Below are 128,175 nucleotides of genomic sequence, written 5' to 3' on the forward strand. Positions count from 1 at the left end.
TATATGCCACATTGAAACATGATCTACACAAAGGAGCCTTGGTAGTACAGTGCTTTAATGCACCCTGTTATTAACCCAGCTGCCTGCAATTTCTGCAGGTTCGAATCTTACCAGGCTCAAGGTTGACTCAGCCTTCCATCCTTTCTAAGGTAGGTAAATTGAGGACCCAGTTTGTGGGGGCAATAAGCTGACTTTGTATAAATATACAAAAGTATGAAGGCTATTGCTTAACGCATTGTAAGCCGCCCTGAGTCTCCGGAGAAGGGCGGCATATAAATCAAATTAAAAAAAAAAAAAAAGGCCTAATGTTAGGTATGCCTCCTTTCACAACTCAAGAAAGAAAAACCTTGACTCCATTTTCATAGAGAAAGGTACTTTTACTGAGTATAAACTGAATGCAGCCAAAGAAAAGCAAGGTCTGAGGCAATAGGCGCGAAAATCACATATAGAAAGCATCCCCAAAACCCTCCCCCCAAGGGTCCAGTCAGGATTATCCAATCCATATTCCCCACAAGGTGTCGTGGGATACAGCTTCCGATGGCTCCATCTTTCTGGTATGCCAGGACGGTTGACCTTGACTTGTTATCAGCACGCCTTCCAGCCGCAGAGAAAGCGCTGAGGAAAACTCTCTCCAATTCACTCCCTGTTACGAGACATCTCCACCAGCTCGCTTCCCCCCTCCCAAATACCCAGACAGTTCCCCTCTCCCCCCGTTACAATGGCAGCCGAAGCAAGCAAGCAATATAGAGGCGGAGGCTGACATTCAGATGCTGACATTCAGATGCTGTAATCAATGAAGCAAGGACAAGCCTCCTTAAATAATAAATAATATTATGAACATGTTCATATTTTAATCCAAAATGGCTGGGAAACTTTAGAAGTTGAAATCCACGCATCTTATAGTTCAGTGATGGTGAACCTTTTCGGCATGGAGTGTCAAAAAAGGAGCACTTCACCCTGTGCACTCTCATCAGGGCCACGAACAGGAAGAGGAGCTGCCCAGGGAACATGTGCACAACGGATAAGGTATTTCCAGTTTCTGGTGCACACATGCAAGCAAGTCTTCCGGTTACTGCCATGCATGGGCACACACCGATCAGCTGGTTGGTGCACATGCTCTTGCCGGAAAACAGAAGACCAGCTGATGGTCGCTTGCGCATACGTGCCAGAAACCCGGAAGAGGAATGGGTGATGCCATGCATGCCAGGCGACATGGCTCCACATGCCACTTTGGGCACCCGTGTCACAGGTTCACCATCACGGTTATAGTTGCTGCGTTGTTGAGAAACCCTGGTCTATGTTAATTGTATGGCATGTACAAAATTTTCTTGCAAGATGAACCTACGTGTATTTACTGAGAAGTGAATCCAGCTGTGTTCAATGCATTTGGAAGTTGAAAACTCTTGTCACTGAAGAGTAATTATCTTTACTTAAATGACTTTGACAACAGCTGTAATTGGGGATCTGTGAACCGTGTTTTGCTTTTCTGGTGCTCTGTCTTAATGAAATTCTTCGTGCCTAAGATTTTACCCAAACGTTAGGCAAAAGCTGTTGTAGATTTCTGGACCAGTTGAGATATATGTGCATGTGATTTTTACATCATCCAAAGCAGGGGTGCTATTCAGCAGGTTCTGACAGGTTCTGGAGAACCGGTAGCGGAAATTCATTCTTGTGTTGCTTCATAATGGCATACAGGTAGTCCTAAACATACGGCCACAACTGAGCCCAAAATTTATGTGGCTAATTGGGCCCCATTTTACGACTTTCCTTGCCACTTTTGTTAAGGGAATCATCACGGTTATCAAATTAGTAACATGCTTGTTAAGTGAATCTAGTTTCCCCATTGACTTTGCTTGTCAGAAGGTCACAAAAAGGTGATTGCATGATCCCGGGACATGGCAACCATCATAAATATGAGTCAGTTCTCCATAGTGGAAAATATAAAATTGAAAATGGAACAGCAACAGAAAGGGATGAAGGAAAGAGAAGAGAGAGGGAAGAGAGAGGGAAGGAAGAGAAGGGAGGAAGAGAAGGGAGGAAGGAAGGGAAGGGAAATTAGAGTAGGGGTGAGGGTAAGAGAGGGAGGAAGAGAGGAGGAGAAGGAGAAAGGAAGGGGAAATAGGGAGGAGAAGAAGCGGGGGGGGAAGTAAGAAGGAAAGAAAAGAGAGAGGTGGTAGGTTTGAGGAGAAAGATTGCTGTACAATAAAAAAAGATGAAATGGAAGAAAGGCAATCCTGAACAAATATAAATATATTAAGCTAAAGAATAAATTGTTTAAAGAATAAAAGAGAACAAATATGAATAAATAGCAATAATTAGAATTTAAGGGCAAATGAAGATGTTATTTATGTAAGCAAGCATAGAAATATTGAGACATGATAAAAAAGGGGGGGGGGAGATTTTGGCAAAAACTGTAATTGAGTAAAATGTATTTGAATTTGATTAATTGTATAAGATAAGATATGGCCAATGCTCTGTTCAAGAAAGATGACGGGAAACGGACCAATAAAACTTGTTTTTTTAAAAAAGAATAAATATGAGTCAGTTGTTGAGCATCTGAATATAAATCACGTGGCCCTGGGGATGCTGCAATAGTCATAAGTATGAAAAACGGTCATACGTCACTTTTTTTCAGTACTGTTGTAATTTCAAACGGTCACTAAGCAAACTGTCGTAAGTCAAGGACTATCTGAATCATGTCAAACAACACAACGGGACTGTTTTGAAGGATCGTCATCCCTCCAGACTTTTAAACTTCTAAATCAAAATCATCTCTCTTTCATCTAGCAATATCACTATTGCTACCACGCGGGTAGTGATGGGAGTGTCCCGGTGCTCCCATGTCACACCGCTCCTGCGTGACCTGCATTGGCTACCGGTTGCCCTCTGGGTGGGGTTCAAGGTGTTGGTGATTATCTATAAAGCCCTACATGGCTTAGGCCTGGGGTATTTGGCAAATCACCTGTGGCCAGCAACAGCTCCCCATTGCCCGGTGCGCTCACACAGAGAGGGCCTACTTGGGGTCCTGTCGGCCAAGCAATGCTGGCTGACGGCCCCTAGAGAGCAAGCCTTCTCTGTAGGCGCACCTACCCTCTGGAATCAGCTCCCCTTGGAGCTCCGGGTGGCCCCCGACCTTCGCTCTTTCCGCCGTGACCTTAAAACATGGTTGTTTCACCAGGCTGGCCTGGATTGAATGGGGTTTTAATGGGAATTTTAGTTTCTTTTATTGTTTGAATTTTAATCTGGACGGCATATAAATCCGATTAAATAAATAAATAAATAAATAAATAAACAAACAAACAAACAAACAAACAAATAAATAAATAATAGATAGATGATAGATAGATAGATAGATAGATAGATAGATAGATAGATAGATAGATAGATAGATGATAGATAGATAAATATTCCCCTGATTGCAAACTGCAGTTATAAAACTGCTAGGATAGTGTTCTCCACTTCAGGCTCACTTGAATCTACTCATCCTTATGACATCAGACATCCAAACCTTTTCAATCTGATCAAATTGCCCAAATTTTCATGTCTACAAGTAGTTCATTTCCCACTACAATACAGTTGGTTTTCTTTTGTCTTATTTAAAAAAAAAAAAACTCCCAGTTTTTTTGTTAAAAAAAAAAACCAGTCAGCCTCTAGAGATTCGGTGTTTTTCAAGTGTGTGCTGATATTTCTAAAATAGCTTTGTGTTAGATTATGTTCCGATAGTGCAGGGGGAAAAAAAAAAAAGCCGTGGTTGATAATTAAAGAATAACACACCACATGCACAAATTTCATACGGAGAACTTTTTTGTGCAAAGGCTAAAACGGACAACTCTTTTCCTTCGTTTAAAAATAAAATACTGATGTGAGATTTGAAATATCAAAGGAGAGTGAAAGAAGCCATCAAGCAAAAGAATTATGAAAAGAAAAAATCGCAAAAGAATAAAGGGCACAATACTTGTTAAGTGTATGAGCTGACTGGAACGATCTTCAACTTCACTTTTTAAAACATTTTTGTGGATTCACAGCAGCCCTCCCCAACTCAATCCCTCCAAGCTGTGTCCGTTTAAACTCCCAGAATTCTCAGCAGTGGCCACGTGAGGTAGGGATTTCTGGGAGTTGAAGTCCATATCTCTCACTGTCCAGGATAGGCAAGACTAACTCTGAAGTTTCGTTTTCTCCACCGTCCCCTATTACAAGTCTATTTGGGATTGAACACATCCTGTTCTTTTCTTGGCAGCATTAGAGAGCAGTTTACCACTGCCTTCTAGCATGTTGTTTTGACTTACCATGATGGGATTTCCTAGTGGTCTCCCTTCCATGTTTTGGCCAGGCCTGACCTTGCTAGATTTCCAAGTCCAGTCAAGGTTATGTCTACTTGCTAATGCCATCCTTTGGATGCTCTTTCCTGAACCAAATAATTCACAACAAAATAATAATAATAATAATCTTCTGTCATTTTAATTAATTTGTAAGAACTGTTTGTTCATAGCTGTCTATAGATGAAAAAGAGATAATTATCCTCCTGAAGGGATTCCTAGCCGAAAGATTCTTAGGACTAGAAATGGTAGATAAATATTGTAAATTGTCTGAAGCTTATGATTAATAGATGGTAAGATTTACCAGTATTTATTTTGCTCTGGTCAGATAATCTAAAAATGGAATTCAGTCTAGCTTGCAAAACCAGTAGCATTTATTTCAGCAAACTGACCAAATTACAGGAATAAATCATTGTGAGAGCAAGTAATGAGGCATGTGAATAAGTAACTTGTGTGGTTTTAATGGTTTGTGGATAGTTTTGCTTCCATTTAGGAAATGGATTTATGGACTCCCTATTCTTAGTGTAAAGATAAAGGTGCCCCTCACACATATGTGCTAGTCGTTCCTGACTCTAGGGGGTGTTGCTCATCTCTGTTTCAAAGCCGAAGAGACAGCGCTGTCCGAAAATGTCTCCATCGTCATATGGCCGGCAAGACTAAATGCCAAAGGCGCACGGAATGCTGTTACCTTCCCCCCAAAGGTGGTCCCTATTTTTCTACTTTCATTTTTTACGTGCTTTCGAACTGCTAGGTTCGGAGAAGCTGGGACAAGTAACGGGAGCTCACCCCGTTACACGGCACTAGGGATTCAAACCGCTGAACTGCCGACCTTTCGACCCCGCGTAACGAGGTGAGCTCCCGTTACTTGTCCAGAAGTTGTGAATTCTCCAACACTGAAATTTTTTAAGAAGAGATTGGACAACCATTTGTCTGAAATGGTATAAGGTTTCCTGCCTGAGCAGGGGGTTGGACTAGAAGACCTCCAAGGTCCCTTCCAATTCTGTAATTCTGTAATTACAGCATCAAAGACATAGTGATGATTGTGGAACAGATCAAGAACTGCTCACATCCAAGTTCCAAATTAAGCAAAAGAAGAAGAAAGCCAGACAGCTATGATCTGGAACACATACTCACCTGTTTTAAGGAGAGCATCAAGAATTGCTTCAAACCCTATTGATGGGGAACCAGAGAAATTGTGGAGTGGGGTCATTAAGGATAAATATGGAAAGGAACTGCCAAAAATGAAGAAAGAGAAGAAAACAAAGTGCACTTCACTGGACATCGCCAAGAACTTAAAAGAAGCCAATTGCACTAAAGACAAAAATCTCAGAAAAGAACTTAACAAAGAGTTTCAGAGAGCTGTTAGAAGAGACAGGAAGCAGTACTACAATTTCTGTAAAGACATCGAGGATGGGAAATAGACATGAAAAAAACAAGGGAAGTCTTTCAGAAGATCTCTCAACTCAAAATGAGGTTCCAATCTTGAATTGTTATGTTAAGGGACATCAACGGGCAGATTATAAACAATTCAAAAGAGATCTAAGGAAGATGGAAGGAGTATATTGAAATACTATACAGTAGAGATGTCAACATCCAAGATACCTTGAGAAGATTTTTTTTTTTTACTTATGAAAGTCTCTAGGACTAGAAGATGAGGTTTCATCAGCATTCTGGTCATCATCAAGCTGGAAGGCTACAGGGACTGATGAAACGCCCACAGAAGTATAGCAAGCAACAAAATAAAAATCAACCAAGCTATGCCAGTGAATCTGGAAAATGACATACAATTACAGTGGCCAATGGATTCTGTTTCTTTTCATATTTATCTTTATTGACCCCTTTAAGGTCATTCCATAATTTATCTGGTTCTCTATTAATACCATCTACATTCCAGTACCAAAAAAAAAAAAAAGATTTTTAACACAGTGTGCAGTATGATCTATGGCAAATAAATCTTTTTTTTTATTTTTTTATTGATTTTACAACATCAACACAACACAACATATAAAACACAAATACATGATATGTGTTTGTTTTCACATATCAGTTTCGTTCCTCTTACTTTCTACTATATACATTCCCCATTTTCCCCATCCTTTATTATCATTATCTTTATCATCCCTTTAGCTCTAATTTTCTTCATTTACAATATTTTACAGATTTGTCACATTCTTCTCTCCATCACTTATTCACATTTACTTTCCCTAATCTCAAACCAGTCATATCACTTAGTCCATACTTGATAATATTCTGTATCTTCCTTTTCTTTTATTTCTTTCGTTAATTTATCCATCTCCACACAGTCCAGGATTTTCTTAATTAATTCTTCCTCTGTTGGGATCTTTTCACTTTTCCAGGACTGCGCGTAGACTATCCTTGCCATTGTAATTATATGCAAAATCAAATATCTAATTTCTTTACTGTAGGTTCTGTTCAATATCCCAAGTAAAAACGTCTCTGGTTTCAAATCCACATTATAGCCAATTATCTCTATCCAACTTTTAATTTTAATCCAATATTTTTTTTGCCTTGGGACATGTTCACCAGAGATGATAATATGTTCCGGGGACTTTTTTTTACATTTCCAACAATTTGGAGAGTTGTTAGGAGACATTTTAGCAAGTCGTACTGGTGTGAAGTGCCATCTGTAGAACATTTTTAACTGGTTTTCCTTGAATGCCGTTGATTCAATGTCAATTTAATGTTTATTTCCCATAATTTTTCCCATTTCTCCAATTCTATATTGTAGCCAAAATTTTTGGACCATCTAATCATGGTATCTTTAACTACTTCTTCTTCCATTTTATACCTCAGTAGATATTGGTATATATTACTAATTAATTTTATTTCTCTTCCATGAATAATTTTATCCAATTCTTGTGGTTCCTTTCGTATCTCATATATCTTTTTATCTCTTAAAAATTCAAATTGAATTTGTGCAAATGTCCACCAATCCATCACCCTACCAATATCCTGTTCCAATTGTTTCATTTTCAAGTCTCCCTGATCATTTACCAATTCCTTATATCTAATTATCTTATTTTTCTCCAATAAATGTGGATATATCAATGCTTCTGTTGGTGATAACCACATTGGAATCCTAGTATAGTGTTTTTGTTTTGTTTTTTTCCAAATCTGTAGCAATGCATTCCTGATCAAATGTGTTTGAAAATATTTATGCGATTTATATTATATTTCTCATCCCACAGCACAGGAAGGCAAATAAATCTTGTTCCCAGATTGGAGAAGTATTTGGTAGCCATGCTGGCCACTCTGCTTATATGCGCACATGGGTGCATAGGCTCTATTTCAATCAGTAAAGATTGTCCTCAATTTATAACTATAATTGAACCTGAAATTACAGTTGTAAGTTTTATTTATTTTATTCAGCATATGGCATTTACAGAGGTTATGCAATCACTGATGTACCGTCTATCTATCTATCTATCTATCTATCTATCTATCTATCTATCTATCTATCTATCTATCTATCTATCTATTAATATTATAGGTGAAACCATAATAAAATCACGATAATATCGAGCCATAGAACTGCAATGGGATGGATGTTATAATTCAATATCTAAAGAAGCTAACTATCTAACTGCATCTGGTTAGACTGCAATTAGAAAATCCCAGGTGCCTTGACATTTCTTGAGACATTTTTGAATTATATATGTTATGGTTTGTTCCGGAATACCAGTGTCGCATTGTGGATTCTCGGCCATTCCCTACTTAAAGAGCTTTGCCTTAGTTCTGGCATGCCTTGTCCTGATTTTATTCAGGTGGCTTCATATTTTTCAGGGCAACTGCATTCCTGAAAGTGGTTTTGTTGGATCTACCTATTCGGTTTGGTTGCGGTTATTAAAAGTCGCCCATTTTATTTGCCATTCTTCATCTAGATCATAAGACTGGTAGTGGGTTAGAATGCTGTATTGCAGGCTAATTCTGCCAACTGTCAGCAGTTTGATCGTGACCGGCTCAAGGTTGACTCAGTCTTCCATCCTTCTGAGGTTGGTAAAATGAGGACCCAGATTGTTGGGGGCAGTACACTGACTCTGTAAAGCACTTAGAGAGGTCTGTAAAATACTATGAAGCGGTATATAAGTCTACATGTTAGTGCTATTTTATTCCAAATTGGTTTTTTAGACTTAAACCGGGTGAGAGGAAGGGAGTCTAATAATTTATGTATTGAAAGATCTCTAGAAGTCGATGGCATGTTTCTGACTGTCTGTTGTTGTTGCCTGAGATCAGGAAGGGCAATGTTAGAAAGAACATGAAATTGAGAGCAGTGCGCATTTAAGGGTTTCAAATACTATTCTCATTGTGTCATTAAGGTGAACATCAATCTTGCTGGTATGACGACTTCTTCCCCATACAGGTGTGAAGTATTCGGCAACAGAGTATACTAATGATTGTACCACTATACACAATGTTTTCACTTGTGCTCCCCAGCCTGTTCCTGCCCATTTTCCTAATCAGGTTGTTCTTAGTTTTCAGTTTTTGTCCGATTACTTCAAGGCAGGAATGAAATCCAGCAGGTTCTGGAGAACCGGTAGCGGAAATTTTGAGTAGTTCGGAGAACCGGCAAATACCACCTCTGGCTAGTCCCAGAGTGGGGTGGGAATGGGGATTTTGCAATATCCTTCCACCAAGTTTACGCCCACAAAACCGGTAGTAAAATAATTTGAATTTCACCACTGCTTCAAGGTGTTAAAAGTTGTGAGTCCTGCTGATTATTAAGCAGGTCACGCAACTGACCTAATTGTATGACTTTTCTTTTGCAGCGGTTGTTAAATAAATCACCATGGTCATTAAGTGGATGCTGTACTTGTTAAGCGAACCCATTGTCTATAACAGGATTTTTTTCCCTAGAAACCGGAAGTAAACACCAGTTTCCGGCAAAAAAATATCATAATTCGCAGTCACATGACTATGGGATGCTGAAATGACTGTAAACATGGATGAATTACCAACTGGGGTGGAGGTGGGGCAATGGTGGGTTCTTCCCGGTTCGGCCGAGCCGGTAGCGGTGACGATATGATGTCACCAAACCAGTTCTCTTTGTTCGGGAGCTGCGCCCCCCGCCCCCCACCCCCCCTGCGTTATTCTTACCTTTTATTTGGCTCCACCCCCAATCTATTGCTGCCTCCCGAGTCCCAGCTGATTGGCTAGAAGGAAAAAAACTGTTTAAACTCTTGCCGTGGGGCTTCAAAGGGCTGCCCTACAGCTTATCAGTGTTAACAGGCAGCGTGGTGGTAGACCGGTGCCTCCAAAAATGAATGAGTAGACCGGTGCCTCCGAAAACGAATGAGTAGACCGGGGCTCCAAAAACGAATGAGTAGACCGATGCCTCCAAAAACAAATGAGTAGACCGGTGCCTCCAAAAACAAATGAGTAGACCGGTACAGCTCTGCAAGCAGTTAAAATCCTGGTAGACCAGTACCTCTGCTAAATCCTAAAGAATTGTCACATGACCATCAAGCCACACCCACAAAATAAGCCACGTCAACAGAACCGGTAGTAAAAAAATTTAGAACCCACCCCTGAGGTGGGGGCTATTTGTCGGAACTTCAAATCCAAGTTTAAGTATCTTTCTGGGAGGTCAGTTGGAAGTTGGGATGGTCTCTAAGCAACCAATCACAAATCAAGGATTACCTATATTTCAGTCTTAAAATACAGGTAGTTTCTTGGAAAAGACAGGCAGTAACTCATCAGTTGCATTTAATGAACCATAAACAGGCTACGAGACCATGTTTTGCTTAGAGTTTCTTTTGTAAGAGAAAATGGAAGAGATGGAGATTTCATAATTTGCTCTGTTTGTGTTCATAATAGACTATTTTTGTGGAGTCCAGCAGAGATAATGGCATGCAAACTATTGCTTCTTTTTTCAGACTCCTTATTAATCCAAATTTTGTGGTGGAAAAGTCTCCAACTTTGCATGTGTTTTCATGTCTTTATTTGCAATGTTATGGATAGTGATATGAAGTGTTTCTGTGGTTGTTTAGCATAAATTCCGTAAGAAACAGTGTGTTGTGTCTAATTCCATTATATGTCTTGGCTATTGCAAAAGAACACTATTTAATGGGAGTTGTTTATTTCCTAAAAGTTTTTTTAGAAGAATGGTTTGCAATTCTGTCTCGATAATTTTGATATCTTAAATCTTAACTAAATACTTTTAATTGCAAGCATGGATTTCTAATAACATGATGTTCTACATTGGTTTCAGCTCCGGATTAGCTTTCCTTGTTTCTGTTAGAGAGCCATTTTATAAGGCAAGCCTTTTTCCTACAAAGCTAGAAAATTCTGTTTACCACAAAAGGAAGATTTATTTGGTCAGATGCATTTGTCTTGCAGAATCTTGCCAATAAGAAACTAACATTTAAAAAAGGTCAGGGAAACACAGCTGAGCCCAAGAGCTGTCAAATATGTGCTTCAAGCTACTGGCAATTTCCTTCGTATGTTTTTGTCAGTTAAAATGTACTTTATTTTAAAATGTACCTGAGTTCAAAACTGTATTCAACCTTTATTTAAAATTGTAGCTTGTTGAATGCTCAAACAGATCATACGGCTTGGAATCTTTTTGGTATAAATCCTTAGTGCATTCCTCAAATAATAATAAGATATGAAAGCCATCTTTTCACACGGGAAATGCATTGGTAAAATCCTGCAGAGGATGTTGGGAAGTAAAAGGTATAGAAGTAGATTGCTGCTGAATTTTCCTAGGATTTTTTTACTTCTCAGTCTGAGCTGTCAGATTTCTTGATGGTCTCCCATCCACGTATCGATTAGGCCAAGGGTGGGTTCCACTTACCTTTACTACCGGTTTGCAGTGGGATCACGCGCACGTGTGCTCTTCTGCGCATGCGCAGATCACCCATGACGTCATGGCGGGTGGGCGGACCCTCCACCGGTTTTACTACCGGTTCTATAGAACCGGACCGAACCGGGAGCAACCCACCACTGAACTAGGTCCAACCCCGCTTTAGTTTTTTGAGATCAACAAAGGCACTGTGACTTCGCTCTTGTCTTCCTCTGGGATTTTAGGTTTGTTACAATGCCCAGTCTAGCCAATGACTGTGGTATTTCCTGGTGGTCTTCGTAACCACCCTTCAGTCAGTAGGCCAGTATATAGGTCCTCAATGGAAAGCAGGTTGGTAGCAATTGTTTTTTCTGCAGTTCTAATTATCCTCTGAAGCAGGGATGGGTTCTAAAAATTTTTACTACTGGTTCTTTGGGCGTGGCTTATTTTGTGGGTGTGGCTTGGTGGGGGGTAATGTGACTCGGTAGGCGTGACCAACTTTTTTTTTTTTACTTTTAAAAACATTTTTTCTACAACCTTAAGAGGTTGCAAAAAAAAATGCTTTTAGAAGTCTCTGACGATCAAGCAACTCAGCTGGGATCGCCAGAGGCTTTTAAAGACATTTTTTTTCCTACAACCTCTTCAGCTGAAGAGGTTGCAGAAAAAAATGCTTTTAGAAGCCTCTGACGATCCCAGCTGAGCCACACAATCATCAGAGGCTTTTTTTTTTACTTTTAAAAGCATTTTTTCGGCTGAAGAGGTTGTAGAAAAAATGCTTTTAAAAGTAAAAAAAAAGTCTCTGATGTGGTGGGTGGGGTAAGCGAGCAGCGATCGGGCCGGGGACCGGTTCGGGGGCGTGGCCAGCCAATGTTATTACCGGTTCTCCGAACTACTACAAATTTTTACTACCGGTTCTTGCGAACCGGGAGCAACCCACCACCGATCCAAATGTAAATCATGTGACCAACGGTCATAAGTATGAAAAATGGTCCTAAGTCACTTTTTTCAGTGCCGTTGTAAGTTTGAACAGTCACTAAATGAACTGTTGTAAGTCGAGGACTACCTGTATATTCTCTTCAGACTGCTCTGAAGTCTGTGTCTGTCTTGTTGGGTTGCAGAACCATAGATCTGCACCATATGACAGACTCAATACTTCCTCTGTAGAACTGTATCAGCAGCTCCTTGGGCAGTTTTGAGCTTCCTGAGTTGGCGTAGAAAGAACATTCTTTGTTGTGCTTTTTTGATGACATTTTTGATATTAGGTGTCCATTTTAGGTCTTGAGATATGATAGAACCTAGAAATTTGAAGGTCTCTACCGTTGATACAGTAGAGTATCAACTAGTATTGTCTAGTATTGTAAGAGATGGTAGTATCTAGTATTGTATTATCTAGTATTGTAAGAGATGGTAGTATGGGAGGGCTTCTCCTAAAGCCCACCACCATTTCTATGGTTTTGAGTGTGTTCAGTTCCAGATTGTTCCGGTCGCACCACGAGGCTAGTTGTTCAACCTCAACCTTATTGCAATGTCATCCCCTGAGTGTACCGGATTTTCCATTCAACTAACAATATGAGAAGTTGAAACCTTGCAGAAGATCCTCAGAGGGAGGGGGGAAAAAACCCCACAGGAATTTTATTTGTCTGTCCAATGGCGCGTCACAGGAAGTGTTTAAAAGTCGCTGCTTCGATGTCTTGCGCGTTTTATCCTCCTATAGATGTCTATTGCCTCTGAGCCTATTGCAGCTGTGGGATCTGTTTGTTTTCATCAGCAACAGACGATACACCCTCCTCTGCCGTCTCTGCATTGCACATCAAATTGATCTCTGAAAGTTTCCAGTTTGGTTTTCGGGGCACTGTGGAATGAGAATCATGTGCTACAAATCGTCCAGGGAATATGACTAGAAAGGTACAAATGGGAGATGTTTCCTTCCTAAAGACAGTTGAACCTCAGAAATCATCCAGGCTTATCTGTCTGTCAGAACACAACTCGGTACTTGTTTTCATTTGAAGGGCTCCCTCTGATAATATTTTACAACTGAATCATCGTTGGAGACATGCCAATCCTTTTCGCAAAGGCAAGAACAACAACAATAATCATATCACTGGCAAAGGGTAGCAACTTACTTGTGGCTCCCTTGACGGCTTTAGGGCTAGGCTCTCCCCTCATAGTGCCAAAACATGTGACAGGCTTCTTCAACTGGCTGCCTTTCAAGTTTGGAAGTTGAATGGTTTGCAAAAAAAAAAAAAAGCATAGTTTTTTTTTTACTTCTTGCAAACCAGCGAATGATTTTCTGGTGGCTGCGCATGTGTGCGGGAGAAATAGGGTATCCAGAGCCATTAGCAAATCACATATTTCTTTAATCTAGTTTTACAACAAATACAGTTCATTTTCGCCATGTTAATATATACAATCTATCACAATTCAAACACATAGATTCTTTCGTCTGTGAAAATTACAAACAATACTGATACCATTCCTATTTGTCACAGAATACTAACATGGAAATTTTTAAACTTTCGACTTATCAATAATCCTTTGTCCCGACATTCCTTCTCCTCTCCAACCAATAATACATTTTATTCCAGATTTCATAATATTCCGTTATCACATTTATTTTTGAGTTCTAGAGTCAACCTGTCCATTTCAGCACAAGTCAGTATCTTGTTCAATACCTCTTCTTCTGAGGGGATCTCTTTATTTTTCCAGTTTTGTCATGCTGGCTGGGGAATTCTGGGACTGTGGAAGTCCACATGTCTTAAAAGTTGATGAGGTTGGGAAGCACTGGTTTTTTTGCTTTGGATTGTGGCATGAGAGTTTACAATGCTGTCCCTACTATTTTGCACAGTTTGAGACAGGTCCTCATGAAGGATCATTCTATTTTCTGTATATCCCTTGCCAGTCCTTTGTGATGCTACATTACTTCTGTTCAGGGGTGAAATCCAGCAGGTTCTGACAGGTTCTGGAGAACCTGTAGCGGAAATTTTGAGCAGTTTGGAGAACCGGTAGCGGAAAATTTTGAATAGTTCGGGGAACCCGCAAATACCACCTCTGGCTGGCCCCAGAGTGGGGTGGGAATGGAAATTTTGCAACATCCTTCCCCCCCCAGGAATGGGGAGGGAATGGGGATTTTGCAATATCCTTCCCCCAGGAGTAGAGGGGAATGGGGATTTTGCAGTATCCTTCCCCTGGAGTGGGGTGGGAATGGAGATTTTGCAGTATCCTTTCCCTGCTACGCCCACCAAATCATGTCCACAAAACCAGTAGTAAAAAAAAAATGGATTTCACCACTGCTTCTGTTCTTTCTCTTCAGACATGTCTTCTTGACAGCATGTTTTTTTTTTCTTTCTTTCCTATGATTTTCCCCCTTTATAGTTTTAGGTTCATTTACAAACTTCTCATCTGTCATTACACAGAAGTTCTGGTTTGTCTTGTTTGACAGAGAAACACAAGTTTCAATTCATGGTATCTGCTTTTCCAATGGCATGCAGTAATTAGGGTTTTTCTTCTTTTTCTTTTTTTCGGTTCTGAAGTCAGAAAGGGAAAAAAATAAAATAAGCCAGATTGGAAACTGCATGTTTAACTCAAGGCATAACTTTTCCTCTTGGTGTAGCTTTTCAAAGGCCTTCCCTCCTCATTTTGTTTCTTCCTTAGTGATGCTTTGGGGATTTTTACCATGCTCCATGCCATGTCCACACCAGATGATTTAATTTATTTTTTTTAAAAAAAAAAAAAAATTGAGGCAAAGAAATGCAAATCACCAGATTTAAAGTCTGTGTATCCCAGAGATAAATTTCTTTTCATGGCATTTACTTCTGGTTTTTGGCAGAAAGAATCCATAAGGAACAATGGGTTTGCTTAACAACCGAAGTGTTCACTTAACAACGTCTCCAAAAAAAATCTGGTCAGCCACATGGGTGACCCACTTTAAGATCATCACAGCTTACAGCTATAATGGACAGCCTCCATTACAGTCATAATAGCAATAGCACTTATATACCACTTCACAATGCTTTACAGCCCTCTCTAAGCAGTTTACAGAGTCAGTATATTGCCCCCAACAATCTGGGTCCTCATTTTACCTCAGAAAGATGGAAGGCTGAGTCAACCTTGAACCGGTCAGAATCAGGATTTCCTGCTTTCTAGTGAATATAAATTGCGTGGCACAGCTGATCATCAGAAATATAGGTTCGCCCGAACCGGTATCATTTTTTTTACTACTGGTTGGGGCATACTGGTCCGAACCGGTAGCATTTCACCCCTGGTTTGTGGTATAAATAAATCACACTATAGATGTAAATAGGCTAGAAGATGATTCTCTAATCCTCCCCTAAAATGCCCCAGCCTTTTATAATTATATTTATTCATTTGTGCTTGAAGTTAGAAGCTTAATGAGATGGGGGCTTTTTTTCTCATCAAGGCTATTTCTTAAAATGTATTTTACCAAAATGATATTTTGTTGTATTCTGAGAAAAAAGACATCACATAGGAGTGCCTCTACCCACAACAATCCTGCAAGGCAGGGGTGGGTTCCTCCTGGTTCGGCCCGGTTCCACCAAGCCGGTAGCGGTGATGATATGATGTCACCAAACCGGTTCTGCCCCCCTGCCCCCGCCCCCCTCCCGCGTTATTCTTACCATTTATTTGCCCCCCCCAAACTATTGCTGCCTCCTGAGTCCCAGCTGATCGGCTAGAAAGGAAAAAACTGTTTAAACTCTTGCCATGGGGCTTCAAAGGGCCACCCTACAGCTGATCAGTGTTAAAAGGCAATGTGATGGTAGACTGGTGCCTCCAAAAATAAATGAGTAGACCGGTGCCTGCAAAAATTAATGGGTAAACCAGTGCCTCCAAAAACAAATGAGTAGACCGGTGCCTCCAAAAACAAATGAGTAGACCGGTGCCTCCAAAAACAAATGGGTAGACCGGTACAGCTCTGCAAGCAGTTAAAAGCCTGGTAGACCAGTACCTCTGCTAAATCCTAAAGAATTGTCACATGACCATCAAGCCATGCCCACAAAATAAGCCACGCCCACAGAACCGGTAGTAAAAAATTTTAGAATTTATATGCTCTACTTTGCACCCCTGCTGCAAAGTAGAGCATATAACCCACCTAAAGTTCTGGGAGTTAAATAGGGAACTCTGGAAGTCAAATGGGTACTTGTCCAGCACTTTAACCATTACGCTATGTTTGCTTTTTCAACATTTCTGGCAAGGTAGACGAAAAGAGGGGCCCTTATAGGGGCCCTTGGTGGTCTCTTCTTACATTTCTGAAAATTTGAAAGCCGTTGCACAATGTCCTTTGTTTTATTACCATTTCACTCAAAAGCTAGTTTGGTGTAGTGCAGGGCCGATTTCATTGAGGGCCGCAACAGGGTTGTGTTTGACCTCGGTGGCCGGGGTGCGTGTGGCCATGTGGGCATGGCCAGCTTGAAGTCACTCGTGTTGGAGGCACCTGTGGTAGCCTGAATGCTCTGCCAGCAAAAATGGGCTCCTGAGCTCTGTTTTCGGCTGCGACAGCCTCCTGCAGCCCTCTACCAACGAAAATGAAGCTCAGGGACCGCGCACAATCTTCCCGAGCTCCGTTTTCGCTGGCAGAGGCACCGTAGCCATTCCTTCGCTGTTTCCAGGGTGGCCCCGCAGGCCAGATCTAAGCACTCTGCAGGCCACATCCGGCCCGCATGCCTTGAGTTTGACACCCCTGATGTAGTGGTATCAGGCTAGAAACTGGGAGACAGTGAATTCTAGTCTCACATGAAGCCAGTTGGATGACCTTGGGCCAGTCACTTTCTCTTAGCCCTGAAAGGAGGCAGTGGCAGACCATTTCTAAAAAAAATCTTGCCAATATTTTTATTAGGAATACTTCCAGGGATCTATGAAAAAAAATGCAATATTTAATTATACATATTACAACAGCGGCAAGAATAATATACGCACAAAATTGGAAAAATAATAATATACCAACGGAAGAAAATTTGATTAGAAAAGTTTTGGAGTGTGCAGAGATAGACAAACTTACAAAAGAAATACAAGAAAAGGAAGAAACAGAATACTATATGGTATGGGAGAAATGGTATAAATGGTTAGAGGAGAGGGATAAAAGGCAAGGAAAGAGTAAATGAGGAAGATATAGGAGTTGAAATGCAGTAACATACGAGTGGAAATGGAATGGACACAGAATGTATGATCGCTATTGAGTACATTAGTATCTTTGTATATAAATCAATATATGAACTATATATATAAATGGCAAATTGAAATAAGGGAGAAAAATGGATATGTAAGAAATGTTTACTGATGCGAAATTGTTGAAGAAAATTGTAAAAATTTCTTTTTTGTTTTTTTTTTAAAAACTGTTTAATAAAAATTATTTTTTTAAAAAAAAAATTTGCCAAGAAAACTGCAACCCAAGACTTTCGGTTGCTATGAGTCAACACCAACTCAGAAGCACCCCAAAAATAAAATAAGATATACCCATTGGTAGGCTTTCTTTCTCTTTGAAGCAGCAATTCAGTGTACAATAATTGAAGAGAATAAAATTCATGCCTGGGTCATATTTACTTTATGAGTGACGGGTGATTCATCCCATGCTCCCATTTGCAAGTCCTAAGATGCTTACTGTCAGTCGAGATGAATATAGGGAAATGTAATAGGATTCAGGATATAAGGAGGAAAAAAAGGTCTTTATGCCTAAAGAATGTTTTTCTTTTTGCAACATAAACTGCTGTTGTCAGTTCAAGGGTGATTTTCACCACGACATTTGCAATTCATTAGTTTGTTGTTCCATTTCAATTCCTCTCAGCTTCTCTTTATCTGGGCTTTATGAGGCACATTTTACGATGGGAAGTTCAGTATTTTAACATGAAACGCTCCCATTCAAATGTTCAGATCAGGATTACACAGTTTTCAAAATTAAAATGTCCGGGTCTTCTCTTGGCTGTAACTTAATAATAGCTTCTGCCACAATGGACAGCCTGCAGCCATCCAGGCAAAAAAGCTTCAGCCAAAAGGGAAGCTCAGGTATTTCTCTACCCCCCCCACCCCGATTTATTTTCTGTCAAAAACTATTACGATAGCAGTTTAAGCCTAAGGACATCAAGGCCACGTTATTTGCAAGATAGGTTTAATTTAAATCGAGTTGCAGGGGTGGATATCAACTGAAATACAACTGCCTGAAGGTTAAATCCAAATTAGGTTTAGTTTTTGGATGCATTTCTCATGGTGGTTATTGTCCCCAAGGATAAACCATACGGGTTGGGGGTTTTTTTAAGGTTGAATCAACTCAACATCTGGTAATTTCATGGGTTCATCCTTCGAGTTTTATTATTTGTTTATTACATTTATATCCTGCTGTAATTCAATTAAGGACGCTCAGCGGTTACATGGCAATGTAAACGTCCACGGATTTTTTTAAAAAATGGAAAATTTAAGAATAGAATTATAAAATAAGAATAAACAGTACCAAATCTCAAACAGTTTTAAGCTGTTTGTGGAAGACAGGGAGAAAGGAAGCCAACCGAATTACAGAAGTTCCAAAAAAAAAAAAAAACCAGCCCTTGTCACAAACTGTATCCCCGGGAAAGGTCATGTAACTTGAGCTGATTCCAGTTCTGAATCTGACCTACTGCTTGGGACCATTGTAAGGTCCCAAAATGTACTTGAGTCACCAGAATGCCAAAGAGAGAGACCCAAGAAGAGGCTTGGAAAAAAATATCAGCTTTTATTTGTACAAAAAAGAACTGGGTAGACCATACCACAACATACAGACAAAGAGCATGCAGTGAAAGGCCACACCTTGGGAAAGGTATGGCATCCTTTTATACCTTCATCAGCTTAGTACCCAATTCTGCCCCCCTGGCCCATGCCTTCCTTTGGCAGTGCAGCAAGGAACGGGGGGTGGGTGTTTAGCAACAGAGGGGGTGGGTGCTTAGCAACACAGGTATTTGCCTGATGTAACCCTTCCAAACCATGACATATCCCGCACCAGGCACTGAGTTGTACACAAAAACAAGATAACAGGAGTTAGAGCACTAGTAGAAGCAAATTGCAGAGGGAATTCCAATTCTTAGCAAAGCAGTTCTTACAGAGGCAAAACAGGAAGTCAAATCAATTCTACTGACTCTACTATTATGTCCTAATAGTAATTCTACCTATTCTACTATTATTATGTCCCTTCACCATGGAAGGCTTTAAAGCAGTGTTTATTGACTTGCAAGGAAGCAATGGGAAACTAAAGATAATTTCATGAGAAGGGGATCTCATGGCAAAGAGGGTAGAGAATGAATCAGTTCCTGAATTCCTCTCTGGGTGAAGGAGAGGACTTGGGATCATCCACAGGGCTCCATACAGTTGTTCCCCATGACAAGATTGCAAAACAGCCATTTTTGCCAAGTTTCAGAGCTTTGGAAGAAAGGAGAGTTAGCTTTGCCAAAACCATGGGACATTGGGTTGATCCACTTCCTTTCTTAATTACTTTTACTGGAAATGGCTTTGTAAATTGCTTTTTGGATATTAAGAACCTTCAGAAGGACAAGTTTTATTATACTGGATGATTTTCATTCAATCCACAGTGAAGAGGTTTTATATAAGTTTAAGACTTTTTTTAAAAAAATGTTTTATTTCGAAATAAGCAGTAAAATTGTGATTAGAATGTTGGTTTTAGAAAGCCTTTAAATGGGCAAAGCAATCAGACTGACGGGAAATAAGATTTAGAAATTCTTATATGAATACTTCCTGTACTTTAAAAAAAAATCTTATTATAAAGATTTTAAATGTAAAATGTTTTTCCTAGGAAAATATTCTGGATGAGAGAAAATATGATTGAGGGAGACTTTGAAAGCTTGTTTCTAGAGACAATCAAAAAGAAAGATTATAAGCTAGCTGCACTGGCTCCCAGTGGTCTTCCGAGTGCGCTTCAAGGTTCTGGTCATCACCTTTAAAGCGCTCCATGGCTTAGGACCTGGTTATCTACGGGACCGCCTGCTACCACTAATAGCCTCCCACCGGCCAGTACGCTCCCATAGAGAGGGGCTCCTCCGGGTGCCGTCGGCCAAACAATGTCGACTGGCGGTCCCTAGGGGGAGAGTCTTCTCTGTGGGGGCACCTACGATCTGGAACGAGCTCCCCCCGGAGATACAGAGGATCCCGGATCTGCACACCTTCTGTCGCGCGCTTAAGACTTTCCTATTCCATCAAGCTGGCCTGGCCTAAATCTTCTCCCCTTTTTAAATGTAAATTTTTAAACTGTAAATTTTAATTTGTTTTAAATTATGGGGTATTTTAAATTCAGCCAAATTATTTAATTCATATTGCTGAGCACATTGTAAGCCGCCCTGAGTCTTCGGAGAAGGGCGGCATATAAATCAAATTAAAAAAAAATAAAAATTCATTTTTAATTCATTTTAAATTTTTTGTATTTATGTGTTTTATCTTGTGGCTGTTCACCGCCCTGAGTCCTTCGGGAGAAGGGCGGTATAGAAATTTAATAAAATAAATAAAATAAAATAAAATAAAAATAAATAATTAAAGGAAAAGGCCCACTAATATATGGAGAAAAGTATTTTAATTCTAGATTCAAGGATTTTGACTTTCTCTTTAGACTAGGAGTGTCAAATTTGATTTCATTGAGGGCTGCATCAGGGTTGGGTTTGACCTCGGGAGCTGCGGTGGGCGTGGCCAAGGTGGGCGTAGCCAGCTCGATGTCAGACCTGGAAGCCATCTTTTGCATTGGGCCTTCCGGCCTGCCACTTTTACTGCCGTGGGAAATTGGAAGGGGAGATTGTATGGAGCATGGGTGATATATAGTCATAATAACATTCCTTTCTCAGAGAGTCAAGGACATCTTGCCCTGCACTTCGGAGGCTGGACCTGGGAGGCATCTCCAGTTGGGATGGTGCTTCGATTGGACCATGTGATGGACTTGTGGGTGCTGGGACTTTCTGTTGGGTGGGGATAACCTGGAAGAGATGGGTTTTCTCAGATGTGCCAATATGACATCTCTAATAAAATGCAACTTTGAGGAAACTCAAGCCTCAGAGTTTTTTTTCATTGGGGGTGCTACCTGACATTCGACATCACTCATATTGGGGGTGCCTGTGGTGGCCTGAGTTCTCTGCCAGTGAAAACTGGCTCCCAAGCTCCGTTTTCGGCTGTGATGGCCTCCTACATCCCTCTGCCAGTGAAAACGGCCCTCCCGAGCTCCGTTTTTGCTGGCAGAGGCACTGCGGGACGGTCCTTGGCTGTTTCCAGGGCAGCCCTGTGGGCCAGATCTTAGCACCCCATGGGTCGGGTCTGGCCCCCCTGGGCCTTGAGTTTGACACCCCTGCTTTAGATTATATGTTATTATAAAAATGCGCTTAAAAGAAGAAATAGAAGATGATATGATTGAAAATCAGGCTTTTAAATACGGATTTGTCAGGCTTTTTCTAACATAGATTTAAAATTGACAGAAAACAAGAACGATACTGACAAAGATGTTATACAGTCACTACTACAAATCAACAAACTGAAATTTAAATGACTAAAAGGGACATGCAAATACCAATAAACCTGAAGAGAGATATGTGGGTTTTAACCCAGGAAAGTGACTTGGACATTTTTCTTTAGGTTTCTCTTAAGAGATGTTTTATACATATGAAGGAATTCCTGGGAAATGATGAAGACAGAAAGAAACCTGCCCCCAATCATCCATGTTGCCATTCTCTGAAGGTCTTCTGGACCCTTTGATGCAGTGGTGAAATGTAAAATTTGTTACTACCGGTTCTGTGGGCATGGCTTGGTGGGGGGATAATGTGACTGGGTGGGTGTGGCCAACTTTTTTTTTTTAACTTTTAAAACTTTCTACAACCTCTTCAGCCAAACTCCCAGCTGAGTTGCCTGATCGTCAGAGGCTTTTTTTTTTCTTTTAAAAGCCTCTGACGATCCCAGCTGAACCGCGCGATCATCAGAGGCTTTTTTTTAACTTTTAAAAGCATCTTTTCGGCCAAAGAGGTTGTAGAAAAAATGCTTTTAAAATGCTTTTAAAATGCTCAGCTGGGCATGGGGGCGCAGGGATTTTTGCTACCGGTTCTCCGAACCACCCGCCGCCATCGCTACCGGATCAGGCGATCCGGTCCGAACCGGGAGCATTTCACCCCTGCTTTGAGGATGGTACTTGAGAATTAAGCCAAGTACATTATGCAGTCAGGGTTGACCACAGCAGAACCGAGTGGAACAGGGATGGGTTCCACTTACCTTTACTACTGGTTTGCAGTGGGAGCTTAGCGAGCACCTAGAAGCCAAGAGGATCATACGTGCCAAATTTCAAGTTTGTAGGCTTTACTGTTCTGGAGATTTCATGATGAGCGAGTGGATTTTGCTTTTATATATATAGATTCAGAAATCACCCCCATGAGTATTGAGAAAGAGATTGACTGTAGAACTTGCAGGTGAAAACACATCCTTACTCCAATTCCAGATGGTCAACTAATCAAAAATGTGAGTACAGATTATTTGGAGCACTGTTTCTCAGTCTTAGCAACTTTAAGAAGTGTGGACTTCAACACCCAGAATTCCAGGAGTTGAAATCCGCACATCTTAAAGTTGCTGAAGCTGAGAGAAACATTAGTTTAGAGCAGTGGTGGGTTGCTACCGGTTCTCCCCGGTTCTTGCGAACCGGTAGTGGAAATTTTGAGTAGTTCTGAGAACTGGTAAATGCCACCTCTGCCTGGCCCCGCCCCCAATCTATTCACTGCCTCCCGAGTCCCAGCTGATCGTCTAGAAGGAAAAAATCAGGGCTCACTTGACAAAGAAGAGGAAAAAAAAAACAAGACACCTTAGCTTTAAATTGCGAAGCCAAGAAGCCTCCCAACTGATCGGCTAGAACTGATCCGCTCCTTGTAAACCGCTCGGTGGTGGTAGATTGGCAATTGAGGCAGTTGGAAAAGCAGTTTCCAATGCTCTCGGTGGTGGCAGAGTGGCAAAAAACTGTTTAAACTCTTGCCGTGGGGCTTCAAAGGGCCGTCCTACAGCTGATCAGCGGTAAAAGGCAGTATGGTGGTAGACCAGTGCGCTCCAAAAACAAATGGGTAGACCGGTACGGCTCTGCAAGCAGTTAAAAGCCTGGTAGACCAGTACCTCTGCTAAATCCTAAAGAATTGTTTCTCACATGACCATCAAACCACACCCACAAAATAAGCCACACCCACAGAACCAGTATTAAAAAAATTTAAAACCCACCCCTGGTTTAGATCCCTATTAAGTGTAATGAGAGAGGAAAATAAAAGCAGGCATAACCTCACACTTTTTTTTTCTTGCCGTCGCATAGATGAGTGACATTCTGCTTGTCTCTCTCAAAAGTAGATTGATCGTTTTTCCTTCTGCTAATTTGGTTCTCTGTTTCTTAATCACAGCCTTTGGCCCCTGAATGTAGCTAGAAAGGGGATCACATTGGCTAATTCATGGGAACTGTTACTGTGAATATCTGTCATTTGGTAATAGCACCGCTCCAGTGGTGAAATCCTCCGCGGTTTGCCACCGGTTCGCTGCCCACGCATGTGCGGAGCGTGCCAATAGCATGCTGCACGCGGAAAAAGGAGGCTTAAGAAGATAAGTAAAACAGCAAGGGGGGAGACAGCTGTGCCGCGCAATTTGCTAGAAAGCAGGATTTCCTGCTTTTTAGTGAGTATAAATCGCGCGGCACAGCTGATCGTAGGAAATACCAGTTCTGATGAACCGGTAGCTTTTTTAAACTACCGGTTTGCTTGAACCGGTAGCTTTTTTTAAACTACCAGTTCGCCCAAAGCAGTGCGAACTGGTAGCATTTCACCCAGTGGTGAAATCCTAAATTTTTTACTACTGGTTCTGTGGATGTGGCTTGGTGGGCATGGCAGGGGAAGGATATTACAAAATCTCCATTCCCACCCCACTCCTGGGGGAAGGATATTGCAAAATCTCCATTCCCACCCCACTCTGGGTCCAGCCAGAGCTGGTATTTGCTGGTTCTCCGAACTGCTCAAAATTTCAGCTACCAGTTCTCCAGAACCTGTCAGAACCTGCTGGATTTCACCCCTGATTTCACCCCTGCACTGTTCCCTGAAAAAGTTGATATCAACCAACCAAGATTTGATGAAGAATGAAAATTAGACAACAATCAATTTGAATGTGCAATTGAAAGCAAGCGGGTTCTGAGTTTAAAAGTGGCGATTCAAGAGCAACACGATTCAATCCTGGGATCTAATGGGGGAAACATCAAAAACATCTGCAGTTACTTCATTGTTGTGCACAGAATGGGATGCAGTTAGGAGAAAAAGGCTGCAAATTTTCAGCTCAAACGCCAAAGGATTCACTGCAAGGATTTTTTGAAAAATCCCATTGGACTTCTTTTAAGGCAGAAATAGCAGGGATGAGCACAACGTAACTCAGCAGGTTCCCTATTTTACAGTAGAGGAACTTCAGAGAGATTGTGCTGAACCTTTGAAAAAAGTGTCGTCCCACTTAAAAATGAACCCTCTTTAAACAATGGTTAAAAAGTGAGCTCTGTTTTAAAGATCAAAGGGACCATTACTTTCTGAGCCCTTGATTTTCTAGTCTTGTTGACAATCATTTCTCTTTGGGGGGGAAGATTCAGAAGTCTGCCAAGTAACAACTTCTTGCATCTTGTAACTCCCAGGGTTTTCAAAATCAAGATCTTTAAATACAAATGTCTAGTCTTCATCCCTTTGATCCTTTCCTTTCTTGGCAGCCAAGCCTGGCACGATTTCTTTCTTCTTGGCAAGCCAACCTCTTAAGGGAATAACGCAGGACATCCATTTGCAAATCTAGTGTAATATACATTCTCAAGGTCTTGGATCATGATCGAAATCTGTGTACGTAAAAACCAAGCAAAGCTTTGATTGTCCCATTGGGGGCATCTTCGCCATTTTTGACTATATTCTGCAGGTCAAGTCAGAACTGCCGAAAAATTAAAGTCTTGGAGTTGTGGCTTGTGGCTCTGTTAGGAATTGGATAGAATTAAAGAGGGTGAAACCCAAACACAGAACATGTGTCCCTTGCTTCAAAAATTTTAGCAAGGGGCTCTCTGCCTGGCTGCTGGCTGCGTGTGGCCATGGTGGGTGTGGCCTACTTGGCTCCGGTACCATGGCGGGGGAGGGATGTTTTTACCCTTGGGTTCCAGAGGCTTTTCTCAAGCCTCCGGGAGGGCAAAAAATGGCCTCCCCAGGCTCCGGAGGCCCTCTGGAGGCTGGAAACGGGCCCATTTTTGGCTTTTCCGAACTTCCGGTAGGCCCTTTTTCGCCCTCCCTGAACCTCCGTGCATGCCCTGCACTTACCTGCATCCAAAACAAGCCGTGTGGAGACTCCTGGGAGGGGCGGGGTGGGGGAGGGGCAGGGCCAGCCAGGAGTGGGATTTGGGGTTCTCCGAAATGCACAGAATCTTAGCTAGAGGTTCTCCCGAACCTCTGCGAACCCCCAGCAGCTCACCCCTGGTCTCTCCGGAAATCAAGAAGAAGCAGTCTTTACAGGCAGGGTTCTACAGAAGTGATCAAAAGGCAGATTTTTCATTGTGAGATTCCAGCTTTGGAAGGAGAACTTCAGTAGTATTTCACACTTTTTTTTTTTAATTTGATTTATATGCCGCCCTTCTCTGGAGACTCAGGGCGGCTTACAACGCGTTAAGCAATAGCCTTCATACTTTTGTATATTTATACAAAGTCAGCTTATTGCCCCCACAAACTGGGTCCTCAATTTACCTACCTTAGAAAGGATGGAAGGCTGAGTCAACCTTGAAGCTGGTGAGATTCGAACTTACAGTAATTGCAGACAGCTGGTGTTAATCACAATGCTATCAGTCTGCTGAGCCACCAGGCCCACTTAAAAAGCATGGAAGTATCCAGATGTCCACCAAATCCGCAATATGTCCTCAAGTCTCATCTTTGAGATATTGGGCTTAATTCAACACTTTGAATCACCTTGATTTGGAGATTCATTTCAGGGTTGATAAGTTTGGGTCTCTTTCAATTCGATCCCTCCCTTTAAAACTTCAAAGAACCTTAGTTGCTGTAATTGGAAGCTGAATGATCTACAGTTACATTAATTACTGCTGCAGTGAAAGTTGTCCAAGGTTCTCAGTTCATTTCAGAAAGATCCTGCCAACACCGTTTCAGGCTTAAAAGCTTTTATGAAAAGACATATGCTTTCTTGAGCTATGGTTCAATTCATCGGATGCATAAAAGTCAAGTCTCTGCATCTGCCTTTTCATAAAACGTGTTAACTGGAAAAGGTGTAACCAGATCCCTTGTGATCCTTTGGCCACCCTAGAATTAACATGGCTCTCCTCGTGCAATGTCCCCATTCATATCAGTCCAGGGGTGGGCTTCAAACATTTTAGCAAGAGGTTCTCTGCCTGGTTGCTGGATGGGCGTGACCTAGTTGGCCTCCTGCACCATGGTGGGTGGGGCATTTTTGCCCTCCCCGGTCTCTGGAGGCTTTTCTCGAGCCTCCAGGAGGGCGAAAACGACTTCCCCAGGCTTCAGAGGCCTCATTTCCGGCCTTCCCAAACTTCCGCTAGGCCCGTTTTTCGCCCTCCCCAAGCCTCGGCGTGCACCCTGCACTTACCTGCATCCAAAATGGGTCACGTGGGGACTACCGGGAAAGGAGGGGCAGGGTGGGCGAGGCCAGCCAGGAGTGGGATTTGGGGGTTCTCCAAACTGCACAGAATCTTAGCCAGAGGTTCTCCTGACCCCCAGCAGCCCACCGCTGTATCAGTCCCAAAGTAGGAGACAGCTCTCCCCCTTTTTTTTCCCATCAAAAATGCTGCATGTTCTCTCACCATCTCCACAACAAGATTTTCCGATTTTCTGAGGATTTGGAAGCTTGTTCCTAAAACCATAAAATTGGATGTCACCCTTGAAAGTCTGTAGTCCAGCCTCCTGATCAATGCAGGCATCATGATTAAAATATCCCCGACTGGTGGCTATTACTCCTCTGCTTGAATACCTCCAGGGAAAAAGAGCCCACCACTTCTCTGGTTATTGGTAGCTAAAGTATTCCATTGGAATCTTCTTTCCTCTGTCTTTGGTTCATTATTCCATGTCCAGAGCTCTGAAATGATCAAGAAAAGGTCTGGAGTTTTCGCGTTGACCGCCTAAGTCTCTGTATAAGACTTAGCAACCTGATCATCCCAGCTCCTCTTCTCCAAACCTGTTCTGGGTTCTTTGAATCCGTCTTAAAGTGCTATTTCAAGTGTATTCTTTGGGAAACAAAGTGCTATCATGGTCTTCTCCCTATCGCTTTTCCTCAAAATGAACCATATCTAGTCTTTCAGTTTTTTGTAGCTCCTCCTTCATCATCCTTGCTGCTTTCCTCTGGCCCTGATCCAGCTTCACAAAATCTTTAAACCAGGGTTTCTCAACCACGACAACTTTTAAGATGTGTGGACTTCAACTCCAAAGAATTCCCCAGCTGGCACGTATAGAACAAAGGGGAAAGGGGTATTTTCTGTAATATAGACATTGTCCTTTCTACTGTGGTGGTTTATATTAAGCAGCCTATGTTAAGCAGCCTAATAACCATAAGGTGGAACTGGTTATATTTGTATTCTACTCCTTGCTTCTTGTTTTCAAGAGGCTCTGCACAATTATCTCTTTGATAATTTCTTTTATTCTCCTAATCATCCAATGAGGTAGACTCGCAAAGGGGAGGATGGACTGACTGAAAGTTCCCCCATGAATTTTCATGGCCGACTGAGCTGTGAATTTTCCTCAGCCCACGTAGCTCTGCCCACACGGCTCTGCCAAAAAGTAACAGCTTCACCAGTGTGGCACTTGATTATTCGTTGGATAGTATCCTAAAATTGTGAAGGACGCGGTAGCTCAGTGGCTAAGATGCTGAGCTTGTCGATCGAAAGGTCGGCAGTTCAGCGGTTCGAATCCCTAGTGCCGCGTAACGGGGTGAGCTCCCATTACTTGTCCTAGCTTCTGCCAACCTAGCAGTTCGAAAGCATGTAAAAAATGCAAGTAGAAGAATAGGGACCACCTTTGGTGGGAAGGTAACAGTGTTCCGTGCGCCTTTGGCATTGAGTCATGCCGGCCACATGACCACGGAGATGTCTTCGGACAGCGCTGGCTCTTCGGCTTTGAAACAGAGATGAGCACCGCCCCCTAGAGTCGGGAATGACTAGCACATATGTGCAAGGGGAACCTTTACCTTTACCTTATCCTGAAATATCAACAGTTTGAAGATGTAAGCTTGGAGAGGCTTGATTTCCAATTTTGTTGGCACTAGGATGGCAATTGCAGTTGGGGCACCACTGCAAGGGTTATTGAGTTAACAATAGGTGCTTATTTCTATTGTTAGAAATAGATGCTTAGTACTATATTTATTTTCTATTTGTATAAATACATAATTATGAGTGCATTTTTATGGATTATTAGGAAAGCAATTACTCCATAATTTTAAAATTTGAGTGTATAGAAAAGGAGAATCAGCCCTGTTTTCCAGTAAGCTTTTAAGGATAATTTCCCAAGACAGCAGATTTCTTGTCCAATGGTTATAGAAAATGAAGCTACTAGATCAGACTTAGGAGTGACTGAATGAGCGTAGGCCTTGCATTAGGAGCTTTGTGAGATGGCCAAGAGCTCCCTTTGATATTTTCTTACAGGTTTTAAAAGCCTGTTGTGCTTAATAGCAGCCAGAGGCCTTTGAACATGACTGCTTCTGTTTTAATACTTTCTGGTTAAGTCATTTTCATTTCCAAAGCTTTGCTTTACTGTACTCTGTGCCCAGAACCTCATTCACCTTGACTTATTCCTGAAAGCTAAGCAAGAATGACCTTCATTAGTATTTGATTGGGTTGCCCAAATGTTTTGGCCTGAGGTGGTGGCCTGCAGTGTGGTGGCCCTGCAGTGTGGGTCAAAAAATCAACATTGAAACATCTTGGCACATTGCAAGATGTTTCCCAGTAAACTGCTGGAAATGTAACCACCAACAAGGCACCTACTACCATATGTGGTGGACATGTCCGAAAGCCAGGGAATATTGGACAAAAATTAAAAAATGGAGGAAATTAGTGAACAAAAAATTGATATGAAGCCAGAGTTATTCCTTTTGGGTATAATAAAAGATAATATAAGCAAAGAAATTCAATACATCATGCTTCATATAATCACCGCAGCCAGAATCACATTCGCCCAAAACTGGAAGCAAGAAAACACCCTTTCAAACGCAATGATTATAAAAAAGGTGCTAGAATACGCAGAAATGGACAAATTAACGATGGAATTAAGGGACAGAGAAGAAACAGTATATTATGAGACGTGGAACAGGTGGTATAATTGGCTTGAAAAGAAGTCTAAAATTATTGTATAGTGAATGTACAGGAAAGATAATAAATGGAAAAAATGTATATTTTAGAGTGTAGTAGGCATTAAATATTGTATGTATTATAAAAATAAGTAACTATGAAATAAGAATGTATATCTATAAAACAATAGGCCTGTGGATAAGTTGAAATTAAGAAAAAATTCCGATAACGGAAAGCTGTAATAGTGTAATTCTGATTTTAAAGGTTAAAAATGTTGAATAAAAATATTTTTTTAAAAAAAAGTCAACATGGTGGAGATAATTGGTGCAGATGAAGCACCACACCTGTTTACATGTAGCATGTAGTACATGTAAAAAACAGACAAGATACGGATTATTATTTATTATTATTATTATTTATTGGACTTATATGCCTCCCTCTCTCCAAAGGACTCAGGGCGGCTCACATCAGCGAAACAATCCCAATAAATACACATTAAAAACATACTAAAACAGACTAAAATCAATTTAAAACCAATTTAAAATAATAGATCCCATCAGTCCAGGCCTCCCCAAGATGGCTGCTGTGGAGTAAGAGCTCTGCTTTCTCTTACACTCTGCTTTGTTCGTTGCCAGAACTGGTTCTTTGCCAGCTTTGTCCCCTGGATTTGAATGGGGGCACTTAGGAATGACCCGAGACAACTTTTGGACAGATGTGGATCCACCTGGAAGGGGGAATCTTGAATATTGCAGCTTCTTGTGGAAGCAGTCGAAAAGTCAATAGGCCTGAGTAGGTGGCTCAGTGGCTAAGACACTGAGCTTGTCGATCAGAAAGGTCAGCAGTTTGGTGGTTTGAATCCCTAGTACAGGTCTCTTGCGTGAGCAGGGGGTTGGAGTAGATAACCTCTAAGGTCCCTTCCAACTCTTACTGTTACATTTCCATCTTCTGGCAGAACATGGAAGCATGCCTGGGATTTTTAAGTTCGCTTTATGAACTTTTGCTTTTGTTTTTTTATCTTTCAAGGTTAATTGGCTGGCTGAATGCTGACTTATTTCAACCCCTGCTGGATTCTTTCTATTCTCTTTTTTTTTTGCTTTCTTTTTTTATGTTTTATTTGATTGCTCTTATCAATTTCTGCTTTCCGTATGGAAACATGGCACGTGACTCTGGATTTGTATTTTATTGACCTGCAAAAACGTTTTGGATTGAAATGGTCAGAAAATATTTTCTCTGTCTTCTTCGCTTGCTCCCTGCTTTGAGTAACATCATATATGTTATGATATAGAGTCAAAAAGAGGGCTGTGAAAATATCTACAGACCCCTCACATCCTGGACATAAATTGTTTCAACTCCTACCCTCAAAACGAGGGCACTGCACACCAGAACAACTAGACACAAGGACAGTTTTTTCCCAAATGCCATCACTCTGCTAAACAACTAATTCCCACAACACTGTCCAATTAACTACTAAGACTGTATTACTATGATTCTTCTCATCCTTCCTTTTCTTATAAATGGCTTTGACGATCCAAGCTCTGACGATCCCAGCTGAGTTGCCTGATCGGCAGAGAGCTTTTTAAAAACCCTCTGACGATCAGGCAACTCAGCTGGGATCGTCAGAGCCTTTTGAAAGCATTTTTTTACATGGTTTTACATGTAAAAAATGGTTTTAAAAGTAAAAAAAAAAAAAAAATTGGCCATGCCCAGCCAGTCACATTACCCCCACCACCACCACCAAGCCACACCCACAGAACCGGTAATAACAAATTTTAGATTTCACCACTGGTGGAAATGGAGATTTTGCAATATCCTTCCCCCAGGAGTGGGGAGGGAATGGGGATTTTGCAGTATTCTTCCCCTGCCACGCCCACCAACCACACCACGCCCACCAAGCCATGCCCACAGTGCCGGTAGTAAAAAAAAATTTGAATTCCACCACTGTTTGGTGAGATGGTCTTAGAGATCCTTTGGATGGGCTGCCTACTGTTGGCTCTTTGGCAGTTTCTTGATTGGGGTATTATTTACTTCCTTCTTGGTCTGAAGTTAACCTTGGAGTTAATCTATGCTGATCTGAGTGCTGATTGCTGGTGGAGAAGTGCTTGGCTCTTGTTCTGTTTTGGGCTGGGTGATTCTCTCTTTTGCACAGTCTATAGATGTTGTTAATGTCTTTGTGTCTATTGGTGGCTGATTTTTCAGAGTGCCAGGCTTCTAGAAAAATTCCCTGGCGTTTTTGGATTTGCCCTGGCCTAGGATGGTCACAGTTTCCTAATTGAAACTATGGTTAAATCTGTCTGTCTGTCTGTTGTGAAATTAAAGAATTTTCATCATGTCTTCCGACTGCTAGTTGATGTTTGTGGATGTGTTCTGCCAATTTTCTGCCTGTTTGTCCTACATAGTGGTTGTTGCAGTCCTTACATTGTATTTTGTAAATGACTCCTGTTTTTTCTTTTTTTTCTTTTTTTAATTTGATTTATATGCCGCCCTTCTCCGGAGACTCAGGGCGGCTTACAATGCGTTAAGCAATAGCTTTCATACTTTTGTATATTTATACAAAGTCAGCTTATTGCCCCCACAAACTGGGTCCTCATTTCACCTACCTTAGAAAGGATGGAAGGCTGAGTCAACCTTGAGCCTTGGAGAGATTCGAATCAGCAGTAAATTGCAGGCAGCTGTGTTAATAACAGGGTGCGTAGACCACTGTACTATCAAGGCTCTTGATTCTGGGGTTGCTGAGTCTTTTGGTTTACTTAGGATGTTTTGAAGGGCTTTAGTTGATGTGTGTGCTATGCTGATTTCATGTGGTTGCATCAGTGTGTATATACCGTATGTCCCCCTCTTCTAACTTCACTATTTTGTCTGGTTCATTAGGTAATCCTCAAACAGCTCAATGAAAAGAAAACAATGACAAGTTGTGGTCGGCAATCCTTACATACACTGATTATTGTATTCTGTTCGCTCTTGTCAGCAGGTAAGTCTGACGTTTTTTAATTTATCAGTGGCTTTTATTTTGATTCCAAATCCCTGAACTATTTGTTGTGCTTAAGCTCTAGTTGCTAAGCACGACTAAAATAGCATCTATTTCAGTATGAGCTTTTCACGGGTCAGCACAGAGTCAATGAAAGACAATAGAAGAAAGTGGCATTTGATTTTTTTTCTTACAAAAGCTCCTTTCGCCATCTGGTTGTTTGGTTGCTGTTTGTTTTTAATCAACAATAGAGCTTGATATGTCTTGGGAAAGGCAAGTCAACCATCCTAGAAATGGTTTTATTTATTTCATATATGTGCACATTATTTCCTGCTGCTCGTTGGTTGTAATAGAGCAACACCAGTAAAAATAACCTATAGGCAGGTATTTCTGTATACCTTCAATAGGAAGATCTTTAAAAAGCAGAGGGAAACAGGGTGATAAGAGTTTTTATGAAGGGATTGATCTGCAGCTCAGATAAGGTGGCGTAGAAGAAAAATGGCATTTCCAGATTGACATGGATTTTGTGATTATAACTAGGACTTTGGGACAAGTGGTGGGGGTCAGAAAGGTCAAAATGGCGGTAGCAATTGTCTACCACAGGGGTGTCAAACACGGCCCGCACGCTGGATCCTGCCTGCGATAGGCCACAGAATTGGCCCGCAATAGGCCACGGAGTTGGCCCGCGATGGCGAGAGACTGCCCCCTGCCACTCCAGGCCTCGCCATACCCATCCAGTCAACCGCGACAGCCAGGCCACATTCACCCCTGCCCCCCCCCAAGGGCAAACAAAATCCCGACGCGGCCCGCAACGGGATCGAGATTGATACCCCTGGTCTACCACATATTAAAAAATCAGGTGGCATTTTGATTATGTGGCTGTGGCCATGATCTTGATTCTCCTTCTCAAGGACACTACAGCTGGGACAGATAAGGATATAATGACTGATTCTCCCGTTTCTGAAAAGGGCGTAATCTACTCATTGTCTAGCTGTGTCTCCCACCTTAGCTAAAAGAAGCTGCCATTTTTACCTCAACAAAGGTGGATTTGGATTTAATTGTCCCGGATGTGAACCACATCCACTACGACCACAGACTCCTACAGGACTCTCACAAGGCTGTATTGATGGAGGGCAGATTGCAATAGATGTTTAGGTTTTGGTGGTTTTTTTTTTTTTATCTTTTTGTTCTCTTGAATGTCACGGACACCTTTGTATGTATTTGATGCATCATTAGCCACAGACAGCCAGCAGGATGCTTGGTCTCAGACAACTCCTTCGTTGTATTGATTTCAACAGGGAAATTAAAGGGCTTTGTTTACCGGAAAAATCAATGGGACTTAACCATTAGAGCCTAATCAGTCCGTGAAATGGAGAATCTCATTTCACATGTAAGGCTGGAGCTTTGGGGGAAAAAAATGAAACCATGTCTTTGGTTGAAAGAAAAATGTTAAGTCTGCAGACCCATGAAATTAAGATGCTTCCAGCTGATGGGAGATATAGGATTCCACCAGTGTTTTTCAACCTTGGCCACTTTTAAGATGTGTGGATTTTTCAGCCTCCAGAATTCCCTAGCCGGCAAGTTTCAACCAGTGGTATGGAACCCACCTACTGACTGGGAATTCTGGGGACAGAGGTGCACAGATATTAAAGTTGCCAAGGTTGAAAAACACTGGATTGTGCTGTAAATTATTAAAAATGGAATTCAGTCAATGTCAGAAAAAAAACATGGCAACTCTTTGATCGAAACCAGAGGTAGGGATTCACTTACCTTCCCTACCGGTTTGCAAATGTGAGCACACGTGCCACCTCTCCGCATGTGCAAAGCCTTCACTGCATGTGCAGTGCTCATGCATTACATCTGGGCGGGTGGGTGGAGCCTCCCACAGCCGCCACTACCGGTTCACCCGAACCGGCTGAATCCCATCTCTGATCAAAACGAAGCTATAATCCTATTGCAACAGTTTGGGGAAATATTTGTTTGTTTGATTTTGCCCCCGAAATTCACAGCTGTGGCATTAAGAAAACCCAAAATCTACCTGAGATTACAGAGGTGTGTGTGCATATGATGAAGGGAATAGATTTTGGAGATTGAGGGGAACAGATGCTGCCTGGGGAGCCATCAGACAGGAGCAGCAGGACATCCCCACCCCACAATCACTTTTAAGAAAGAAATTTAGGAAGCAGACACCATAATGGATCAAGTAGGCGACGGGAAGTTTATACTTGGCAGATTTTGTCAGATTCAGTTAATGTAATCTTACAATTATTATTATTCTGTTTATTTCCATGTACACTGAGTGCTTCTCTACCGGAGACAGAGTCCTTGTGTGTTGAATCACATTTGGCCAAGTTCAGTTCAATTCAATTCAATTACCGTATTTTTCGGAGTATAAGATGCACCTTTTTCCCCCCTAAAAGGGGGTGAAAATGTAGGTGCATCTTATATGCCAAATATAGCCCCACCCACCCACTGGACCCCACCCTTTGGCCTCTGCCTCCTACCAGTTTACCTCCTTGCAGCAAGCAGCAAGAAGAAACAGCTCGTTTCAGCTTCAGCACAACCTAATTAGCACAAGTTGATTGGATCGGCCTCCCAACTTTCAGCTGTTTTGCTCTCAGCTGTTTTGCGTGGGCCCTGCTACTTGCTACAAGGAGGTAAATTGCTGGGAGCAGATTTTTTTTCCCTTGTGCTAATCAAGCTATGCTGAAAATGAAAATGAAAGTAAAGCAGGCTGTTTGCTGTTTGCTGCAATGAGGCAAAATTGGTCAGAGGCAGAGGCAGATTTCTTTTTTCTTCTTTTCCTCACCAAAAAAGGTAGGTGCGTCTTATAGTCCGGTGGGTCTTATACTCCGAAAAATACGGTAAGTAGAATTAATTCATCTAATTGTGTTTCCTGTCTGATTTATCTGGGAGAGCTGATGTCCATCCCGCAGGTTTCCTAAAGTTTCTTTCTCTGACTGTTAAAGCCACTGGGAACTCCTGCCACTTTGTCTAATACAGGTAGGCTTCAACGTACGGCCAGAACTGAGCCCAAAATTTACGTGGCCAAGGGAGACATTTCTTAAGTGAGTTTTGCCCCGCTTTACGACTTTTCTCGCCACATTCGTTGAGCGAATCATTGCAGTTCTTGAATCGGTAGCACGGTTGTTGAGTGAATCCGATTTCCTCCCCCCCCCATTGATTTTGCTTATCAGCAGGTCACAAAAGGGGGGATCACGTGACTGCAGGACACTGCAACCGTCATAAATGTGAGCCAGTTGTCAATCATCCAAATATAATTTGCATGACCGTGCAGATGCTGCCGTCAGTGTGAAAAATGGTCAGAAATCACTTTTTTCAGTGCCGTTGTAACTTCCAACGGTCACTAAATGAACTGTTGTAAATTGAGGACTACCTGTAGTTTCCTAAGTAGCATGGCTTCCCCTCATCCTCCAAGGTCATAAGATATATATGCCCTTACAGAAGTGGTTGGCGGTACTACATAAAAGCTAATTATTCTCCTTTTCTGTTGCCAATGAGTTACAGAGAGATTTACATCTTCCCTTACAGCTTTCTCTGCACATTTTCGAGTCTGTGAGCCATATACCGATTACAAAGGTCGTTCCCACTTTGGATTCCATTGTCCCCGACTGTCGGACAATAAATCTTACATCTTCTGCTGTCACCACAACAACACCGTCTTTAAATATTGCTGTAATGAAACCGAGTTTCAGACTGTTATGCAGATGAACCTAACGGGCAGTGCAGATGGATACATGCATAAGTAAGTACATATCTTCCACTAAAGCTACCTCTTTTTTTTCTGTATTCAAAATTTGATTTTTTTCCCCCATATTCAAAAGTTTTACTGAGTCATAAAAGCAGGTAGCAGAAATGTGTTTAATTGCGTGTGCAGCTAAGAATAAAAGAAGTAAATAACGCTGGAAAACGAGGAGGAGAGGGAATTGCCATTTTTTTTTTCTGCAGAGCAGAAAAAAGTGTTATACTTGGCTAATTGCTATTTTAAACTTGTGCAGGCTTTGCATATTAATTACTTCTAATCATTTGCGCTTAAATGGTGAGGTGCACTTGATTGTACAATCCCTGGAGCTCTTTGTAAATTTTCTTTTTATATTTTTATTTTAAATCCTGTGGCCTTTTTTTTTTTAATTGCTTCTCTCCTTCCCTTTTATTTTTTGGAAATCCCTTTTAAAAACTCTGATTGAAAGCCAATGAAGAAAGCAATTGAATTTCACAGCAGGTTTGTATACGAAGCAGTTTTTATCACAGCCTAGACTCCAAATTTGCTTCTTAGCGCCTACAGTAGAAACACCAAAGTAGAGTCTAGTTAGAATAGAATAGAATAACAGAGTTGGAAGGGACCTTGGAGGTCTTCTAGTCCAACCCCCTGCTTAGGCAGGAAACCCTACACCACTTCAGACAAATGGTTATCCAATGTCCTCTTAAAAACTTCCAGTGTTGGAGCATTCACAACTTCTGGAGGCAAGTTGATCCACTGATTAATTGTTCCAACTGTCAGGAAATTTCTCCTTAGTTCTAAGTTGCTTCTCTCTTTGATTAGTTTCCACCCATTGCTTCTTGTCCTGCCCTCAGCTGCTTTGGAGAATAGCTTGACTCCCTTTTCTTTGTGGCAGCCCCTGAGATATCGGAACACTGCTATCATGTCTCCCCTAGTCCTTCTTTTCATTAAACTAGACATACCCAGTTCCTGCAACCGTTCTTCATATGTTTTAGCCTCCAGTCCCCTAATCATCTTTGTTCCTCTTCTCTGCACTCTTTCTAGAGTCTCAACATCTTTTTTACATCGTGGCGACCAAAACTGGATGCAGTATTCCAAGTGTGGCCTTACCAAGGCATTATAAAGTGGTATTAACACTTCACATGGTCTTGATTCTATCCCTCTGTTTATGCAGCCTAGAAGTGTGTTGGCTTTTTTGGAAGCTGCAGCACAGGGCTGGCTCATATCTAAATGGTTGTCCACTAGGACTCCAAGATCCCTCTCACAGTTACTACTATTGAGCGAAGTACCACATACAAGTATACTGTACCTGCACATTTTGTTTTTCTTGCCTAAATGTAGAACTTTACTTTTGCATCTTTTTGAACTGGATTGAAGGAGGAGGTAGGAGAAAAATTTTCCATGTCATATAAATTATGTATAGTTTACATTTCTGGTGTCCACTTAAGCATCCATAATAATTGTTATGCACTTAAAAAGGTTTTTCCTTCTTTCAGTACTGGAAGGAAAAACCCCAAAGAAAGATTTTTTTAACCTCCAATCTCTCGGGGCATGTTGGAGCTAGGATAAGTGCATGTAGTCAAGATCTATGCATCTCTTTTTAGGTTTTGGTATAAGTGCATACTTGCTTAAAAAGGCAAGATGTTTTTCTAATAATCAACAGAACATCACAGTGAGAAAGATTAATCAATGGAACAGCTTGCCTCCAGAATTGTGAATGCTCCATCACTAGAGATTTTCAAGAAAAGATTGGACAATTATGTGTCCTGGGCAGTGGTGGGCTTCCAAATTTTTTATTACCGGTTCTCTGGGTGTGGCTTGGTGGGCATGGCATGGCTTGGTGGGCGTGGCGGGGAAGGATACTGTAAAATCTCTATTCCCACCTCACTCCAGGGGAAGGTTACTGCAAAATCCCCATTTCCTCCCGATCAGCTGGGACTTGGGAGGCAGAGAATAGATGGGGGCGGGGCCAGTCAGAATTTTTACTACCGATTCTCTGAACTACTCAAAATTTCCGCTACCGGTTCTCCAGAACTGGTCGGAACCTGTTGAAACCCACCTCTGGTCCTGGGTGATATAAGGTCTCCTGCCTTGGGCAGGGGTTGAACTGAAGACCTCCAAGTGTGTCCCCCCCAGCCCTATGATTCTATGTTGCAAAAAAATAGAATCTGGTGGAACCTTTTCTTTTCTTTTCTTTTTTTAAACTCTCAAACAATTTTATTATATTATTAGAATAAACATAAAAACACACTAACAAGAGAAAAGAATAAAGAATAAAAAGAGAACAGGGATAGAAGTGCAAAAAGAGAGAAAAATATAAACAAAGAATGGGGATGCAGGCACCACATGAAACCGTGCCTCCTCCAATCCATGAAAACATCTTTCTCCATGGAACCGATCCCTGATGCCCAAAAGGTTGGATGCCACTGTTTTAGAAGGTCCAGCTGTCCACATGACCACATAGGGCTCCAACCTGCCTCTTAACTGCAGGAGAAGCTCTTTGAACAGTTCTCCCCTTATGCCAGGGGTGTCATGTCGATTTCATTGAGGGCCACATCAGGGTTGTGTTTGACCTTGTGGGGGGGCGTAGGCGTGGCCAGGGTAGGTGTGGCCAGCTTGACTTCACTCATGTCAGGAGCGCCTGTGGCGGCGCATGTATTCTACCAGCAGAGGCACTTTGGGCCAGTCCGCTGTTTCCAAGGTGGCTCGGTGGGCCAGGTCTAAGTATCCCGTGGGCCAGATCCAGCCTTCAAGCCTCGAGTTTGACACCCCTGCCATACGCCATTGCTGACATGCAAAAGAACTTTACTGAGTCTCACCCCATCTGTGAAGGGGAGAATTGTTTGTTAGCTCCTCCTCACTTCTCTAGTTCCTAGAAAATCAGTTTGGTTTGGCTTTTCACTGAATCTTCCATTTTCGGTTAATCTTGGGATCTGGGTGAAATGCTCCCGGTTCGGACCAGATTGCCTGATCCGGTAGTGATGGAGGCGGGTGGTTCGGAGAACCAGTAGCAAAAATCCCTGTCTCCCCCCCCCCCATGCCCAGCTGAGCCACACGATCATCAGAGGCTTTTTTTCTTTTAAATGCCTCTGACGATCCAAGCTGAGTTGCCTGATCGGCAGAGACTTTTAAAAAAAGCTTCTGCCAATCAGGCAACTCAGCTTGGATCGTCAGAGGCATTTAAAAGAAAAAAAACCTCTGATGATCAGGCAACTCAGCTTGGATCGTCAGAGGCATTTATGCCTCTGATGATCCAAGCTGAGTTCCCTGATTGTCAAGCTGAGTTTGACGATCCAAGATGATGATCCAAGCTGACGCCTGATGATCCAAGCTGAGTTGCCTGATCATCAGAGGCATTTAAAAGAAAAAAAAGCCTCTGACGATCAGGCAACTCAGCTGGGATCGTCAGAGCCTTTTGAAAGCATTTTTTTGCCGAAGAGGTTGTAGAAAAATGGTTTTTAAAGTTAAAAAAAATTGGCCACGTCCACCCAGTCACATTACCACCACCCCCCACCAAGCCATGCCCACAGAACCGGTAGTAACAAATTTTAGATTTCACCACTGAATCTTACCATTTTATTCCTTGGAGATGCCTTCAGTGTTGCTGTTTATCTTTTTACAGATTTTGTGGCAACTTTCCTTAGTAGAAAAAATGGTATAAAACCATGACAGACGCCAATAAATCATGGGTTTTGTTGTCTGGTGGGGGAATTCTGGAGTTGCAGTCCATACCCATCTTAAAGTTGCCCTAGTTGAGAAACCCTGGATTAAACCTTTTCTCCTCTTTAAGGAATCCTTGCTAAATCCTCATCAAACAATAGGAAACTGTTTGAAAATAGTAGGGAAAGAATTGCTTTGAAAGCCTATTTGCAAACCTCTGTAAGAAAATGATTTAAATTGAGATGCAATTCTCAAGGATATAGTTCCTCCTCCTATTATTGTGTGTGCAAATTGGGATTGACTTTGGTGACTTACTTCCATTAGGCACGCTATCTATGGAATGAGCTCAGCTACCTACCTTAAGTGAACAAATAAAAGCAAGTGAAATGATTGCCTTTTGAAATAATGAAAAGTGTCACAGATGTTCTCTTGGTCTGTACATTTCAAGTATTCATGCTACAATAAATCATCATTAAAGACCGATGAGCAAATCACCAAGAGGTGAATTGAAGTCTTTGAGTGAAACTGATCTTTTTTTGCTGCTGAATTGTAGAAGATTTATATGCATTCCCATAATCATTTCTTCTAATATTTGAGTATGTCTATTTTCCAGTGCCCTTTCCTTAACATAATGCATTTTATTGAATTGTATTGCAATGCTCTTTGGGTTTATTTAAAAATAATAGCAATAAGTGTTATGAACAAATAGATCTTATCTTTATTTATTTTGGGGCCCAGTTATTCACATTTTAATCTCTCCTTTTGTACGCTATGTATTAGTGTATAAAATGCACATTTTAGGTTCATTTTCTATCCTCCTACATCTGGGAAGTAGCAAATGAGAAAGTTGCTGTTAAAGCACAAACTGAAGGACCTATGCCCACTTTTTTTCTCATTTTCACAGCACATAAACTCATCCTGTTTTCATTTATCACCTTCCATCTTTTTGTAATACTTGTTTCACTTCATTGGTGCTAATTGATTGGAACAGCAGTGGGGCATCCTCAGAGGATATATATATATATATATATATATAAAAGTCTAGTTATAAGCTATGGCCATAAGATTGAAAACTCTGCCTGTTTTTAGAATATGCTTCAAAGAACATTAAAAGGAGGCAGGATTTCTGTCTCACAGTTGCAGCCACTATCTTGAGTGTTTTAGCCTCCCTCCCACAGATGTTTCTGAAGAGGTGGCATTTTTCAACACATACACGCTCCCCAGGAAAATGGAACAAGGTCACAATTCTGATTGGATCAGTGATGGGTTGCTCCCAGTTTAGTGGCGGTGTTGGGAGGCTCCGCCCACCCGCCCAGATGTCATAAAAAATGCTCTGCGCATACGCAGAAGCGCCACACGATCACGAAGCAAGCAAGCACACCCGCGCGCTACCGATAACGAACTGGTAGCGTCGGGGTTTGAAACCCATTACGGGATTGGATGTTATGAGGTCACTACATGGCGAAATCTCAACCTGGACTGCGTCACCAGGGACAACTTAAGCCTACCAAGCATTTTGATCATTCTGAGGGGAGATGTTTTAAATAGGCCGTGAAAGTTTGTGTAAAGCCCGCACGCCCCAAATAAAAGGAAATATCTCTTTTTTTAAAAAAATATTTTTTTATTTTATTCAGAACAAGATTAAAATACAAAATACAGAACTCCAAAAGAAAAAAAAAGAATCCAAAAGAAAGAGAAAAGGGACCAAACCTCAAAACAATTAAAAAGAAAAAAGTGCGCAAAAAACCCACATATACACATTAATATCCCCTGTAGCTGAATAGTGATTAATAGATTACTACAACATTCGTTCCCACCCCTTACAAAACAGGCCCTCCCCCCAAAAAAATTTAACGTACTAAATCTATTTACAAATTGTCGACCTGTCTTCTGTAAGTTATTTTAGTGATTGGTTAACAGGTGGTTAAGTGGTTAACAGGAAAATAACAACACTAAAACAGAACCAAATTAAAGTTTCAAAACTCTCTGTTAACAAACTGTTATTGTAATCCACTCATAGAAAATATATCACAGGCTCTTATCTATCCCAAGTCATCTCAAAAATTATAAATAATTCATCCTGGATCAAATCAGAGGTGTTATTCAGCCAGTTCGTACCGGTTCACTGGAACCGGTAGCAGCGATCACTCTATGCCATCCTATTTAGGCATGTTTTTTAAGCCGGGCGCATGCACCGAAGGCATGTGTGCAAGCAAAGTGCATGCGTGGAAGGCCAGGCGCATGCGTGGAAGGTGGGCTCGCACGAAATGAGCATGCTTGCATGGGGCGAACCAGTAGGAAACTTCTGAGTGAGTTACCATTCTGAATATGACTTCCAGCAAGAAAGAAGTTAGACTCCTAAATCAGGGGTCAGCAACCTACGGCTCTGGAGCCACATGTGGCTCTTTCACCCCTTTGCTGCGGCTCCCTGTCACTCAAAATATCTCACAACCGCCAATGTGCGACACCCACCGGCATGCGATTCATTGCGTTTTTCAACCCCTGGTAGGCCAACCATGGATAAATCCAAGAAAAGAAGTTTCAGAAGAAAGCAGAATGTTTAATTCAACTACGTATTCTAGTTTTGTGGCCGCTCAAGAAATAGTCAGGCACGGGAAGGGTTTTGTGGCTCCCGGTGTTTTCTTTTCTGTGGGAAACAGGTCCAAATGGGTCTTTGAGTGTTTAAGGTTGCAGACCCCTGTCCTAAATCATACAGACATCCAGAGAATTGCTTTCGTCCAGACTCTGTCTTATTTAAGAATGTGAATAATCTAGTTACTCCTAGCAAAATACTCCCCACCATCGGAAGCTCACTAGGAGGGGCAGAGAAGCAGCAGCGTGCCCACTCGGTAGGTGGGTGATTTAAATGCACCAGAGCAGTTAATTATCAAACGAAGTGCTGTTGTAAATTGCCTCCTACCAATTGCTGAGATCTAAACAGAGACATGTTAGACCCTCGGGTCTTCCCCTCCCTGTCACTGAGATGGGTATGAGTGTGCACGTATGCGTGCACGTCAGACTCTTCAAATGGCATCACTGTGCTTTAAAGCACTTCAAGCTGGGTGTCTGGGTTGGCCATGTGAATCCAAGCAGAGGCCACTATTCTCTGTCTCCATCCCACGTCTCCTTTGCCCTACTTGGTTTAGTAGCCAAAACTTCCTGCTTGGAAATCTGTGCAATTAAAAATAAAGATAATCTGTTATGATGTTGGCCGGAGCATCCACTTACATCCGTCCTGTTTTTTTCTATCTGTGTCTGTGTGTGGAGAGAAAGAGAAATTGTTTTTAAAAATCAGAAGCCGATAAAATTTATTTATTTATTTATTTATTACATGTATTTATATGCCGCCATTCTCCCGAAGGACTCAGGGCGGTGAACACAAGTTAAGAAACAAGTACAATAAAACCATAATTTAATCCAAATAATTAATGAGTAGTAAATAATAAAGCCAGGAATCAGAGTCAGCCTATTTGTTTGAATAGCCAAGTCTTCAAGTCCCGACGGAAGGAACGGAGATCAGGAGCCGTCCGGAGCTCGGTAGGTAATTCATTCCAGAGGGTGGGAGCACCCACAGAGAACGCCCTACCCCTGGGCACAGCAAGGTGACATTGGCTCGCCGTCGGAACTCTGAGGAGAGCGGCCCTATGTGAGCGAACAGGACGGTGAGAGGCAGGCAGGAGAAGGTCAAAATGCGATGTAGCTTCCCCCAGGTTCCCTCATCGGCACCAGGCACAGGTTTTTGTTTTGTTTTGTTTTGTTTTCTTTGGTTACTTGGGGAAGCTTGGTTGAGTGGTGCGGTGGCCTAGAGGTGGAGCTCTCGCCTCACAATCAGGAGGCTGTAGGTTCGGTCCTACTGTAGAGAGGCAGATATTTCTCTCTCTGGGCACGATGAGAATGTATCTGCTGAATATAACTCCACATTGGTGACAGGAAGGGCATCCGGCCAGTAAACACTCAGCTCCATTCAGTTGTCCAGATTCCACCCCACGAGGGTTTATGTGGTCATTAAAAGAAGATGATGACTTGGGGAAGCTTGGAGATCCAAAAAAAAAAAAACCATACAAGAGGAAGCAAAGAAATAGGCTGAAGTTTAACTTTAGGAAAAACTTCCTGATTATGCAAATTGTTGGCCAGTGAAGCAACTGCCAGTTGAAGTGATGACAGGTCTTCCATCAGAGGCTGAATGGCATCTGTAGCGGGTTTTACAGGCAAGTCCTCGACTTATAACAGCTCATTTAGTGACCATTGGAAGTTACAACGGCACTGAAAAAAGTGACTTACGACCATTTTTGACACTATGAAGTGCTGCAGTATCCCCCATGGTCACGTGATTTACGTTCGGATGCTTGACAGCTGGTTCATATTTATGACGGTTGCAGTGTCCCAGGTCATGTGAACAGCTTTTGCGACCTTCTGACGAACAAAGTCAACGGGGAAGCCAGATTCACTTAACAACCATGTTACTAATTTAACAACTGCGGTGATTGAGTTAACAAACCTGTCCAGAAAAGTTGTAAAATGGAGCAAAACGCAAACAAAATTCTCACTTGGCCACACCCACCCAGTCACATGACCTACCGCCACCAAGCCATGTCCACTAAGCCACGCCCACAGAACCGATAGCAACAAATTTTACGTTTCACCATTGAGTTAAGGACTATTTGTATTTGTATATTTGTATATTTATCTATCTATCTATCTATCTATCTATCTATCTATCTATCTATCTATCACCCATCTTGCAGTTCAAGGTAACTGAACAATATAGAGGTAGGAAGCAGAGGGGTGAGACCAGATGACCATTAAGGTGTCTCTTCCAACTCTCACTGTATATGATATGTGATGAATAAAAATAGATTCTGTAATCCCAAAGGTGTTTTTTTACAAGAGGCAACTGGACTGTCTGATTTTTCTTTGAAGACATTTCGCTTCTCATCCAAGAAGCTTCTTCAGCTCTGGCTGGCTGATGAGGAATGGAAGGATTCTTCCATTCAGTCAGAACTGAATAAGCTTCTTGGTTGAGAAGCGAAACGTCTTCAAAGAAAAACCAGAAAGTCCAGTTGCCTCTTGTAAAAAAAAAAACACTTTTGGGACAACCATGACCTGGATGACTGAGAATCTCTACAGACGTTTAGCTATACAATTTGAGATGAACACCCTTTGAATGGTGTTGGGAGTAGGAATGGATTTCCAGAGGAAAAATTGCAGATGAGAGGAACCATTTGCACTACTCAGGTGACCCTGAGGACACAGATAAACCTCCAAGTGCTTCGATGACCCTCAGAAAGGATGCAAATGACCAGCTCTCTGCAAGGAATATAAATCCCTCCATTCCCCACTGTCCAGTCAGAGCTGAAGAAATGTTCTTGGATGAGAACGAAACATCTTCCTCAAGAAAAAAACAAGAAAGTCCAGTTGTCTCCTGAAAAAAGCACCTTTGTGGACAACCGTGACCTTCTAGAAGATGACTGAGAATCAACATAGAAATTCTGTAATGTTCTCTGTTTTCTCAGCTAGGTCTATCTGGATCAAAATTCTTCCAGACAAAGTGTCAAGTTTCGAGGTCGTCTCAAATAAATTGCATTTCAAACAAAGTCTTTGAAGAAAAACCCCTATTTATTAAGCACGGCATTCTAACCCGAATCCATCGAAGCCAACACTGACTTCCAGCCCCAAAACCCTCCCTTTCCATTCCCCACTCCCCTGCACTCATTGGCCACCTTCCAAGTCATTCTACCCCTAATCTACTCCAGCTCAAAGGAATTTCCCCCCTCCCATCCCATCTCCTAGGGGATATTATCTCCAGGGAAAATAAGTAGGTGAAAAGTCAAACGTTCCTTTCCAGACGCCTCTGCTTCTCCTTCTTATATCAGCACTACAGTAACTGCAGCTTGAAGTGCTGACACAAAGCCACCCTGTGTGGAAAATAGGTGATGATTTTTTTTCTATACTGACAGTTGGGTTTCTGCACTATTGCCTTCTTCTCTGCTCTCCACCTCTGTGGGCATCAGCAAAGCCACGAATAGTAATTTCATGGTTGAGCTGAAACCAGAGAGCAGTTTCAGGTTGGTCTTGAAGTTCACCTGGTTGAACGTTGTTTCCAACTCATTGCCCCCCAGCTGTGATTGATTGTGTAGCTTGCTTGCATTAAGCTATTTCTTGATCGTGAAGGAGCTAATGATAGGGTGAGAAGAATTCCTCCCAATTCTTCCTTCATTGTTTTGATACTATAAGTAGAGTTAAATGGTGTGAAAGTATACCAGAGGGAAAAGTGATTTGGACCAGAAGTAAGTTGCTTAATACAACAAACATTTTATATATAAAGCAGGAGCTAGTTAACCTCTAAAGCCCCAAGAAGGTTCATATCTTGGATAACTGAGGGATTCCCTGACTCATGAAGAACTTGCCAAAATTTAAGACATTTCAGCCATTCTCCCAACTTGCAAAATCGATCAAATAGCTGGTGTTACATTTGTTCCCAGGAAGGATGTTAAGAGCTTTCTTTTTATGCAGTTCTTCTTAAATAAGGATTTAATTATATGATATTAAAGGAAATATATTAATATTGAATCATTAGCAATAGCACTTAAACTTATATATGGTGGGAAGGTAACAGCGTTCCATGCGCCTTTGGCATTTAGTCATGCTGGCCACATGACCACGGAGACGTCTTCGGACAGCGCTGGCTCTTCGGCTTTGAAACGAAGATGAGCACCGCCCCCTAGAGTTGGGAACGACTAGCACATATGTGCGAGGGGAACCTTTACCTTTTTATAAACAGGAATTGTGCCTTATCAGTACCCATTTAATACGGATAAGACAAGATATTGACCACACAGGTGCTTAGTTCAAGAGATTAAATTTAAAGGCAGACATTATCAGAATTAACAGCATCTAAAATGCAGACATTTTGTCTTGTGATCAAATCCTCTTTTTTTTTTTAACAAAAATGTGTTATGTTTAAATTCAGATAAAATACATTTTTGTATTTAAACTTACCCAAGCAGATGTTGTTTTTAAGGAACAGATGGAGAGCCCACATAATGGCCTCATTGAACAAATTGCTATTTTAAAATTGAGTGTTCACTTTTCAGTACATAATTTTTAATGAACCAAAGAAAGCACTTTATGGACAAGTGGTATGCAGAGAGACAGTTCAGTTCTGAGAAGAGCTGACTTCCCCACTTGGGATCCTTGTGCGTCTACAAATGACTTCTAACAAGTCAGGAGCGAATACAGCTAGTCCTTACGACGCCAGTTGGGATCAGAAGTTCCATGTCTAAGCAAGTCATTAAGTAAGTTGTGCCTCATTTTTACAACCATTCTGCCATCCTCATCAAGTGAATCTGGCTTCTTCCATTGATTTTGTTTGGCAGAAGCCAACTGAGAAGATTGCAAATGGGACTCAGGACACTGCATCTGTTGTAAATACATGCTACTGCCAGGCACCAAATTTTTTATCGTATGACTGCAGGGACACTGTGATGGTCATAAACCCAAGGACAGACAAATTTGTAGGTCTTTTTTTCCCCTCTGCTAACATAACTTTGCTTGGACTGCAAGACGATCAAACCGGTCAGTCCTAGAGGAGATCAACCCTGACTGCTCTTTAGAAGGCCAGAGCCTGAAGATGAAACTCAAATATTTTGGCCACCTAATGAGAAGGAAGGACTCACTGGAGAAGAGCCTAATGCTGGGAAAGATTGAGGGCAAAAGAAGAAGGGGACGACAGAGAACGAGGTGACTGGATGGAGTCACTGAAGCAGTAGGCATGAGCTTAAATGGACTCCAGAGCAGTAGTGGGATTCAAATCCCATCACTACCGTTTTGCTTGTGGGCGCACTTGTGCGCGCAGAAGCTTCTGCACATGCGCAGAGACGTTCAAGTGGGTGGGCGGAGCCTCCCACCGCTACCAAATCGCCCAATCCAGGGTGAACCGGCAGCAACCCACCACTGCTCCAGAGGATGGTAGAGGACAGGAAGGCCTGGACGAACATTGTCCATGGGGTCACGATGGGTCGGACATGACTTCACAACTAACAACAACAAAGTCTGTGTATTTCAGAGTCATTCAGTAGCTTGTAAACCAAAACAGGTAATTTCATGAACAACCCCCAGCTTTCTTGTGGTTTATTTGCCCTCTTTTCATCACCTGAAATGCTCAAACACAAGCCATGCATTTAATCATTTCCCCCAGTCTTTTTCTGCCCCCAAGTAAAAATCCAAAGAGATTCTTTATGTATATGACCCATTGTCATTATTTTGATTCAAATAACAGCTGTTCTGCAGTATTGGGTTTCCCCCCCCCCCCAAATGTAAAATTGGGATGAGGTGAAGAGCAGGGATTCCATTTCTCTAGGTTGTTCCGCTAAAGATAAAGACTCCAGAGGAACCATCTCCAGCAATTTAATTTTTTGTAAGAAGAGTATATGGACAAGAAAACGAATGTGAAACTGATGGAAAAGTTGCACTGATTCTATAAAATTGGATATTGAGAACAACTCACCAAATAAATCAGATGAAAAAAAATAACCAGATCCAAACTCTGCACCACCACAAGATGTTGGGGATTATGGTTGGGCAGCAGTTGGAAGTCCACCATATTGTACTGTGGAATCTCAGTGACTCAGCTGTGAATTAGCAGGAAGAAAGTAGCATTTTTTATTATCTCATGGAGACATTTTACTTTCTGGGGTTAAAGTAAATAAATACTGGGAAGCCTACAAAATGCAGCTTCCCTTTTCTCTGTTTTCTCTTGGAAAAATCTATTCTGCCTACACCTATCCACATTTTTCTGGTGCATGAATGGTTTTAGAAAGAAACCCAATAGGTATCAGGTATCTTCATAGATTTCACTGTAGCATCTCTGAAACTGTTTGCAAGCCAACATACAGCACATGCAATCCTCCTTGCTCATTTTGGGGGGAAAAAACAGAAGTTACTTTTCTAAGAGAGATGAAATAATAGTTTCATCATTTGCAAGCACTGCTTTTATGACTTTTGTTCTCTTCGTGTTTTTTTTTTTCATGAGAAGCATATTTGTTTCTATTGTTTTGCAAATATTTGTGTCCAGTGCTAAATCTTCAGAGCTGCAAATGTTTACCAGGATTGTGCGACACATGACCTACACTGCTTTGGATTGGACTAAAGTTTGATGCAAAGTATCACATTATGTTGGGGCCCGTCAGCGGCCTGTGCAACTAGTAGCTGATTCCGACAGCGAGGAGGCTGGTATGGTGCTGTGCCAGCAGCCTGTGCAGTCGGACAATGAGGAGGCTGGAGAATATGTGGTGCCAGAGGCGGGGATTCAGCCAGGGCCTTCAGAACCTCCAGAAGCTCCCATAAGTGAAGAGGAAGAAGAGGAGCCTCTTCTCGATGCATGGGCACGCAGAGCTGCCAAAAGGCAGGAGTGGCTCCTCAGGAGGAGGTCTCCTCGAGAGTAAGGGTTGGGGCTAATTGGCCACTCCCTTAGCCTATTTAAGGAAGGATGACAACTGAGGCAATTTGCAGGGAACAACTTAGTTCATTCTCCTTCGCATCTGGATCTTAGTTCTTTTATCAGTGTCCTGCAAATTGCTTCTGGGCTTTCTGCCAATCCTAGTAAGATTACGATTATTTATTCTTTGGATTCTTGTAGGCTGTTAAGAAAGTTTTCAAACAGCCTTTGTTTGAAAAAGACTGATTTAATTTAGTAAACTAAGGTTTGTACAGACTTTGTGTGTGCTGCGTTCTTTGGGTCCGTAACTGGGGAAGAACACATTATTATTACGTGTGGGTAATCTACAGTTGGATTCGCAGTCTAAGACTGGTGAAAACTTAATAATTCATGTCCAGACCAAGGACCTAAGAATTATTAAGGTAGCATTGAAGAATATAGGCAGTTCCAAGCAGAGTGGTATTTTGTAAATTAGCGTGCTGTGGTCTGATAAATTCAATATTTCCAGATATTGAGGAAGTCCTTTATGTGGGTCTAGGACAGGAGTGTCAAACTCGATTTTATTGAGGGCCACATCAGAGTTTTTGACCTTGGGGGTCAGGTGGGCATGGCCAGCTCGATGTCACTCATGTTGGGGGTGCCTGTGGAGGCCATGGATCTCTGCCAGCGAAAACGGACTCCCGAGCTCTGTTGTCAGCTGCGATAGGCTCCTGCAACCCTCTGCCGGTGAAAATGGAGCTCAGGAGGCCCACAGGCAGTCCTTCCAAGTTCTGTTTTCACTGGCAGAGGTACTGTGGGCCCAGAGGTGGGTTTCAGCAGGTTCTGACCAGTTCTGGAGAACCAGTAGTGGAAATTTTGAGTAGTTCGGAGAACCGGTAGTAAAAATTCTGACTGGCCCCACCCCCATCTATTCTCTGCCTCCCAAGTCCTAGCTGATCGGGAGGAAATGGGGATTTTGCAGTATCCTTCCCCTGGATTGGGGAGGGAATGGAGATTTTACAGTATCTTTCCCCTGCCATGCCCAGCAAGCCACGCCACACCCACAGAACCTGTAGTAAAAAATTTTGAAACCCACCACTATGTGGGCCGGTCCTTCGCTGTTTCCAAAGCGGCCCCATAGGCCAGATCTAAGCACCCCACATGCCGGATATGGCCCCTAGACCTTGAATTTGACATCCCTGGTCTAGGACAACTCACCACAGTCAACTTGCTGCGGCCATCTTGCTACGGCCAACTCGCTATGGGACAATTTGCTGCAGGACAGGAGTTACACTAATATCGAAGAAATAGTGGAATAGAATCATTAAAAAAGGATGCAAAAAAAAGGGACAAAATGAAATGCGAATGACAATTTTTTAAAAAAAGAATAATCATTTTAAATAATTAAGTTGAATTGTTTAATTGTCCTGTGGTGAATTATCCTGCAGTGACTTGGCCATGGTGCATTCTCCTGTAGTAAATTGGCTATGGCAAATTGGCCCACCAATTCTCCCATTCCACCTATAAGTATCTCTCCGAGAGCTCCAGTCGTGATCACTTTAACAATGGATTTATTTTTTTGTAAGTGCTCAACTTCAATCTGCAAGTCCCAGTATTTCATAATTTTTCCCAATTGTTTTTCCTCAATCCTAGCGTCTCCTAGGATAGCAAAATCAATGAACCAGATTTTCTTCTTTTCAATAACTGTTATATCTAGTGCTCCAGACATTTTGGGATTGCATCCAAGGCATCCATTGTTATTGCTTTCTTTTGCAAAGATAGTACCAATAATAGATGCAAATCTCAATTATGATGAAGATGATGATTTACAAAAAAATTACAGAAAATAGCTGCCAGTTCTTTAGCTGGTGTTAGTCTTCATGTGAATTGAGTTCTTCCCAGGAACTTACAATGTTGTAATGTGTATGCAGATTCAAGCAGTGCTTTCACACTGCTTCAAACTTCTAGTTGCTTTGGAGAATAGATTGAACCCCCCCACCTTCTTCTTTGTGAGTCAACCTATTCTCCAAAGTATCTGGAAGCAGGATAAGAAGCAATGGATAGAAATTAATTCAAGGAGAGATCCAACCTAGAACTAATGAGAAATGTCCTGACAGCGAGAACAATTAACCAGTGGAATAGTTTGCCTTCAGAAGTCATGATGCTCCATCACTAGAGATTTTTTAAGAAGAGATTGGATAGCCATTTGTCTGAGATAGTGTAGGGTCTCCAGCCTCAGCAGGGGGTTGGACTAGAAGACCTCCAAGGTCCCTTCCAACTCTGTTATTTTTTTTGTTCTGATCTTTTGTAATGGACAGATGGAAATTTTGTCAATGTGCAGATTTTCTAAGTGTCATCCAAGTATTTTGGTATGCGCTGATAATGATTGGGATCATCATGACTGGTTTATGCCATAACCTTTCAATTTCAGTTTTTAGATCTTGATACTTTGTCAACTTCTCTAATGCTTTGTCTTCTATTCTGCTATTTCCTGGTATTATCTAACCTTTTAGTGTCTGTGTGTGTGTGTGTGTGTGTGTGTGTGTGCATGTGCGTGTGCGTGTGTGTATGTGTGTGTAGGGGTGGGCTTCAGATCCTTTAACAACGGGTTTGCTGCCCCGTTGCTGGCTGGGTGTGGCCTAGTCAGCTGCCTGCACAACAGTGTGGGGGCGTTTTCGCCCTCCCCAGGCTCTAGAGGCTTTCCTCGAGCTCCCGGGAGGGCGAAAAGAGCTTCCCCGGGCTCTGGAGGCCCTCCGGAGGCCAAAAACAAGCCCATTTCCAAATTTCTGGAACCTCCAGTAGGGCCATATTTTCCCCTCCCAGACCATCCATGCAGCCCCTGCACTTACCTGGAATGTTGAATGGGCCGCATGGAGACTCCTGGGAGGGGTGGGGTGGGAGAGGCGAGGTGGGTGTGGCCAGCCAAGGGTGCTATTTGGGGGTTCGCCAAACCCCAGCGATCCTTGGCTAGAGGATCGCCCCAACCCTACCGAGCCCCCAGGAGCTTACCCCTGTGTGTGCAGATATGTATGTGTGTGTGTGTCACACACACCTAATTTTACTGTCTCCTATTTTCCCCACAACAACATCCTCAGAATTGGATTGGGCTGAGAGAACTTGATTGACTCAAAGTAACCCAGCCAGCTTTCATGCCTAAAGCAGGACTAGAATTCACCATCTCCGGGTCACTAGGCCAACATCTTAAACATTATACCAAAATGGCATTGAATCAGGGCTCATATTTTGAAGAGGCTGCATGGTCTTCCTTCGGCAGTAGGCAAAGATTCCTATTTCAGTAGATCTAAGTAGCCAGCCAAAAGTCAAGATGAACCAATTGGATCCCAACTGAATGCCAAATTATGTAGTTTATGTCAAGGAAGAATCACTTTTGCAGAATCTAAATTTTTACATTGAGTAGTCGAGCTACATAAAAATGAATTGTGGACTACAAAGTCTATATTATTGTGGTTCTGAATCACTGTTATAGTACTCAGCTCCAGATTTTCCTCTAGGATAGGAATTTAACAATCAATAATAATATATCACAAAGAATTATCACGGTTCTTAAATATTGTACTTTAACAGAATAACAGATTATCAAACTGGGATTTCCTGCTTTTCTGCCTCAGTTAAGGATATGGAGCAGTTGCAGATGGAGAAAAAGCCATAATACTTAATTTTAAATACTGAAATTAAGAGAAGGATATCATAGGCATCTCTTTTTAGCTTGCCATACCCTCCTCCTCTAAGACACTTTCATTCAGCTTTTTAAATATACATTTATTGTATATTTCTTGTACATAGGTAAGTTTAAAGCTAGTAGGACATCACAAAGAAATGAAATTACAGGAACAGTAATAGAAAGACTATCCTAACAAGCTTTAGTTGTCAAGAGATTTACTATTACAGTCATGGCAAGTGGGACAGAGCTAGATATGATATTCACAGTTATCGCCAGTGGTGGGATTCAGCCGGTTCGGAATAGGTAGTTAAATTCAGCCAGGCGAACCGGTAATTAAATTGCTGGTTGGCCATGCCCCTTCCTGCCCCACCCCTTCCAGGAGTCCCCACACGCCCCATTTTGGTTCCCAGGTAAATACAAGGAGGCCTCCTAGGCCCAAAATGGGGCATGGGGGGCAGCGCCCCCCCATGGCCCATTTTTGCTCCCAGGAGGCTTCAGGGAGGCCTCCTAGGCCCATTTTCGCTCCGTGGGAGGCTTCAGGGAGGCCTCCTAGACCCAAAACGGGGCGCAGAGGGGGTGGCGCGGCCTCTCCATGGCCAGTTTTATCTCCCAGGGGGTACAGGGAGGCCTACTAGGCCCAAAACGGGGTATGGAGGGTGGCGCATCTCCCGCCCCCCGTGGCCCATTTTTGCTGCCAGGGGCGTGCAGGAGGCCAAGTGCTCCCTGTCACACCCCCTGGCCATGCTTACCCAGACGGTCATTAGGGCAGAGAACAGGTTCTTAAATTATTTGAATCCCACCACTAGTTATGGCACTTAACAAAAGCCTTGAAGGGTAGAAACAGGAGGGATTTTTAAAAATATAAGCTTGTGGCCAGAGAAAGGCGGCTCTTGGTTGATGCCCAGCTTAAATTCTTAAGAGGAAAGGAAGAGAACCAATAATGCTGAGGATGTAATGAAACAACATTGGAAAAGAGGGGAGGAAAAGATAGAAGAATAAAATTGAAGGACATATAGAAATTAGCTTGTGATTTCTAAAACGTTTTATGGCTATGGGTAAAACAAGAAGAAATGAGCTTCAGTAACATAAAATGTCAGTTAAAAAACATAAAAAGTATCAGTAACTTAAATATACCAGAGAAAGGCTTAGAATAACTTTATTGTCACTTTAAATGTACACTAATCGGCATACATTAAAATGAAATTTTGTTACATACAGCTCTGAAAGGATCACCATCTCCAATATACACTACTTAAACATGACAAATAAACAAAGAAACAAATTAATTAATTAATTAATTTTAAAGATGCATATACCCACATATATTATATGACAAAGAGAAACAACACAGTCTAATTCGGATGTATACATGCGCATGGTGAGAAAAATGAATCTTGCGAGTTTACCAGATGGATAGCCTAGGGAACAAAGCTGCTTCAGAATCTGGTAGTCCTGCTAGAAAATATAGAGGGATAAAATCTCCCCTCCAAATATTAAACTAGATTCCTTAAACTAGATCACTCCAGGTTTCTTCAATGCTGATTATCTGCTAAAGACCCACACTAAGATCCATGGGACTTTTCACTGTATTATTTTTTTAAAAAAGTTTTTTATTAATCATTCAAAATTAAAAACATCGGACATAGATATGACATCACTAGTTCTAAATATCTTCCAACACTTTAAACTAATACAAATTATGTTAAAGTTAATATTATAATATAATTCTTTACCCTTATACGTTAGTTATACATAACATCATACTAACAATGGCTTTACATTGTTTTAGTCTGATTCCAACCAGCAGATATTTCAAATTCGTATGGAAAAATGTCATTCGTTATTCTGAGAATCCTGCATCTTTGTTATACTGATGTTTCTCCTGCTTGACTACAAACTTTGTAGACTTGGAACCAGAGGTTGCATTCACTTACCTTTGCTACCGGTTCTTATATGTGAGTGTGCACGTGCCACCTCCGCGCATGTGCAGAGCGTCAAAAACGGGACATGGTGACATCCGGGCAGGTGGGCGGAGCCTCCAGCCAGCGGTACCGGTTTGGGCGAACCGGCTGAATACCACCACTGCTTGTAACCCTTTGAACTGATTCTGTTCCTCCTTTCTAACTCGGCTTAGTAGAAGAGTTTTTTTTTTTTTAATTTGATTTATATGCCGCCCTTCTCCGGAGACTCAGGGCGGCTTACAATGCGTTAAGCAATAGCCTTCATACTTTTGTATATTTATACAAAGTCAGCTTATTGCCCCCACAAACTGGGTCCTCATTTCACCTACCTTAGAAAGGATGAAGAGTTAACTACAGTTCAACTGGAAAATGTTTTCCTTTGGTTGATTGTATTTGGGCAATATAAAACTTTTATAGAAAGCCCTCCTACGGTGGAAGTGAAAAGATTCCTGTAAATAGAAATGCGTTGGGTTCTTAAAACTGAGTTAGCGGTAAGGCAGCTTCTGAAAAGAAAATCGATCCTAGTTGAAAGAGGAAAACGCTTAAAAAAACCCCGATTTGATCCGAGAGCTTTTCGCTTCTACATTTCTCTATTCATTGAACCAATACTATGTACGTAAAAATGCTTTCGCTCCCACCCTCGGCGTTATCCCTATCCGATTGTAAATACGCTTTCTGGAGAGCGTATACAGAAGAAATGTAGGACAGAAATGAAGCAGGCTGTGAATCTAATTAGTAGCATAATGTAATACATTTTACAAAGCATTGCTAGAAGCAGAACTAAAGAAAAAAAAAAGCATATATTGGAATGCAAAACGAGGGAGCCACTTGGCAATCCTGTGTTTTTCGTAGGCCAAACTCTGCAATTGGCAAAATCATATTGACTAATTTTTACTCAGGCTGAACTGTCACAGCTTGAAGGTCTCAAAACAAAAAAATGGATAAAGAAAAGGGAGAAAGTTTCCTTTAATGTTTGTCTAGTTTCTTTAGTCTTTTCCCCACCAAATTATTTTTTTCAGTGGATGGCGTGGAAGCATGGGATTTCCAAACTGCATTCTTTAGGCTATGTGATGCAAAAGATGCTCTCTGCTCCCAATTATTTGCCTTTTCAAAGAAGCCATGGTACAGAAAAACTTCCAGAAACTTCAACCTCAGCATCTTGAAGATGTGTGAACTTCAACTTCCAGAATTCCTTATGCTGGCTGCAGAATTTTAGAAGCTGAAGTCCACACCTTAAATTGGCTGACATTGAGAAACACTGGTTTAGACCAGGGGTGAAATCCAGAAGGTTCTGACAGGTTCTGGAGAACCGGTAGCGCAAATTTTGAGTAGTTTGGAGAACTGGCAAATACCACCTCTGGCTGGCCCCAGAGTGGGGTGGGAATGGGGATTTTGCAGTATCCTTCTCCTGCCACGCCCAACAAGCCACACCATGCCCACCAAGCCATGCCCACAGAATTGGTAGGAAAAAAATTGGATTTCACCACTGGTTTAGACCATCCCATTTCAAAGGTTTCCAGGTGTCACAGAGTCCAAATTTATCCTGTTCCAGCCACGGCAGTGAGTTAGTCTATCCATTCAAGATTTTGCAAGCGTGGGTGTTTGATTCCCTAACTGATGGGCATCAATAGCAATAGCACTTAGACTTAGATACCGCTTCACAGGGCTTTACAGCCCTCTGTAAGTGATTTTATAGAGTCAACCTATTGCCCCCAACAATCTGGGTCCTCATTTTACCCACTTGGGAAGATGAAAGGCTGAGTCATCCTTGAGCCGGTGAGAATCGAACTGCCAAATTGCAGGCAGCCGGCAGGCAGCTGAAGTATTATTGAGTCTATCATCTGCACCTTTATAACTGTCTGGTTTGGTTCTGCAATCCAACAAGACAGACACAGACTTCAGAGGATAATTAGAACTGCAGAAAAAACAATTGCTACCAACCTGCCTTCCATTGAGGACCTGTATACTGCACAAGTCAAAAAGAGGGCTGTGAAAATATTTACAGACCCCTCATATTCTGACATAAATTGTTTCAACTCCTACCCTCAAAACGATGCTATAGAGCACTGCACACCAGAACAACTAGACACAAGAACAGTTTTTTCCAGAACACCATCACTCTGTTAAACAAATAATTCCCTCAACATTTTCAAACTATTCACTAAATCTGCATTACTATTAATCTCCTCATCGTTCCTATCACCCATCTCCTCCCACTTACGACTGTATGAATGTAACTTTGTTGCTGGTATCTTTAAGATTTATATTGATTGTTTCCCTATGACTATCATTAAGTGTTGTACCTTATGATTCTTGATGAACGTATCTTTTCTTTTATGTACACTGAGAGCGTATGCACTAAGACAAATTCCTTGTGTGTCCAATCACACTTGGCCAATAAAGAATTCTATTCTATTCTATTCTAAAGTAGCCTGCAATACTGCATTCTAACCACTGTGCCACCACGACACATCACACAGTACATCAAGACATCTGTCATAGGCAGATGTCCCATCCTCTTGTTGAAGCTAGGCAAGGTGTGTGCAATGTTGCAAGAAGCCGCATAGGAGTCTTGAGCACACTGGTTTCACTTTTGGGAAGAAAAGAAGCAGAAGCAGAGATAGAAACACGGATCATAATAACTTTATCATAATAGCTTTAAGTGCCTAATTAGAGGAGCAGGAAGCAATGTGTTAACAGTCCCTTCCTAACTCCAGCTTTCTCTTCTCTTTCTACAGCAATTACAGTGCACTGTTAGGAGTTTGGGTCTATGGGTTTTTCGTTGTAGTCTTGCTGGTTCTGGACCTTTTATATTACTCCTCCATGAACTACGACATTTGCAAAGTTTACATGGCAAGATGGGGAATCCAGGGGAAATGGATGAAACCGGAAACAAGCCGGTGGATTAAACCAACTCAGGACTCAAGGCAAGTAGAGACTCAGACGCATCCTCAGCCTGCCTCTCAACCATCCCAGGCTGTCCACACCTTAAAAGGAGAAGCTTTAACTCCACCACTGATGTCTTTCCCAAGCTCAACTGCCTGGTAAGTTTTTCAAGGCGTCGTCTCTTTTTTTCATAACCCTAATCTTTTATCTGATAGATAGCTCTTATCAGATGCCTTGTCAGAGCAATGGGGTTTTATTTCAATGATTCTGGTGTCTCTCTGGAAGTGAAGCCTCCAGAGATGACTATGCCCGGTTGATGCCTATTTCCTTAGTGTCGGAAAATAAGCTCCGTATTTGGATGGATGGAGCAACCACAGGGCATATCAAGATGGCAAGGCAGACTGGGAAATCAAACAACATTCTAGAAGAAAGCAGTAGATAATAGTTCTCTGCATCTGCCAAGAAAACCAGCAAAGCAGGATTTAACAAAGAGCTGGTAGATTGACTAGAAACAGGAGTGGGATTCAGCCGGTTCGGACTGGTTCAGGCGAACCGGTAGCTCTGACGATTAGCTGGGAGCAAACCGGTTCACTCCGATGATTAGGTGGGCCTGCCCGCCCGCCCCTGCGCTCTATTTACCTTTATCCTCTCAGCTGATTCGCATGGAAGAGTGTATTGCCGTGCCTCATCTGTGTTACTCCCCAGAAGTAACATGGAAGGCTAGTTTTGTTAAAACTTGTGCATGTGGGCACAGCGAAACACACGATCACTGAAATGGTTGTTATTTATTTTATTTATTATTTATTAATTTTATTTCTATACTGCCCTTCTCCCGAAGGACTCAGGGCAGTGTACAGCCTAATTAAAAACACAAAGACAAAATTTAAAAATAATTAAAATTATTAAATAATAGGCCCAATTTAAAAACCTCAAATTTAAAATCCCATTTAAAAAAAAACTGGCAGGATCCCACCACTGCTAGAATAAGTGTAGAAATTTCAAGCCAGCTGGCTTCAAGCATCATGAGAGAATAAATAAAGTTGCATGTCTGCTCTCCAGGGCTCCCACAAGCTCCATCATTGTTCCAAGGACAAAAGGCCAGAGACAGTTTTAGGGTAACCCCCCCCTCCGCAAACTCTCAGCAAAGGCCTGGTGGCTCAGCAGACTGATAGCATTGTGATTAACACCAGCTGTCTGCAGTTACTGTAAGTTTGAATCTCACCAGGCTCAAGGTTGACTCAGCCTTCCATCCTTTCTAAGGTAGGTAAATTGAGGACCCAGATTATGGGGGCAATAAACTGACTTTGTATAAATATACAAAAGTATGAAGGCTATTGCTTAACGCATTGTAAGCCGCCCTGAGTCTCTGGAGAAGGGCGGCATATAAATCAAATTAAGAAAAAAAAAAAAAAAACAAGCACTTTTCCCAAAGGGAAAAGTGTGCAGAGATCCAAGGTCAGGAGACAAGATCACTGAGGGAGTCCATATTTTACTCCAGCATGGCTCTGCCCATAAGGGGTTAATATCCTGCTACCTCTGGGGCAGAGGGGAAATCCAAATTTTTTTACTACCCGTTCTGTGGGCATGGCTTAGTGGGCATGGTGTGGCTTGGTGGGCATAGCAAGGGAAGGATACTGCAAAATCTCCATTCCCACCCCACTCCAGGGGAAGGATACTGCAAAATTCCCATTCCCACCCCACTCTGGGGCCAGCCAGAGGTGGTATTTGCCAGTTCTCCGAACTACTCAAAATTTCCGCTATCGGTTCTCTGAAGTGCTTAAAATGTCCGCTACAGCTTCTCCAGAACCTGTCAGAATCTGCTAGATTTCACCCCTGCTCTGGGGTCTCCATCCAACATGAGCTGTTGCTTTTTAAGAATGGTTTGGCCTGAAGATACATGCAGGTTCAGGGGATTTGCCCTGCAACTCGCACTCCTCAGGCAGAAGCATCTCCAGGTAGCTACTTGAGGGTAGTACCAGCAGCCCTTATTTAAATTCTTCTTCAGGCTCTGGACATGCACCAGTTGGACACCAGGCCACCCCATTCACACCCAAAATCCCATGGGGCACATCCAGTGATTTTGGGAGGAAAATTCTCTGCACTTGGAAATTCATCAAGTAATCAGCATTAATGAAGCTGTGAACATCGAGGCCTTCTACCCTAGGAGGTCTTTGGGATTAAAATGGGTGTGGAAAAAAAAATCAAACTAGTAGGCATATAACTGTGTAATGGGAACTGAGAGCCATAGATTTAACTCAGGAGCTTAAACTGGATGAGCCATAAACTCAGTGGTGGGATTCAGCCGGTTCTGTCCGGTTCAGGCAAACCGGTAGCGCCAACTGTGGTAGACTCCGTCCACCCGCCCAGACATAATGCTGTCCTATTTAGCCACGCTTTGGAGGCTGTGAGCATGTGTGTGCCAGCACCCGCGGCAGGTGCTTGCGCGAGCAAAGAGCATGCGTGGAAGGTGGCGTGTATGTGCGAAACGGACACACACGTGCGCTCACATTTGCAAACCAGTAGGGAAGATAAGTGAATCCCACCTCTGCATAAACTGGCCATGGAAATCTAAGATTAAACCTCTGTTCCTTCAGTGTAAGAGGGGACAGAAGTTCCTTAGAACATTTATGGTCTTCATCTTGACAATGATGAGGATACATTTTAAAAGGATATAGGAAACAGTAGAAATGCAAGAAAATGTGGATCCTTGCTTTGTATCCCTTTTTTAAAAGTGGCAACCCTTGATCATTGCATGGAGAAAAGGTCAATCCATGGGGCTGGGGTTTGGGGTGCCTCCAGGGCTGTCCGGGTTCAGAAAGGTAAGATGGCAGCCACAAAAAGAGCCTTGGTAGTACAGGGGTTTAAGGCACCCTGTTATTAAGCTTATTAAGACCAGCTGCCAGCAATTACTGCAGGGTTCGAATCTCGCCAAGGCTCAAGGTTGACTCAGCCTTCCATCCTTTCTAAGGTAGGTGAAATGAGGACCCAGATTGTGGGGGCAATAAGCTGACTTTGTATAAATATACAAAAGGATGAAGGCTATTGCTGAGCACATTGTAAGCCGCCCTGAGTCTTCGGAGAAGGGCGGCATATAAATCAAATTAAAAAAAAAACAAAAAAAACAATGCCTATCAAAACTGGGTGGAGCTTCCCTCACACCATCATAGCCACCACGTCGATTTTCTGGACACCCCTGGAGGCCTCCATTTTCCTGCTGCAACAAAAAAGGGAGATGGAAGACATTTGGGCTTGAGGGGAGTTGGAGAAGGAGAGAAGAAAAAAGGAACCAAAATTGGGCTTTCCTCAATATTGGAAAAGCAGATTCTCAGATGTAAAAGGAAAAAAAAAATCCAAAAAAAAAAATCATTGTTTTAAAAACATGAAATATTTTGTGGCATATTCTCCTAGCTACGATGCGGGGTTTTTTGCCTCTTTCATCCTTGCCCAAAGAGAACAATGAAACAAATGGAGCAGTTTTGTTTGAAGAGACAAGTCGGTTTAGTTTTGAGTTCTAATCAAGATGACTATGGGCAGCAGCTGTAAAAGTCTTTTGGCAGCCTTACAGATGTCATTTTGCCACTGCTTGCTTTGGTTTTTAACCTAACAATTTGGAATTTTCTTGTGGTCGCCCATCCCTCAAGGATTAGCTTTTGGCAGAGAGCCAAGTCAACTAGATGCTGATAACTAGCTTGGACTTCAGAAACTAATAAGATTACAAAAGAATGGGAACGTTGTCTGATGTTCTATTTTCAAGGCAAGAATTCATATTTTTGGCATTGAGTAGAAAGTCACAAGTATGCAAATATTTTCTTTGCCCCAATTAGAAAAAGCAGAAAGGGTAGTTGTACTGGGCACTAGCAATCTCGATAATAGTTTGTAGCTCTACATTAAGCCTTTGATTGGGGTGCATGATTCATTAAGCCTATTGGAATGACAACCGCACAGAAAAATGTGGAATTCTAGTTACTTGATCTATTGTATATGTATCCATCCCAAAGAAACAGCAAATGTATGCTAAGTGATTCGATCTCCCTTGCAAATGTGTGTATTTGATTTTGTAGGAAAAATGTGTTCAGGGCAATATGAAAAATGCAGTATGAATGTGCAAGAAGTTGAAAATATCCACACACACTCAATGTTGTGGGACAGATCACTCAAGGGCAGTTTGAATCTAACCCTTACAGAATCTGTTTGAATAAGCAGTAAGGCAGTTAAGTATCTACCCAAATAATTTTGCAAAACTGCTACACGGAGCATCCTAAGAGCCAGATACAAATGGAAAGAGCCGTGATGACTATTATTAGAGGAAGCTTCAAACCTTTTGTTCTGACCTAGGCTTCCCCAAAAAGCACGAAGCAGAATCCTGGTCCCGACAAAACCCCTTTTATTAAAGGAATGTGAATTCCTCTTATTCACATTCAGCAAAGGCCTGGCAACCAGTCTTTCAAAGGTGGATTTATGACCACAGACCTTATCTAGCTTGGAAAGATGCCATGTAAATATTTCCCAAACGCAGTGCTGTGCAAGGAAAGACTTGGCACAGAGTCTCTGAGGTTCACGGACAGATCTTCACACTCCTGCACCGACCGACCGAACGCTCCTCTTTTATTTCCTATGGGAGGGGCCATTCATCGTCCACCTGTGGCCTTACTTCCAAGTTGACCCTTGTTCTTTCGCTGTTCCCTTCATCTGGCAACTGGGAACAGGCTCCAGCTGTTCGTCTGCCTCACTGATGTCTGACTCTGAAGGCAACTGATAGCTGGCATACAGCCCTGGCCCCCTCTCTGCCTCTGATACAGAGCCCCCATCAGCCTTCCCCAGACTCCAGGACTGGCCCATGTTCCTCCCCAACCTCCTCACTGTCCGAATCTGCTGCCAGTTCCGCTGGCAGGCCACAATTCCTTTTTCTTTTTTTGAAGCTGTATCATGAATTCTGCAGGGCCATTACTAATCAGAAGCATAATAGCAAAGATGACATGATTGGTTTCCTAAACATTATAATGCTGAAGTGTTTATTCCAGAAAAAAGCTGAGCTTGGCCTCTATAAAAGGTATTGAAGAAAACATTTTACCAATATGCTCTATCCAGTGATCATAAATAATTAATCCACGTGCCGGTGAACGACCTCTATAATTGAAGAAAGCTTTTTGACATGGGTAGCCAACCATCCATTCCCCAGGTTAAAAAGGACCCATAAATTCTAAGTGCCCGTTCCGGTAATACAGAAAAAAAAAGGAGCACCTCCACGCAGACTACACAGTCCTTGTGATGGGAGAAGTGATAAAAACAAAAAAAGTGTGATGGCTTTTAGCTAAACAAGCTCTGCTCCTTTTCATCCTCTGCAAATTCAATGGCCTAGATTTTTGCAGAAGAAAACCTGCAAATATTTTGTGCGTAGTGTCAAGTTATAAATGGCACTTGTTTTGAAGTTTCCCAAGCTTCCTTTTAAATAGAGGACTGACGATATTTAGGTGAGTGTGCTAGGGATGTTTCCCCATGCTAGAGAATTGTATTAAAAATACAGCACAGCTATTTCTGTTTTTCTTGAAACTTCCACCTTCCATTTGCTTCCAGCCTGTATTTGCATATTTCTAAGACGCTGAGCTTGTCGATCAGAAGGTCAGCAGTTCAGCGGTTCGAATCCCTAGCGCCACGTAATGGGGTGAGCTCCCGTTACTTGTCCCAGCTTCTGCCAACCTAGCAGTTCGAAAGCACGTAAAAAATGCAAGTAGAAAAATAGGGACCACCTTTGGTGGGAAGGTAACAGTGTTCCGTGTGCCTTTGGCATTGAGTCATGCAGGCTATATGACCACGGAGACGTCTTCAGAGAGTGCTGGCTCTTCGGCTTTGAAACGGAGATGGGCACCGCCCCCTAGAGATGGAAACAACTAGCATGCACGTGCAGGGGAACCTTTACCTGTACATTATATATGCACACTTATTATATTTCAGTATATGCAGTGGTGGGATTCAAATAATTTAACAACTGGTTCTCTGCCCTAATGACCGGCTGGGTGAACGTGACTATGGTGGGCATGGCCAGGGGTTGTGAAAGGCAGCACTCAGCCTCCTGCAACCTTTTGGGAGCAAAAATGGGCCACGGGGGGGTGTGCCGCCCCTCTCGCACCCCATTTTGGGCATAGTAGGCCTTCCTTCAGCCTCCTGGGAGCAAAAACAGGTCACGGGGTTCCGCGTGCCCCATTTTGGGCCTAGTAGGGCTCCCTGCAGCCTTCTGGGAGCAAAATTGGGTTGTGTGGGGGCCGCGCCGCACCCCCGGTGCCCCATTTTGGGCCTAGTAGGCTTCCCTGCAGTCTCCTGGGAGCAAAAACGGGTCGCGGGGGTTTGACGCCACACACCACCATGCCCCATTTTGGGCCTAATAGGGCTGCCTGCGGCCTCCTGGGAACAAAAATGGGTCGCGGGGGGCCAGCGCCACCCCCCCCTCCGCACACTATTTTGGGCCTAGTAGACCTCTCTGCACTTACCTGGGAGCAAAATGGGACGCGAGGGACTTCTGGAAGGGGAGGGGAGGGGAGGGGAAGTGCCAGCCAGCAATTTAACAATCGGTTCAGCTGAAGTGGTGCGAACTGGTTGAATCCCACCACTGAGTACATGCCTTACATATATACTGGTAGGTACATCTATCTGTGTTCCTTGTTCATTGAAAATATCCTCACAGTTTATATAACTGCACTTTGGACTGCTTTTTTTTTTTTTTTTTGCTCTGTGTGATATACTAAGGTCTATAATGGAGCAACAATATTTTCCTTTCTTTCTTTCTTAATTACTGTTCATTCTTTAACCTTCTCTATCATCTTTATCTCATTATTTATCATTGTTATGCGGAGGTCTTGGCTGATTTTTCCAGCCTTCTTTTAAAATTACTTTTTCATAGCTACTCTCCCCAAGGTCCTTTCCTACTGAATGGGCCCAGCCAAGTGGCAAATGTTTCTGTTAGCTGGGTTGCACCCTCTTTGTCAAAGGAGATGAATGGATCCACAAAATGTTTACTTCCATCCTTGTAATCGGGCTTGTTTATTTCTGCAAGCTTTCCGTGTAAAGTAGGAAATGTGTAAACAGCTCATTAACGCCTAATGACTATGATTCTCATTGTGTTGTAAGGTTGATTTGCAAAAAGTTGAGATGGTAGGTTTCTGCCCAGGGGAGCTTGCCAGATCCAAAAGCAGTTTGCAGGTGGGGAAAGGATGACAGTGATAAGGAGGCAGAGTGTGGAAGAAGAGGAAAAAACAAATTGTGAAGGGAAGGAGACTGGTCATGGGGATAAAGGCAGAAGAAGCTGGTAGGCATAGATGGGGAAACTGTCTGAGAATTCATGACTGGCAGAGACATGGTAACAAGGTCAGCCAATAATAATAATAAATAAATAAATAAATAAATAAATAAATAAATAAATAATAATAATAACAACAACAACAACAACAACAACAACTTTATTGTCATTGTACATGTATACACAGTATACCCATACAACGAAATTCACTTAACACCCAAAGACCAGGTCCAACACACATAACAATCCCCAAACACCCCCACCCACCCACCACAATTCCCCACCCCTAAACCACGCAAACATCCACACAACAGACCAATGAATAGGGCTTAGTAACAAGGTCAGCCAATAGGAGCTGAGACAGGAAGGAGCCTGGGCGTGGCCCTGTAGCTCTGGGTGCTGTGCTGAGAATTGAAACTGAAACTAGACTGCTGAACTGAAACTGTTCTCTTCTCTGCTTGTGTTTTGCTTGTAACTACTACCAGGTTGGAGAATCTGCCATTGGTATTGTATATTTATTTCATGTGTTATTATATATATAAAGAGAAGTTAATGAATCCTCCTGAATCAGTTACCTGTGTGTGCTTTCTGGGTATGATTTCTGCAACAAACTCTGATAGAAACCAGATGAGGTAATCCCAAAGATGTTTTTTTAGGAGGCAACTGGACTTTCTTTTTTTGTTTGTTTGTTTGTTTGAAGACATTTCATTTCTCATCCAAGAAGCTTCTTCTGCTCTGACAGGACAGTTGCCTCCTGAAAAATCACTTTTGGGACAACCATGACCTGGATGACTGAGAATCTCTACAGACTCTTAGATGAGATAATGAAACATCGGTCAGTTGACAATCCTCTTCCTCTTTTTCCTATTTCCCTGGTTTTTTTTCCTTCTCCTTTTTCTAACATCTTCATAAATTCTGGGTAGTTCATTAATGCCTCTTCATGAATGTGTGCGTGTCAGTGGTGGGTTCCTCCCGGTTCGGCCCGGTTCTCCCAAGCCGGTAGCGGTGACGATATGACGTCACCGAATCGGTTCTGCCCCCCTGCCCCCCCTCTGTGCCCCCATGGTTCACTCCATGGGAAGACCTTATAAGTCCGTAATTTGTGCTAAAGGTTACCCAACTTTAGAAGAGCCTTGATAGTACAGGGGTTTAGTGCACCCTGTTATTAACACAGCTGCCTGCAATTTCTGCTGGTTCGAATCTCTCCAAGGCTCAAGGTTGACTCAGCCTTCCATCCTTTCTAAGGTAGGTGAAATGAGGACCCAGTTTGTGGGGGCAATAAGCTGACTTTGTATAAAATATACAAAAGAATGAAGGCTATTGCTTAACGCATTGTAAGCCGCCCTGAGTCTCCGGAGAAGGGCAGCATAAAAATCAAATTAAAAAAAAAAAAAAAACTAAGTATTAACTAACATGGTGATAATTTTTGTATATCTCGTTTTTTCTATGGTGATAATTTTTGTATATCTCGTTTTTTTCTACATGTTTCACTTTTCTTCTTTATACTGTAACTGCTATTCTGATAGCAAATCCTTCATAAAAGTTATTGCATTACATTCTTGATTATATTATCTTTCCATTGATAAATAATTTTATGGTACTACTTCCAAAAAAAAAAAAGTGGTGTTATTATCTAGTTTTAGAAAATACACTTTTTTCCAAAAAGTTTCCACAATTGTGGCCATTACTGTAGAATTATATTATTTAAGCCTATTCTAATGAAATCTGTGAGGGTAAATCCAGTCAGTTTTCAAATGGCTTTTAATTAATGTATAAAACATTAGCATGGTATTTTACTATTAAATGGCTTTAAACATGCAAAGAAACCATTTATCAAATTTCTATAATGTGATTGGAGATCTGGAGGGGAGTTGGTCCTTCACCCCACTTTCATTTTATGCATTTCTGTAAATGGAATGAATGAGCCAGAATAGAATGGAGACAAGTGAGGTTTGCTCTCGCTATTGAAGAAGTTGATTATAAAGCCTTTTCAATAGCTGATTCTGTGAAGTAAGGAAAGAAGAGGAAATTATTATTTTTTTCTTGTTGTTGTTGTTGAAACAAAGTTTTCTTTTAGCACCCTTGCAGGGGTGGATTCTAATTTTTTTTACTACCGGTTCTGTGGGCGTGGCTTATTTTGTGGGTGTGGCTTGGAGGTCATGTGACTAGGTGGGCGTGGCTAGCTGGTCAGAGTCATTTCTGGAAGGTCCTCGCACTTACGACCCGACTCATTTGTTTGCTTTTAACACTGATCAGCTGTAGGATGGCCCTTTGAAGCCCCACGGCAAGAGTTTAGACAGTTTTTTTTCCCTCTAGCCATCAGCTGGGACTCAGGAGGCAGCAATAGATTGGGGGTGGGACCAAATAAAAGGTAAGAATAACGTGGAGGCGAGGGTGGGGGGGGGAAGAACTGGTTCGGTGACATCATATCGTCACCGCTACCGGCTCGGCCAAACCGGGAGGAACCCACCACTGCACCCTTGGCACAGAACAGAGCTGTGCCTGCTTCAAAAATGATTTGGAAGAAGCATTCGGAAGTCCCCTGAAGGCCATGTCTACCCTTCAAGCTTCTTTCTTCTAAGTAGAAGAAAACCAGCGGTGCTTGAGGAGTTGTTTTAAAGAGCGTTTAAAGCAGCAGGATCTCTTTTCAGACTTGGTAGACGGTTGAAAAAAGTGGGGTTGCTTTAATTAGGAACAGAGGGACACTATGTCCTGCAGGTAGATAGTCTAGGGGGCTTCTAATCATGCGCCACTCAGAACCAACTGCAACCAAATACAAAATGTTCTGTAAGCCCAGAAAATGCATATTTCAATCAAGATATTGCCAATTGTTTTTTTGAGTAAACAAATTATACTCTCAATTTCAAAGGCTAGTAGAATGTACTTTCATTGGCAGCCCTCTCATGACATAACTGTCAGGTTTCGATGTCATCTCAAATAAAATAAATTGCATTTCCAAACAGTAGTCTTTGAAGAAATCTTTCATTTTATTAAGCACGACAATCTGGCCCCGATCGTGGCGTAGCCAACTCTGACTTCCTGACCCCAAACCTTCCCTTTCCATTCCCCAATTCTCTGCGTCTCATTGGCCTTCTTCCGAATCACTCTCCCCATATCTACTACTTAAGCTCCCAGGAATGTCCCCCCTCCCATCTCATCTCCTAGGGGATATTATCTTCAAGGAAAATAAGTAGGTGAAATGTCAAGTGTCCTCTTGCCAGCTGCCCCCTTCTTCTTCTCCTTATGTCAGCACTAGAGTAAATGCAGGTTGAAGTGCTGACATCAACATTGTTTCTGATTCTCGTTTGCTCGAGTTTCCCCCCCCCCCCTCATAAAATGTCCTAAATTAATCTATGCAAATTTTAGAAACGGACTGCTGCTTGCCAGACAAGGATTCAGTGGTCAACATAGCAATGGTCTTTTTCCAGAGCCAGATGAAACTGTAAAAGGACTCTAAACCAGCATGAGCACCCTAAAGTCTTCAAAACATGCCTAAACAAAGTCCAAATTTTAATGAGCTTTGCAGGCCCTTAGTAGGCCTGCAAAATGTGTGCATTTGCTCAATATTTTCTTCCAAAAGGTATCCCAAATTGCTTTTGAAACTGCTCTGAATGTTTGTTTGTTTTCTTTTTAGTTTCAGCTTGGATACTCCTCAACCTGGGACACATTGGTTAATTTGTATGATAATAACTTCATAGAAACATACAGTAATAGAGCGGGAAGGGACCTTGGAGGTCTTCTAGTCCAATCCCCAGACCCTATACCAGTGATGGCTAACCTTTTTGCCATCGCATGCCAAAAGCGGGGGGTGTGCGGGGAGGTTGCACACGCGCGTGCCCACACCCATCATTCAATGCCCCACCCCCCCACGCATGTCCATGTGACCCCCCTGCGCTCCCCCCACGCGACGGCAAAAAGGTAGGTCCGGTAGACCTGTTTTTCGCTCTCCCCAGGCTCCAGAGGGTTTCTTGGAACCTGGGGAGGGTGAAAACAGCCTCCCCCCCCGGAGGCCCTCCAAAGTGGCCCGTTTCCCGACTTCCGGTGGGTTCAGAAGGCCCAAAAATCAGCTGGCCAGTGTGCGCATGCACGCTGGAGCTGAGCTAGGGCAACGCTTGCGTGCCCACAGATATGGCTCCGCGTGCCACCTGTGGCACGCGTGCCATAGGTTTGCCATCACGGCCCTATACCATTTCAGACAAATGGTTGTCCAGTCTGTTATTGAAAGCCTCCAGTGATGGATCACCCGCAACTTCTGAAGGCAAGCTATTCCACTGGTCGATTGCTCTCACCGTTAGGAATTTTCTCCTTAGTTCTAGATTGCTTCCCTCCTTGGTTAGTTTCCATTCATTGTTTCTTGTCGTGCCTTTTGGTGCTTTGGAAAATTGGTTGACTCCCTCTTCTTTGTGGTAACCCCTTAGATATTGGAACACTGTTATCATGTCTCCCCTAGTCCTTTTTTTCATTAGACTAGACATACCCAATACCAAGGGTGGGTTCTAAAACTTTTTACTACCGGTTCTGTGGGCGTGGCTTATTTTGTGGGCATGGCTTGATGGTCAAGTGACAATTCTTTAGGATTTAGCAGAGGTACTGGTCTACCAGGCTTTTAACTGTTTGCAGAACTGTACCGATCTACCCATTTATTTTTGCAGGCACTGATCTACTCATGTATTTTTGCAGGCATTGGTCTACCTATTTATTTTTGCAGGCACTGATCTACTCATGTATTTTTGCAGGCATTGGTCTACCTATTTATTTTTGCAGGCACTGATCTACTCATGTATTTTTGCAGGCACTGGTCTACCCATTTATTTTTGCAGGCACCAGTCTACTCATTTGTTTTCTTTTAACACTGATCAGCTGTAGGGCAGCCCTTTGAAGCCCCGCGGCAAGAGTTTAAACAGGTTTTTTCCCTCTAGCCATCAGCTAGGACTCAGGAGGCAGCAATAGATTGGGGGTGGGGCCAAATAAAAGGTAAGAATAATGCAGGGGGGATGGGGGGCGGGGGGGCAGAACTGGTTCGGTGACGTCATATCATCACCGCTACTGGCTCGGCGGAACCGGGAGGAACCCACCACTGCCCAATACCTGTAACCATTCTTTGTATGTTTTAGCCTCCAGCCCCCTGATCAATCTTGTTGCTCTTCTCTGCACTCTTTCCAGTTAACCAGGATTGGATGCTGTATTCATGAACACTTTTGCTGGTCCTCAAAGTGCTTGGGAGAATCGTGTGTTATTCCCCACCCACCCACCCACTTAGCTGGAGAGTCTAAATTCATCCCCGCACAATGGCAAAATCTATGTGCTATAAATGCCCAGACTTCATTTTCAAAAATAAGCTACTGTCTTATATTTATGTTTTTATCCATAGGAACTGAGACTTGGAAGAAAGCAGCCCCCCTCAGAATGTTTCATTGGATATTCAGAATGGGCCACATTTAGAGAGAACAAAAGTCAAGCTACCTTGGGAGTTCAGGCCATAGGGAAATACTAAGAATTCAATTCTTTTTTTCCCCCAATCCTGAGCCACAATAATAGGTGGTATGGTAATCCATGCTAACTGCTATCTACCATCCAATTTACAGAAAAATTGGTCAGGAAATTACTTTTTAATTTAAAAAAAAAGAGCATTCATAACTCTCATAGGAAACATTCTTAATGAAAACATTCCCAGTTCCCTTGACCATTTGTCTGTGGATTAGATGAAAATAATAGACAGCAAGCATGGATTTTCATCTATCTACTAAATACATTCAAAGAATGGGAAGGGGGGGATTATGGGTTTGAAGAATATTTATTCTGCAATCTTTTTTTCAAGTTTAGACAGAAATATCTTACAACACAGTTGAAGTGGCCATTTTGCCCATCCTTACTAAGGCCTTGGCTATATGTAATGCCAGTGGCTATACTTGCCCTATAATTACTGTTTCTCCAAAAATAAGACATCCCCTGCTAATAAGCCCAATCGGGCTTTTGAGCGCATGTGCTAAAATAAGCCTGCCCCCGAAAATAAATCCTCCCCAAAAATATTTAAATGCAGAGCTGGAAATCAGGTAAGACGGCAAGAGGAGTCCCATCTTGCTCCACGTGCCCCAAAATAATAAGACCTCCCCAAAAATAAGGCCAAGCACTTATTTCGGGGTTCAAAAAAATATAAGACAAGGTCTTGTTTTCGCGGAAACACGGTATTTTTTAAGTAGTCATTGTCTGTCATTTATGAATAATTCCCCTTTCCACATAGATGTGAGTAAATAAGCAGAAATTACATGATAGCTCCAAACACTTGGTACCTCTGATTGATTGGTTGATTGATTGATTGATTGATTGATTGATTGATAGATAGATACAAAATATATATAGGCCACTTGCTGTCCAGAGGATGCCAGGTAGTCCTCAATTTGCAACATTTTGCTTAGTTACTATTTGAAGTTGCAACGACACTGAAAAAAGTGACTTATGACTGCTTTTCACACTTATGACCATTGCAGTATCCCCATGGTCAAGTGATTTTTTTTTTAATTTGATTTATATGCCGCCCTTCTCCGGAGACTCAGGGCGGCTTACAATGCGCTAAGCAATAGCCTTCATACTTTTGTATATTTATACAAAATCAGCTTATTGCCCCCACAATCTGGGTCCTCATTTTACTTACCTTTGAAAGGATGGAAGGCTGAGTCAACCTTGAGCCTGGTGAGATTCGAACTTACAGTAATTGCAGACAGCTGGTGTTAATCACAATGCTATCAGTCTGCTGAGCCACCAGACCCTAAATTTACATTTAGATGCTTGACAACTGACACACATTTATGACGGTGGCAGTGTCCCGGGGTCATATGATCTCCTTTTGCGACCTTGTGACAAGCAAAATCAATGGGGAAGTTCACTTAACAACTATGTTACTAATTTAACAACTGTGGTGGTTACCTTAACAGATATGGGAAGAAAAGTCATGAAATGAGACAAAATTCACTTAGCAGCAGAAATGTTGGGGGTCAATTGTGGTCATAAATTGAGGACTTCCTATACAATATCCACATTTTACTTCCTATTACAGACTAAATACTTCCAAGCTTAAATTTATTTTTGCTGATATGAAATTACCTTTTGAGATTCTGTTGGCCTGGACTTGTTAACATTTATTGCAATGAAGATGAAAAGTGTATCTAAATGTAATTGAATTTTTTTTAAAGTTTTTTATTTTTGTATTTTTTAACAAACATGCATGAATAGTGTGGCACTTAGGTGTCATACATTCTAATACAAATAAAACTAATAGAATTAATCATAGTTATTACATTCAATCAACTTACATATTTCAAATAATGAAATATGTAACACATATTTGTGTTATGTAACACAAATAACACATTTATATTAAGTTACAATCTGTCATTATTCAATTAATCCATGCTTTCTCTTTTTATTGCTTTTATTTTATTATATAAAAGTGTATACACCAATATTCCCCCTTCTCTTATTTCTATCTCTTATTCTAACTTTTAATCATGTCACCCTTTACTAAAAGACATTTTCTTTCTATCCTACCTAACTTCTAATCATGTCACCTACCTAAAGAAAGAAAAGAAGGAGAGTGAAAAGGAGAATTAAGCCAGAACAACAACAACAAAAAAGAAATCATCTATCCATCGTCTCTTGCCCACTTCAGTACTTTAATTGCTATGCTTTTTTTGGCTTGCCTCCCATATTCCTCTCTTGGATCTTTAACTCTGTCTCTCCTTCTTGGCTCCTTCAGTCAAAGTCAATGGGGAGATTCACTTAAGAACTGTGTTACTAATTTAACCACTGTGGTGGTTATCTTAACAAACATGGGAAGAAAAATTGTGAAATGGGACAAAATTCACTTAGCAGCAGAAATGTTGGGGTCAATTGTGGTCGTAAGTTGAGGACTTCCCATACAATATCCACATTTTACTTCCTATTATAGACTAAATACTTCCAAGCCTAAGTTTATTTTTGCAGATATGAAATTACCTTTGAGATTGGCCTGGGCCTGTTAACATTTATTGCAATGAAGATGAAAAGCGTATCTAAATGTAATTTAATTTCTGTGAATGTAGGTTTTAGATTCCTAGTGGAAACTCAGTTGAAGCAGGAAGTCCTTTGCAATTCATGTTTGCAAATAGTTTTAATCTTTCATTTCATCTGCAAGGACATTACAGGCTGCTCTTGTCCAAGGAGCTCCAAAAACAAAGGTGTCTGGAATTGCTAGGATTTTTTTGGTTGGAGCAAGCCATTGTATTTATTTGCAGGAAAAATATCTATAATCAAAATATTATTCTAGCTGGGGACTCTGGCATGTATCATGTGTTCCTGGTTGCTTGGTACTAAAGTTTTACAGAGGAAGAAGGAAGAATAATTAAGCTCAACAACCATAATTTTGACTTTGAAGCTGTAGCATAATTCCAGCAGCAAGTAGAGCTACAGACTAATTATAGCATTTCTTTCTCTCCAGTTTGGAAACCATTTGAGAGCCATGTGATATGAAACAAGATTCTGTTAGGTACCTTTCCACAACTTAAAATCAAATATCAATACATTTAGCTTCTAGTCTTAGAATAAAGCATCCATGTCAGAGGTGGGATTCAGCCAGTTCTGTTTGGGAACTGGTTTGGGCGAACCGGTAGTGGCGACTGTGGGAGACTCCGCCCACCCACCCAGATGTAATGCGCAAACAAACAGCTGCACGGAAGGCCATGCGCATGCGCAGAGGAGGCGTGCGAGACAGAAGCGAGCCCATGGCCACTCACATTTGCAAACCGGTAGGGAAGGTAAGTGAATCCCACCTCTGATCCATGTCCTGCTCTATGGTGATTTCTCCTAAGCCTCTGCTAAACCTTAAAATCACCCAGTCCCACCAATGGCAGAATAGAATAGAATAGAATAGAATAGAATAGAATAGAATAGAATAGAATAGAATAGAATAGAATAGAATAGAATAGAATAGAATAGAATAGAATTTTTATTGGCCAAGTGTGATTGGACACACAAGGAATTTGTCTTGGTGCATAAGCTCTCAGTGTACATAAAAGAAAAGATACATTCGTCAGGAATCATAAGTTACAACAGTTAATGATAGTCATAGGTTACAAATAAGCAATTAGGAAACAATATCAATATAAATTGTAAGGATACCAACAACAAGGTTACAGTCATACAGTCATAAGTGGGAGGAGATGGGTGATGGGAATGATGAAAAGATGAGAAGATTAAGAGTAGATCAGACTTAGTAAATAGTTTGACAATGTTGAGGGAATTATTTGTTTAGCAGAGTTTGGGAAAAAACTGTTCTTGTGTCTAGTTGTTCTGGTGTGCAGTGCTCTATAGCATCGTTTTGAGGGTAGGATAGGAACAATTTATGTCCAGGATGCGAGGGGTCTGTAAATATTTTCACAGCCCTCTTTTTGACTCGTGCAGTATACAGGTTCTCAATGGAAGGCAGGTTGGTAGCAATTGTTGGAAGCATAAAGTGAGCAACTTTCTGAAAGTTAAGTTCAATTTTTGTACAATTGTAGATAATAAACCATCAGAGCCAAGAACTAGAATTGTCACAGACAAAACTGAGGACAGCTTTCTCTTGAGAAAGTCGTAATGTTCTCTGACAACATCTGCTTCTCCAGGAGCTTTCAGATCTGAGAGTAACATGCAAATGGCCCTGCAAATGAAGGGCAAAGCTGATAGATGCCAAGTCTCTACGGCAATCACTTTTATCCAAGCTGCATGTAAAGCAACCCATCCTTACCTTTTTTTTTTTTCCTGTGAATTTGGGGATCATCTTAGAAGCTCTCGAAAATTAAGGAATCGGCACGAAGTACTAGAGGCTACAGATGTCATAACTGCAAGGCTTGGATCTCTGAAGATTAGTCTGAAGATGAGCTGGTACTTGGAGACACTGTTTTCCTGGTTAATTTAACCAGCTGAGAAGGGGAGAAAAGGAATAAAAATAGAGATTGAGGTGCAAAGCTAAGTGGGCTGGGAAGGCATTACATAAAGGGTTAAATCAACCAGGCAGACAGCTTCTCCAACCAGCAGCTAATCTTCAAACTAATCTTCAGAGATCCAAACGTTGCACGCTCCATTTCAGTCTTGTTTCTTTTATTTGTTTTGGGGAGGTTGTTAAAAGGAGGGTATTGATTTATTATTTGTTTGTTAAAGTGATATGGTCATCTTTACTAGGCACATGAGGTGTTTCTGTGGTAAAAGTAGCATGTGTGTAAAAGAGAATGACCGGTAAGTGCAGGCGGATGAATCAATTCAATTTATAAATGGAATATTTACCTGTAATTTAATTGACTTTAATTTAATTTGAGGTGGGGGTGGGACATGTCCTGTCTCCTTCCTTTTTGGGAGGGTGGCTTCTAGCAGGTACATAAATGCCATGGGTGCATATAGTCCCTCTCTGAGGGAGATGGACAGTTTAAAAATATGAAATATAAACAAAATACCATATTTTTCAGAGTATAAGACACACGTCCCCCCACCAAAAGAGGGTGAAAATTTGGATGCGTCTTATACACCGAATGTAGCCCCGCTTACCCCCTGGCCCCCACCCTTCGGCCTGCGTGCATCCTCTCAAACGGAGCTTTTGGAGGCTGCAAAAGCAGCCTCTTAAACTGAGAGCCTTTTTCAGAGGGTGAAAAAAGCAAGGCGCAAAGGCCAAAATGGCAACCTAGAACAGCTGCTGCCTTGTCGGACTCTGTACTCACTGGAATGCTCTGCGATGATCTGCTGCATTTTTGAAGCTGCGTATCTGCTCCAACGAGGCACCGGTGCACTCACAACCAGCGAACTTGTCGCTAAAGTTCACCTCTGGGAACTGCTGACTGGGGGTATTCCGGGAGCCGATCCACCTGCCAATAAGCTGCTCCTGCTGAATCAGGCTAATGTGCTGAAGCTGACCAGGCGGTTTGCTAAGGACGCTAGCCAGATGGTTGGTAGAGGCAGAATTTTTTTTTATTTTTCCCCCCAAACTAAGGTGTATCTTATCCTCCGAAAAATACAGTAAATATAGTGATATTGTAAAATCCACTTATTGACTGAAAAGAACCTAGAGTTGGCAGAACTAGGGTAACAGGAAACTCTATATGGGACTTTTGCTTGAGACCTTTCCCCCCAATTTTCTGTTGGAAAGAGGATTCCCATGAGGAGACGCTCACAGGCAGCAAGCGTTTGATACATGTGGGCTATCATTAAGAGAATTACCATATTTTCCAGAGTATAAGACACACCTTTCCTCCCCAAAAAAAGAGTGTGAAAATCTGGGTGCGTCTTATACTCCGAATGTAGCCCTGCCCAGCCTCGCAAATGGAGATTTCAGAGGCTGAAAGAAGCCTCTGAAAGAAGCTTCAGAAAAAAAGCCTCAGAAACTAAGCTTCAGAAAAAAAGCCTCAGAAACTAAGCTTCAGAAATAAGCGTCTGAAAGGTTTTTATCTAAAATAATATGGCAAGCAACAAAAGAAGAATCAGTAAAGGTTCTAACCAAACTATGCTAACAAATCTGGAGAATGACACAATAACCAACAGATCAGAAGAGGTTAATCTATATACCAATACCAAAGAAAGGAGATTGAATAGAATAGAAGCCTCTGAAAGAAGCTTCAGAAAAAAAGCCTCCAAACAGAGCTTCAGAAAAAAAGCCTTTTTCTGAAGCTCTGTTTCAGAGGCTTTCAGAGGCAGAAAAAGAAAAGCAAGGCATAGAGCTCACAACCAATGAACCTGTTGCTAAAATTCACCTCTGGGAACAGCTGGTTGGGGGTATTTCGGGAGGCCGATCCACCTGCTAATCAGCTTTTTTCTTATTTTCCTCCCCAAAAACTGGTGCGTCTTATACTCCGGTGCGTCTTATACTCCGAAAAATACAGTATTGGGTGCCTTTTCTCTTTGCTAAGAGGTGTTTCAAGCCATATTCTCCTCAGATGGCTTAAAACCCTCTGCCCGTGTGAGGGAGATCTCACCAATTGCTTAACTTGTCCGTTCCCACACGGGGGAAAAAGTGTTGACAAGGTAGGCTGGTAACAAGGTCTCCTATTTTAGGAATTTTTTTTTTTATGCCTCTTTCATCTCAGCTCTAGAGGAATAGATTCTGTAAGGGAAACAATCTGGTTAAAAACCACCACTAAAAAAAGAGAGAGAGAGGTTTCTGCAGTAGCCATCTGCTTGTACACATTCTCCTGGCCAGTCAAGACACGTGAAAGGTTTTATTTTTGCTTTCTTTGTAGATTGCAAGATGAAAATCGGCTTTTGTGGAGAAGCCTCATTAATCCTGATAAAATCACTGGGGTAGAAGATGAACTTTAAGAGATTCTCAGATGCCAACTTGCAGCTATTAAATTGCAGATCAACAAAATACACCTTTAGGATGGGCCTCCAGAGTGTGTTTTCCTCAGCTGACAATTTTTTATCAGAATAGGAACATTCTTTCGTAATAGTTCGGGCTCCTGTATGGAGACACTTTTGAAGTGTGTCAAGAATAAAACAGGAGATTTAGGAAACAAAGCCAGGGTCTTCCATAAAAAACTCAGATGTCTATATGTTATTGCTCAAAGTTTGAGGAACAAACTTTCCTCATTACCCATTACCGAAACTTGATGGGATGAAACTCATAATTGGAATGTATTCTTGGAAGGATATAACTGTTCCAAAAAAAAACAAAACCCAGACCTAAGAAAAGAGGATGTGAAGTTGCATTATATGTAAGAAATCACTATACCTAAAAGTATACATAAAACCAAGGAGGAAAGCCTCCTTAAATGCATATTCATTAATATAAAAGGAAAAAAAGAATGACATTGCATAGATGTATGCTACAGGAGACCCAACCAAATAGAGGAAATAGATGAATTGATTTTTGCTAATCAGTTAGCTAACACTGTTGTGGCCTGTCAGTGGTCTGTGCAGCTAGTAGCTGATTCCGACAGCGAGGAGGCTGGTGTGGTGCTGCGCCAGCAGCCTGTGCAGCTGGCATTCGAGTCAGACAATGAGGAGGCTGGAAAAGATGTGGTGCCAGAGGCGGGGATTCAGCCAGGGCCTTCAGAACCTCCAGGAGCTCCTATAAGTGAAGAGGAAGAAGAAGAAGAGCCTCTTCTCGATGCACAGGCATGCAGAGCTGCCAAAAGGCAGGAGTGGCTCCTCAGGAGGAGGTCTCGAGAGTAAGGCTTGGGGCTAATTGGCCACTCCCTTAGCCTATTTAAGGAAGGACGACGACTGAGGCAATTTGCAGGGAACAACTTCATTCACTCTCCTTCGTCTTGATCTTAGTTCTCTTATCAGCTTCCTGCAAATTGCTTCTGGGCTTTCTGCCAACCATAGTAAGATTATGATTATTTATTCTTTGGATTCTTGTAGGCTGTTAAGAAAGTTAATTAACAGCCTTTGTTTGAAAAAGACTGATTTAATTTAGTAAACTAAGGTTTGTACAGACTTTGTGTGTGCTGCGTTCTTTGGGGTCCGTAGCTGGGGCAGAACAAATACCGGGAACACACCACAGTAGTAATGGAGGATTTCAGGTATCCTGATATCAACTGTAAGACAGACTCTGTACCAGATGGGAGATCCAACAAGTTCCTGATGAACCTAGCTGACAACTTTGTCATACAGAAGATAGCGGAGGGAACTAGAGAGTCAGCTACACTGAGACAGAATTCTCACTGACGGAGATGAAATGATAAAAGGGATTGAAGTTTGGGGAGAATGACCATGTCACACTGGAATCCACCATAATACAGGCACAAGTAATTGAACAAACTACTTTCTTAGGTTTAAGAGAGCTGACTTCTTAAAGAGAACAAACTAAGAGAGAGTTTAGGAAGGATTATATGGATAAAAATCCTAAAGGGGAAGACAACTCAAGTTGCTTGGGAAATTCTGAAAAATGAGATTATACAAGCACAATTTAATACAATGCCACAGAGAAAGAAAAACAAGAGACCCTTGACAAAGCCAGCACGGTTGCATAAAAAATTCTGGCAAACAGAGAGAGAAAAAAATATTAAAAAATGAAATATATAAAAATCTCTATATAAAAAATAGAAAGAGGGAAAGATAACCAAAACAGAATACCAGCAAATAGCCCAAATGTGCGAAGGCGAAGGCTCAGGAAAGCGAAGGCTCAGAATGAACTAAGACTTGAGACAAATGCCAAAAATAATTTTAAATGTTTCTTTCAACATATAAGAAACAAGGAAAAATGTCAAGGAAGCAATTGGTCCGTTAATGGGAGAAGATGGTAAGGAGACGATGGATAGCAGGGAGAAAATAGAACTACTACATTCATTCATTCATTTCATCTGTCTTCACACACACACACACACACAGAGAGAGAGACAGAGACAGACAGACAGACAGACAGACAGACAGACAGACAGACAGACAGACAAAGGAGCACCATAGGAGACAGAATAGCAATGCAAGCCAAAATAGGCAAGAACATGCTAAAAGCACACCAATCCATTAGTGGTGGAATTCAATTTTTTTTACTGCTGGTTTTTTTTTTTTTTTTTAATTTGATTTATATGCCGCCCTTCTCCGAAGACTCAGGGCGGCTTACAATGTGCTCAGCAATAGCCTTCATCCTTTTGTATATTTATACAAGTCAGCTTATTGCCCCCACAAACTGGGTCCTCATTTCACCTACCTTAGAAAGGATGGAAGGCTGAGTCAACCTTGAGCCTTGGCGAGATTCGAACCCTGCAGTAATTGCAGGCAGCTGGTCTTAAGCAGCTTAATAACAGGGTGCCTTAAACCCTTGTACTACCAAGGCTCTCTGGGTATGGCTTGGTGGGCATGGCAGGGGAAGGATTCTGCAAAATCCCCATTCCCATCCCACTCCTGTGGGAAGGATACTGCAAAATCTCCATTCCCTCCCCACTCCTGGGGGAAGGATACTGCAAAATCCCCATTCCCACCCTACTCCAGGGGAAAGATACTGCAAAATCCCCATTCCCTCCCCACTCCTGGGGGAAGGATATTGCAAAATCTCCATTCCCACCCCACTCTGGGACCAGCTAGAGGTGGTATTTTCCAGTTCTCCGAACTACTCAAAATTTCCGCTACCAGTTCTCCAGAACCTGTCAGAACCTGCTGAATAGCACCCCTGCAATCCATCCACTATAGACGAGTTCAAATTGCTAGGACCAGATGGATTACCGGTACATCCCATAGTTCTGAAGGAGTTGACAGACATGATCTCAGAACCACTGAACATAATCTTTCAGAGTTCCTGGGGCACAAGGGAACTACCAGAGGACTGAAAAGAGCTGATATTATTCCAATCTAAAAACTTATTCTCCAAAGGACTTGAGGGAAGCACAAGAAGTAGCAGGTGGAAGATCATTAGAGAGATCCAACGTAGAACTAAGGAAAATTTTCTGACAGAATAATTAAGCAAGGAAGCCTCCCTCTGGAATTTGTGGTTGCTTCATCACTGGACGTTCTCATGACAAGACTGGACAGCCATTTTGTCTGGAGTGATATAGGATATCCTGCATATGCAGGGGGTAGGTCTAGAAGACCTCCAAGGTCCCTGCCAAACCTATTTTCTATATTCTAAGACAGTCAAGATGCATTGCATGTAAAAAAGACATGGATCTTTAATCATGTAGTGGCTGCCACCATGTTAATTTTTCTGAAACACAGGCCTGGGATGTCCCTGCTTCTATATAATATGTCACTTTTTTGTCTGTTTGTTAACTTTCCAATATAAATACTTTTCAGTCAGTTGTTGCCTTGTCTATGTTACACTTGGCCCATATGTAATCCATCATTTCTTTCTTTCTTTGCTACCATCATGGAAGTCGCAAGGCTGGTTAAATAATTAATTCACAGCCTCAGTTTCCATAAGGAGCTTCTGTACGATCCAAGGCTTTCATTACTCACACTTCACCCTTTCCAACACGCAGATCCAAGCACATGATATTGGCATCGGCATCTGCTTAGTCATAAAATTTTGAGAAGTTTAAGTATGTAGAGAAGCCAGCTTGAAATCATCTCTTCAGAAAGCAATAGCAATAGCACTTAGACTTAGATACCGCTTTATACTGCTTTACAGCCCTCTCTAAGCGGTTTACAGAGTCAGCATATTGCCCCCAGCAATTTGGGTCCTCATTTTACTCACCTCAGAAGGATGGAAGGCTGAGTCAACCTTGAGCCTGGTGAGATTTGAACTGCCAAATTGCAGGCATCCAGCAGGCAGCAGAAGTAGCCTGCAGCACTGCACTCTAACCACTGCGCCACCGTGGCTCTTGAAGGTTTGAAGGTTGAAGTCGATTTTGCAAAAAGATGCAACAATTTCAGAGCTTAGCCTACCTAGAGGTGGCAAATATATTGTTGAATATTTAATGTCCTTTATTTTAATGCTATTTTTTTTTTTTTTGTATTTTATTAAATTTATATATCGCCCTACTCCCGAAGGACTCAGGGCGGTAAACAGCCAAAAAATAAAACACATAGATTACAAAATTTAAAAGACAGTATAAAACCACATTAGATAATTTGGCCCGGGACAAATTAAAACACCCCCAAATACTTAGGACAAATTTAAAATTTACAATTTAAAAAGTTAAAAGGGAAAAGTCACTTCACTAAAGTCACTTTAGCGGTGTTTGCAAGGTGTGGTCAAAACAGATGCCAGCCACAATGGTGTTTCCTGTTTTAGATGTGTGCTATGTGTAGCTGACATGACAAATGGGCAGTTTAATCTCCCTGTTGCATCCACTGTCATGGCTTTTTTGACCATACCCCACGGAAAGTCTTGCCCACTTATGAAGAAGATAAGTAACAGGAGGTATCCTCACACCAATAAGCTGTGCCACAGCAGTGAATTAATAAGTGTTTTTCGTCAGGGCAACCTGGTCTACCCAATTATGGGACGGAGCTTCTATTCCTTTGTCAGTAAAACATAAATTCAACACAGCTTGCCAAAGTTTCAGCTAAATATGTGTTGAAGGAGGCGAGCAGGGCAACTTATTTTGGCAGGCTGGCCGGAAGAGGAGAGCAGGGCCTTCTAAGACCTCATTTGCCAAAGTTTGGCTAGAAGTTCTCGGGGCTGTGGAGCAGAGCCAAACCAAATGATGCCTCTGCTTTGTTCTTAGAAATGAGATGGCAAGCAGCTTTGAGTGTCTGCTTGCTCAGACCTTCAAAGTGGAGTGCCCTTCAAAAGAGTTGCAGAGCCTGAATGGTTATTTATTAGTTTATTGAGCCTACCTTTCCTCCCAGACCTAAAGGTGGTTCCCATGGGGATCGTCCTACGTTTTAGGTCCACAACAATATTCCTGCAAAGTATGTTGGGCAGAGAAAGAGTGGCTGGCTTAGTCACCCAGTGAATCTCCACAGCTGAGGGTAAACTTGACTCTGGGGTGCCCAATCCTTCCAGGTTTTCACCACTACATCTCACTAGATAAGTTTGTCCTACTGGATAACCTAACCTTAGCCATGTACAGTGGTGGGATTCAGCAATTTCAGCCCGGTTCAAGCAAACCGGTAGTTAAATTGCTGGCTGGCCCCGCCCCGCCCGCCCCCTCCAGGAGTCCCCACACACCCCATTTTGGCTCCCATGTAAGTGCAGGGAGGCCTACTAGGCCCAAAACGGGCCACAGGGGGTGGCGTCCCGTCCCCATCTCCCCCCCCCCCTCGCAGCCTGTTTTCACTGCCAGGAGGCTGCAGGGAGGCCTACTAGGCCAAAATGGGGGGCAGGGGGGCCCCTGCGGCCCATTTTTGCTCCCAGGAGGCTGAGCGCTGCCTGTCACACACCCCTGGCCACGCCCACCATGGCCAGGCCCACCCAGCTGGTCATTAGGGCAGAAAACCGGTTGTTAAATCATTTGAATCCCACCACATGTAGATGTGGAGCCTAGGAAGAATTTGAGGAATCTGAGTGAATTAAGCCTTCCGGTGAAGCCGCATTTATAACCCAGGAGATGGATGCTCAAAAGAGTTGTGACTGAAGGGCTGTACTCTCCATTGTGGGCGAAGATAAATGAGGTTTATTTCAAAGCCGCAACAGAGTGGAAAGTGAAAAATTTGGTGCTGAGAGAGGAGAGGATCGAATAAAGAAACTTGCAGCCTGGGATCATGGGAACTGATCGTATTATTCCTGGAAGAAAGAGGACAGTATGTTTTCTGCTGAGAAGTTTATAGCTGTGCTCCCACCATAAGAGAATTCACAGCTTGGATACCTGCTTATTGAAAAGACACAGAAAATGAAAAGCATCCTGCCAGCTGACTTCGTCATAAAACATAAAACATCTTGACAAGCCAGGTTTTGCTCAAGAGATTCAGTTTATTGCATTACCAAATCCTGTTATTAACCCTAGGCTAAACTTTTCAGTGATTTTGATAATAGGTTCCCATTTTCTATGACAACATTTCACTTTATTTCAATGAAGATTCTCAGTCATCCAGGTAGAGTTGTCTGGAAGTTGAGTCATGCCAACTGGACTTTTCTTTTCTGTTTGGTCTGAAACATTTCACTGCTGATCCAAGTAGCTTCTTCAGTCTAAGTCGGGTCGGTTGGCGGACACCACATATGTCCTTCAGGATGATTTCATTTCTCACCTAATCTGAATAGACTCTAGGCAAAGAATTGTTAAGGGTCATTTTTAAGTGTGAGGACAGGTTGTATCCAAGGGTGGACTTCAAAAATTTTAGCAAGGGCTGCTCTGCCCAGTTGCTGGGTGGATGTAGCCATGGTGGGCATGGACTAGTTGGCCTCCTGTACCATGGCGGGGACATTTTTGCCCTCCCCAGGCTCCAGAGGCTTTTGTTGAGCCTCCGGGAGGGCAAAAATGCCACTCACAAGTCGCAACTACCTGTTCACCCGAACCGGTCTGAACCGGCAGCAGCCCACTACTGCTCATAAGTCATATTTTTCAGTGGCGTTGTAACTTTGAACAGTCACTAAATAAACTGTTGTAAGTCGAGGACTACCAGTACTCTTAGAGTGAGGAGTGTGGTTCCCCCAGTTTTTGTGCTGCTCCTGCATCAGTTTCCAGGAAGATCAAGACCACTTCACAGGTTTGCCAGAATGACTCATCTAAGAGAAGGTTTTAGGAGCAATTATATTTAACAACTCTGCTTCCCCACCTAAAGAGCCTATTCAGATTAGGTGAGAAATTAGACCGAAGAAGCTACTTGGATAAGCATTGAGATACTTCAAACCAGTGGTGAAATGTAAAATTTGTTACTACCGGTTCTGTGGGCATGGCTTGGTGGGGGGGGTTAATGTGACTGGGTGGGCGTGGCCAACTTTTTTTTTTTTACTTTTAAAAGCATTTTTTCTACAACCTTAAGAGGTTGCAGAAAAAAAATGCTTTTAGAAGCCTCTGACGATCAGGCAACTCAGCTGGGATCGCCAGAGGCTTTTAAAGGCTTTTTTTTTTCTACAACTTCTTCGGCTGAAGAGGTTGTAGAAAAAATGCTTTTAAAAGTCTCTGACATCCCAGCTGAGCCGCGCGATCATCAGAGGCTTTTTAAAAAAAAAAATTTTTTAAAGCATTTTAAGAGGTTGTAGAAAAAATGCTTTTAAAAGTTAAAAAAAAAAAGCCTCTGATGATCGCGCGGCTCAGCCGGGCATGGGAGAGGTGCAGGGATTTTTGCTACCGGTTCTCTGAACCACCCACCGCCATCATTACCGGATCGCATGATCCGGTCCAAACCGGGAGCATTTCACCCCTACTTCAAACCAAAAAAAAAAAAAGTCCACTTGCCACAATTTCCAGATATTTTAGTTTATTCTTTTTTCCTATCTGTTTTTGAGGTTCCTTTATTCCAGTGCAGAGGTGGGTGGCACATGAATTAATAACCGGTTCTCCCACCACCGAAAATGTGAGTGCATGCGGCTTGCACACATGCGCGCGGCTTAAAAAAACGTGCTGCAGTCCACCACTGCTCTAGTTAACATTACTCCAAAGTACTCGGGCAGTGTTCGTAAAGGATGCTTTCCCCTTCTCCCCACCACATAAGGAACACATTTCCTATTTTATGGAGAAGAAGAGGGGTTGAAAAACATGTTTAAAAGAACCACGCCAAGCCTTAGAAAAATCACTGCATAAACATATCAACAGCTGCTTATTTTGTCTTCACCCAAAAGGAATATGGATTTCGAAATGAACTTAGCACTTAGTGTTTCTGCATCAGTGGGTTATTGAACCTGAGATTTCCCATTTTGGATCTCGATTTCTATTTCCAAAATTGGCTCTACTTCAGTGCAGAGTTTTGCATTTGTAAGTTAACACCTGTGGTACTTACAAATGCATAATGTGGGCGAAACCATCACCAGACCCGATAATCCTGCTTCCTCTTATTTGATCATGGAACTGCTTGTATTGGAAAGCATTTATGCACATCCAAAATGAATTAAACACGGTCACTCATGCCCTTGTCACTTCCCACCTGGACTACTGTAACGCTCTCTACATGGGGCTCCCCTTGAGGAGCACCCGGAGGCTCCAACTGGCACAGAGTACGGCCACGTGGGTGGTTATGGGAGCAATGTGGCGCTCCCATGTAACACCTCTCCTGCGCGAGCTGCACTGGCTCCCGGTGGTCTTCCGGGTGCACTTCAAGGTTTTGGTTACCACCTTTAGAGCGCTCCATGGCTTAGGGTCTGGTTATTTACGGGACCGCCTGCTGCCGCAAACGGCCTCCCACTGGCCAGTACGCTCTCACAGAGAGGGACTCCTCCGGGTGCCGTCGGCCAAACAATGTTGGCTGGTGGCCCCCAGGGGGAGAGCCTTCTCTGTGGGGGCACCTACTATCTGGAACAAGCTCCCCCCGGAGATACGGAGGATCCCAGATCTACGCACCTTCCGCCGTGCTCTCAATACCTTTTTATTTCACCAGGCTGGTCTGGCCTAACCTTTCCCATTCTCTTTTTAATTTAAATTTTAATATAAATTTTAATTTGTTCTTAACCTGGGGTTTTAAATTTGTCTTGGGCTAAATTGATTTAATTCGATTTTACTTCTGCTCTTAAATTTTTGTATTCTACGTGTTTTATCCTGTGCCTGTTCACCGCCCTGAGTCCTTCGGGAGTAGGGCGGTATACAAATTAAATAAAATGAAAAAAAAATGAATTCATGAGGGGGAATGGGTTCCATTCTAGTGCTCTAAAGCCAAAAGTGTGGCTCACATCGAGAAAGTCTTCCCCTACATGAATCCCACCTTCCTTCTTGCTTTCTACCCACTTGAGAGATGTATAGGCAGCAGAAGAAGCAGGGTCTCCACTCAAGCCAAGCTTGGCCACTATTGACTCCAAAGCCCCTGCATTTTCCTGGCAAAGCCGAGAGTTATGGATTGCTGTGGCCTCATTGCATGAATATCCTTGGAACCGGCCAGTTCAGCCTAAATTCTTCCCTCCAAACCCAACCAGGCATAGCTTCCAAACTACCCTTTGCTGACTCGTTCCATGGATGATAGATCCATTATACCTGCAAGAATATTTATTACACTTCAGTTCCAAGCTGGGAGAAAGGCACTGGAAACATGGAGGCTGATTAGAAAGATGGTTTAATGATGAAGCAGAGCCACATGTGATTCTGGGCAGTTGACAAAATGGAGTTGAGAGTGAGGGGGGGTTATACCTTCTTTGGGCTTTGCACTTGAACTCCTTGTTCCTGTGCAAGAACATACCGTATTTTTGGGAGCCGAAGACACACTTTTTTCCCTCCTAAAAGAGGCTGAAAATGTGGGTGTGTCTTATACTCTGAATGTAACCCCGCCCACCTGCCGGCCCCCACTCTTCAGCCTCTGTGTGTCCTCTTCCTGCCTGCAGAGATTGCCACCGACAATGGCTTGTGTTTATGGGCTCTGCGCGTCACGTTTTCAGCCTCCAAATGCTCCGTTTGAGAGCCCTTCAAGGCTGCAGGGATTGCCAAAGCACATCGCCGTGGATCACCACCCCAAAACATGACACATTTGGAGGCTGAAAACGTGATGTGCGGTGCCCAAAATGGCCACCTGGAACAGCTGCTGCCTTTTCTTATCCCTTCCACGCTTCACCTGCTTTAGTCACTGGAGCTCCCTCCGATGATCAGATGTGCTTTTGAAGCCGTTTTTCAGGCCCAACAGGAGTGAAGCGAACTTTTGTGCTTTGCCTGCTTTTCTAATTGCTGCTCCCTCCGACGATCAGCTGTGCTTTAGAAGCTATTTTTTAGCCCCAACCAGCCCCAACCTCAAAACCAGCAAGCGAATTAAGGTGCTGAAGCTCACCAGGCTAAGGACTCTAGCCAGATGAACACCTGGTAGGCAGAATTTTTTTTTCCTATTCTCCTCCCCAAAAACTAAGGTGCATCTTATACTCCGAAAAATACGGTATATTCTATCAGCTGTTGTCAGATTCCTATTGGGTCATGTAGGGGTCATAGCTGACTCTATAGACAAGGCAAAAGAGGAAATTTGAATCCTAAGTGCTTGTCTGAGTTAAGTTTGTTTGAAGTTTGGACTGCTCTGGGCTGCTTCTAATCCTACCATTCTGCCTTTGTTTTAAAATATCCTCTTCTTGAATGGATTACCAAATCCGCATTTCTAAAAAAAAAATGGCCTCACTTTCATTTCTGAATAGGCTGGCCCAATTCAGCTGGTTCCAAGAGCATGTTTCTCCATTTCTCCTTTAGGGAAATATAATATTCTGCCTTTTTTAATATTTCCCAAAATATCTCATTCTTCTGGGGTGGGGGGTGCTGACTTTCTACACTAGGTAAGGTAGAAATTGCCAGTCATCTCTCTGTTTCACCTTCAAGTAGGTTGCTATTGCCTTCTTAATTTTAATTTAATTTGATTTTTATATGCCGCCCTTCTCCGAAGACTCAGGGTGGCTTACAATGCGTTAAGCAATAGCCTTCATACTTTTGTATATTTTATACAAAGTCAGCTTATTGCCTCCACAATCTGGGTCCTCATTTTACCTACCTTAGAAAGGATGAAAGGCTGAGTCAACCTTGAGCCTGGTGAGATTTGAACTTGCAGTAATTGCAGGCAGCTGATGTTAATAACAGTGTTTTAATCTGCTGCTCTACCAGGGCTCTTTTTCCCAATGTAGCCTAGAATGCTGGCCATCTCCCATCCAAATACTAATCAGGATTGTTCCTACTTAGCCTTCCAGACCAGACCAGGCAGTGAGATGCTGCCACCAGCTGGGGCCCATCTAGAAAGAAGCAGGAAGCAGAAATCTTGCCAGGGATTTGGCTACAGATGATGGAGACTTCTTTGCTCCAGGAAGATTCATGTGGACATGTTCCTCTTCAGGTCCTGAACTCCTTCACATCTAGATGGGTAGAAGGCTAGTCCTATCATGTCCTCAGGGCCATGTCTTAATCCCATCACCCTGGAGCTGAAGCGGGGGAGGGAGCTGCAGAGAGCTTCTTGTCTTTAAAACATGTTTCTCCTTTTCTCATCCAAGGAGGTATAATATTCTGCCTTTTTAATATTTCCTAGAATATTTCAGTTTTCTAGGAGTGGGTTAGGTGCTAACTTCCTACAGAACTTTACAAAAAACTCATTAACGATCGCCCATTAGCAGGGCCATTGAAAGTTGCCACTTTTTTCCCAGAGAAAGAGCTACCACCTAATCTCTCCCAGACATATTTTCCTCTTTATCCCCAACTGTTGGTCATATTGCAGTGTGTTCCAGTACCAGTTATGGCAGATGGGAGTTAGCACTGGACTCCATAAAAGTTTGGCTCTCTCTGTAAGGGAGCTGTCAATCATCAGCTTCTGCAAAACGCATAAGACATGAGATGTGTCTTTTTTCATTCTTGCCAATCAAAACACTTGGCAGCCATGGGCAAGGATCCCATGCCCTGCTAAAGGATGGGGCATGCTCAGTTGTGATGATTAAATGATATGCAGAATAGTTGCAGATAATTTTGTCTTGGCAATGACATCATCTCACAAATTCTCCAATTATGGATTCACGGCACGATACCAGATGCAAAGGCATATATTGTGTTTGAATTGATGTTGTCATGCCTATGTTTTCATGGGTCCATCTTGATCTTGCAACCAATAGCTTTCCCTATCTCTGGGTAAGTAACAATTATAATGCAAACAGAGTTTTTATAAAATAGATGCCATAGTTGAGAGGTGATAAAAGATTAGCTTTGTACCCAACAATCCAGATCCAGATTTGTTTTACTTCAATCAGTATCAACAGTAGCAGAAATCAGTATTTTTCCTTTTTGATAACTATTGATTTTCAAAACAGAAATTTAAAAATTAGATAAGAAAAGGTTTTTTAAAAAAGAAAAAATCAAGAAAGAACAAGTGCCAAAAAAAAAAAGAGGAAAAACTATAAAAGTAGAAAAAAGAATGACTTCTGGCTTTCTTTGGTACTGATATGAATAAAATAAATAAATAAACAAACTCTTATTCTAAGGTTAATGTTTGTTTACATTATTTCTATAATTCCAGTAATTAAATCTCAAAATCTTTAATTTCTTTCAGTTTTTTGCAAAAAATCCAACAGTGGTTTACAGGTAGAAATAGAATTGATTTTTTTTTCCTTAATCAAGCTGTCAGTTTCACCATCCATGCCAATGCTGGTTCAGGAATTCTCGGAGTTAAAGTCTACATATATCTTAAAGTTGCCAAATTCGAGAAATGCTGGAATAAAGCATTCATCTTATCAAACAAGCATTTATGAGCTTGGAAATGGATGGTGAAAGTCTTAACTGTTTCACCATGTATCTAAATATGACTTAAGAAGACCTTATCCTGAGAAGACCTACATTCAGAATAAGCGTTGGCATCGGGCACCTTAACCCGGCGTTCGGTTCATCCCACAGTACCAGTTCTGCTTACCAAAAGTGACCCACTAGGCATCTCCATTCCATGCCTGGCTCCATGCCAGCGAGCCGGGCTTCTTACCCATTTAAAGTTTGAGAATAGGTAGAGATCGTTACGGCCCCAAGACCTCTAATCATTCGCTCGACCAGATAAAACTGTGGCAGCCTTGTGCCCACAAGCACCAGCTATCCTGAGGGAAACTTTGGAGGGAACCAGCTACTAGATGGTTCGATTAGTCTTTCACCCCTATACCAGGGATGAAATCCAGCAGGTTCTGACCGGTTCTGCAGAACTGGTAGCGGAAATTTTGAGCAGTTCAGAGAACCGGCAAATACCACCTCTGGCTGGCCCCAGAGTGGGGAGGGAATGAAGATTTTGCAATATCCTTCCTCCAGGAGTGGGGAGGGAATGGGGATTTTGCAGTATCCTTCCCCTGGAGTGGAATGGGAATGGAGATTTTTCAGTATCCTTCTCCTGCCACGCCCACCAAGCCACATCACGCCCATCAAGCCACGGCCACAGAACTGGTAGAAAAAAATGGATTTCACCACTGCCCTATACCCAGATCAGACGACTGATTTCCATGTTGGCTACAGTCCCCCACTAGAGTTTCCTCTGGCTTTGCCCTGCCCAGGCATAGTTCATCATTCAGAATGATGAAGTTGGGGCCTGAAGTTAGAGTTACCATGTCTACATCCAGAGGTTTTTGGATTATTAGAGGTTAATTAGAGATAGAAAGTTCTGAAAAATCCATCTTACTAGAATTTCAGAATGTTGAATAGGATAAGTCCGGAATCACCTTGTACGGAAGATGAGCAACATTTTAAAAAATTAATAATTAAATAAGTCACACATCTTTGATTGTGTGCATTTAAAAGATTGTCAAAGTTATTGTAGGAGAGTTGTGTCTATGGTGATAAAAAAAATGAGGCGTCTGGAGCACTAACATAGATATAAGCTGTGTACATTTTTGCAGCTTTTTAATAAAAGCTAATCCCTTTTAATTACATTTGTTAGTTGGGAAAGGAGCATTTCAGAACACATAGCTGGTATGTTTTATTGTACGACTGTAGTGGACAGAAAACCTACAGCTTCTAAAGCGACACTTTGCATTTCTTTGGAGAAGTAAAGCCCAACTCCTTTTAATGTGTTTTTAAGTTGTATAACTGAGAATCTCCTCTTTGTTTAAACATGTAAATCTAAAGCCGTCATACCAAAAAATAGAATCATTTTAACACCAGCAGCTTCCTATCTAAAAATTATCTTTGCAGCAAATGCCTTTTGCAAACCCTCTGGCACAACAGATTTAGTGCACAAATGTGTGTGTGAGGGGGGGACAGACAGCCTCTGGCAATAACAAATTTCTTGAAGACTAATTAAAACATCATCTCCCATTCTGCTAAACCAAATTCAAACCAAATTCAAAGGCGCTCTTAGCACCATGTAGCTGATACGTCACTTTCCATTATATTTTTTGAGGCAACTAAACATCTGATGTTCAATTATAATAAATCTGTGAGTTGTTTAAAAGCGATAGCTTTGCTCTATTTTGTTTTGTCTTAATTTGATAGTAAACCTGGAAACCAGCCCAGCCATCTTCAGAGACACCCAACAACCACTGAATTTCAAAAGGAGAACATTAGTCATTCAGTCCTTGGCTTTCAAAAGCTCTTCAGAGACAGCTGAACTGGTTAATTTCATTTTCACTTTACATATGAAAAGAGGAAGCAGCCAGTGATGGCCATCCTTAATTTAAATATATAAATGCAAATGAAGTGTGCAAATCAGCCTGGTCATTTACACTTTTGGGTGTAAGTTTCCTACTTGCTTCAAGTTGTGAAAAGAATTGCTTTTTCAAAGTCCTTCAAAGTCCTTTAGATATAAGTGGTCAATGACACAATGACACAAGTGGGAGAAAAACATGTTTTTGTTGATTTATCATTCTGGAGTTCCTGATGGGGCAGCTAAGTTCAGGTTGTGCCTAAGTTCAGGTGCCCTATACTTTCCACAGGGAGTCCTTCAGAAAACCTGAAGAACATCAACTGATTAGCTGATGAGAAAAGAGCTGTAGGACCTGTCTGTAATTATTGAGTGCAGTTGTCCCTTTTGGTGATGTCATACTGTTTGTCATTCAGGCAGATACCAGTGGTGTGGCAGTGGAGGCAATGTTCCTCCAAACAAACTCGTAAGGGAAGCTACAAACCTGTGCATACACCTCATGCTAAGTTTCCAAGGCAGAAGAGTACAGGGCAATCTGGGAGAAGAAAACTTACACAGTTTGCTGGGCTCTCCTCACTTGAAAACAATTCCTAGCAAAACTATTCATGCAAAATGTGTATCATTTGCATGCAGCACTTCAATGCATAATTTCTGATTATCGCGTCCAATTTACATTGAAGTTTTGGCAAGAGTTTCTGAAGATCTTCTTAGGCATCTCCCAGGGCCTAAGTTCCTCCCATCACCCCAAGACGAAGGGAGGCTGTGAAAGTACAAATGACATAGTAAAGCAATACCTCCACTGTTACATGAATTACCAGCAGGACAACTGGGCTGAGCTCTTACCCTTCGTCAAGGTAGCCTGTAATAATTCAGTACACAGTAGTACTTTGAATTCACCCTGTTTGTTCCCTAAACTTTTATTGTTACTGTATTGGTATTTAAGATCTTTATGGCTGACCCTGGGGATGCTTCCTACATCTACTTTGCATTTGAAAACATTTATAAATAAAATAATGCATTTGAAAATATTTTGCATTTGCCTAGGCAGAGAGGTCCTAGACTAGTGATGGTGAGCCTTTTGGGCTCAGCGTGTCAAAAATTCAGAAAACGCCTATCTTTTCTTTGCTGGTGTCTCTCTCTCTCTCTCTCTCTCTCTCTCTCTCTCACACACACACACACACACACACACACACACACACCACACCATACAAAAGAGGCATCTCTAGACTCTCTTCTTGGGATCCTCTGGAAGTCACACAAGATGCCCCATGTTCTTGTGCAATTTTTGGAGGCTCCAGAGGCTCTGCAAGGGCACGACTCTAGCACAACATTCAGAGGGTCCACAGAAGCCTCCAGTTGCTCTAGATGTTGTGTAAGAAAGTCCTGCTCTGGAGCCTCCAAAAATCATGCAAGCATTCTCACAATTTTTGAAGACCCCGCATTTCAGCAGAAATGGCATGTCATAGGTCAGTGATGGCTAACCTTTTCCAGACCAAGTGCCCAAAGTGCACGTAAACCAGAAACCCCAAAATGCAATGCGCGCATGCCCCCTGCATGTGCACCTCACCCCCACACGTGCCCCCAGCCCCACACATGGTCCCGCCTCCCCAGACATGTACATGCAGCCCCACGCACACCCACGCCCCCCAAGCATGCGCAGCAGAGACCTGAAGACCAGTTGGCTGGCAGAAGGCATGCCCACATGCACGGCAGAACTGAACTGGGGCAACGGCTCAAGTGCCCACAGAGAAGGTGCTGCATGCTACCTCTGGCACACATGCCATAAGTTCGCCATCACGGACATAGGTTCACCATCACCTACCTATGTATCCAAAAAAATTGAGCTGCAGTTCACAAAAGATCTTGCCTTTCCATACTGTTAGAAAAGGAAACAGATGAAGTAATTGTTACAGCCTTCCCTTCAAAGCAAATCTCTTGATTAACATTTAAGCCTCAGTTTGATATATTAATAAGCACCCCCTTACTTATCCATCTGTTGTGGCCCCGCCCTCTGAGCCTATCTCATCGGAGGAAGAAAGCTCCGAACATGAGGAAGAGGAGTCAGCCAGGCCTCCCTCTCCAGGCCCCTCCCCTCTGGCACTGTCTCAGGTGCCGGCCGAGGGAGAGGAGATTAGCCAGGAGCCAGGTGTCTCGGATGAGAGTGAAGGAGAGCCGTCATTCCTGGATGCACGCCAACGAAGGCGTGATAAACGGTTGCAGCAGTTAAGGAGGCATGCTAGGGATTAGAACTGAGTCACTGGACCACACCCCAGAGACTATATAAGAGAGGGTGGTGGCTGGTAAAACTCCGTGACGAACAAAAACGAACTTTGGCTAGTCACTTGAACAATGTCTGAAGCTGCCGAAAGGGATATTGTTTTGCTGGACTATTTGCAATGCGTATGTAATTTTATGTTATCTGTTGCAGTAAAAGCTCTTGGCAGACGGTGATTATATTGCTGCCAAGTTTGAGATAACGACCTGTGTGCGTGTCAAGTACTTTCTTAACCCTCGGCTGGCTGTGTTTGTGTATGTGTGTGGACGGGGACAGATCACCATCTTTTTCACACAAAACAACCTAAGTCTTAAAGCCACTGCTCCTTTTTCCAAAATGCTCTGGTTTAATTAGTTTCTCAGAGTGCACTTTATATTTGGCATAAAATTACTAAAAATGCTAAAAGAATACTTCCTTCTGCATTCAGATGAGCAGATAATTTGAGGTCAGTTGGTATTCATTTTGTAATATGCACTTTTTAATTAAGCAGAGTGCCAAACTTGTTGACATAAAGGGACCACAGCCTCGGTCTATCTCAATCTAACCAATACTTCTGGGCTATAACACTGTTTTTGTGGAAGAACATATATTTTGCCCTGCAAATTCAAGACCGAGGACTAATATCATTTTAGGAAAAGTCTAGCCAAAGTACAGTTAGGTTTGTTTGTTTATCACCCTAGAGCCGTGAAGGCGAACCTATGGCACGCATGCCACCTTGTAGCCATATCAGTGGGCACGCCAGCTCAGCTCCGGCGCGCATGCGCGCCTCAGCCAGCTGATTTTTGAGCCTTCTGGGCCCACCAGAAATAGGGAAACAGGCTGTTTCCTGCCTCTGAAGGGCCTGGGGGTGGATGGGGAAGGCCTGTTTTTCTTTCTCACCTGGCTCCAGATCCTCTCTATGCATCTGGGGAGGGCGGAAACAGCTTTCCCCACCCCCTCGAAGGCCCAAAACAGCCCATTTCTCAACTTCCAGTTGGACAGAAAGTGACATTTTTTGCTGTCCCCAGCCTCCAGAGACTCCTAGAGAGGCTCTAGAGTTACCTTCTGGTAACTTCAAAGATACATCTATGTAGTTTTGGAAAATTATAATATGGAAATAGTTTTGCCGGATGGATGGATGAATGGATGGATGGGTGGGATGGATGGATGGATGGATGGATTTTAACTTTCCAGTCTAACCTCTTCCAGACTTTCTCTCATGGTTTCCAGATTACAGACCTTGGGGCCTGGAGTATCAATTGGCCCTTACTGGTAGCTGGTGGGGGCTGTGTTTGTTAGCTACCCTTCCCTACTGGGTACCATGTGTTTGATTGAATCTTGTTTCTTTATTTTAACCTCTTTTAAATCTATTCTGTAAGCCACGTAGAGTATGTTCATAAAACAACAGGCAGGTAGGCTGATAGTTTTAACTTTGCTTTACCTTCCATGCATTATGTCTAGCCATTTTTAATACCATTAGGAAGCTAGGAGAGAGAAGTGATAAAATAGGCTAAGGTAGATTAAAAATAATAGCTCAAATTTAAATTCTGTCATATCCAATCCACTCAGAAGAATGACAAACTGAAATTCAATGTGGCTTGTTCCCAAGTGAAGAAATGAAGGAAATAAATACCCTGTTTTCCCAAAAATAAGACATCCCTTGATAATAAGCCCAATTGCACTTTTGAGCAGATGCGCTAAAATAAGCACCCCCCCCAAAAAATAAGCCCTCCCCGATTTAAACACATGCGCCCCACCATTTTCTCTGGTTAGGGTTAGGGAGACAGAGCTGGAAATCAGGTAGGATGGCAAAAGGAGCCCCGTCTTGCTCCACGTGCCCCAAAATAATAAGACCTTCCTGAGAATAAGGCCAAGCACTTATTTCAGAGTTCAAAAAAAATAAGACAGGGTCTTATTTTCTGAGAAACACGGTATGCAACTGTGGTGTGTTATTGGGAATGAGCAACAAGCAATATTCACATCTGTAGTTATATTTTGTTAGTGGCAAATCAGAACCACAAGTCTAGAAATAAAAAGAGAGAATATTTTTTTAAGCATCCAGTTCACAAATGATTACTTACAGTGTGTTCTCTTTTTTTTTTTTTTCCAGAAAAGAGAATATTTTGACGTGCCTCCAGATGGAAGAGGTAACATTACAGCCCAGAAACAACAGCTTTATCTGAAAAGCACAATGGAAAGTTGTTGAACGATTAGGAAAATGAGTCCAAGGAGATGGGTTATTCGAATCTCCCCCATGGCAAATGATGGTATCCAGAGATCAAGGTGAGGCAATGTTACTTAAATGATATCTTGGAAACCCAAGACATCCGTCCTGAAAGAAGAAAGAATTTGAGGGAAGATGGAAATGCCCATGGAAATCCAACCTAGGATGAAAATATACTACAACACCAACTTATTTTTCTTCCCCGTTCATTAAATCTCATTTGAGCCACCACGTACGGATCAAAACAAGGATGTGACTTTTCCCAAAAAGTTCTCTAGCGAATATTGTCACAATAGGCCAGATGTGGATTGGCTTAATCTCTTTGTCCTCATGGTTTTCCTCCTTTGGGAGACAGATGAGAAAAAAGCTATAATTTGAAATGGGAAAGTATCATTTTAATGGGCGAAAAAGTAGCAACCTCACATTTCAGTTTCTGAGCACACCAAAGTGGCCTCTTTTACTTGTGTAGATGGGGCACTGGGAGAAGAGCATCTCTTTTTCCTGGCCCCAATTGGGGGGGAAAAAAAATCAAAGGAAAATGGAAACACTTGTAATAAGTGAAAGCAATAAAACAGCTGCTACCTGTCCAATCAGGCCATTATCTCATTTGTTCATGTAAACTAACCTTTGCCTACTGGCTAATCTTAATACTTATTAATAATCCCTCAGGAACCTGCTAAAGTTCTTGTTAAGAGAACCATGGGGATTCCTTGGCTAAGGTTCAGGATTGGGGGCAAGCTTCGTGCATTCCGAAATAATTTGATCAAGACCGGGAATATCACCTGAAGAAAGAGCATAGCTCAGGGGTCGGCAACCTTAAACACTCAAAGAGCCGCAAAAGTCCTAACCGGAAGTTCAATTCTGGAGCCGACCGGAAGTCCTGTTCCCCCACCATAGAGTCTCCTCCTAGCGCGGCATCCTTTTTCCTCTACCTGTCCTAACCGAAAGCCCTATCAATTGTGGAGCTGACCGGTGACAGGGAGCCGCAGCAGAGGGATGAAAGAGCCACATGCGGCTCCAGAGCCACGGGTTGCTGACCCCTGGCATAGCTGATGGTTTGTTGTTACAAAATTCCATTAGGCGCCACCATTTCTATAGAGCAATTTAACAACTATCGGAAGAGCAGTTTCCGTTTAGCAGATTATTGTTAGTTTTTTTTTTCCTGGAAATACTCTTTTCCATCCGTATAAGCCTTTTATCCTTTGACATTTGGGCTGAAAGCATTGACCATTTTTCCTCAGAATAGCTGATGGAAAAGGAATGCAGAACTAGAACGACACACATACACACATTGTATACTTTGGGATAGCTCCGAGAAAGAATGTAAAAAGAATGTAAAATTATTCTCACAGAGACATCTTGCCTTGCACATCAAGATTCCTCCTCAAAAAGTGAACATTAGAATGTTACGCTGCTCCTTGTCGTGCAGGAGCCCTGCCTTCCTGCTGAAACAGCCTGTTCAGATTATCTTGGTCCTCCATTCCTTGCGAGGACCCTGAAATAACTACAGGAGAATTATTTCTATCCTTAAGGCACTGCGTATTTCTTAACTCTTGTAGCAGCAAGGCATTAGCAGTGTTCCTACGTATTCTATCTCTCCAGAAGGAGACTTGGTAGGTTTCTAGGATGATTTCTGTCACTGGATGCTTTATTTACCATATTGCCACTGTTTTCTCAGAAATGCAGCAGCCACATTTTCAAACCAGTGCAAAGAAATGCCCTGAAACTAAGGATTTGCAGCAAAAGGAAAGACCGGTGAAGACCCACTTACAAGTGGAGATTGCATCAACTTCTATACGGTTGATGAATTACGCGGTCTGATGATCCCACTTGATGTGGTTGTGTTACTAGGATTTATCCCTTACTATTTCTTTAGCATTCAAATAGATTTAAAGTTGTACTTGTGACCCTCTTGAATTAATTTAGGTGATGCAAATCACCTTAAAGAAATTGGCTTGCTTGGAGTCGCAAACATGCCCCATCATTTGACTTAGTGTTAAAAATTAAGCAATTTAGGAATGTAAGAACAAATACCGCCACAGATTTCTAAACCAACTCCTGCACTTCAGAGTTGACATTGTTCAGTCCCTAAATCATGTATGACTCTTCACAACCCCATGGACCATAACATGCCAGGCCTCTCTGTCCTCCATTGTCTCCTGGAATTTGCCCAAATTCATGTTCATTGTGTCGATGACACTATCTAACCATCTCATCCTCTACTGTCCCCTTCTCCTTTTGCCTTCAATCTTTCCCCAGCATCAGGATCTTTTACAATGAGTCCTTTCTTCTCATTTGAGCTTCAGCTTCAGTATCTGTTCTTCCAAAGAATAGTCAGGATTGATTTCCTTCTGGATTGATTTGATCTTCTTGCAGTCCAAGGGGCTCTCAAAAAGTCTTCTCTAACACCACAATTAGAAAGCATCAAGTCTTTGGCGCTCAGCTTTCCTTATGATCCAACTCTCACAGCCATACGTTACTACTGGGAAAACCATACCTTTGACACTCAGTATGGACTTTTGTCAGGAGGACGCAGTGGCTCAATGGCTAAGACGCTGAGCTTGTCGATCAAAAGGTCGGCAGTTCAGCGGTTCAAATCCCTAGCACTGTGTAACGGGGTGAGCTCCCGTTACTTGTCCCAGCTTCTGCCAACCTAGCAGTTCAAAAGCATGTAAAAAATGCAAGTAGAAAAATAGGGACCACCTTTTGTGGGAAGGTAACAGCGTTCCGTGCGCCTTTGGTGTTTAGCCATGCTGGCCACATGACCATGGAGACATCTTCGGACAACGCTGGCTCTTCAGCTTAGAAACGGAGATGAGCACCACTCCCTAGAGTCGGGAACAACTAGCACATATGTTTACCTTATGGACCTTTGTCAGCAAGGTGATATCTCTGATTTTTAATATGCTATCTAGGTTTGCCATAGCTTTCCTCCCAAGAAGCAAGTGTCATTTAATTTCATGGCTGCAGTCACTATCCACAGTGATCTTGGAACCCAAGAAAATAAAATCTGTCACTGCTTCCATTTCTTTCTCTTCTATTTGCCAAGAAGTGATGGGACCGGATGCCATGATCTTAGTTTTTTTTAATGTTGAGTTTCAAGCCAACTTTTGCACTCTCCTCTTTCACTAACATCAAAAGACTCTTTAGTTCTCTTCACTTTGTCCCATTAGAGTGGTATCCTCTGCATATCTGAGGTTGTTGATATTTCAGCAATCTTATTGGATACCTTTCAATCTGAGGGGCTCATTTTCCGGTGTCTTATCTTTTTGCCTTTTGGTATTGTCCATGGGGTTTTCTTGGTGAGGGATACTGGAGTAGATTGCCATTTCTTTCTCCAGCGGACCAGGTTTTGTCAGAACTCTCCACTATGACTTGTCTGTCTTGGGTGGCCCTGAACAACTTAACTCATATCTTTGAGCTGCACGAGCCCCTTCATCACAACAAGGCGGTGATCCATGAAGGGGGATAACCTGAATACTGTGTGCCAAATCTTGCAAATCCTTTGTCCCATTCAGCAGCATAAATAGGACGTTTCCTTATATTTCATTGATAGTTTTTTGCAGGAGGCAGAAATTTAAAAATGTGAGAAATGAGTAATTTGAGTGCAACTGCTGAAATAGTAGAACCCCTAGGCATTGTGAGGGATGGGCATGTTATGACAATATCACACAAATGACATGAGTTATATAATGTCCAATGGTGCAGATGACATCAGGAGACCTGTGTTAGAAGAATGTTTAAAGTGTAGGTCACAGACATATCCCACAAGCAGAAATATCAGCATAAATTGGGTAAAACAATAATAACAAATCAAAGAGTTTATTTAAATTGTGCAAATCACAGAATTGAAATTGCCTGGAATATATTTTGATTTATTTTAGTGTGAGGAATAGAGACCTGACCATTAAGTTTAATCGTGTTACAGAGACAGATTTGTGGGGCAATACAATACTGCAATTCAATCTTAAGTAACATTTTCAGCAAATAAAATTTATCTAGCAAATGTTCATAGAGACAAGTTGTTTTCTGTACATATCCACTGGGTTTTCTTCCAAATTAACACTTTAGAAACTATAGGTTTAAAATAAACCAACAATCTACTTTTAATTGTGAACATTGTCCGAGACCTTTGTGAAAAGCTTGTGTTTATGAAGGAATTTGTATTAGATCATGGTTTGTATGACTCACTGTACTTTGTAAGGGTTTATTTCCCTTTGGGAATTGTGTGTTTTTAATGAGCAGTTTTATGCTTCTAGTTTGTGTATGTCGTAACTGATGTGTTGTTTTTTTTTGACTCTCTGCAAGGAATAGATTGATATTTGATAGATAATAACTGTCTAAATTTTTCATATTGCCTACAATATTTGCATATGTTAATAAAACCCATACTGTATTAGAACAGTTTACCTATGGTGATAATAAAATAAAATTAATTTGCTCTTTATAAGCTGAAAGTTGGCCTTAAGTTTAGTGTTGCATTTCAAACATGGATTTCCATCCCACATCATTTGCTGTCCTGCTTTTGCCAAGTGCAATCCTCAACCAAACCAAAGCACCACCAGAAGGTCGGAATCAGAATCCAAAGTTCAAGGAGTTTTACACACATTCATTGGATGTTTTCCAATTGCAGGGCAGTGAACAGTCCATTAAGCTTCAAGAGGATAGGTTCTAAAATACCAAATAGATGGGAATCATGATTAATTTCTCAAAACTAAAATCTTTCATCAGCCTGGTGGTGAAGCACTTTTCTTCTAAAATGCTTTGCAAGCTTTATTCACTTCAATTTAACACCTGCTCCCAAACAGGAGGTGATTTATGACATATATTCTTCATACATCTTAAAAGTTGCTAAAGTTGAGAAACATTGGCCTAATTCCAGAGGTGAGTTTCAGCAGGTTCTGACCAGTTCTGGAGAACCAGTAGCGGAAATTTTGAGTAGTTCAGAGAACCGGTAAATACCACCTCTGACTGGCCCTGCCCCCATCTATTCTCTGCCTCCCGATTCCCAGCTGATCGGGAGGGAATGTGGATTTTGCAATAACCTTCCCCTGGAGTGGGGAAGGAATGGAGATTTTACAGTATCCTTTCCTTGGAGTGGGGTGGGAGTGGAGATTTTACAGTATCCTTCCCCTGCCACCCCCATCAAGCCATGCCATGCCCACCAACCCACACCCACAATATAATTGTAAGGATTGCTTCTCCTTCCCACTTAAGAAAGTAAGAACTCTTGAAACGTGGTGGTTCAAAAGGATTCTTTTATTAAGCAGAAGTGAAAGCCATCCAGCTAAAGCAAGATCTAAATACCCTTAGGCAAGACAAGTAGGATTAAAGCAGTAGAGACCCCTCCCTTTAAGTCAGAATGCAGATTTTAGCCAATACAAAAGTGTGAAGATGTTTTCTTTCCTAGCTTCCCTGAGAACCCGTACAAGCATGCATTCCCACTGTTATCCTTTAAAGTAAAATAACCCACATGGCTATCATAAAAATTCCTCCAGGTAAAGAGGATCTCAGGGCTCTTTGGTGCCAGGATATAGGTTGTAAAATATCTCTTGACACAGGCAATGCTAATAAATCGAATCCAAGTGTTCCCCATCCTCCAATTGAATGGCAGTATCACTTTTAGGGATCTGACAATAATATAGAGCTGTTGTGACCTAGTGGTTAGAATGCAGTATTGCAGGCTAATTCTGCTGACTGCCAGCAGTTTGAGTCTCACCAGCTCAAGGTTGAGTCACCTTCATATGAGCCTTGGTGGCGCAGTGGTTAGAGTGCAGTACTGCAGGCTATTTCTGCTGATTGTCGGCAGCCTGCAATTTGGCAGTTCAAATCCCACCAGGCTCAAGGTTGACTCAGCCTTCTATCCTTCCGAGGTGGGTAAAATGAGGATCCAAATTGTTGAGGGCAATAACAGTGGTGGGATTAAAAAAAAAATTACTACCAGTTCTGTGGGCGTAGCTTGGTGGGCGTGGCAGGGGAAGGATACTGTAAAATCTTGATTCCCTCCCCATTCCAGGGGAAGGTTACTGCAAAGTCCCCATTTCCTCCCGATCAGCTGGGACTCGGGAGGCAGAGGATAGATGGGGGCGGTAGGTGGTATTTACCAGTTCTCCGAACTACTCAAAATTTCCGCTACCGGTTCTCCGAACTACTCAAAATTTCCGCTACCAGTTCTCCAGAACTGGTCAGAACCTGCTGAAACCCACCTCTGGGCAATAAGTTGACTCTGTAAACCACTTAGAGAGGGCTGGAAAGCACTGTAAAGTGGTATATAAGTCTAAGTGCTATTGCTATCCTTCTGAGGTCAGTAAAATGAGGACCCAGATTGTGGGGGCAATAGGCTGACTCTGTAAACCGCTTAGAGAAGGCTGTAAAGCACAAGGTTGTAACGAAGAAGCTCTAAGTGCTATTGCTATAATAAAACATTATACTGTGCTAATAGGCAATAACAAGAAGACATAAACAAAATCAAACAGAAATACAGATTATATAGAAACACCATAGTATAGTTAAATAAGCTGAGCTTTTGTTGGATCTATTTATCTTTTATCAGCAGTCAATTTCCATCACATTTTACAAACTGCTGCACAATTTACCAGTACTCTATACCAGGAGTCTCCAACCTTGGCAACTTTAAAACTTGTGGACTTTTGTGGCAAAGCTGGCTGAGGAATTCTGGGATTTGAAGTCCACAAGTCTTAAAATTGCCAAGGTTGGAGACCCCTGCTCTATACTCAGGGGTGGGTTCTACTTACCTTTACTACCGGTTCGCAACGGGGCCGCATGCGCAGAAGCGTTTTCATGACGTCAGAGTCAGTGGGCTGGGCCTCCCGCCGGTTTTACTACCGGTTCTATAGAACCAGTGCAAACCGGGGGCAACCCACCACTGGTGCGTGCGCTTCTGTGCATGCGCAGAAGCTTCTGCGCATGTGCAGATCGTCAATTATGACGTCAGAGTCAGTGGGCGGAGCCTCCCACCGCTTTTACTACCGGTTCTAAAGAACTGGACATAACCGCGAGCAGCCCACCACTGTCTATACTAGATCTAATCTAGTATAGATTGTGGGGGCAGGGCAGGATTTGCTGATCAGAAACTGATCCTGTGTAACCTGGAGAAGCCTCCATCCATAGCATTGATGAGACCTGGCCAACAGAAATGTCAAATGATAACAGATCTCTCTTGCCAGCAGAACCAAGAGACTGCCTTTTGCACAGAAATCTGACTCAATTGCATGCTCCTGGATTATTTAAAAAAAAAAAAAAACCAAAGGGGGAAAGAGATCTATTTTATGTTTTCCAGAGATCCAAAAGTTTTAACAACACAGCATCTGTAAAACAGAATTAGCAGAATCCAAACAAACTGGAGCATTTTGGCAGAGGAATCCACACCCACAAATGGAGACAAACAAAAAGCAGGCCCTCTTAAGTTGGCATGAGTAAGAAATACAGCACAGAGCGCCACAACACACAATTAGGCATTTTCAAACACAATGAAGAAAGGCTTCTTTCTTTTGCTATGGACGACTTCCAATCTTAAAAACAGGAACCAGCATAAAGAGCAGTAGTGCCTCTCCTTCCCTTCGTGCATACTTACATAAAACCAAGGAGCTTTTATGATTTTAAGTTAAGGAAAAGGTACAGTGCGAAACTGGGATAAATCATGAAGGTGACAGCAAGAGCTGGGAAAGTCAGAGCATTCAGCTGGAAACTGTTATTGCCACCAGTCTGCAAATTAATGATGTCAAAAAGCCAGTCTAACATCACCAAGTAATTATCTCAGAGTCATCATTAAACAGCCACAGCAATTGACCTTTTTAATTACTCATTTTCTGCTGTTCCATTGCAGTACACATATTGGGGAATAAGGAGGAAAGTAACAATTGTCCTTAAAACTTTCACAAGACGCACGTACCTCCATCTACCTCATTGGAGGCAACAGTTTTCTGAGGCTCGGAATGCCTCAGGATTTCAGCAGGACTTCTCCATTCTTGCCCCAAGGCCTAGCCCAGTGATGGCTAAACTTTTGCCATCGTGTGCCAAAAATGGGGGGAGCGCGGGGGGTTATGTGCGTGTGTGCCCACACCCATAATTCAAAGCCCCCGCACATGCACGTGTGACACCTCCCCACACTGTCCCCGCTTTTGGCACGTGATGGCACGGTGGACCTGTTAGGCCTGTTTTTCGCCCTCTGGAGCCTGGGGAGGGCGAAAATGGGCTTTTCCCCCCCGCCCCCCGGAGGGCCTCCAGAAGCCAGATGTCAAGTTTCGAGGTCGTCTCAAATAAATTGCATTTCAAACAAAGTCTTTGATAAAAACTCCCATTTATTGAGCACGACATTCTAAATCCGACTCATCGTAGCCAACACTGACTTCCAGACCCAAAACCCTCCCATTCCGTTCCCTACTCCCCTGCACTCATTGGCCATCTTCCAAGCCACTCTCCCCCTAATCTACTGCTCCAGCTCAAAGGAATTTCCCCCCTCCCATCCCATCTCCTAGGGGATATTATCTCCAGGGAAAATAAGTAGGTGAAAAGTCAAACGTCCCTTTCCAGACGCCTCCGCTTTTCCTTCTTATGTCAGCACTAGAGTAAATGCAGCTTGAAGTGCTGACATCAGAAACAACCCATTTCCTGACTTCCGGTGGGCCTGGAAGGCCCAAAAATCAGTTGGCCGGCGTGCGCATGTGCGCTGGAGCTGAGCTAGGGCAATGCTTGCGTGCCCACAGATATGGCTCTGCGTGCCACCTGTGGCACATGTGCCATAGGTTCACCATCACGGGCCTAGCCCAATCTGACCACCATGATAATGGTGGTTCCCTATCTTTGCTAGGAGAAACCAGTCAAAGCTGAGTTGTCCTGCTTCCAGTTGCTAGATTGCCATCAGCTAGACAGGAAGTTGGCAAAAGAAAAGCTAGGACTATAATTTAGTTTAGGGGTTGAGCTGAACCTCAGAGAGTTGATATGCCAAGATTCCTACATCGGTACCAGGAAGCCATTCTAGTAAACCATTCTAAGGTCAAGGACAGTGATGAAAACTGAACCGGTTTACTATCGGTTCGTTGACTGCGCATGTGTGCTGCATGTGCGTATGCACACTGTGCACCACGCACCAAGTGTGAGGTGCGCGCGCAGTGCACACCAAAAGGAGGCATGGGGTAAGTAGAACAGCGCGCGGGGGGTGTGATCAGCTGTGGCGCACGATCTTTTTTTTTTACTTTTAAAAGCATTTTTTTTACAACCTATTCGGCCGAATCTAATCACACACACAAAAAAGAATCTGATCGCAGAAAATGAGACCATCTGGTACACCAACCAGCCACTTCAAAAAAAAAAAAAACTTGGATTCAAGGCTGCCCATCATCAGCTGAAATAAGACTAGGGAACTTCCTAGGTGAAGCTGTGGTCCAAGAGCTCTCCTGGCCTGCAGACACTTTCCCAAACCCAACTCTGTAGCTCAGGGGTGTCAAACTCGATTCACTGAGGGCCGCATCAGGGTTGTGTTTGACCTCAGGGGGCCTGGGGGAGCATGGCCAGATCAACCTCACTCGTTTCGGGGACGCCTGTGGGGGCCCGAGCGCTCTGCCAGCGAAAATGAGCTTCCCAGGTCCGTTTTCACCTGCAATGGCCTCCTGCAACCCTCTGCCAGCGAAAATAGAGCTCAGAAGGGCCGCCTGTGGCCCTCACAAGCTCCGTTTTCACTGGCTGAGGCACCGCGGGCCAGTCCTTTGCTGTTTCCAGGGCAGCCCCGCGAGCCAGATCTAAGCACCCCGTTAGCCGGATCTGGCCCCCAGGCCTTGAGTTTAACATCCCTAATGTAGCTGATACAGATTATTTATTTCCTGTACATTTCAGTTTGAAATCAACTTCGGAAATAAAAGAGTGTTTCTACTTATTTTTTCCTTGGATGACTCACTTTTAGCACACACAACATATTCTGGAGCTCTTTAAAATAAGAGAGAGATTTAACCTAGCTTTAAATGGGTACTCTTAGGACCGCCGAACATTTAACCCAACAAGGTTGGAGTGATCATTGTTTCAGCTGTTTATGGATGAGTCCTGGACATAGGGTATAAACTCATTTTCCTGAACATTTATTTTAAGAAAAAAAGTTTTCAGGTATCAGAAATATATTTTAAATAATCATTTTCACTTGAAAACATATTAAAGAGTAGGAACAGAATGTCAATATTTAGCTACGTTCCTGCATAAATAAGAGCAACAAAAATGTTAGACAACATTTGTGGTTGTTAGGAATGCACAGATTTGACCAATGTATTTTACCAAATAGGAATTGCCTGATTTCACACAGGGCTCCAGGGGTGCCGTTCAAAATTGGGCTTATTATACAAACCTTTCTTTAAGCAAAATGTTTAAGTTCACAAACACACATCTCCATCTCAGATAACAGTTGGATTTTTTCCAAATCTTAATTCTGAAATTTAGACTCATTGTGTCTGAACTTTATATCCAAGTCTGCCAGGATTTTAAAATCTGGCTTCTTACAAGCAATTTCCATATGAAATGGAAAACACAGAGAGAATGTGGAATTGTTTAAATTCATACTCAGAAATCCTGAGAAAATACACACAATTTTCAGGATTATCTCTGGAATCGTCTCTCCTATTTTTTGTAATATGTTCAAGTGGCCTCTGTCTATTAATTCCTAGAAAATCACAAAGCTGCAAAATTTTCTTTGTTTCCAGCAGGCATTCCTGATGTATGACCTGCATTTGGAGAGAGGTTTCAGAAACAGCCAGTCCTACCACCTGTATGGGCCAAAGAAGGATATGCAAAATATTTCAACTTGAAACTGTTCTGAATTCAGAGCACCCTGTTGCAAGATTGAAAAACTTGAGCAAGTTGCTTCAGTAATTTTCCTTGAAACCCCTCCAGAATGTTTAAACTGACTTATTTCACTCAAAACAGCTCTTTTGTACTTTCAACAAATGGTTCAGAATAAAAATGTTTGCACACCCTTAGAGCTAAACATGTCTCCAGCACGAATATGTGGTACTCCCTCTGCCTTCGCAAGAAATGAATTAAGTGGAGGACAAGATGAGATAATTACTGGGCAGCCAGCCAGATGAAATTAAAGAGTATACTGTACATCAAAATGTTTTCTATATGAATATAGAAGTCCAGAATTCCATCATCTCCATTTTCTCTAAAATGAAGTATATTCTTCCGTTCTTCAGCAGATGCCTCTGTGACATGAATCTCCTCTCTTCCACAAATTTATTATTAAATTTGGAAGTGCCTTCTCAAATTATTCCACCACCATCCCTATGAAAGTGGGAGAAAGGTGAAATTGTAGAAGTCAGGCAGAATATATTTTTGATCCTCAAAACTCAAGAAATATTAGGAAGCCCGTTCAATGTAGCAGCAACAGACCCTAGCAAAGAAACAGAGTTATCCATGCACAGCAAAATGAAAAGCTTCACAGAAATACCCCTTATCTTTTAATCATAAGGACAGTTTGCGGCCGGGGACATGAACTATAAATTATGAAGCTTGGACAAAAACACGTTGACAAGAAACAGCTTTAGAAAATCTCCTGGGCCATGCTGGAAATGACTGTCTTCACCACCCTGGACCATTCTGAGGACACAGTATTCTGCAAAGACTGTTCCTATAGGCCTGTGATGGCGAACCTATGGCACGCGTGCCACAGGTGGCACGCAGAGCCATCTCTGCGGACACGTGAGCTGTTGCCCTAGGTTACCTCCACCGTGCATGCGCACATGCGCACATGCACCGGCTTTTTGGCTGACCCCGCCCCTCCCCTCCCAGGAGTCTCCATGTGGCCCATTTTGGACGCCAGGTAAATACAGGGCTCGCGTGGAGGCTCTGGGAGGGCGAAAGACAGGCATCCCAGAAGTCCAGAAACAGGCCGTTTCTGGCCTCCGGAGGGCCGGGGAAGGCCATTTTCACCCTCCCCAGGCTCCAGGAAAGCCTCCGGAGCCTGGGGAGGGCAAAAAAACGGGCCTAACGGGCCTCCAGAGGCTTCAGGAAGGCCTGCTAGGCCCAAAATGGGGCGCAGGGAGGTTGTGCGCGCATGCATGGAGAGGCAGGGGGTAAAGATGTAAAGAATGGACAGCCATTTGTCCAGAATGATATAGGGTCTTTTGCTTGAAAAGTGGGTTGGACTAGAAGACCTCCAGGGTTCCATTCCAACTCTGTTATTATATATGTTTTCTCCCTGCTATCAGTCACTGCCTTGCTCTCTTCTCCCATCCTGCCATGTACTCCAACAACTTGCTTAGTGCAATAGCCTTAGAGTCCTTTTATAGCTTGCTAATTTCTGGTTACAGAAGCAGAAATGAATGGCCAATTCTTGCAACGACAGAATATAATGAATACTTCTTGGGCAGTTCCAATGGGGGAGGGAAAATTCCAAGCATTTACATGCAAACAGGCAAGCATGATCAAGTGTTTGAATCCTGATTTTACACAAACCCATTGTTGTGACCAAGGCCCAAGTAGTGATTACCAAACACAATTCAGTCCTCAACAAACTTATTTTATTTAAACAGCTGAGAATTAATTCATTCTCAGCTTAGTCCAAAACAAAATTCTTAATAACCAGTCCCTCGGCCTTATCACCAACCTTTGATGTCTTTGGCAACCTGCCAAAGGCTTTTCTTGGGAAAAACCCCACAAAGTTCAAGAGATGCTGACAAGAAGCACGGGAATCAACGCTGCTTTTCTACAAAGAATCCAACGGCACGTTGCTGGTCTTTTAAGCCTTATGGGAGTGGCCAATCATCTTCTGGCCTTACTCCTGAGTTGTCCTTTTTTCTTCTGCTGCTCTTGCCTTCTGGCAGCTCTTCACATGCGTGCATTAGGAACAGGCTTCTCCTGTTCCTCTGCCTCTCTGCTGTCCACCTCTGGAGGCTCCGGAGTCCGTGCATCACTCCCAGATGGCCCTGGCCCCATCTCTGCCTCCGACGCAGAGCCCTCGTCCGGGCCTTCCCCTGACTCCAGGACTGGCCCATTGTCCTCCCCAGTCTCCTCACTGTCCGACTCTGCTGCCAGGTCCTCAGGCTGCTGGCGAACCACAACACCCATATAAATACTCACCAATACTACCTGCATAGAGCTGGAGTGAAGATCCTTGGATTTATGTGCCCAATTCCTGGCATTTTGCTACAAACATAGATTGTCAGAAGCTTCTGCGCTACAAGAGCAAAACTCTCTTAAGGAAGCTACAATCCACTACAATGTCCTACCTGTCAATGACTACTTCAGCTTCAACCACAACAACACACGAGCACACAATAGATACAAACTCAAGGTAAACCACTCCAAACTCGACTGCAGAAAATACGACTTCAGCAACAGAGTGGCAAGGCCTGGAATGCACTACCTGACTCTGTGGTTTCTTCCCCAAACCCCCAAAACTTTAACCTTAGACTGTCTAATGTTGACCTCACCCACATACCTAAAAGGTCTGTAAGGGGCGTGCATAAGAGCATCAGCGTGCCTACCATCCCTGTCCTAATGTCCCCTTTTATTCGTATACATTTCATGTATTAATAACCATGTTTATATCTATATCTGTTATCTAATACGTGCTTGACGTATTAGATAAATATAGATAGATAGATGGATGGATGGATGGATGGATAATAAAAATAGATAGATAGATAGATAGATAGATAGATAGATAGATAGATAGATAGATAGGTAGGTAGGTAGGTAGGTAGGTAGGTAGGTAGGTAGGTAGGTAGGTAGGTAGATAGATAGATAGATAGATAGATAGATAGATAGATAGATAGATAGATAGATAGATGATAGATAGATGATAGATAGATAGATAGATAGATAGATAGATAGATAGATAGATAGATAGAGATAGATGATAGATAGATGATAGATAGATAGAAGATATAGATAGATAGATAGATAGATAGATAGATAGATAGATAGATAGATGATAGATAGATAGATAGATAGATAGATAGATAGATAGATAGATAGATAGGATCTAAGCAGCCGCCTTTCCTTATGTTCATCTGATGTTATTGAAAAGGGTCTGTAGAGACATGAGGTAAAATTCTCGATTTCCCCAGTCTCAATTCTCCCAACAGAATTTGGCCAAACAATCCTCTTTTTAGCCATCTGTTCTTTTTTTAAAATATACTGTTTGCTCTTTAAACAGGGTTAAAAGGAAAAACATAAAATTCTTCAGGGGTGAGGTTTATCGGTTCTTTCACTAAACATAAACGAAACGTCCAATCTGCACTACGCATGAGGAGAAAATCTTTACAGATTCAAAAAAACGAAAGCATTTGCCAAAAGCTCAGCTAAATCAACCGAAAAGCTGGCAAATGCAATATTGTGATGGCTTTTCCAGGAATATATGTTCACGTTAGAAAATTCTCTTTGGTGGTAGCTGAAGGACTATTTTCAGAAAATCCTGTTTGTCTTTTACACGTGGTAGGTGGGCTTTCTCCTTACTATCTTGCTGACTTCAGTGGGACCAGATCGCTGCAAACACTATGCCAAGAGCTGTCATCCTGTACATCAGCCATAATTTTTTTTAAAAAAGACTTTCAAGTTTGTTATTTCAGGGGGGAAAAAGACAGCAATAATATAACAAGAGATAAATTAAAAGTGACTGGGTGAACTCTCCAAGCTCCAAGACTCAGGGAAACAGAGGAGCAAAAAACATTAATTAGCAGTAGAGCGGCATTCGGTAATTATATTTTTGACATTTTACATTTTATCATGACCTACTACTCAAATCAAAAGTGGATTTTCTTAGTATTATTGTTAACCTCCATAAGCTGTTCTGGAAAGAGGGGGGGTTGGCTTAAAGGATAAGTTAAAATGCTTTCAGTTTTTTGTTTTTTTAATAAAAAAAAGGGAATAAAAGGATTCCACAAATATGTGAGCTGTATGGATTTGACCCATGCGCAATTTCTTTCTGTACTTGAAATGTTTTGCAAGTAATCCACTTAGCATTTGATTGAGAATAATTTTAATCAGTGGCCAAGCACTTCAGTTCACAAATGCTGATTTCTTGAGATTATCATCTGACATCAGAAGAAACACTCTGAAAAAACCTTTTTTTTCAAGATTTATTAGCCTTTATTTAACTCCGTAGCACTTATCAAACAATTGTATTATTTTTTTATCCCGTTTAGACCCCTAATTAACACAACTAAACTGGCATTAAACTAGCAGGGGCAAAGCTAAAACGGTTGCGGGTCATATTATGAATATGATTTTTCACATCTGATACACATTTCAAACTGTGCTAGTAACACAGCTCATGTGCGTGGCTTATGTTTGTTGTTTTTAACGCCCTGTTGTGTTGTGTTGTGTTGTGTTGTGTTCTGTTATGTTCTGTTGTGTGTGTAAGTACATGTGTGTGCTTTAGAGGGTCAGACAAGAAGAGAATTTTCATCACTGTAAACTAGGGGTGGTATTCACTTATCTTCGCTACCGGTTCGCAAATGTGAGCGCACGATCAGGGCCTTCTGCGCATGCGCAGAGCGTCAAAAACAAGACATTATGACATCCGGGCGGGTGGGCAGAGCCTCCCGCAGCTGCCGCTACAGGTTTGCCCGAACCGGATAGAACTGGCTGAATACCACCACTGCTGCATACCTTCCAACTAGCTTCTCTCCCACCCATGTTCTTCAGGCAGTTTCTGGTTTTGTAATACTTTGCACTTCTTTCCTGAAGGAAAGACCTTCCTTTGGCCCCTCCTCCTTCTCTTAGCCCCTCCTCCTTCACCTGTTTAGTTTCTTTTATCAGTCAACCCTCCTAATTATGGTGATGCTAATGTGGAGAAGGAAGAAGGAGAATTCAATTCTATAGATTTTTTTTTTTTTTTTTTTTTGCTACTAGAAAACCAACACAGCTCTCCAACAACGACTCTCGTTCTAGTAATTTTGAGGCTTGTGGACAGAAAACAGCAGCTGCCTCCTTTGGAGGAGATTAAAACTAAGGCATCCATCTTGACATTTAGAAATCAATGTTTTTGAGAGTTAAGAAGGAGGACGTGTAAAACCTAATAAAGGTAGAAGCAATAAAATCTCCAGGCAAGCCCAACCACCAGTGCCTGCAGGGACATCCAGTTGTGTCCATTGGCAGGCATGACATCTCTGTGTGTGGCTCCAATCACAATATTGCAACCACCAGTGGTAGTGTAGGAAGTTAGCACTCACCCTTCTCCTAGAAGAATGAAATATTTTAGGAAACATTAAAAAGGCAGAATATTATATTCCCCTGGATGAGAATTGGAGAAACATGTTTTAAAGGCAGAGCAGCTTTCCCCCCCCCACCTTTGTCAATGGGCCATTAAAGCCTCAGCCAAGCTCACTCATTCCCCCCACCTTTGTCAATGGACCATCATCTGCAACACAATAGGACCCATCTAGCAACAGAAACTCACTAGCAACAGAAATACCACATGGCAAGGCTCAAGAAAACTTGGGAGACCCCCACCCCCTGGGAGTCTCACATACATTTCTTATACAGGAACAAGAATCTTTGAGGTGGGGCACAACAGAGGGCATAAAACCAAGACACTCCCAGCATCTCGACCCCTTTTTCTTCTACTCAGGAACTCAAGCCATGTGATTTTGCTCAGGAACTCAAGCCATGTGCTCCTGTTCAGAAACTCAAGCCATGTGATTCCTGTCCACCATTAAACCATCTTTCCAAGCAGTCTCCATGTTTCCAGTGTCTTTTTCCCCACTTGGAACTGACCCCAGATGGACCTTTCTTCCAACAGTAGATTGTATGACAGTTGCTTTACCTGTTCAGCATTTCCCATCTGCTTCTGTTCCTCCATCTGTATCCATGATGCTACCAAGGTAGTTAAATTGTTCCACTAATTTTAAGGCCTGGCCTCCTACTGTCATCGGAGTGTTGTCTTGAACATTGCCAACTTGTATCAGCTTGGTCTTGTCTTCACTCATTTTTAAGCCCACGTTATTTGCCTCTGCTTCAAGTGGTAGTGTCATCTGTCTCAATTTTGTCTTAGTGTTTACAAGTAAAGCAATGTCATCAACAAAACTAGGTCAGTCCAATTGCCTTGTTTATTTCGCAGAATGCCAAAATCCAAAGTATTCATTGCCTATTTTTTATTTATTTATTTATTAGAATATGTCAAACAAAAACGAGAACAAGAATAAAAGAATAAAAATACAACGACAGGAACGATAGGCACGTCAATGCACTTATGCATGCCCCCTCTAACTATACCTTTTCATGATATAATTCATGATAATCAGAATGTCAACTCGCAAAGCATCCCTGACCTGCTCTCGAGTTGTCATAGGCAAGGGGGATGGGAAAATGAAGTTCGCAGCAGCATCAAGCAGCTGGTATCTCAGTCCAAACAAGGTACATTCCAACCAATACACCGAGGTCATCTCCACGGAAACCCACAGTGGCCGGAGGGGAGTGACTTTTACAACCCGCAAAATTGTTTCATTGGGGAATGTGACTGATGATACTTTATTGAGGGGAGGGGAAAACAAGGTCAGAGTCAAAGCACGAATTAACTAAGGTCAGAGTTAGCTCCACCTGGTCCGTGCCAGCATGACGCTCCTAATAAATAACTGGATTTCTTTTGAAACTTGGCTTGAGGCTCATGATTTAATTAGTGCATCTGTCAGAAACCTGACACAGAAATAAAAACGGAGATAGGACACATCCCTGCCTTACACAAGTATTAATCGCAAAGAAGTCCATACTGCCATTTTCAATTTTTACACAGGACCTGGTGTTGTTTAAAGATGTTTTTAAAGATGTTATCATGTCTCTTAGGGATACCACATGTTTGTAGTGTGTTCCAGAGTCAAATACTTAGAGTCAAATGCTTTTTTAAAATGAGTAAGGTTAATTATCACCCATTTTTTAAAATTCCTTGCTCTGTTCTATGGTATTTTGCAGAAGATCTCTTCACAGCATGAGTGACGTTTTCTAAATCCAGCTTGTTCTTCACAAATATATTGTTCGATCTTGTTTTGGAGTCTTTTAAGTAGGACAGTATATATCATTTTCCCAGGGACTGAGGGAAGTCTGATTCTTCTCCAATTATTACAGTCACTTAGGTTGCCCTTTTTGGGTATCTTGATAATGATGCCTTTTCTCTATTCACCTGGAACACATTCATTTTGCCAGCCATCGTTTAGTACAGCACTATACAACACAACCAACACAAACCCTAAAAGGAATTACACTGCCATAGATCAAGAATATCTCAGACACCACAAATAGATTACTACAACCAATGGTGGGATTCAGCTGGTTCTGTCTGATTCAGGCGAACTGGTAGCGCCGACTGCGGTAGATTCCACCCACCCGCCCGAACGTAATGCTGTCCTATTTAGCCACGTTTTGGAGGCCATGCGTGGGAGGCATGCGAGCAAAGAGCATGCACAGAAGGCCGAGCATGCGTGGAAGGTGGACGCGCACACTCACATTTGCGAACCAGTAGGAAAGGTAAGTTAATCCATCTCTGACTACAACCACATGGAATCAGCATAGCACACAAGCCAACTAAAGCCCTTCCAAACATCCTAAGGGAACAAAAGACCCAGCAACCCCAGAAGAAAAAAATAGGAGTCATCTACAACATACAATGTAAAAACTATAACACTAGGTCCCACTATGTAGGACAAACAGGCAGAAGACTGGCAGAACACAACCATGGACACCAACTGGCAGTCAAAAGACGTGATGAACGTTCTTTAATTTCACAACCTATAGACCAGTGATGGCTAACCTTTTTGAAGTTGCGTGCCAAAAGCAGGGGCAGTGCGGGGGTCGTGAGCCTGCGTGCCAACATCCATAATTCAATGCACCCCATCCCCCTGTGCATGCGCATGTGACACACACACACCACTCCCCCTGCTTTTGGTACGCGATGGCACGGTGGGCCTGGTAGGCCCATTTTTCGCCCTCTTCAGGCTCCAGAGGTTTTCTTAGAGCCTGGGGAGGGCGAAAACAGCCTTCCCCACCCACTGGAGGCCCTCCGGAGGCCAGAAACAGTCCATTTCCTGACTTCCGGTGTGCCCGGAAAGCCTGAAAATCAGCTGGCCAGCACGCACATGCACGCTGGGCTGAGGTAGGGCAATGCTCGCATGTCCACAGATATGGCTCCGCATGCCACCTGTGGCACGCGTGCCATAGGTTCGCCATCACGGCTATAGACAGATGATGTCTGTATTAGATTAAAATGAGACTAAAATTATGCATTACAGTCAGATATGGTTGATTCAGTGTCTCTGTTCAGCCCAGCGTGGACCATGTCCCCATTTTTATCTCTGATGGACACATTAGCTTTTGTTTGGTGGCCAGTCAACTCTCTTGATTATGTGGAAGCACATTTGGGTGTCATTTTTTGAGGCTGCTTCCTGTGTTTCCATTTCTTTCTGTTCTAGCCAGTCTCTCTTATCTTCTCTGTGTAAGGGTTCTGAGGGATGCCCTAATTAAATCATGAGTCTCTTGAGCCAAGCTTCAAAAAAAATGTAAGGCAAGGTAGGTTGGATTAAGCCATGAGAGGGAAGACTAAAAGAGGGGAAGGAACATCATCTGAGGCATGACATCATTGTGTGATCTTGTCATCATTGCATGGTGATTTCAAGGAGGGTGTGGCATCCTAGTGGCTTCTAATAAATGCCAGCAAGAGATGGCCCAAATTAATAGAACATGAATTAGGACTACATCAGTGGTGGTTTTCAAAAATTTTTACTACCAGTTCTGTGGGTGTGGCTTGGTGGGCGTGGCATGGCTTATTGGTGTGGCTTGGTGGGCATGATGGGGGGGATACTGTAAAATTTCCATTCCCACCCCAATCCAGGGGAAGGTTACTGCAAAATCCCCATTTCCTTCCAATCAGCTGAGACTTGGGAGGCAGAGAATAGATCGGGGTGGGGCCAGTCAGAAATTTTACTACCGGTTCTCCGAACTACTCAAAATTTCCACTACTGGTTCTCCAGAACTGGTCAGAACCTGCTAAAACCCACCTCTGGACTACATGCACATTGTATGTACAGTATGTTTTGGTGTATAAGACGCAGCGGAGTATAAGACGCAGAGTAGTTTTTGGGAGGAAAATAGGTGGGGGAATCTGTCTACCAGGTATTCATCTGGCTAGCATCCTTAGTCTAGTCAGCTTCAGTACATTAGTTTGCTGGTTTTTATCCCCTGCTTGGGGATAAAAAATAGCTTCTAAAGCACAACTGATCTTTGGAGAGAGAAGCAATGAGAAAAGCAGGCAAACTACAAGATCGCTTCACTCACTAGCACCTTCTTAGGGCTGAAAAAAACTTCACAGCTGAGAGTCGGAGGGAGCAGGCAAAGCACGGAAGATCGCTTCACTGAATAAAAGCTTCTAAAGCACAGCTGAGAGTCGGAGGTAGATCGCTTCACTCGCTAGCGTCTCGTTAGGGCTGAAAAAAGTTCGAAAAAGCTACATTTGGAGTATAAGACGAACCCAAATATTCAGCCTCTTTTAGGTGGGGAAAAAGTGTGTTTTATACTCTGAAAAATATGGTAGTTTTTGCTTATTGTACCGTATGACTGTCACTGGGTGTTGTGCCTTGTGATTCTTGACGAGGGTATCTTGTCTTTTTATGTACACTGAGAGCATATGAACCAAAGATAAATCCCTTGCATGTCCAATCACACTTGGCCAATAAAGAATTCTATTCTATTCTATTCTATTCTATTCTATTCTATTCTATTCTATTCATATTGTTACATTTTCGAGGAACCATGACATTTGCAGTTTGAATAAAATACTGAAGAATTGCTGCTTTTTAAAAATCAGATGCATTTCCAATAAATATTCTCAACCAGTGTTTAAATAATGCCTCATGGACATGGTTATGCTGGATGAATGCTGTGATAATGTCATTATTCAGTCATCCTGTGCCTCACAATTTAATGCTAGGAACCTCCATGACAATTAGAGAAGATTCTGCAAAATAAGTCTAACAGAAATTTTACACAGATGGTGTCCAGGCCATGTCAGACAAGTGATTTATTTACCATCAAAGAAAATGACTACATTTTGATTCCACAGACAGATTTCCAACACATCCAGGTTAATGAACTTTATTGACTTAACTAATCTACTTTGGGCTGATGTCAACAAGGACCTGATTCCTGCTTACCAGTGGTGAAATCCAAATTTTTTTATTACCGGTTCTGTGGGCATGGCTTGGTGGTTATGGTGTGGCTTGGTGGACGTGGCTTGGTGGGCATGGCAGGGGAAGGATACTGCAAAATCCCCATTCTCTCCCCACTCCTGGGGGAAGGATATTGCAAAATCTCCATTCCCACTCCACTCTGGAGCCAGTCAGAGGTGGTATTTGCTGGTTCTCCAAACTACTCAAAATTTCCGCTACCAGTTCTCCAGAACCTGTCAGAGCCTGCTGCTTACTATACTTTTTTTCACAAAAAACAATGGGGAAGATGAACAAGAATGATTTTAAAAAAGGAAAATACTGTAAACAAGAACAAAGAAAGATGAGGTAATGAAATGTCAGCAGAAAAATAATTGTGCGCTATGCATTCAAAGGATTTGAAACCCTTGGTGTTTTCTCCTTTTAGAAAGGAGAAAACTTTCTACAGTATACTCATTCTACAGTAAACTCACATTCATATTGTCTTGGACAATATCACTGAACACTTCTAAAACAAAAGTGCCCGAGATGATTCTTGGGGGAAAAAACCCCCAAGCAAAATAGCGAATGCTGTGCCTATTGCATATGTGGTGTCATAAAAAAGTGGTGTCAAACTCAAGGCCCACGAGGTGCTTAGATATGGCCCACAGGGCCGCCCTGGAAACAGCGAAGGATTGGCTCGTGGTGCCTCTGCTAGGGAAAACAGGGCTCAGGAGGACTGCATGCAGCTCTCCCAAGCTCCATTTTTCCTGGCAGAGGGTTGCAGGAGGCCATCACAGCTGAAAACAGAGTTTGCAAAGGCTGCATGTGGCCTCCCGGGCTCCGTTTTTGCTGGCAGCGGGTTATAGGAGGCCATTGCAGCCGGAAATGGAACTCAGGAGTCCGTTTTCGCTGGCAGAGTACTCGGGCCACCAAAGGCACCTCTGACATGAGTGACGTTGAGCTGGCCCCTCCCACCCTGGCCACGCTCCCTTCCCCACCCACCCCCCGAGGTCCAACACAACCCTGATGCGGCCCTCAATGAAATCGAGTTTGACACCCCTGTCATAAAGGAATCTCTATGGCATGACAAGGAACCCTGAAGAAAAGACAATATTCTCCATAGGTTTCCACAATACAAAAGAGATAAGATGGCAATCATGAAGTATTTCTCAATGCCAGGCCTACAGGACTAGAAGAAAATAGCAGGTTGAATCATGCCAGATCAGTCTTCTGCTGGAAAACAATGGGCTACAGCAAAATAGCTCAAGTATCTTCATTCCCATCTACAGATTTCATCCCCCAATACATCTAAGTTTCTTCTGGTCACGAATTAATAAAACCACCCCCATTTTTGTGTGCAAATATAGAATCATTTTGAATTAAGATGTCCCATGGTCATGGAAAGACCAACAAAAAGCCCAAGGGATTGAAGGATAATTGGGGGCTATTTCTTCACCCCAAAACCATTGTTGAAGAATGAAAGAGAAGATAAATGAAGGAAGAGCTCTTGTAAATCACATACATCTTTATTATAGTCATAGACAAGCATAGACCTTGTAAGTAATGCTTTTAAAAATGCCATGCCTTTGGACACTCCTTGAAGTTACTTAGCTTTCTGGGCCCGTTTTTACCCACAATTCCCCTAGAATTATTCACTACTAGGACTACTGCTTCTGAGCTGCCAAAATCTGAACAGCCACTAGATGGCAGCAATGCATTAGTTTTCCATATCACTTTGGCACCCCCTGGTGGTTGTTATGGTGGTTGCAGTCCTTATCTGGTAGTGAGGAAATACAGGTAGGGGAGACCAGGGAGGCTAACAAATGCACCTTTGCTTTATAAATGTCTATCAGTGGTGAAAGAGAGGGATTGCAGGAAGCACACACCACACAGGATAAAAGCCAGCTCATGCCTCATCTCTGGAAAAGTCCAGTGTCCTCTGTAAGGCGAGATCCAGTAGTGGGATTCAGCCGGTTCGGGAAAACCGGTTGTTAAATTACTGGCTGGCCCCACCCCACCCCTTCCTGGAGTTCCCACAGGCCCCATTTTGGCTCACAGGTAAGTGCAGGGAGGCCTGCTAGTCCCAAAATGGGGCATGGGGGGGCAGCGCACCCCCCCACACACACACACAGGAGGCTCCCAGGAGGCTGCAGGGAGGCCTACTAGGCCAAAAACAGGGTGCAGAGGTGGAGGGGCGGCTCTCCCGTGGCCCATTCTTTCTCCCAGGAGGCTGCAGGGAGACCTTCTAGGCCCAAAATGGGGTGCAGGGGGACATCACCCCTCCCCGCGGCCTGTTTTTGCTCCCAGGGGGATGCAGGAGGCCAAGTGCTGCCTGTCACACCCCCTGGCCATGCCCACCATGGCTACACCCACCTAGCGGTCATTAGGGCAGGGAACCGATTGTTAAATTATTTGAATCCCACCACTGGCGAGATCTGAATCTGTCAATCAGTGAAATGTGCTTTCGATTTGGGATGATTATTTTCGTACTCCAACCTTGTAAAAGTCTTAAAAAGCAAACCAAATGGGCTGCAGAACAATAGCAGGACAAGCAAAGAAGAGATGGGGCCTGAAGATTCTTCTTCCTCTCTATGAAAAGGCAGGGAAGCAGTGAATAGGAGCCAACAGGAGCCACTATCGAAACAAAGGCCCACTTGGGTAAAAATCTGGTGCCGCCAGGCCATTGAACAAACCAGAGCATCCTTCCTTTCATCTCCTGACGGCTCCTTTCTAGAAAGGTCATTGAGGACATCCAATGCAGCATCATTAAATGCCATACTTGTTCTCACAGCAAACCCACAAGAATGTCAGAGATAGCAATTTAGAATTAATTGTCTGTATCAAGTTGCCAGTGCAGAGACACTAGATATGAGTGTCAGGCTCTCAGGGAGTACTGGGGAACAGGGTGAAAGGAGACATATAGAGGACAGAGGGAATGGCCTTGAAGGACAGAAGCACAACAAGCAAGGCAGGGGTCAATCAGATAAGAGAAGCTTGAACCCAAGTTACTTTCTCAAGTAACCTGAAAAAAACATCTCAGTCAGGCCCCTCACACAAAAATATGGAATGGAATGGAATGGAATGGAATGGAATGGAATGGAATGGAATGGAGTTATGTTTTAGCCTCCAGGGATGGGCAGGGATAGAGATTTGTTACAATAACTGTCCCTCTTTTCCACTGCTTAATCATGCCTGCTGTGATTAGAGGTTAGGATTAATGTCAACACTGAAGCTGATCTGGCCGAAGCCATCTTGAGGCTTGAGTGGTGCCACACTGGAGCGAGGAATAGGGACGGGGGGATTAGAGATAGTTGGGGTTGTGTAGTCAAAATGAAATGCTTTCTCTTGGGAACCAAGGACATTCTGACACCTGGCCAGAGGAAGGAGGAGTGATGTCACCAGACCAGCGGATGCGGCCTTGGATTGGGCCATGTGACTGATTGGGGTTGAGAGGAAAACTTTTAATTAGGTGAAAACCAAAGGGCCCCTCTGTCAGAGTTTGTTGCAGCACACACAATCAGTCACAATTAAATGAACAGCAGCAGGATTTAAATTACATAAGAAACTTCTTTATATACAATACTGTACAGGAGAATTTAGCATACAATATCAAGAACACAGAAGCAGTATTCATAGAAGCAAGTCATTACAGAGAAGAGAAATATAGAGGCTAATATATTGTACAGAGGCTAAACCAACTCGTATATACCGTTCAGCAAGTCTAAGCCACGCCCAGACTCCAAACTGTCTCTTATGGTCCCATACAAACAAGTACTGTTTCAGTTTCCAAACAGTCCTCAATGGCTGACTTAGTTGCTATGCCTATTCATTGGCTGATCTGTTACCATGTCTATTCCAGCTATGAACATTCGTACTCTGACACCCTCAGGTTTTCACCAGATATGCTCCAATATGATGTTTCCAATTAAAGCTCTTCTCTGAGGAATTCACCAGCCTCAGAGCTTTATGCTTGCGATGGATCTATTACTTGGGACCATGACAGTGAACTGAACCATGTGCCAAAAATCTGAATGACCAGCTAAGTCACTACGTATTTGGTGCATCTAATGACCATCCAGATTTGGCAATCCTCATTTGGTCATTCTCTCCTACCACTGAAGATGAAGGCTCCATTCAACCTTCATGACTTTCGCTCATGACTTTGTGTCCTGCAAACGCATTCACAAGCATCTAACTCCTGTCTAGAAAGCAGGAAAGGGTGTTTGACCTTCCATCTTTAAAAAGGAAGCATTGGAACCAACAGCAGTCCTTACTTGCTGTAAGTAAGTGAGTTTGATGTCTTTCAACCATTCTGTTCAATCGCCCTCCCATTTCCTAGGGTAAGCTAGAATTAAAGGATTACAAATTGTGCCCAAATGGGTGGCACTTGGAAAATGAAGTGAAGTCCAGCTTTGGTTGGATATCACAAGAAAATGCTGGAAGGGAAAGAAAGCAATGGCAAAGCATGGTTGCCGAAACCATATAGTTGCATCAGGGGTGAAATCCAGCAGGTTCTGACAGGTTCTGGAGAACCGGTAGCGGAAATTTTGAGCAGTTCAGAGAACCAGTAGCGGAAATTTTGAGTAGTTTGGAGAACCAGCAATACCACTTCTGGCATCCAGAGTGGGGTGGGAATGGAGATTTTGCAATATCCTTCCCCCAGGAGTGGGGAGGGAATGGGGATTTTGCAATATCCTTCCCTGCCACGCCCACCAAGCCACGCCCACAGAACCGGTAGTAAAAAAAAATGGATTTCACCACTGAGTTGCATCCATTAGACAAGGAAAATACTGATCAAGGAGAGTTTCAGCCTAGAAATAAGGAGAAATTTTCTGACACTGAAAACAATCAAACAACAGAACAGAAGTTGCCTTCGGAAGTTGTGGTGGCTTCATCACTGGAGGCTTTCAAGAAGTGATTGGACTGCCATTTGTCAGAAATGGTGTAGGGTCTCCTGCTTGGATGGAGATGACCTACAAGGTCCCTTCCAACTCTATTAATCTGTAAGAAAATCTGTAAGAAAATGTAATCCTCAGGAGTAAATCTCTGATGGAAGAAGAGTGATTTTATAGACTGTTTTTAAAATAATGCTAAATTTTGAATAATTATTATTTTAAAATAGTGGATTAAAAAGTCAGCTACTTAATGCATCCTAGCTGGGGTTACTTTTTCTGAAATAATTCGTTGTACTGTTTCTGTACAATGAATTGTTTCTGAAACCGTAATCCGTGTTTCAACCCATCTCCTTAAAGCTATTTTCTCACAAAGATCCTTTAGCTGCTCTCCTGTCTGCTTCTATAATGGCTTTTCCAAAAGAAATCACACCATGCCAAGCACACAACAGGTAATCCTCAACCCACAACCGGTCACTTAGCAACCATTCAAAGTTATGACAGGCCTTCCTGGGGATACTTAGCTCTTGTCCTGGTGCTCCCCCTCCCCTGGGGTACATTATTAGATGTTGAGCCATTTGCCATGTTCCAAACTCAGGTGACTACATTTTATTACGTTTTTTCGTCATCTGGTGTATCCAGGAAATGGGCCTTCTCTTCCCTGCCTTCTGGAACACTATTCCTCCAAGACTCATTGGGCTCCCACCCTGCTCTTTAAAGGCTTTGGATTAGAGTAGGGTGCAGGGGTGAAATCCAGCAGGTTCTGACAGGTTCTGGAGAACCGCTAGCGGAAATTTTGAGTAGTTTGGAGAACCGGCAAGTACCACCTCTGGCTGGCCCCAGAGTGGGGTGGGAATGGAGATTTTGCAATATCCTTCCCTCAGGAGTGGGGAGGGAATGGGGACTTTGCAGTATTCTCCCCTGGAGTGGGATGGGAATGAAGATTTTGCAGTATCCTTCCCCTGCCACGCCCACCAAGCCACGCCCACAGAACGGGTAGGGGAAAAAAATGAGATTTCCCCCCCAGTGGCTGATGGACCACTTGTGTGATGTTTGGAGCTTCTGAATAGTTCTTGGGTTTTTCCAGACTCTATGTAGCAATGCCTTTGTGTTTTTTTTTTTCCTGTCGTTTTGTCATGACAGAATGAGGCAGCTTAGATGTAAGCAAAGAAACAAACCGAGATGCCTAGTGTGCCTCATCTTCTCTTCACTTCATTTCACCTCACTTCACTTTTTTTAGCTAAGGGATACATTTTAAGTCCCCATAGTGCAGGGTTGTCGAACTCAAGGCCCGTGGGCCGTATGTGCTTAAATCCAAGCCGCAGGGCCGGCCTGGAAATATCAAGGGACCAGCCCACGGTACCTCTGACGGCTAAAATGGGCTGCATGCGGGGGGGCCCGCACCTAGTTTTTACCCTCCATGGCCTCCTGCAGCACTCTGCCGGCTGAAGCTGGGCCCAAACTGGGCCAAAAAATGGGCCGATAATGGCCAAAAAACTGGCCAAACACAGGCCAAAAAAGGGCCAAAAACAGGCTGAAAACAGGCCAAGAAACAGGCTAAAAACAGGCTGAAAATGGGCAGTGTGGCATGTGAGCTTTGGGTTGGGGGGGAATGCTATGATGATACCAATCAGGCTAGCTGGATGGAAAGAGATAAATCATCATCATCATTTAACGGCCCCATCATCCCTTGCGGTATGGAGTCTGGACAACTGAATGGAGCTAGCAGAGTGTTTTAATGGCCAGATGCCCTTCCTGTCGTCAATGCAGAGTTTTGTTCAACAGATATATTCTCACTGTGCTCAGTGAGAGAAATATCTGTCTTTACCTAAGATCGAACTCACAGCCTCCTGATTGTGAGGCTGTCAACTCACAAAGCATCCCTGGCCTGCTCTTTTTTTCTTTTTTTTTATTGCAAAAGTTTTACAATTACATTTTCACCCCTTTCCCCCCCCCTCAACCCACCCCAAACTTCCCAACCTCCCTAGCCCTCCCTAACCCTCCCCTCCCCCCGGACTTCCACACAATATACTCATATCAGGTAAAAAAAACCCCTTAGTATAAAATTTATATAAAACTTGAACCCCTCCCTCCCCCTCATAATTTTTTTTCATCTTCATTACATTGAAATATTTCTATCTTAAAATATCATTTTCAAATAAAAGCTATTTGATACTTCCTAGTTTGATATTTGTTCTGAACATAATCTATCCACTTTTTCCATTCCCATTCATAAGTCTCTTGTGAACAGTCTTTTAAAAATGCTGAAATCTTCGCCATCTCTGCAAAACTGGCCATCTTCAGAATCCATTCCTCTATTGTGGGCAAAAATTCATTCTTCCAATATTTACCTATCAATAGTCTCGCAGCTGTTATCATGTACAATATCAACTTTGTTTCACCCAAAGTAAAACCCTTAACTACACCCAATAAAAACAATTGTGGAGAAAATTGAATTTTTTTCTTCAAAACATTCTGCATGACCCACCAAATTTTTATCCAAAAAGCCTTAACTTTCCTACAAGTCCACCAAACATGATAATATGTAGCATCTAAACAATCACATCTCCTGGCCTGCTCTTGAGTTGCCATAGGCAAGGAAACCGACGAAGCACCCAGCAGGCAAAGACAGGAGTGCATTCCAGACATATCTTTCTCAAGGCTGTCTCCCAGGGTTACCCGCAGCAGCCAAAGGGGAGTGGTCTCTACAACCCTCGAAATTGCTCTGTTCGTGAATGTGATTGATTACACACCTGGGAGGAGAGGGGAAACAGGGTCATGATTAGAGCCGCAAATTACATGGGGTCAGAGTTGGCTTCATTTGGGAACGTGCCGACATGGAGCTTCTAATAAATAACTGGATTTCTTTTGAAGCTTGGCTCCAGGCTCATGATTTAATTAGGGCATCTGTCGGAACCCTGACAGAAGCGAGAGCTCCACCTCTAGGCCACCACACCACTCTGATGGAAAGAGAAAAATGCTGTTTTGAAATGCAGCAGGAGAGAGAAAAGGAGCTTTGGAAGAAATCCTTTGAGGGAGAATCTTTTTTTGCTGCAGGAGCCAATGAGTCATGAGGGTCACCCTCAGAGAACTGGATATAATGCCAGAAGTTCAGCTAGGTGACAGGAGTGTACTAGGACTGAAAAATTGATAGCAGGCACAAAGAAAATAGCCGGTGGTGCTGCAGCTGAGCTGAGAGATATGACTGAAAGAACAAAATGGCCACCTATGGAGCCACTGCTCAGAATCCAGAGGAACGCATCCAGCATTCGTTTTGGAAAACAAGTGGGAAAGAAGTAAAGTCCAATAAAATCACAAAGATAAAGCAGTTTTGGGACCACTAAATGTTCACGCCAGAGGTGGGTTTGAGCAGGTTCTGACCAGTTCTGGAGAAGCGGTAGCGGAAATTTTGAGTAGGTTGGAGAGCCGGTAGTAAAAATTCTGACTGGCCCCACCCTTATCTATTCTCTACCTCCCAAGTCCCAGCTGATCGGGAAGAAATGGGGATTTTGCAGTAACTTTCCCCTGGATTGGGGAGAGAATGGAGATTTTACGGTATCCTTCCCTTGACACGCACACCATGCCAGGCCCACCCAAGCCATGCCACGCCCACCATGCCATTTTTAAATGCTTTTAAAAGCCGCTGATGATCAGGCAGCTCAGCTGGGATCGTCAGAAGCTTTTAAAAGCATATTTTCTACAACCTCTTTGGCCGAAGAGGTTATAGAAAAAATGCTTTTAAAAGCCTCTGACGATCCCAGCTGATCCGCACGATCATCAGAGGCTTTTTTTTTTTTTTTTACTTTTAAAAGCATTTTTTTGGCCAAAGAGGTTGTAAAAAAAATGCTTTTAAAAATAATTTTAAAAAGCCTCTGATGATTGCACGGCTCAGCTGGGCATGGCAGGGCGGGGGCAGGGATGTTTGCTACCAGTTCTCCGAACCACCCACCACCATCGCTACTGGATCGGGCAATCCGGTCCGAACCAGGAGCATTTCTTTGCGTGTCTTTGCACCTCTCCCATGTTCAAAAGCCAGTGACGCTAGCAGCAAGTAAACCTGCAAGGTGCCAGGACCATCAGTTTGGAAATGGTGGTACCCCATATCCAAAGGGGTTCCAGCACTGAAAATTAGCTCCAGATGAGTTCTTGTAATTTCAAACCAAAGAAACTCCCTTGCAGGGGTGGTATTCACTTACCTTTGCTACCGGTTCGCAAAAGTGAGCGCGCACGCCTTCCACGCATTCACAGGGTGTCAAAAAGGGACGTGATGACATCTGGGCAGTGGGCGGAGCTTCCCACAGCCGCCGCTACCAGTTTGCCCGAACTGGATAGAACCTAGCTGAATACTACCACTGCTCCCATGTGAATTTTATACTTTCCTATGATTAATGTATATCTACAGACATAGCATGTATTCTTTCCAAAATTGCAGATACAAAACAGGGCAACCTTACTTAGACCAAAGGTTACTGCTGAAGCCTCTTCCTTCTGTGATTAATTCCCCAAAGCTTAAAATGCCCTCACATTGAGGTCAACCCTTGAGAGGTACCTCTCAACTTACAGCCAGATCTAGTAGCAGAACAACCAGCCAGAACAAGTAGCAGAATTTCTACTTGGCGGTTGTTAAGTGAACTGCACCCAATTCTACAAGCTTTTTGCCCTAGTTGTAAATTTAATCACTGCAGTTGTTAAGTAAATCATGCAGTTGTTAAGTGAACTCAGTGTCAAGACTGATTCATACTTTCACCTACATTTCTTCCTCATTCACGGCTTAACAATAACAGGGAGGAGAGTGGTTGGAATATAAGGGAGAAAGAGGCACTGTGGCACATGGCTGGCATCCCAAGGACACACCAAGCAGATGCCTCTGCATTGCGGACTGTTTCCCATAACAAAATGAACAGATGCGATTGGTGGACGTTTTGGACTGTGGGTGACCAGTAGGGAAAAGTGGGAATTAACTATGCTTGTTTTCGTGTGAGAAAACCAGAGCTGGTTTCGCTTCTTCTGTGCCAATGTGGTTTATTCAGTAAAGTTTATGCCCTTGGTAAAAAATAATATCCCAGGAATTTCTTTTTCTGGATTTGCCGGTTGCTTAACCCATTGATTTTGCTTGATGAAAGCCAGCCGGGAAGATTGCAAACGATGATCACATAAACCCAGGAGGCTGTGACTGCCGTAAATATACGCGGGTTGCCAAGCTCTCAAATTTTGGTCAGACCATGGGCATGCTGCGACAGTCATAAATGTGACGATTGGTCATAAGTCACTTTTTGCAGTGCCGTTGTAGCTTCAAACTTGCTAAACAAATGTTGGTAAGTTGAAGTTGTTATGTTCCCTGCTAGTAACTACATGAATGGCTTCTACTGAAATCCCTGGCCTAAATCCCTGAATAATAGTTTGTAAAGAATTACCATATGTGGTGGACATACATGGAAGCAAGGAGATTTTTGGACTAAAATACATACGTGGTTAGAAAAAATGACAAAGAGACATATTGACTTTAAACCAGAAATATTTTTATTAGGAATCTTACCAGAGACATTTAATAAAGAATTACAATACTTAATTGTGAACATTTTAACAGCGGCCAGAATTGTATTTGCCAAAAACTGGAAAGGAGAGAAGATAATTACCGATGAAGAAATTATTATGAAAATGTTGGACTGTGCTGAAATGAGTAGATTGACATTTGAAATAAGAGAACAGGAAGATAAACAATACTATTTGATATGGGAGATATTTTATCAATGGTTTGATTAAAAAGTATGGAGATGAGATAGCATATATGAAATGTTTAAATATTTATCTTTAGTTTAAGTAAAGAATAATTGCTATATGAGGAGATTTGGAGAATTGTAAGCACGAAATGATTTTAACCGATTGAGATGCTGTCTATAATTGTTTGTAAGGATGATATTTTTATGTTACTGTTGTTGTGTTTTTTTTTGTTTTTTTATTTTTAATCTAAAATAAAACTTTTTAAATAAATAGTTTGTAAAGAATTGGACTCTATTTAGTTGTTCACAGTAGTGGGTTTCACTTACCTTTGCTACAGGTTCAGAATTGTGAGCGTGCATGCACAGAGTGTCCGTGATGACGTCTGGGTGGGTGGGCAGAGCTTCCCGTTGCTGCCGCTACCAGTTTGCCCGAACTGGGACGA

General features: G+C 42.5%; 1 protein-coding gene across 2 annotated transcripts; it reads left to right on the top strand.

Moving 5' to 3' along the window:
• Window positions 1–32,290: 32,290 nt before the first annotated feature.
• SHISAL1 (shisa like 1) lies at window positions 32,291–96,929 on the top strand. 2 transcript variants are annotated; one of them, XM_070947460.1, is made up of 4 exons: window positions 32,291–32,357; window positions 35,907–36,120; window positions 57,553–57,858; window positions 95,870–96,929. In XM_070947460.1, coding segments are annotated over exons 1-4 (588 nt in total). In that variant the 3' UTR covers window positions 95,871–96,929. The 2 variants fall into 2 exon arrangements, with proteins under 2 accessions (XP_070803561.1, XP_070803562.1); XM_070947461.1 differs by lacking the exon at window positions 95,870–96,929 and adding an exon at window positions 77,228–77,365.
• The last annotated feature ends 31,246 nt before the right edge of the window (window positions 96,930–128,175 follow it).

Source organism: Pituophis catenifer, unplaced genomic scaffold (genome assembly GCF_029215685.1).
Source record: "Pituophis catenifer annectens isolate HBS135680 unplaced genomic scaffold, rPitCat1.0.hap2 SCAF_7, whole genome shotgun sequence".
NCBI lineage: Eukaryota > Metazoa > Chordata > Lepidosauria > Squamata > Colubridae > Pituophis > Pituophis catenifer.

Excerpts from the sequence above, each read along its gene's own strand:
- SHISAL1 (XM_070947460.1), top strand. The coding sequence starts at position 32,291 with ATGACAAGTTGTGGTCGGCAATCCTTACATACACTGATTATTGTATTC. Across the intron at positions 32,358-35,906 it reads CTGTTCGCTCTTGTCAGCAG|CTTTCTCTGCACATTTTCGA; the intron begins GTAAGTCTGACG and ends CTTCCCTTACAG. Across the intron at positions 36,121-57,552 it reads GCAGATGGATACATGCATAA|CAATTACAGTGCACTGTTAG; the intron begins GTAAGTACATAT and ends CTCTTTCTACAG.